The sequence below is a fragment of the Eutrigla gurnardus genome (genome assembly GCF_963514095.1).
Source record: "Eutrigla gurnardus genome assembly, chromosome: 24".
Classification (NCBI taxonomy): Eukaryota; Metazoa; Chordata; class Actinopteri; order Perciformes; family Triglidae; genus Eutrigla; species Eutrigla gurnardus.
The window spans coordinates 1,444,616-1,584,061 of NC_139935.1; the positions used below are offsets into that span (position 1 = coordinate 1,444,616).

The 139,446-nt window shown below is 44.0% G+C and overlaps 12 protein-coding genes across 25 annotated transcripts in view; 7 read left to right on the forward strand and 5 right to left on the reverse strand.

Moving 5' to 3' along the window:
* The first annotated feature begins 14,606 nt into the window (after positions 1–14,606).
* Positions 14,607–30,856, forward strand: LOC311009644 (TSC22 domain family protein 1-like). Of its 2 annotated transcripts, none has more exons than XM_084003950.1 (3): positions 14,607–17,359; positions 28,371–28,422; positions 29,713–30,856. In XM_084003950.1, exons 1-3 carry the CDS (start codon positions 15,315–15,317, stop codon positions 29,980–29,982), a joined length of 2,367 nt encoding a protein of 788 aa, XP_083860076.1. In that variant the 5' UTR covers positions 14,607–15,314; the 3' UTR covers positions 29,983–30,856. The 2 variants fall into 2 exon arrangements, with proteins under 2 accessions (XP_083860076.1, XP_083860077.1); XM_084003951.1 differs by lacking the exon at positions 14,607–17,359 and adding an exon at positions 27,749–28,090.
* Positions 30,857–43,300: 12,444 nt separating this feature from the next.
* ccdc122 (coiled-coil domain containing 122) lies at positions 43,301–45,472 on the reverse strand. The gene is made up of 6 exons (XM_084003872.1): positions 45,416–45,472; positions 44,841–44,956; positions 44,075–44,473; positions 43,869–43,985; positions 43,593–43,666; positions 43,301–43,405 (listed from the first exon to the last, which is right to left on the reverse strand). The coding sequence occupies exons 2-6, from the start codon at positions 44,949–44,951 to the stop codon at positions 43,339–43,341; spliced, it is 768 nt and encodes a 255-aa protein (XP_083859998.1). The 5' UTR covers positions 44,952–44,956; positions 45,416–45,472; the 3' UTR covers positions 43,301–43,338.
* Positions 45,473–45,495: 23 nt separating this feature from the next.
* mtrf1 (mitochondrial translational release factor 1) lies at positions 45,496–49,163 on the forward strand. The gene is made up of 9 exons (XM_084003873.1): positions 45,496–45,990; positions 46,278–46,375; positions 46,456–46,537; positions 46,654–46,761; positions 46,857–47,029; positions 47,114–47,231; positions 47,333–47,469; positions 47,565–47,663; positions 47,852–49,163. Exons 1-9 carry the CDS (start codon positions 45,594–45,596, stop codon positions 47,972–47,974), a joined length of 1,335 nt encoding a protein of 444 aa, XP_083859999.1. The 5' UTR covers positions 45,496–45,593; the 3' UTR covers positions 47,975–49,163.
* wbp4 (WW domain binding protein 4) lies at positions 49,084–51,983 on the reverse strand. Its single transcript, XM_084003874.1, has 10 exons — positions 51,875–51,983; positions 51,661–51,733; positions 51,510–51,572; positions 50,948–51,074; positions 50,591–50,848; positions 50,399–50,469; positions 50,243–50,318; positions 49,918–50,132; positions 49,554–49,801; positions 49,084–49,446 (listed from the first exon to the last, which is right to left on the reverse strand). Coding segments are annotated over exons 1-10 (1,329 nt in total). The 5' UTR covers positions 51,877–51,983; the 3' UTR covers positions 49,084–49,250.
* A 1,115-nt stretch (positions 51,984–53,098) lies between these two features.
* LOC311010136 (glycerol kinase) lies at positions 53,099–58,860 on the forward strand. Of its 3 annotated transcripts, XM_084004669.1 has the most exons (21): positions 53,099–53,305; positions 53,955–54,028; positions 54,117–54,223; positions 54,295–54,372; positions 54,475–54,554; positions 54,702–54,839; positions 54,929–55,038; positions 55,122–55,188; positions 55,436–55,453; positions 56,676–56,711; positions 56,805–56,872; positions 56,944–56,986; positions 57,070–57,150; positions 57,248–57,326; positions 57,417–57,513; positions 57,597–57,681; positions 57,769–57,889; positions 57,972–58,115; positions 58,214–58,300; positions 58,468–58,554; positions 58,703–58,860. In XM_084004669.1, exons 1-21 carry the CDS (start codon positions 53,213–53,215, stop codon positions 58,711–58,713), a joined length of 1,704 nt encoding a protein of 567 aa, XP_083860795.1. In that variant the 5' UTR covers positions 53,099–53,212; the 3' UTR covers positions 58,714–58,860. The 3 variants fall into 3 exon arrangements, with proteins under 3 accessions (XP_083860795.1, XP_083860796.1, XP_083860797.1); XM_084004670.1 differs by lacking the exon at positions 55,436–55,453 and having other exon boundaries at positions 56,673–56,711; positions 58,703–58,859; XM_084004671.1 differs by lacking the exon at positions 55,436–55,453 and having other exon boundaries at positions 53,100–53,305; positions 58,703–58,859.
* A 1,084-nt stretch (positions 58,861–59,944) lies between these two features.
* LOC311010135 (sodium/hydrogen exchanger 2-like) lies at positions 59,945–65,692 on the reverse strand. The gene is made up of 13 exons (XM_084004668.1): positions 65,197–65,692; positions 64,728–65,053; positions 64,448–64,585; positions 63,358–63,608; positions 62,585–62,802; positions 62,298–62,497; positions 62,082–62,171; positions 61,931–62,001; positions 61,644–61,811; positions 61,213–61,318; positions 60,813–60,929; positions 60,634–60,727; positions 59,945–60,542 (listed from the first exon to the last, which is right to left on the reverse strand). The coding sequence occupies exons 1-13, from the start codon at positions 65,483–65,485 to the stop codon at positions 60,082–60,084; spliced, it is 2,529 nt and encodes an 842-aa protein (XP_083860794.1). The 5' UTR covers positions 65,486–65,692; the 3' UTR covers positions 59,945–60,081.
* An 843-nt stretch (positions 65,693–66,535) lies between these two features.
* LOC311009836 (inositol polyphosphate-4-phosphatase type I A-like) lies at positions 66,536–93,733 on the forward strand. 9 transcript variants are annotated; one of them, XM_084004249.1, is made up of 27 exons: positions 66,536–66,664; positions 71,930–72,007; positions 75,467–75,676; positions 75,777–75,821; positions 75,913–76,031; positions 76,627–76,743; positions 76,859–76,938; positions 77,509–77,620; positions 77,830–77,920; positions 78,509–78,656; positions 78,855–78,985; positions 79,066–79,170; positions 79,248–79,356; positions 79,589–79,606; positions 80,270–80,456; positions 80,558–80,773; positions 81,046–81,187; positions 81,463–81,630; positions 82,149–82,181; positions 82,657–82,829; positions 83,702–83,825; positions 83,908–83,975; positions 84,152–84,351; positions 84,480–84,577; positions 84,739–84,851; positions 84,945–85,099; positions 92,163–93,733. In XM_084004249.1, the coding sequence occupies exons 3-27, from the start codon at positions 75,571–75,573 to the stop codon at positions 92,293–92,295; spliced, it is 2,991 nt and encodes a 996-aa protein (XP_083860375.1). In that variant the 5' UTR covers positions 66,536–66,664; positions 71,930–72,007; positions 75,467–75,570; the 3' UTR covers positions 92,296–93,733. The 9 variants fall into 9 exon arrangements, with proteins under 9 accessions (XP_083860375.1, XP_083860371.1, XP_083860374.1 ...); XM_084004245.1 differs by lacking the exon at positions 92,163–93,733 and adding an exon at positions 87,346–87,552; XM_084004248.1 differs by lacking the exons at positions 82,149–82,181; positions 92,163–93,733 and adding an exon at positions 87,346–87,552.
* A 2,265-nt stretch (positions 93,734–95,998) lies between these two features.
* On the forward strand, positions 95,999–98,542 carry LOC311009956 (D-beta-hydroxybutyrate dehydrogenase, mitochondrial). Of its 2 annotated transcripts, XM_084004412.1 has the most exons (5): positions 95,999–96,297; positions 96,382–96,709; positions 97,335–97,487; positions 97,561–97,694; positions 98,157–98,542. In XM_084004412.1, exons 1-5 carry the CDS (start codon positions 96,280–96,282, stop codon positions 98,520–98,522), a joined length of 999 nt encoding a protein of 332 aa, XP_083860538.1. In that variant the 5' UTR covers positions 95,999–96,279; the 3' UTR covers positions 98,523–98,542. The 2 variants fall into 2 exon arrangements, with proteins under 2 accessions (XP_083860538.1, XP_083860537.1); XM_084004411.1 differs by having other exon boundaries at positions 95,999–96,709.
* A 2,323-nt stretch (positions 98,543–100,865) lies between these two features.
* LOC311009955 (neuronal acetylcholine receptor subunit alpha-2-like) lies at positions 100,866–105,953 on the reverse strand. The gene is made up of 8 exons (XM_084004410.1): positions 105,863–105,953; positions 103,851–104,002; positions 103,680–103,724; positions 103,491–103,600; positions 102,734–102,953; positions 101,776–102,278; positions 101,187–101,568; positions 100,866–101,120 (listed from the first exon to the last, which is right to left on the reverse strand). The coding sequence occupies exons 1-8, from the start codon at positions 105,927–105,929 to the stop codon at positions 100,995–100,997; spliced, it is 1,605 nt and encodes a 534-aa protein (XP_083860536.1). The 5' UTR covers positions 105,930–105,953; the 3' UTR covers positions 100,866–100,994.
* A 7,234-nt stretch (positions 105,954–113,187) lies between these two features.
* Positions 113,188–119,591, reverse strand: LOC311010089 (oxysterol-binding protein-related protein 11-like). Its single transcript, XM_084004580.1, has 13 exons — positions 119,207–119,591; positions 118,862–118,930; positions 118,069–118,244; positions 117,782–117,861; positions 117,185–117,370; positions 116,689–116,887; positions 115,706–115,851; positions 115,384–115,524; positions 114,416–114,914; positions 114,081–114,267; positions 113,796–113,978; positions 113,564–113,717; positions 113,188–113,346 (listed from the first exon to the last, which is right to left on the reverse strand). Exons 1-13 carry the CDS (start codon positions 119,320–119,322, stop codon positions 113,302–113,304), a joined length of 2,181 nt encoding a protein of 726 aa, XP_083860706.1. The 5' UTR covers positions 119,323–119,591; the 3' UTR covers positions 113,188–113,301.
* An 874-nt stretch (positions 119,592–120,465) lies between these two features.
* LOC311010138 (glycerol-3-phosphate dehydrogenase 1-like protein) lies at positions 120,466–123,361 on the forward strand. Its single transcript, XM_084004676.1, has 8 exons — positions 120,466–120,608; positions 120,986–121,163; positions 121,578–121,718; positions 121,858–121,996; positions 122,084–122,196; positions 122,274–122,507; positions 122,756–122,862; positions 123,023–123,361. The coding sequence occupies exons 1-8, from the start codon at positions 120,568–120,570 to the stop codon at positions 123,117–123,119; spliced, it is 1,050 nt and encodes a 349-aa protein (XP_083860802.1). The 5' UTR covers positions 120,466–120,567; the 3' UTR covers positions 123,120–123,361.
* Positions 123,362–128,020: 4,659 nt separating this feature from the next.
* The window catches only part of LOC311010133 (nck-associated protein 5-like), a 98,758-nt gene continuing 87,332 nt past the window's right edge, over positions 128,021–139,446 (forward strand). The window contains exons 1-2 of one of the 2 annotated variants that reach the window (XM_084004659.1): positions 128,021–128,248; positions 134,593–134,695. In XM_084004659.1, the coding sequence (XP_083860785.1) occupies positions 128,100–128,248; positions 134,593–134,695 (252 nt within the window). In that variant the 5' untranslated portion in view covers positions 128,021–128,099. Of the gene's footprint in view, positions 128,249–134,433; positions 134,496–134,592; positions 134,696–139,446 lie in introns of those variants that run through there. The other variant, XM_084004660.1, reaches the window with a different exon arrangement.

Sequence of the window (139,446 nt, forward strand, 5' to 3'; positions counted from 1 at the left end):
AAAAAAAAAACGTGCGTGGCGAGCACCTGCTTACAGGCTAATGGGCTGCAGACTGGTGGCCGAAATCTCAACTAAGTTTACTTTTGTTTAAAAGATTGAAGGCTGACGTAATTCTCATCAACTTCACTAAATTCACTTCATGCATCTCCAACGCTTTTGTCTGGTTAAGATGTGCGTTTTTGGCTGTACGGGTGACGGCAGCCATTACAGTGGGAGCACGAGCGACTTGGCTCCCTCTGGCGGACATCGACAGGAACTACATCCCAGTCCTGGTTTTTGTAACCGTGAGCGTGTGTTGTCGTTGCTGTAAAAAAAATACTTTATTTTGTGTAGTTTTCTTAATATAAGATATGTCATCAACTTCACTAAATTCACTTGATGGCTCGCTCGCGCTTTTGTCTTGTTAAGATGTGTGTTTTTGGCTGGACGGGTGACGGCAGCCATACCGCCGGAGAAAGAGCGCTTTGGCTCCCTCTGGCGGACATGGACAGGAACTACATCCTGTATGACCGTGAGCTTGTGTTGTCGTTGCTATAAGAATGCTCTTTATTGTGTAGTCTTAATATGATATATATTGTTTGAGGACGATTGCTCATATATTAAATGCATTTATCATCGTGTTTCAGTCCACTATAGTCGCTGTTTGTTTTTAAAGGCTACCTGTTTAGCACGTGTTGGAGCCTCGTTGGCGCAGTAGGCAGCGCGTCAGTCTCATAATCTGAAGGTCGTGAGTTCGAGCCTCACACGGGGCATATGTTTTTTTTTTGCATAGCTTTTATATGAGAAGATAGGGCGTGAACAACATTATATATACACAAACGGATGCTATATTGTATTATTGTGTAATTGCAGTATACACTTGATTATTTCTATATGATATAAAAAAGCGCTGAGTGTCAGTACTCAATCACATTATATAGAACTTTGGTATAGGCTGTTTACATGAAGACTTGCTGCTATTAATCACACTTTTGATCACAATTTACCTACTGATTTGTCTTTTATTTCTACTTTTATTTTAGTCTTAGATTCATCTATTCCTTTTTTTGATAAATCTATTTCGGCCGTTTTTATAACTCACCATAAGACTGTTTTTGTTTTAGTTAGTGTGTATATATGAAGAATCCTCTTTTAAAAATACAAGGTTTTTCATGAGGTTTTAAGCCCGGCTAGCTCAGTCGGTAGAGCATGAGACTCTTAATCTCAGGGTCGTGGGTTCGAGCCCCACGTTGGGCGCAACACTTTTTTTTTTTCTCTTTCCTTTCCCTGTCTTTGTTTCTTCCACAGGAAACCGATAGCTGTGTGAGAATATGATCCGGTAATCCGCACTCAGGTCTATTTAAACTGGTAAGTATGAAGAGGCAGCATGTGAGCATTGGTGGTTCAGTGGTAGAATTCTCGCCTGCCACGCGGGAGGCCCGGGTTCGATTCCCGGCCAATGCAACATCCTTTTCTCATTTGCCAAATGGAAGAGTAAGGTATGCTTTTTTTGGTTCACACTGAGCAGAGGGTCGCACACACCTACTAGCCATAGCCAGTAGGGGTGTAACGGTACACAAAAATCTCGGTTCGGTACGTACCTCGGTTTTGAGGTCACGGTTCCGTTCATTTTCGGTACAGTAAGAAAACAAAATGCAAAATATAAATGTGCTAGTTGTTTATTACTTTTGTGCTTTTAACAGTAGGAACATGCACTGGAGCTAGAATGCTGCTCAAAAATATAAATACAAGTATTTAAAATATTTATTTAAAAAATAAAAATAAATAAAAATAACAGACTGTTTCTTTAAAACAAATCTTTTCTCCATCTGATGTGCAAAATTGAACAGGGCAGGGAGAGGCTGTTTAAATGCAGTGGGGAGCTGTGTTTGAACGTTACGCTCGTCTTTCTCCTCGTTGTAGCGATGTTCACGTGGGGGTGGTGCCGTTTCAAATGCGTCAACAGGTTTGACGTGTTGCCAGAAACATACCCGACCTCACATGAACAATGTCGGCAAACCGCTTTGCCGAAGTGTTCCCAAACGGGAGACCTTAATGTTGCGGGAGGGTCCTCCAACTCTGGCTTGTTGCCAACGCTAGAGGCATTAGCCATGACGTCCGCTACTACTGCTGTTTATTGTGTCGCGGTGTGCGCAACTGCGCATGTGCGGCTGCAGCATGCTCCACACATGCGGCCCTCTACTTAATATGTCCGTATGGAAACTCGTTCGGTACGCCTCAGTTCCGAACTGAGCACCCCGTACCGAAACGGTTCAATACAAATACATGTACCGTTACACCCCTAATAGCCAGCCATTATTTGTCCCACTGCAGGTGCATTCTTTATTTTCTTATCCAGGATTCAAATAATTCAGATATAACCCCAAGATGTTTGATCCAGCCGTCTGTGAAGGTGAGTGCCCCCATCCAAGCATTGGTGGTTCAGTGGTAGAATTCTCGCCTGCCACGCGGGAGGCCCGGGTTCGATTCCCGGCCAATGCAAGAGACTTTTGTTTTGTAGTGTAAGACTTGTTATCTGGTGGTTTTGGGGCATTGAGGAGGCAGTCATTCTCTGCTAGAACGTGTCAGCAGTGAGTCACCTTCTGACACCTCAGGAGGCTGGGTTTCAGTTCGGTGTGCTGCGGATTGCATCGCTGCTTTTTGCAGATAATGGTGGTCCTGCTGGCATCATCAGTCTGTGACCTCCAGCACTCACTGGATCGATTCACAGCCGAATGTGAAGCGGTCGGGATGAGGATCAGCACCTCTAAATCTGAGGCCATGGTGCTCAGCAGGAAACCAGTCTGCTCTGGGTAGGGAATGAGTCCTCACCCCAAGTGAAGGAGTTCAAGTACCTCGGGGTCTTGTTCGCGAGTGAGGGGACAATGGAACGGCCGGAGAATCGGAGCAGCGAGGCGGTATTGCATTCGCTGTACCGCTCCCTTGTGACGAAAAGAGAGCTGAGCCGGAAGGCAAAGCTCTCGATCTACCGGTCAATCTTCGTTCCTGCCCTCACCTATGGTCATGAGGGACGGGTCATGACTGAAAGAACTAGATCGCGAGTACAAGCGGCCGATATGAGTTTCCTCAGGAGGGTGGCTGGCTTCTCCCTTAGAGATAGGGTGAGAAGCTCAGTCATCTATGAGGGACTCGGAGTAGAGCCGCTGCTCCTTTGCATTGAAAGGAGACAGCTGATGTGGTTCGGGCATCTGGTAAGGATGCCCCCTGGACGCCTTCCTAGGGAGGTGTTTCAGGCGCGACCAGCTGGGAGACCACGGGGAAGACCCAGGACTATGTGGAGTAGGGGTGGGGAAAAAAATCGATATTGCAATATATTGTTGTGCTCTCTGTCGCAATAAATAAATCGATACACTGACGGCAAATATCAATATTTTGGGTCTACGGGTTTTTTTTAGACTCCCGACGGTGCGTCTAAGAGTTTATGGTTCCCCGGAGCGGATCCGCGGGGGCCGCCCGCTGCCCGGGGGTCGGTCTGAGCTCCAAGCGGGTTTCACACAGCCTTGAGGGCATGAGTGCTGACTTTTCGGCCGGGTTTGATTGCCTATTTACGGGCAGGATTCCGAGTGGCGCGTGTTTACCGTCCGCCGGAGGGTCCGCGACGCCGTGTGCTGCCCGCTGTTGCTGTGAGCTCCAAGCGGTTTGAGGCCCGACTTCCCAGGTACTGGATGGGTGAACATAACTCTGCACATAATTGGTTGCATACTGAAATGTGCCCAATATTTCATTTAATTCTGATGTTATTCTTATCTTGTTTAGCTATTGTTAAACTAAAACGGGCCCAAGTTTACATAAAACAAGTTGCTACTGACTTTTCAGTATCAGAAAGCACTGTCCTGGTTTACATAAGACATGTTATTAATGTTCATGCACTTTAATGTGTCCAGCTGGACAGTGTTTATTCATTTGTACATTGTACGAAGTTTTGGAATTGATTTTTTATGCATATTTTTTCTTTTTCAGTCACATATCGTGATATATCGTTGATGAAATTTCTTGCAATATATCGAATATCGTGATATTATCGTTATCGTGGGCCAAATATCGTCACAGTATCGAATCGTGAGTTACCCGTATCGTCCCACCCCTAATGTGGAGAGATTATATCTCCACACTGGCCTGGGAACGCCTCAGGATCGCCCTGTCAGACTTGGCTGGTGTGGCCCAGGAAAGGGAAGTTTGGGGTCCCCTGTTGAAGCTGCTACCCCAGGCAACCCGGTCGACGACGAAATGATGAGATGAGATAATTGTGATACTGTGATTTTTATTGCATGAGAAAAATGTGTCCTGTATCAGTCTTTAGCCAGTAGATGGCAGCATAAGACAACTAATGATACATTGACTTTCCAATATACCTACTCATAGCGTCGGCCCGGGTTCCTTCTGTGTGGAGTTTGCATGTTCTCCCCGTGTAAGCGTGGGTTCTCTCCGGGTTCTCCGGCTTCCTCCCACAGTCCAAAGACATGCAGGATGGGGATAGGTTCATTGGTGACTCTAAATTGCCCGTAGGTGTGAATGTGAGCATGAATGGTTGTTTGTCTCTACATGTCGGCCCTGTGATAGAATGGCGTCCTGTCCAGGGTGTACCCTGCCTTCGCCCAATGATAGCTGGGATCGGCTCCAGCCCCTCCGCAACCCTGAATACAGGATAAGCGGTAGAAAATGGATGGATGGATACCTACTTATAGCTGGGATTGGAAGGAAGAGGTAGAGAGGTGGATTGGATTGGGTAGCCTGGTATGACACCCACATGAGCTACTTTCGCAGATGTTCAGATATGCTTGTATAAGCATTGGTGGTTCAGTGGTAGAATTCTCGCCTGCCACGCGGGAGGCCCGGGTTCGATTCCCGGCCAATGCAACATCCTTTTGTGGATCCTTGAGGCTTTTACTCCTTTTTGGGGTTCCCACACTTGGGGCTCCCGCACTAGCTGAGCCATAGCAGGGACCTTTCGTGATCTGCATCAGACGTAGGGCGTCACCAAAGTGGTGTTTTTGTGCGCCCCTTTTGCCAATCCTGTATGTGATTTGGAGGGACAGGATCTAGAGGTGCAGCCGGGGGAAGAGCATGTCCAGTTTGGTGGCTGCTAGGGCTGAACGAAAAATCCTTGACTGTAATAATTTAATTGTAAATCAAATACAAAAACTGTTATTGAAATAAAATGACCCTTCTAAAAAATATGTCAGACATTAAAATAGGTGGGTCATTCATTTATGGCTTACCACTTTTTCTTTACACTCCGCGTATAGCTGTGGGACGGCAACCTGTTAGAAGTCGGTGCGGGAGGGAATCGTATATCTGTCCAGCGTGCGGAGGAGGTTTTTAAATCCGTCTTTCCGGTGTCTTCCGCTGCTCTTATCGTACAGAGTTACACTGGCAAAAGATGCTGTAATTGTAGTCTGTTTGCTACAGTGGGCCTGATCATCATAGTCACCGGACTTTTTCGTCATGCACGCGTCATGCAAATGTCTGTGGTGATTTTTCAAGTGCCGGTGTTGTGCCGTAATCAGCGCCCCTGCCGTGAAATGCACCCTCTCGCGGGAGATTATATCACCGGTATATATTGGTTGTGTTTCCGCTGGATGTTGCAACTTAAGCGCGACAGGTTTTGCACAGTACCCGTTTCTGGTGCATGTCTGCAGCCCTAGTGGCTGCAAAAGTCCATCTAAGCGGCCGCTGGTAGAGACTCTGATCACCATCCAAGCATTGGTGGTTCAGTGGTAGAATTCTCGCCTGCCACGCGGGAGGCCCGGGTTCGATTCCCGGCCAATGCAACAGTGTTTTGTTACATAGTGGATCCATAAGGACTTTAGTCCCAGAGAATTGTACTTCAAGCTAAACAGATTCTTGTGTGACTTATCGGATGTCAGTCATTTCTTTATATTTCTTTAAAAAACATGATGCATTTGAATCATTATTATAACTCACCATAGGATTATTTGTAGTGTGTGTATATGTATATGAGGAATGCTCTTTTAAAAAAATCCTTTTTTTCTGGAAATCCGTAGCCCGGCTAGCTCAGTCGGTAGAGCATGAGACTCTTAATCTCAGGGTCGTGGGTTCGAGCCCCACGTTGGGCGCAACACTTTTTTTTTTTTCTCTTTCTTTGTTTCTTCCATGTTAAACTGAAAGCTGTGCGTGTAATCAGTAATTCACACTCACTGCTACTTAATGTTTTAAGCGTGATGGTGAGTCATGTGAGCATTGGTGGTTCAGTGGTAGAATTCTCGCCTGCCACGCGGGAGGCCCGGGTTCGATTCCCGGCCAATGCATCATCCTTTTCTCATTTTTTTATCTTTAGAGCGTAAGATCTGTAAAGCAAAGTCTGGTACCAGGATGAAATCAGTGTTTGTCAGACTGTACGCTGGTGCAGATGGTCCCCGGTTCCTCCTCATGGGTTAGGGAATTTCGAAAAAGGTGTGTGCTCTCCCCGTCGGGGAATTGAACCCCGGTCTCCCGCGTGACAGGCGGGGATACTGACCACTATACTAACGAGGAGGTGGTAGACAATATCCCTTTTTCACTTTTTATTTGTTCATTTGATACAGCTCTGTCCACGGCCAGTAGACTTAAAGGGGCCCTATTATGCTATTTTTCCACAAGTTAATATAAGTTATTGATGTCTCCAAACCTGGTCTTTGAATTCCTCAACTGGAAAAAACAATCGGAACATGTATTTCGGAGTGGATCACACTCCTCATTTTCAGCTTTTTTACTCCACTTTTTCAAACGGGTGATTCTGTCGGGGTGTAGCCTTATGCTAATAAGATGACCCCCGACCCCGCTCCTACTGAGGAAGTGGTTGTGTCTCTCCACCCCGTGCTGTCCGCGTCCAGCTTGTTGCCATGGTTATGGTTCTACGCTACAAACTAACAGCGGTGCAGCCGTACCGCTTCGAACCGGACTCCGACCCAGAACCAGGACCAGCTCCTGTAGAAGTTCTACGCCGCGGACGCAGCAGGACGTTTCTGAATGGTTAGTTAACATGTCTGTGTAACGTTTTGGACGATCATCATTTGTTCAAGGTTGCTTTTAATTGATTTGTGAGGAATTGTTATTTGTGAGATACTGTTTGTGCTGTATCAGTCTTTAGCCAGTAGATGGCAGCATAAGACAACTAATGACACATTTATTTACAAATAGCTGGGACGGCCAAGTTTGATCTACCCTCGCCAATGCAGCAGGGTTGTCGTCCAAGCATTGGTGGTTCAGTGGTAGAATTCTCGCCTGCCACGCGGGAGGCCCGGGTTCGATTCCCGGCCAATGCAACTGTGTTTTTTTACACTGATTTTATAGTGTAATGCTTATCATCTGGTGGTTTGGGGCATGGAAAAGCCCAATGGACATAAAACGGAGGACTTTTTTTTATATGTTCTTTGCTTGTTTTGTTCTGCACAACTATTGCAAAGTACACAAAGAAACTCACTTCCTCGTTGGAGGCTGAGTTTTAAGACTTGGAGAAAAGCCCATCCATCTGGATTAGGGGTGGGAATTGATACGTTTTTATCAATATCAATTCTCTTGCCGATTCCTGAGTAGTTCAATAAATACTTAATAAATAAATATTATTATTTTTATTTTTTTTTGCCAGCTAACTAGCGACTCTATGAGCAACTGCGACCGTGAACGTCAAGTACTAACAGCGTCCCAGCCCCCCCCAACACCTGTAATTGGCCAGCACGTTGTTCGTTGTTCGTTGATTGGATTGGTTGAATTGTATCGACAAACCGAGATAGGAATAATAGAGAGTTGGCCACTCCGAGGTAAAAAACAAAACCCAAATAAAATAAACAGCTTCCAGCCCAGGGCGGGCACGGCTGACTCTGTGGGCGGGCACGGCCCGCCAATGCCGCCGGGACTGCTCTGTGTCTCCCGTTTGGGCAAACAAGGCCAAGCGTAAATCAGGCTTTCCTATTGGCTGAAAAAGCGGGATACGGGAGCCAATACGAGCGTCTGATGCATAAACGTAACTCTATACGTCACTAGCAAGATGGCGGATGAGAAGTTGATCGATATACATAAACAAGAAATGCGCCACGGAGACTAGGAGACATCTAGTCACATCTTTACAACTTTACGCATTCGTTTTGTTGTCAGAAATAAATCGCTCACATGGGCAAGCAGGATACCGTTGTTTAGCCCCGTTTCTCTGGTTTAAGAGGGAACGCAAACCATTACGGAGTTATGACGCTCTAAAGACAACATGGTCTTTTGTAGTGTATACGCTACAATGGGTCTATGCCTCCACCGATTACACACGGCAGCATTTTCATCGCGTTTGGTGAAATTTAGCCAGACTTTCGATCGCTTCCTCCTCTCCATGATGCTGCCTCGTTGTTTATAGGTTGTCGGCGCGCGCAGGGTCGTCGCAGAGACAGTGACGCAATGTACCGCAACGCAAAATTTCGAGTAAACCGGAAAACGTGGTGCGGAATCGTTAAGAAGAATCGATAACGTTGGAGGCGTAGGATTCCGATGGAATTGGTTAGTTAGAGCCGGTTCTGAGTAGGAATTCTCGATTCCCACCCCTAATCTGGACATTATTGGGCAGTCTTGGCTGACATGCCTCTTCAGTGTCGCATGGAGGTCGGACAAGCGAGAATGGATAATGTGATGTAATTGTCAGGTCATGTTAAAAACATGATTAAAGCATGGTACCCACGTTTGATCTACCCACGCTTATGTAAAAGTTTAGATGTGCAAGCATTGGTGGTTCAGTGGTAGAATTCTCGCCTGCCACGCGGGAGGCCTGGGTTCGATTCCCGGCCAATGCAACACACTTTTGTTGCACCCATTTTTGTTTTTCACTCTTACTTTAACAGCAATGACATGTTGTGGTTTCTTTTTTTTGACAAATGTACTTATTGTAAGCTGCTTTGGACAAACGCGTCTGCTAAATGCCCTAAATGTAAATGTAAGAGGGGAATTAAAACATAGTACACTCCCCGTCGGGGAATTGAACCCCGGTCTCCCGCGTGACAGGCGGGGATACTGACCACTATACTAACGAGGAGATATCTTCTACAGAAGACTCCTCCCACTTTGTCGGGGGGATTCAGAACCTGATTGTCTCTTCCAAGAAAAACCTCTGCATCAGTGATTTGTGTGTCTGTCTGTGTGTGAGATTCTGCCACAGACAGCAGACCACAGAGGCTCTGCACATATAAATCACGCCAAAACGTGGATTGAGACTTTCAAATTAGACCAAGGACCAGTGTCCAGATGGTGGATCACGCCGTCGCTGAAGCACATTTTACGGAGCGTACCCACCAAACGTGATGAACGCGATTGAAACGCGCGACAAATGAAATCGCGTCGCGCTAGACGCTCCAGTTTTGACGCCGGTCCAATATGCCAAAAAACGCCTCATCGCGGCATCGCGTCATCGCGTCGAGCTCGCCCAAACAACAACATTTCTTCCGCCATTTCATTCTCTCGTCGATCATGGCTGAGATAACCACCATCGCTGCACTGTATCTACTCTGGAGAAGTTCCCAGCTTCGTCTGCGGGCTAGGCGCCGACGTCGGTTCTGGGTGCATGCTACCCTACGGAGGCGGCGTGAGCTCGGCGAGTTCCACCGTCTCCTGCAGGAGCTGCGCCTGGACGACGGCCGGTTCCAGCGGTACTTCAGGCTGACTGTTGCCCAGTTTGAAGACCTGCTAACCAGGGTACAGGACCGGGAGGTTTAGCTGCTGCTCTGCCCAGAACTGGTGCTTCATAGCCGGCCATAAGCCCCAGTGATAAACAATCGCAAAAAAAAAGATCTCTGTGTGTGAAAGAGCTGGGATTGATATGTATGTATGTGTGTGTGTGTGCGCGCGCGTGCGTGCGCCCCCCAACTTTGATTATGGGCAATATATAATATAATATAATATATAAATATTGTGGCAAAAAGCGAGGGAACACCAGGACGTCCGTACGTCAGCACGTCGGTGACGATCTCAACGCTGATAGGCTGTCGCGGCGCGTCTTCACGCGAATTCGCCGCAAAAGTTCAATTATTTCAACTCGAGCGATGGCGCGATGAAGCGATGGCGCGATGAAGCGATGAAGCGATTTTCCGCGTCCATCGCGTCCATCGCGTCCATCGCGCCGCGCTATCGCGTCGCCCGGCGCGATGAAGCGTCTAATCGCGTCTTTGCATTGACTTTACATGTAATCTTGTCGCGCGATGAAGTTTCATCGCGTTTGGTGGGTACGCCCCGTTAGAGGACAAGCATTGGTGGTTCAGTGGTAGAATTCTCGCCTGCCACGCGGGAGGCCCGGGTTCGATTCCCGGCCAATGCAACACACTTTTGTTACACCAATTTTGCTGTGTAAAGTTGCACATGCAGTGGCTGTCAGACCCCTGTAGCTTCCTACCACCTGGAAGAAATTAAGGTGCAGCTCAACCAGCCACTAAAGAGACTCCAGCAGGATGTGCAGCCCCACTGGAACAGCACGCATTTCGTGCTGCAGTCCCTCATCGAGAAGAAGTGGGCTCTGGGAATATTTGTGGTCTGAATACAAGCTCCCCCGACAACCTCACCGCTTGAGAGTGGAACACTACTGTCGAACACAGAGGCTCTGCACATAAAAATCATGCCAAAATGTAGATTTAGACTTTCAGTGTACCTCCAGATGTTTGATCACACCGTCGGGGAAGCAGATGTGCAGCATCTAAGCATTGGTGGTTCAGTGGTAGAATTCTCGCCTGCCACGCGGGAGGCCCGGGTTCGATTCCCGGCCAATGCAACACACTTTTGTTACACCAATTTTGCTGTGTAAAGGCAGGAACACACCGGCCCAACCGTTGGACGTCCGAAGCGTTTGGAGAGGCTCGGACGAGGTCAGGAACACATATGTTTGGTGTGTACAGCTGCGTCGGAAGCTTTCGGAGCCGCGCGGACGTTGTCTGATCAGACTGAGCATGCGAAGTCTGAGGAGGTGGGCTGTTGGACGTCTGAGCCATTGGATACTCTGATTGGCGGTGTGCTAGCGAATCAGAGTATCCAATGGCGGTGTGTGGGCGGGGCGGAAGTGACGATGGTAAACTCCGTATTACTCGTTCCCTACTGAGACGACGTCTTCGTAAAATAATGAGCCCGAGAGCACACAACGCGAGTGTCACCCTAGCCAGAGTCATCTTTCCAGAAATGCCAAGTATTTAGTCCACAAAGGTCTTCTCGAGTCGAACGAATACTGAACCAAGACGTGTGTGCATTGTTTTTATCTGCACTCCGTTCCGTCATTTCCTGTTTTCCTGTTTTGGAGTACTGGCACGAGACTAGCGCCACCCGCTGTTAAGGAGGCTTATTGCATCTCGCGCAAGCGCAGAACGTTTACGCTGCTGTGTCATCGGAAGCACGTCGAAGCGGTGTGTACAACGCAACTTTTCTGCCGAACGGGTCAGACGAGAGGCAACAGAGTGGGCGGAGAGTGGTCGGATAAGGCAGTTGGACGTCTGGGCGGTGTGTGGGGGCCTTAAAGTTGCACATGCAGTGGCTGTCAGACCCCTGTAGCTTCCTACCACCTGGAAGAAATTAAGGTGCAGCTCAACCAGCCACTAAAGAGACTCCAGCAGGATGTGCAGCCCCACTGGAACAGCACGCATTTCATGCTGCAGTCCGTCATCGAGAAGAGTGGGCTCTGGGAATATTTGGGGTCTGAATACAAGCTCCCCCGACAACCTCACAACTTGAGAGTGGAACACTACTGTCGAACACAGAGGCTCTGCACATAAAAATCATGCCAAAATGTAGATTTAGACTTTCAGTGTACCTCCAGATGTTTGATCACACCGTCGGGGAAGCAGATGTGCAGCATCTAAGCATTGGTGGTTCAGTGGTAGAATTCTCGCCTGCCACGCGGGAGGCCCGGGTTCGATTCCCGGCCAATGCAACACACTTTTGTTACACCAATTTTGCAGCGTGAAGCCGCATTAATTCTTGAAAAAGCACATCTAGAGCTTGGTGCAGGACATATCAGTCTTCAGCTTTGCTACTGATATTTGGACAAGCAGTGTGAGCCCAAAGTCCCTCATTAGCTTAACTGCACAGAGGTTTTTGAGGATTTTACTCCCCAGACATGGAGCTGTAACTAGTTCAAATTAAGATGTCTGAGTAATACGGGGTCCTATCCACTGTGTTTTTAATGCACCCCTGAGAAATGAGCCAATATTAATGAAATTTGCAGGGTTTACATGCCTCGTTGGCGCAGTAGGCAGCGCGTCAGTCTCATAATCTGAAGGTCGTGAGTTCGAGCCTCACACGGGGCATGACTTTTGTGCCGCCTTTGACTGGAATTATCTTGCAAAGCTCTAGTCCCATTTAGAGTCAAATACGATATGAAGCATGGTATGCTCAAAGACGTGGCACCGATGTGATTGACTGGTCGCTACGACGGAGACGCTACGGCGGAGACGAATTACAGAAATGTCAGGAGAGCAGAGTCACTTGTCATCTTCCAAGAAAGGCTCACCTGGTCAAACCACACACCCCGAAGCGAGCACTTCACTCCTCTAATTCAGCTGGCCGGCTAGTACCACCATCGCTGAAATCAAACGAATGTCCCTCAGCAAAGTCCAGACTCTTCTCTGTTCTGGTCCTAACACCCCCCCAACTTTGATCATAGCACTGTTGTACTCAAGGTATCCTTCCTGAACAGTTACTACTTTACTCAGAGGAGGACCTAACACACAAATCTAAGTGTGACAATGAAAGTATTCATTTATATATAAGTGGAAATAAGTCACATTTCTGTGTAAAAATGAATTCATAAAAATATGTTTTATTTTTCTTTCAGCAGACACAGTTTCGGCCATTTACAACTCATGTCACCACATGATGTCTGTCATCAAAGCAGACCAAGCTGCTCGGGACTGAGACAGCAGATGAGGCGTTGTTTGTTTTGTTTTTTTCATTTTATTTTGTAACGAATAGATTCTTGCATTTGATTCAGTTACATGCAAACTATTTAATTTAAATATATTTTAAATCTACTGTAAACATGTCTCTACAAATTCTGTGTTAACCTTTTAAAATGATACAACTTTTGAGAATTTGAGAATGCTGATGTGCAAAAAGAACAAAGTTCTTCCGCTGTTGCCTAACACTTGTTCTATTTTTAGCTCTTACTTTATCGGCAATGATATGTTGTGGTTTCTTTGTTTCCTTCTTTTGCCAAATGTACTTATTGTAAGTCGCTTTGGACAAAAGCGTTTGCTAAATGACCTAAATGTAAATGTAAATGTTGCAAAACATTGATGAACAAAACGGTTTATCCTTGCAGAGTCTGAGTTTAAATTGAGAATTTGTGGGATCACTCTTATATTCCAATGGAAAGTTGTAATCTAACATCAATGTGGACTGTGAAAGGTTTTATTATCATCGGACATTTGTGTATATGTTGTTGCATTAAGTGACATTATATATTACATTGTTTTTGCTGTAATATTATGTTGTATTTTTTCCAGGTAGAATAAAACCACCATTGATTAAGAGAACTGTGACTATGAACTTGTACATTTGAATACATTTCAAATAAAAGGTTGGCATTACTTCTGTTGACTAAACACAGTATAAACTGATCATCAGCAGAAGCTGTCCAGGAACAGTCTTGACGTTCAGGTTATATGTTTACAGGAAGCATGGCTTACGTTTCTCTGTTTACCTCTCTGTGGTTTCAACATTATGCAACCTTTGGAATCGGACTTCAGAGTGGAACTTTCCCATTGCTCGCCCTCCCCTCCAGGTAAATGTGACGTGTTTATGAATAGCAACAACGCTGACAGGTGGGAAGTGCTTGGACAGGTGTGCCTTAACTCTTTGATTTGTTCTCCCCTTCATTCTGACATGTCATTCATACCTGCTGTCCTGATGTTTAACATGATAATCTGTCACCAGAAGGCAGGCAGAAAAACAGACGGACACATGAAAAATCTGAGTGTTTTTGATGCGTAGATCTGTGTGGAGAGATTTGTATAATAATGGCTGACTTCCCCCAGCAGACAGGACAAGCTGATCCTAAATAAATGTCAGTAATGATTGACTTGTTATCCCATTTCATCAAATGGGTGATTTGAATACAGAGGCTGAACCATTAAGAACAAACAGCATGTAGTTTGTTATGAGGAAATGCCTGTGTGAAGGGGTAAATGTTAGATAATGATTTTATTTGTTATGCATTAACCTGTAAGTAGCAAATAAACAAGGATAATACTTTGACCATTAACCCCTAATGTGTAGTTCATGTGGCTTGCATAATTATAGTAGCACTTACCAAACAGCGGGTTCCACAAATACGTAACAACCCAGATAGTCTAGTGCTGCATTCAGTTGCTTTGTAAATATTGTATTCAAACTGACCATGTACACCCAGTTTAAGTGAAATACGATTGCAAATGCTCTATTTACTTTAATTGTAATTGTCTTTATTATGAAAAATCATTAAACACATTATGAATCGGTTTATATATTTTTAAAAAACGTCACGTCATATACCCGGGTTATACGCAGTTCGAATTTCCAGCTGAGCCTGAACGTTGCTCAAGTTTGACGAAATGGGCAGATACACGCATGCGCAGTCGCAGTGTTTGCATTCCTCCCTCCCTCCCCGGAGACTGACAGCTCGTTAGCTGCTGCTGCTCACCGGCAATGATACAGCAAACGCGGACTCTGGAAGATACACAGAGATGGATTTAACGGACACGTTTCACCATTACAAAGGCGGATATTATTAAGACGGCGTTGTTTATTGACGGCAGACGGGAGTTTATCCCTCCATCTGGATCGTTTTGTTGTTGTTAACGGCAAAAAGGAGACTCCACGTCCGGTAGAGGAATTGATGCGGCGACTGATGTCCTGCGACACATACCGGCCAGCTTTTGAAGAACACCTGAGTAAACCTGAGCTATTCTGGACTAGACTTGTATCGTGTGCTTGATTGTTACTCAATCTGCACAAGATTGGTGTCAAATAGAGGAGAGGGTTGCGGAAGAGCGAGGCTAACCGCTGCTGGCGCCCCGACATAGCTTTATGCTAACGGACGGCTAGCTGAATTTCGCACTCTTTGTTTATTTTGTTGAATACAGCGTTATTGTTTTATCTTTCTGGAGTAGGATTAATGCGTGTGCTGTGAAGAGTTGCACTGCTTATAAGCTAACGTTTGATCGTAACCGGAATCTTTAGCTTGACTTTAAAGGACGTAAATTGTCTGACTTCTCACTTATGGCTCGTTAGTATCGCGGGACTGCAGCTGACCTAGCTAGCTAGCTAGCTATCTGTTTAGCTAGAAGGTAGCGTACTCATCTGCCTTTGGTAACTAATTGACGGTGAAGATGCACCATCAGGACTTTTCTGGGGACCCGACTGGGAGTAGGAAAACGGCTTTCCACTACAGGAGGGGTAGCAGCGGCGCGCCTGCCTCCTCCGCAGCCGGCGGCAGTGGAGGCAACCCGGCTGACGACAATCCAACCCAGGCTGGCTCCAACTCTCCCGGACTCCACCACCACCAGCCGCAGTCCCAAGTCGCCGGCGCTCAGGTGAAGAAGAAGAGCGGCTTCCAGATCACAAGTGTCACCTCGGCTCAGATCAACGTGAGCGGCAACAACAGTCTAGCGGACGACACCGAGAGCTATGACGACATGGACGAGTCCCACACGGAAGACCTCTCCTCCTCTGAAATGCTGGATGTCTCCGTGTCCAGGGCCACAGATACAGGCGTGCCGGAGAGAAGCTCCTCTGATGAGACGCTCAACAGTCTCCATGGGGTCGACACACCTGGAATCGTGTCCCCCAACGAGCCTCTACAGCCTCATTCCATCCCTCAGGGGTCTCAGCAGCACACCTCTATGGTAAATGGGACCATGCAGCAACATTATTACCCTCAGCAACACGGCCAGCCCCTCCATCATCACTCCGATAGCTTCGGAGGAGGTGAACCCTCATTGCCAGGACTTCCTATTGCTCCCATGGCAAGCTCCACCCAAGCTATGGCTTCTCAAGTGGGGCCTAACCAGTCACAGAGGCCATCAGTGCTGGATAACAGTAAACCTGCAGGTGGAACAACCCAGCTATTAGCCCCTATTGTTGGTGGGGCTGCCACTGATCCACATCCACAAGGCAGTGTGAACACTTCTCAGGTGTTTGCTGTCACTGCGTCTGCAGTTCCTCCTCCTGGGCCTGCAGGGTTTGACAACACGAGTGTGAGTGGGCAAGCAGCTTCTGTTGGAGGAGGAACAGGCCCGTCTGCTGTTGCCCCCAACACGCAAACCCAGCACACCCAAACTCAGACAGCCACTGGCTCTCGTTTTAGGGTGGTCAAACTAGACACTAACTCCGAGCCATTCCGCAAAGGAAGATGGACATGTACAGAGTATTATGAAAAGGACGTTCCTCATTCAGCTACATCGGAGGCACCAAAAGGTGTAGAGGTGGCTGGAGAGGCTGACTCAGGCAATGCTGGGATTAGTCAGGGCATGCCTGCTGTACAGCCCCCTCACACGCTGCAGCCCTACCAGCCCCCAAGCCAGGACTTCACTAGTCCACAAGCCATGCAGAGCCCCCCACAGGGATTGGCCCAAACCACACCTTTGACCTATCTTTCAACCCAGGAGGTTGTTGGCGGGGCCAGCATGCAGCAATCAGTGGCTCCTGTCACGCTCCCTACAGCAACACCCCAGCCTGGTGTAAATCAGCCTCCCCCTGCAATACCCCAGCAGCTGCCCTATACTGTGGATCCCCACCAAGCTCAACCCCAGGGAGGCTACCCTGCACCTCAGTTCCATGCAGGGGTCACAGCCCAGGGAAGTGTCCGACAGCCAGACTTTATCCAGCCCACTGCTCCCTTCCAGACCCAGGTCCAGCCTCCGCTGACGCATGTAACAACAGTTCCAGGGGCCACGGCACAGCCTCTGATCAGCATTACTCAGCAGCTGCTCCAACAAGGTCTGGTAGCCCCACATGCCCAGGCAACCTTTGCAGGACAGCTACAGACCCTCCCAACTCAACCGCACCTACAGCCACAAGTCCAGCCCTCCTCCACTGCTAGTGTCCCAGTAGCACTCACCCATGGGACCCCCTACATGCCTTTGACTGCTCTGCAGGCTGACCTCCAGCCTCTCCTCACGCTGGGTACAACCTTCACACAGGCGGCCCCTGGATCCAGAACATCCCAGCTGGAGGATGCCCAGAAGCTTCTGCTCCAGCATCAAGGCCTGCTGAGTCTGCCCAGGCTAGGGATGGCAGGTGGAGAGGGGGCTGCAGATGCCGGTGGTGCTGCTGGAGCGCTGGCCCAGATGGGGATGTCCGCTGAGGCCAGTGCCTTCATGGTCGCTGCCGCCGCCGGCCTCAGGACTCAACATGCTGAAGGAGAGGATGACAGGTGAGGATGCACGGCCTGCTGCTTATTCTAATCTTAACTCTGTTTTGCAGATTAAAGTTTTAACAATTTCAATCACGTTGCTTTTAATTGTAGCATTTTTGCAGGATATTCAAAGAGGAAACGTGCAGAGAAATATATGTTCATCATCACATCATTGAAAAAAAGTAGCGTGATTTATGATTGTGGTGTCTGGCTAAGGGATTATATTTTCACCGCTCTAACTATTCTGCTCTGCTCAGAACAGATCCTCAGGATCTAGAAGTCCAATGTCGTTTGATCCCCTGTCCCCTGAGGTCAGGTCACTGGACAGTTTCATGTAAAAATATCAGTGACTGGAGTCGCTGAGTCACAGAGGGAGCAGGTGACTCAGCAGATGTTCTGCCAGGGATCGACCCCCTACCATCGCACATCCACTGTCATTAGCTCAGGACACTTTGTGTCGTTTCCCCGTTGTACTGCCTCACACTGTACTTCCCTTCTATTTTATACACTCAATTCTGTTGATTTGTTCCCTGCGTACAATTACTCAATCTTCTCTTCCTGCTTTGCTGCTCAGAAGTGGTCACTGCAGTTGCAGGTAGATTTTAAAAACACATGGTTGTTCTAAATACAGCCGATGCCCTGAAGTAAACAAAGTAACCCGTGCCCCAGTTGAAGATTAAGTGTTAGCCTTTCAGAGTCCGTGCTGTAGAGACTGCAGAGGGCCTGAACAGGAGTTGTGTCGCATAAATCTGATAAACTCTCCCTGCAGAGAAATGGAGCACTGTTGTGGCAGCAGTCTAGTGTTACCGCTGCACTGCCCTGTGTTCTGGTTTAGCAGGAGTTTCGTGTTGTGAGTACAACAATAGTGCCTGCAGGGTTTTGGTTTGAGTTTGACTGAAATATTAACATATTCTTGAAATTGTGGCTTTCATTTCGTTGTTGGTAATAACTACAAACTGTCCATAAAGTTCCCCCAACTGTTGCACAAACACATGCTATCTGTCAGAATTAAAAATGAAGACTAGACTTGTGAGTAGTTCCAGTACCAGACGTACTTCTAAGTCAGTTAGCAGCACAGCAGGTCATTAGTGAGCTGAAGCTAACTGTTGATGTATTGTCAGCTGTTCAGGTTGCATCTGAACTCGAGAAACGCTGCAACAACTACTGGTTTAATGTTGACGTAGTCATGGTCATATTCAGCTGCAGACAGTGCAGGACTGTGTTCTGTGTAAAGGCTTTTGTCAGCAGTTAGCAGCACCCCGTCATGACTGTCTGTGCGTGTTCTCTGCAAGGGTTTCCATCTATCCGTCCGTCTGTCGGCTCGGTTTCTGGTCATGAATCAGCCACTGTCCTGCAGACAGTCTAGTGTGTGTGTGTGTGTGTCTGCTTTGTTAACAGACTGGTCATGTCATCCTGCGATCTGGATCCGTCTCCCTTCTTCTGTCTCATACTGTTCATCTCCCCTTTTCACTCTTTCTTTCTCTGTCTTGTCTCCTTTCCGTTTGCAGTTTTGCAAAAGCTAAGAGGCATTTACACCCATATTTAGTAATGTGTCAGCAGTACCCATAGTTATGATCTCACAATGTCCAAGAACAACCCCTGTATCAGTAGTGACGGTGACAGCACAGAGTAAAGAAGCCCAAGGAAGAGGGATTCGATTTATTTAAACAAACCAGAGACGTAAATCAAATTAACTTTGAATGCTTTTGTCACCGACAGATTGAAGCAAAGCGCCTTGATTACCAACTGTCTGCATTCTCACTTTGGGCTGTGATGCGTTATTATCCAGTGTGGCTCTTTAACAGCATCACGTTGCAGACAACACATGATCTAGTACAGCTGTGTGTGTGATGTGAGGGTTGGTGTGTCGGTGATTTTCACCTGCTTTGCTGCCTCTTTCTATAACTGTCATTGAGCTTGACGGCAATTGGAAGAGCCGTACGGACATGTGATATTAATCCGGGCTTTCATCAGGTCCCGGGGCCGCCTGCAGGTTGGTGCAGGTGTAATTTGACTTTTGGATAGCTGCCAGCATCACTTCACAGTCAAAGGAAAACCCTTGTGACATTCACACACTGCATGCAATGCATGCTGTATCACATAGAGTTTTATTGGCCATAAGGCTGCTTCACCACGCAAACACAAAGTGTGACTCTGCAAGTTTTTTTAATGTGGAAATATAGTGCAATAGTGTCACAAAGTTCTGCTTTTATGACCACAGTGTGCCACTTTATTTTACTATGGATCTACATTAGTCTTTGGACAGTATAGCATGCTGGAGCTTTAGCAAAAATTCTCCAAATACTGTAACATATTGCACACTCCCACCCAACTAAATATCAAACATATATGGAGTGTCATAGTACATTTAGTGCCTTTTATTGGGGTAATTTATCTCATCCTTTGGAGCCATAAAAGTTACAGGTGCAGTCTTTATTGATTATTGGCCCATCTTGCCCACGGCATTTCTCAACCGTTTTATATTAGCAGTCAACACGTGTGCTAAAGGTGGATGTAAGAGAGGCCACACCCCCTTTTTTGTTTCACGGCTGTTTTTTAAGAGGCTCGGCATCTAAAGCTCTTACGATGGAGAGGGATGGAACCCCTGACAGCTAAGACCAAATATGGATCTATGCTCGGAGCTACTGTCAAAAGTAGAGCTCATGTGTTCTGAAGTCGAAAATGCCTTTATAAGTGCCGTGGTCTGACGATCCCTGGGGTTTTCAAGAGTAGACATGTTTTACTTATAGCGCTGACAATCTTAATGGTACAACCATAACATCCAAGAGTGAGTCCTGCCCAACAGCAAGCATATTTGTGAACCATTGATCTGGAGAGCAAGATAAGAATGTTAGCTGTACTGTTTATACACATTTTAATCTCTAATAAATGAAAGTGAGTCACATCTGCGTTAGCTGCAAGGAATTCACGTTGCATGTCTTTACATGAGATGTATTTAAATGTAATCGTTTATAAACCGTACCGTTAAGTGATGATTTTGTAATTCTTTTAAAAAATAAGACCATAAGACTGCTGCAGACACATCTGCTGGTGTTTTTTTGTTTGAAATCTGACTGCAGCTTAATTTTACGTCACTGTAAATGTCATTCTTCTCTCTTGTGCAAGCGTTGTTGTTGTACTGCCGTTACCCCACAAGGTGGCAGCCTTGGCTAATGAATCCTCCCAGGTCAACAGTTCTTTATGTAACCCAAACATGCTTTGAGAATCGCTGACCTAAAATGTGCCTGGCAGCGAAGTGGAAAGGTCCTTCCTGCATGCAATGTCTGAATCACAAAGAAATGAGTGTTTTTACATCTTCTCTGTGCTTACTGTCAGAAACGGCTGTAAAATATGTGATCGCCGTGGTTACAGGCTGCACAGAGCCCAGGGACACGTTTATATCCGCCTTGTATTATTATTTATTCTGTTGCAAACGATAGTGTATGAAGTTTAACTTTGTGTCGTCAGAAGTTAATAATGTTTGGACAGTCGTGACATTTATCAGAAACAAATAATTAATTTGCACATCAACCAAAAGATTAATTTGCATCGATTTTGAGGAATGGCAGTTTAATTTTTTTTATTTTTGTATCGCAGATATGACAAACATACTGTTTGTTCCAGTTGCTCAATAGTTGCAGCCTAAAGAGCTTCTCTTGCATTATTGATTATCTATGCATGCATCACAGGTTCACGTTTAGGCAGAACGGGTGGGGTGTTTGTTTTTTTGGTCACGTTTTCTCACCTTGTGCCTTCAAACAGAGCTGCAGATTCTTGAAGCGGGGCTGTACGATGTGTCCATGCATGTCTGCCTCTCTCTCTCTCCACGGGGTTGTGTTTATGATCTCACCTGTCAGGATGGTTTATGTGTTTACAGGACCCCCCCCGGTGTTTACACTGATGTAAGAGGAGGAGAGGAAACATGACTAGTTTTAACTGGTTTCAGCCCGATCACTTTTTATGACACCTATATTGTTGTTCACTTTCTCTCCGTCATTTCCCTCTAGCCTAATTTGAAGTACGGGAGAGGATTGTGATATTTCAGGTCCGATAACTGAACCTGTAGTTTCTGTAGAGGAGAATATAGATTCTCCTGAGCAACTGTAACTGGCCAATCAATTAATTAAAATATAATTTCATATAATCACCGTAATGCTTGGGTAATTTCCTGACGCCGCATCATTTGTGCATTTTAAATAAGCCGTGGAGGTTGTTTTAAGATTTCAAGTTCACCATTAAATAATAGTTTGAAACCTGACGTTACTTATATAATAATAAATAATGATGTATCCGTATCACTTGGCCCTCAGGGACGAGATGGAAATTAATGTAAGGTGATGCTTGGTTGAATGTCTTTTTGTCAGAGGTCAAGTTCAGCACGGGGACAGGGTTTTGCTCAAGGGCTCATCAGCAGGGCATATAAAAACAGTCTGCCCAGCATATGTATCAGTTGTCTCTCACAGAAGGCCTCTCCTTTCCAGCTTCTTTAGTTTATTTTAAGAGGAGGAATGTCCACAGCAACATGACCACTAAACTTACTGCCCAGGGAAAACATTATTCCTCCCTGAAAGTGACACTTCCTGGTAAAAAAAAAGAGCAGACTTCGTGGTAAAGAGACAATAAATCTGCTTGTCCGGATTGTTTTGTGTCAGAGCTTTGGCCTTTCCTACTGTGAAAACACATTCAGGGCACCGCATGAAGCCCGAAACACCACAGAGAGCCTCGAGCTAAGTTTCCCTACCGCTGCTGAGAAGATCCTCTCTGTTATCAGACCGGCGGTGAGCTATCCAACTCTGTTTACACTGACATGGAGCCCTCGGACCTTAAAAACACAAACAGTGTGTCGGGGGAGCACTACTTCCTGTGACGTTTTTTAATGTTTGTGTGTCGTGCGGTTGCGTAATGTTTGATTGTATAATATTTATTTGAACACTTGGATTAGAGAGAGTAGGGGGCTCTATGTGTTAATTATTTGTCGAGTCTTGCCAGTTTCTTGGGGATGCGGACTGTTTCTTGCACATGCATGTTTTTATATATAACACATTTCTAAACGTAGAAGGCAAACAGCGCTGTTATATTAGCTCTGCTAAAAATGTGTCCACACTTGCTAGCGGACGTTAGTAGTAGGTTAGTAGCTCATCATCTGAAGTGCCACTAAACTGAAGAGCTGTTGGAGCTCAGTCTCCCTTCTTCCCTGTCTCTCTTCCGAGGCCCATATGGCACCGAGGCTGGTTATGTAAGGCATCGCGTGCATGGCAGAGACCGACTCACTCACGCGTAGAGCAGCCCTGCCCGGAGGCTCTGTGATGCCATCAGAGCTGGTCGAGTTTTGGGGCGTTCCTGCTCTTTGTTTTGTCTCTTTTGACAAAGATCAAGAGAGATTATCCCCAGTTACAAACAAGTCCAATGATATTTTTTCATCATGCAAATTCCCCACATCATTAACTATACCTTGAAAACAGAGTACTGACGGCATGCTGCAACCCCACATTTGATCGTGTAATGTTAATTTCTCGTCCTGTGTTTCTTTCTAAATTTGGAAGATGCAAACACAGCTCCTTTTGCTTAAGTGACGTGTCTGTGTGTGTCTGTGTGTGTGCATGCAGCAGTAGGGTTGATCTTGCTGTCGGCCTTGGAAAAGCCTCCAAAACCGGATCCCGCCAGTTTGCAAACATAGCCTCGCACACAAATGGGACACGGTGATGCAGAAGGAGGCGGGCGAATCACAGCGAGGCATACACGCCGATGTAAAAAAAAAAAAGGGGGAGGGGGAGGCAAGGAGAAACATTATTTGAGGAGAGATTCACAATTTAACCCACTATTTTAGTCACAATTCCCTGATTCCTTTGTAATGTGGTCTGGGGTCGAACCGTTTCCCCACCTTTTCATGTAACGTGGCAGTCGGATCCTTTTCAGGAGCTCACACTGCAGCCTGAGTGATGGCCGACTCCGCTTTCACTCAAACTGCACAATAAAGTGAAGCGGAGGTGTTACTTACACTCAGCTGGATGCTGTTTGTGAATACGTGGGTAAAGGGTGGGTTGTCATGGAGGGAGGGGGGGGGGGGGGGTATTTACAGCAAATACACAAGAAGGCTTTTAGGTTTGTGTTGCCACTATTGATTTGACACTTTTCTGGAACATTTAGCAACTGGAGCTCAAAGGGATCTTCTCTTATTCCTTTTATTCTCACCTCTTCTCCATGGTTGTGGGGATTTAAAAAACATGTCTGTGTTATAAAGATGTAGTCATATACACTCAAGATATGCACCTGTTTTGGTTGCCTTGTTTACAAAATAATGACTGAGGTTTTACCGTTCATCTTTAGCATTTCCTCAAGCTATGAGCTCAAAATACTTTGGATGTGGATTTAAAGATGGGTGTCATTTTTGTAAAATGTAGTTCACTCCTTGTTTTGCCGTGAAACTTTATATTTTAAACTATGTGGGCAATGCAAGCACCATCTGTTGTTTTTATTCCACAGTGTGGCTGCACCATCATCCGCCCTTATGTAAGCACCACAGGGTGTGGCGACGATGCACACTTTTCTATTCAGATCTGCACAAAACCTCCTAGACGTTTTCTAAGAAGGTGGAAGGTGATTTGGATATTTGATGTGGCATTTAAGTGAAGTATTATTCCACATTACACATGTAGTATAAGTATAGTAGTTATAAATACACACAGATCTTTAGTGGTTAGGTAATATATGGGTCAACCCTTTGCACATGCCACATACACACAGCTTTAGATGGACATGGATACATAATGAATGAAAGCATCCTATCTGTGATGTCATGACGTCAAGGTCTTGCATCATTGGCTGGAGCCGAGTCTGCTGCGCCGCCAGCGATTGGCTGAAAGTAAACTGTCTTGTTTCCTCGGACAACTTCACAGCCTTTTGTTCCAAGCAGGCGTGCATTATATGACAGTATATGTCTCATACATCTGTATATATATATATACAGATGTATGAGGTTTGTTTTCAAGTTACAAATAAAGCTAAGCCACTCATCATAATGGGATGTGATCGGCCCAACTCGTCACAAAACAATGTTTTTAGTGACGTATGATTACTTTCTATCTCTTCTAAAAGTCTCCGTGCTTTTGTTTCCCGGCCCTCAGCTGTTCCCTGGATAAGTGACTCGCACAGTGGAGGACAGAAACGATGTGACCTTCCCCTAATGAGGTTAATAAATTCACTGCATGCATTGAGTTCAATCCCACCAACTAACTCACTCCGCGCCCCCTCGCCGCCATTTTGTTGTCCCCACAACTGCGCGCCATGTTGAATCAGGGTTGCCGCTCTCTTTTGTTCTGTACAGTTCCTCGTCTCAACACTGGATGCTGTTGTTTTTCACTGCTGCGGTGTTTTCTTGTGCCCTGCATCAGCTCTTTGCCCGACCCGGCGTCCAGCTAGCCGTGCTGTTTTGATCGCCTTTGTTCAGCGATTGCGTGGGAGACATTTTTTTGTTTTTTTGCACTGAGAACATGGATGTACACGTGAGCCATGCTCGAGTGGAGACGCATGCTGTGAGCGTGTGTGTGTCCAGAGTGCTTCCACTGATGAGGAGTGACAAAGCATGCTTGGCCCGACGTACACATTCTCCTTGAGATCATTTCAGGGAGGGGGGGGGCACGGCGATGTGAGGTTTTAAAGGAGGGGACCACTCCGTCATGGAGGGGATGCTGCAGCACGTGAAGGAGCGAGATGTTGCATGAAGAGAGTGTTTTCTAGGCGGCTGATGGTGTGTGGTCAAAAGGAACTCATCCTATTGGACGGATCACCTTAATCTGCCAGTTTATATAACAACAGAAGGGGCGGTGACATCACTCCTTATGCAGTGACATCACGCCCCCGCCCACTTATCACCCCTCACCATGCATCCAATCGTCTGAGAGCCTATATGTGATCCAGGCTTGGTAAACGAGCAATAAGGAGGACTCATGCTCCCGTTGTATACACACACACACACACACACACACTCCCATCCTCCATTGTTGGTCAGAGTCCCCCATGTGCATCTCACACAGCGAAGGGGAGCAGGGCCAAAGGGCGCAGGTCAGTAGGACAGAGGAGGTGCTGGTGTTTGTTTTGGGGGGGTTTCGTTGGGATGCTGGTGGAGGAGGAGGTGGGGGCCTCTGCCTGAGAGCAGCATGAGGGAGAAAGGGTTGGCCGGGGCAGGAGGAGCGCGGGGCAGAGACGCAGTGGCCCTGAAGCTGCTCTTCTGGGAGCTGGAGGAGCATCTGAAGAGGTAATGATGGCTGTGGTCACGTGGTCAGGGTGGTGTCGTGGGGTCGGCTCATCCTGGGGATTAAACCAGGGGGCTTTGTGCTGGTGTATCTGTCTTGTTGTGGTGGCGTTCAGTTGAGGGAATCGGAGTCGGGCCTGCTTTTATCATCCGGGAAACTGAAGAAATCCAACGTGTGAATGAATGTGGTGCCTCTTCCTGCAGCGAGGCATCGAGGCACGCCACCTCAGCAGCCCCCCGAAGGGCTGCCGGTGTGTTTGAGGACACGGTGTTCTTGCTGCCTGCACATGCATGTTGTCGCGGGAGAATTGTGTGCCAGCGTGAAAGCGAGGCTGGCTCGTGTTCATTCACTCTCAGCGTGGACTTTTATCTTGTCTGGCTTTTCAGTTGGATTGTTTTCCCTCCAATCTCAACCGCCAGAGATAAGCATTGTGTTCCACTTCCTCAATTGATCCAGTCTGGCCATGTTAGCTTCCCTTTGCTCAGTGATCACGCCACTAATAGACTTCAGTCTCCCAAACCCTATAAACCAGTATTTATACAGCCTGCAAACCTACAAACAGGTTTCTCTCGTTTTGCACTCAACATTAAATTTCTCTGGAGTGTTTAACATTAGTTTTTAGGCATTTTTTCGTTCACGTCAAATACAACCAGGTCTTCTCCTCAGACACGTTTATGATCCTTCATAAACACTTCCACAGACTGAACTTGATTTAACGAATGCAGCCAGAGACGGATATAACGCAGCTAAGGTGCTTAAAGGTGTCTGAAAGGAGCTGCTGACGTGCAGTCAACAATCTCCCCACGCCTCCTTAAAGCCTCGCTCCTTCCTGCTTCATGTGTCCAGTCAAAGTCAATGAGAGGTGTTAACGAGCGGCAGTTAGAGGTCGGTTAGCTCACGCTGATTCAATAAAACACGCATCGTGTGTTCACGAGTGTAAAAAGAAAACCACTCCTAAATGCAGGCTGTTAATGTGTGATGTCATTCCCACCTTTACACCATCGAATCACGTGACAAAGTTAATATTGATCGCATCTGATTAAATCAAACAGAATTGAGAAGACACCGTTAATTAAAGCTGCATGTGCGTCATGAATGATTAATATCACAAAGGATTGTATCAACCACTCAAATATTCAGTTTATTATAGAAGAAGAAGAAGAAGAAATCCACCAATTATTCATCAGACTGTAAACAATTTGTTTTGGCTGTTTTTGCTTTTGGAAAATAATCAGTTGCTTTTTCCGGCAGTTATTTTGATTGATTAGCTTCCTTCTTGAGCTGAAACGATAAGTTGATTCATGAATTAGCTGAATCACATCCCAGTTCATATTTTAATTATTAAGTGCTATTTTATTAGTTAACAACGATAGATAATTGGGCCGCAAAAAGAAATATTTCATCATTATGAGACATCGTTCAGTTATTTGTTTTTTATCGTTAGAGCTATAAAATGTCTAAAAAAAGAATTGACCCAAACTCAAACTTTCTCCATTTACAAGGATATAAACCGCTTAAAAGCAGCAAATAATAGCACCTTTTTGTGTGATTAATTACTTGAAGTTGGGTATTAATTTCCAACTTGCTCCGGCTCCATCACACGTCACAGAAATGTCCGAAAACTTGAGTTTGAGCTGAATAAATAAGTTTGAGCTGTGAAGAACAGCGCGTTCCCATTTCAGATGTTCAAGCCGAGGACAAAGGAGCTCAGCTTCTCCTGTTCCTACTCTTATCAGACATGTTTGACTCCCAGCTGGACTGTGCTGAGGTCAGCCCTTTTTCGGCCAATTTGAATGTGTTTACTCCAATTACATGCGTGCATGTGTGAGTGTGCAGACGCGACCTCTGACCGACAGGTGGAGGTGTTGCGTGGGCCAGAGTTTGCCCTCATCACCTGCGCGTCCACACTGAAGCAGGACAGAAACAGACGCGTCTATGTGGCAGAGAGAGAGGAGACAAAAGAGGCGATTAAAGTTCGGGGTCGAGGAGGCAGGATGCGGGTTTTTATGGAGGGACGTGCAGCAGGTAGAGGGATGTTGTTGCATATATTATCTCCGTCCAATCCGCGACGCCGCAGCGCCATTTTACCGCATGCATTATGCTAATGAGCTCGGGTCTCAGCCAATCAGGCGGCCGCTGGCGCCGTTTCCCTGCACCCATCATCCAGAGAGGGAGCCGCGGTGCGCGGAGCTGCAGCCCGCCGCTCAGTCTTTGTGTGCTCCGTCCCGGCCCACAGCTCTGCGGTCGCCCGGAGAGCGGACCCGTAACCCCCACCTCCCCTCAATAATGCGCTGTTTTTCTACTTTTATACCGCCGGACCTGCACCTCTCACGGCCGAAGACGCGCTCCGGGGTGTTTTTAATGGGCCGGAGAGCATGAATTCCCAATGTTACACTGTGGCGATGGATCTTGGTGTTTGTCAGCTGAGGAATTTCTCGATCTCGTTTCTGTCCTCTGTGCTCGGGAAGGAGAGCGCATCAGTCCGGGTTGACAATAGGTAACGCCACTGCGCAATATTATTATTATTATTATTATTTATTATTATTATTATAATTATTATTATATCTGCGCTGCATTACATTTCTGCCGACGTTTGGCTCATCGATTCAACCTCCATCTGCTTTGTTGCAGACACCAAAGTCCTCTTCACGTTTGTTCTCCTGCGTCATGTGTTTATTTGGGATTTGACCGCATCATCATAAAACATGCAGCAGGTCCTCCACGACGTGTGCATTTCCACCTTTTCTAATCGACCTTTCTTTTCTTCTGTTCCGCAGCTCCTCCGGTGCAAGCGTTGTGGCCATAGACAACAAGATAGAGCAGGCAATGGTAAGCCCCTCTCACACACACACACACACACACACACACACACACACACACACACACACACACACACAGTCACATCTCCGTGCGTGTAAATAGGCCAGTCTGCTGTGTTGAAGCAGAGTTATTTAAGATGATACAGCTGCATCACCCAGGTCCTGCTTTTATTCTGACATGAACACTAATAATATTAAAATAAAATGATGGTAGAGATTGGTTTGAATGAATGATGAATGAATGAGAATCACGGTGGTGGAGCTGTTCTGTTTTCTAGACTTTATTAGAAATATAGAAACCTTATTTCTTCATAAATGCACCTGCTCGGTAATTAATTAGAGGAGATTCCTGCTCCGTCACGATCACCTCCAGCTTGATGTGGGCCGGACTGAGGTTCACACGCTATCACCCCCTCTCTCTCTCTCTCTCTTTCTCATGCATATACATTCATAGTCCCTCACCCTCTCTCTCTCCCCCCTCCGTCCCGTGTTGCTAGGCAAGCAGCAGCCTCCCCGCGGCTCAGTATATATAACTCCGCCGGTGATTGGCTCCTCCCAATCCCGGTGCAGGAACATTTTGTTCCCTCGCTGCGTACCGGAGCAGAGAGAAGGAGGAGGAGGAGGAGGAGGAGGAGGAGGCGGGTCCACAGAGGAAGGGATGCTCAGATTATTAAAACACAAATCCTCCTCCAGCAGACTGATACAGCTCACCGGCCGTCATCATGGGCTGTATGTGTGTGTCTCGTGAAAATCCACCTTCTTGTAATGCATTCACACCCACGGAGACAGGTGGCGAGACGGTGAAGTGATATACGACGACCTTTAATGTGTCGCACGTTTCCCCGCCAACTGAGCCGGTTTTTACTGTCGTGAATTCTGCTGGAAGCGTCACGCAATCTCTCATGGTTTATATTTATATACATAATCACGGTGTGTGTTTGTGTGTGCTCAACTATTTATATTATTATATTATTATTGTTTTAATCTGGACATGATTTTTCTTAGAAAGTGTCCAAATCTGCCAATTACATTTCCTAAAGGGACATTTACCAACTGCTTGTTTTGTCCAAACAGTCCAAAAGCTGCTTATATAAAAACACTGTAAAGCAACAATTCCTCATATTAGAGAAACTGGGGAAAACGTCATATTTGATACGACTATTTCAAATAGGTTATTATTTCGTGGTCCTGTCTGACCAACAATCTGAAATGTAACATTAACAACAAACTAAAATCACTAAATGTAAAGGTTAACTTTCAAAATAAAAGCGGTGTCTCCTCCTTCTCTCCCCGTCCTCAGGACCTGGTGAAGAGCCACCTGATGTACGCCGTGCGCGAGGAGGTGGAGGTGCTGAAGGAGCAGATCAAAGAGCTGATCGAGCGCAACACTCTGCTGGAGCAGGAGAACAACCTGCTCAAGAACCTGGCCAGCCCCGAGCAGATGGCTCAGTTCCAGGCTCAGGTCCAGACCGGCGGCTCCCCGACCGGCACCTCCCAGCCTCCGGGCCTGATCCCGGCCGGACCCACACAAGCCCTCCCCCCCACACAGAGCTCCGGCACGTCAGCGTAACACGCTACACACTGGAGCCCCCCGAGGATGAGAGATGGAGGATGGAAGGACGAGGAGGTGGAGGAGGAGGAGGAAGGAGTCTCGCCATACTGTGAATTGACTCTAGCATCAGGACCGACTATGCCACCGCGTCACGGAGCGCACACTTCAACTGAACCGGAGGACCAACTTCCTTTCGTTGCACATTAATTTAACTAAAAGACTTCTGGAGTTGCACCAACGTTCGTGTGTCCGCTTTTATTACCTGCTTCAGACAATCGTCGTCTTCGCCGCGGTGATGACGAGGGAAAGGACAGAGCTGACAGGAACAGGCAGTCGACCCTCGCCGCCGCCGCAGGAAGGAGCTAACGAGGGGCCCGGCCAATCGGGGAGGGGAGGTTGCTGTACGCTCTCGTCAGTGCCGTCGAATCCCTCGCCATGTGAAAGCGTGCCATCGTCTTCGCCCCGGCTCAACCCAACGTTGTCCCTCAGCACGCTCTTTGTGTTATTTTTCCTTTCTCAGTGCTGTGGCCTAAGCACTTTTCCCCCCAGGTGATATTAAAATGGTGGACGAACTGTAAATATGGCGCGACCCATCTGGAATGGGAGCCCAGAGTCCCGCTCACACGTTTCTTCATCTGAAGACGAGATAACGTCGTCCGGGTCGAGAGGGGGTGGTAAAGAATTCTGAGATATATATTAGCAACGCGTCAACGCCGTTCCCCCCCACGCACCCTGTTCTTGGATTGAGCATTCAACATTTATGCAGGGATTTTTTTTTTAAGGGAAAGGTTGTTGTTTTTTTTGTCTGTTTCCGCTCCTGTTGATGTTATTAATGTCCAAGTGATCTGTTAAAATAATTGATTGAAAGGCAAATAAATAGGACTTGACTGTTTCTAGGTAGTGAACTTTGTACAGATTAAAGATTTCCAATTAAACTCTGCCAAGTGCCTGGTTCCTAACCATAGATACATATATACAATCTTTTTTTAGTTGTTTTATTCAATATGTGTATATTTGTGTATATATAGATATAGATATATATATATCTATGGTTTTGCCAGGTTTTGAACTACCTGTGATGTCATTACTCAGGGTGGCAACACGCGAGGATTATTTACCTCGACACTAAGATGCTGTCTCTCCTGCAGTGACACACGGCCTTCTACCGTACGTGAACTCGCCGCTTAACTTAATCAAATGATCCCGACCGCGGATGTGTGACATTGTTTTTCTTTTCACCATGACGATGGTTTCTTTTTCTTCTCTTTTGATTTTTTTTGTCTTTTGTACAGCCGAGTGTCTTGACTTGTTGTGCAATTGGAGCGCTGAACACGATAACGAGACGCTTGGCCCAGGAAAAAAAACCAAGAGGAAGAAAGGAAAATGCCTAGCAGAAGTATGTTGATGTTTTGTGCATGTTCCTGAGCCCATCACAAATGTGACGTTACAATTGCACTAGACAGTTGCACCTCAAATAAAAAAGGAAAACAAAAAAGGAAAAACTGGACTGGTTCTCTTTCAGCAACATCATGGTTGTTTTAGATACAAATCTGAAGGATCTTATCCAATACAATATAATTGGTGCCTTCTTATTGCCTTTTAAGGAATAATCTTAAAATAATTTGTCAAATATAATATATAAATGTATTTTTATCCCTCTAGAAACCACAAAACTGGAGGCAAAAATGTAGTTTGACCACAAATAATAATAATCTTCCACAATACAAAATAAATATAGCTGCTAGCCAATAAACAACCCTCACTGCCTCCCAGTTAACCCAGACATCCCAGTAAACAGCACGTGTCCGCTTCCTCGCGCCACCTCATTTGCGCATGCGCAGAGGCCGACCAGCATACAAATATTTACTTATAGGCCGACTCCTCATTGGTTGATTGCGACCGAGCCTCCTTTACGTCCATCTTATGGTCGCTCCGCCCACCGCACGTGGACCTGCACACTGGCGGAGGACGCGCATACGGGAGCGCGCAGATGTATAGGACGACGTCATGTTTGAAGGTGATTATTGGAGCTGTTTTTGATGTTTTATATGACACATGTAGGTGTGACATGAATAACAGCCGCTCACAGTGAGTCTCTATAGATTGCTGGGATGTCTCTATAGTATTAGTGTAAAATTCAAGGATTACTATAAATCATTTTTATAATCTTCTCCAACAGATGCACTGCTGATAAATCTGACTAACAACAATAGTCACACCATGAAACCCACCTTCTTTAAGGTTTACATCAATAAAAGGAGACCAAAAGTCAAAAACAACCCAACATTCTAACCGTGTATTATCCATTTAAAATGTAATAATGAATCTGCATGACTGGATGCTGCAGCATTACACATGTTGGTTTAGGAAATACATCTGGCTGCAAATGTTAAAATGAAAACGGATGCGAGTCAGCGATAATCAAGCACATACATGCTCATTTTACACCAAGAAAGTAGCCGACTTTCATTTCCAAGGCCAAAGTTTGACCTCCAGGAACAGCAGCTCAGCGTGTCTCCGTGATATTTTTAGCACCTTTTTCCAGGCTGCACAGCAGAGCTGGATTTCCTCTCAGTGCGGGCGATCAAAAGTAGGTCTAAACTAGTGTTCCTTAATTGTTTTAATGAAAACAAACAGCTTAACGTGATATTCATCTAGCTTTCTACACCTCGGATGAATTGAGGACTTTTATGTGATATAAACCTACTTTAAGGCCGTTGACTTGCCCTGCTCTTCCTCGCCTCCCTCCTCAGGTCAGCCTGATCCCACATCCTGACCTTGGAGTAGCCGACTTGGCCGGCGAGGTGGATCAGACGCTGTTGGAGACGGAGCTCCGGTCCAGATGGCACTTTCGCAAATCCTGTTTCATTGACAAAAGGTGTTTTCTTCAAGTACGCCGCCGCGGGGACAGGATGTACTCTGAGGCCGAGGGATCACACACGGATTAGCCTCGTCTATTTGTGCCGCCGCTGATGTTTCAGAGGCACAAATATAGACGGGAATTATTTACATTATGTGCTGTGATCCGTCCGGTGAAAGGCATATAAACCGATACGCATGCAACCTCTAATTCCAGACATACAAAGACCACTCTGCCCCCCAAAATCAACCCCAAAGATCCTCTTTACACCCCCTGAGCTGGACCTCCCTCTGTGTTGTTGCTTATTGCTGAGAAAGCAGGTGGCCTGCTGGTTAAACCCCCCCCCCCCATGGACACTACATGGGGATAAGCCGGTCCAGCGTCCGGGCCTCAGAAATATGCTTCAGGTTTGAACCGCCCCCCGAATGTCCTGCTGCAGCAGAATTAGCCGAAGCGTGTTTTATTTAGACTCACTTCTGTGATTCGGCCTCACGTTGTGTTCATGTCGCCAGGAGAAGTTTTTTGTACGTTGATCAGGGAAGTCGAACTGATGCTGTTTCTTCATAAATGGCCTCTAGCTGGAGTCATCCGTGTTTTCTGTCCGTACCTTTCCGTGACCTCATGATGTTTTCATCATGAACATGCTCTTAATTTGACCCCGCCCCCGAGCTACAGAGGAGGCCGTCGTCCCTTTTAAGTGGTCCGGAGATTGTGAGGTCAGACACAGTTTAGTCTCGGACTTAAATCTGAAGTTCTGTTTTATCAAACGGTCCCTTTGATAGCACACACACACACACACACATGCATTGAATGCATTGATGGCTTCAGGGGTCTGTGGTTACGTCTGAGTTACCCACACATCTTACTCTGTGGAGTCTGGGTTTCTGTCACATGCACACGTTCCCATGGATTTTGCACATGTGCACTCAATCAGCTCTTAACTTTCAACTCAAGTCAGCTGCTGCCGCACGTCTGGACATCCGGTTACACACAAAGCACAGACGAAGGGGAGAGTTGCTGGTGAGGCACCCCTGAGACTCGTGTGCAGACCATCCTGATGATGTAAGTTGTTATTGTCATTTTTCCTGAGAAGCCATCTAATCGAGGGATTTCCTACATTTCCTTTTTAAAATACCCAGAAAGTCGCTGCATTCAGGAACTCATCTTAACCAGAAAAACACAAAGTAAAATATTATAAGACCCACTAACCCCCATTACTGCCAAAAAGTGCTGCCACAGGGCCTTTTAAAAGGATTTGACTTACTTTAGTCGGGGAAATAAAATGCAACTTGCTCTTTAAGAGTGCAGATGAGCAGACGGAGACCTGAGAAGAAGCTGAGCGCTCTGCTGTTTGGCCATCTCCTCTATTATTGAACATAAAGGCGACACAAACTACGACGTCTGCAAAAAGAAGGAAGCAGTAAAAGACAGAGAACATCATTGCTTCACGCATCAGTGCAGATGGATCATAAAGCAGACGTTTATGCAGATAAAATGAGTAATTTATCAACTCAAACGTGGGGACATGAAATGCTGACATCACTAACAAACACAGGCCCACGCAGGTTTTCATGAGGATCTGGTGTTCTGTGGGGAGCTCAGGTCCTCAGCCTGTCCTCGTTTGTCCTCCACTCAAAGTCACACTCCTCGGAGGCACGTGCCCCGCCCCACCAAGCGAGCGCCCCTCTGAAATTTCAAAACAAACCGCAGACAGAGAGCGAGGCCCCGTCGCTGGCGCCCCGCTGGGAAGACAGGGGGATTATGGGGGATTACGGCCCACTCCCGTCCTCCACTTTTCCTCCCCTCGGCACCTTCTCTCTCGTTCCCCCATGAGTCGTCTAAACAGGAAATGTTTTCATCCTAAAATCTCTTTGACACACAGCCGATCCGTTGACCTGATTTAGCTTCCCTCAGCGGTCTGAAGTCTCTTCTTTATCACGTACATCTCGTCTGACCCGTTTTCTCACGCAACGCTGTTTGTTTAGCGGCATCACATTCCTGGTGTGTGTTTGGTCTCCGCAACACAACTTGTAAATACGTAGAGATGATGAAGAGAGACATGTGTTGCGTATTTGGCAGGTGTAGTTGAGTAGAACATGTGTAACAAAGCGGACGAGGAGAAGGTGAATAATTGGAGTGTTTTTGTTGGTGTTGGCTGATCCACATGCAGTGAATGTGTCTGTCTGACACAGCAGGAGACTCAACAACAGCATGTTCACTTAAAAAGGGCTTTCCTGTTAATCAGGTTGTTTATGACCCAGAGGGGCGGACGTTGAAGGGCATCCTAAGTTAATGGACGGCGAAGTAAAGAGAATATCCCCTTTTGTTTTGATAAATTGATGATAAAAGTTAAAAGACTCTTTTATATTCATCGGTGCACCTCCAGCCAGGACGGGGCTCTAGCTCTGGGTTTGTGTACATGTTAACGCGGTGTGCAGGGGGCTGGAGGAGCCTCGGGCTGACACTGGGTGTTTATAGTCCACAGCCGGCAGCTGTTTTTAAGCTCACAACTGTCTTTTGTTATTAAAAGTACAAAGAACTTCCGGTAGTAAAGCAGAATGTGGGCCTGCTTTATCAACAGACGTGGACAGGGCTGAGCAGATAATTGCTTCACACTGGGGCGTCGATAGTAATTGATTTCCATTCTCACTCAGGCCGACATCGACTGTTTCATGAAGTGGAGGGCCTGTTCTCTGCTGATCATCAGCAACAATCAGAGCGTGCCAGCGTGAGCATGAAACACGTCCGACCTTCCTGCACATCAGCACTCAGACGGCAGGAAAGAGAAGTCCCGACCTTGTGCTGAGCTGTACTGTCAAGTAAAAATAGCCTGAATGTCACCCGGTGTGTGGTAGGAATCTAGACGTCTTCCTTTTCTTTAGTTTGAGCATGTGTGCACCAAATGGTGGACGGAGCCCGAGGCCTGAAGCAGCAGAGATCTGGTAAAAGCCAGATCTGACCCGAGATCAGCCCAGATACTGGAAGCTTGCAGTAAACAAGAAGTGGAGGGCATCATCTGGCCGACACCTGCCCGTCTGTCTCACAGATCCCACTTTCTGTTTGCAGGGACAGTGGAGGGTGTGTTCTGTGTGCAGATTATTTCACACGGTTAAGTTAAACAAACCCTGACTTTCCCCAAAAGTAAATCTGCTCTGTGCTTAGTTACACACTTGGACTCTTTCCCAGACACAACAACTGCTATGTCATCTTCAGTTCTTCTAAAAAAGTGTATTGCTGTATCCTTGAAGAATTCAGCCAACGTCTGGTACATCGTGTTCAACTCCACGCACATATAAACACACGCAGTCCGAGGTCAGCTTCTATCACGGCAGCATTTCCTGTTTGCTTCCCATTTCTTTAGGAAGGAAGAGAAGTCTGCTATCTTTATTTTCAAAGAGCAGAGGGATTTTTTTGTAGTGGGCAGCCAACCCAAACACAACGGCATCGTCAATTTGTCTGTTGTCCATACGTCTTGGCACCCTCAAATATGGTGCATGATTATGTATAAAAAGTTATTTGTTTGTGAAAACGTCACACAACTTGCACACACTGAGCTACATTATAAAATATTGACCAAATATGAAACATAAATGATCCATCACACTCAAACCAACTGTCATACATGCACTTTAATATCAAATCATATTTAAATGATTTACATTCTGGTGTCTGAGCTTGAACTCTTCTATTTGACGGTTAAAATTCCACGTGGCCCTTTAAATGTGCGGCTCGCCCTCACGTTTTCAGTCCGGCTCCAGGCAGCCGACACGTGGAGCAACATCAGCGGGAAGGAGAAGCCAAGAAGGAGAGAGGAGCGCCAACGCGGCGGGAGAAGCTGGGTGACATTAAAGACAAATGATTTCTCGTGATACACAGCTGCTGTGTGGCTGCAGCATCTGGTGCAGGAGAGGAGACACAGTTATTTTAAAATGAAACAATGAATTTGTGAGCTTGCATAGGGTTAGGGTTAGTCAAAAAAGAATATGTTTATCCGTCGTGACTTGATTCACTCTCCCTGTAATTTTAGGATTCACTCGACTAATACGGCCTATATTTCAGAGGACATACGGTTATTAGTTGACAAAATAGAACAGAGTTCGGCCACATGGATTGATGCAAGACATATGCTGAGTCGATATGTAGGCCGATCCCATTGTTGGCAACCCAGCAGCAGCAGCCCTCCTCTCCACAGCCGAGTGGGACTTCAGCCTCCGAGTACAGGCTGTTCTAGTACATGTGGTTTACATCTGACCTACACATGCAGCAGCATACATCCTCTCTACTCATATAACCCCGCACACGGACGCAAACATTCCCAGTCTTTGCATTGGTTTCAACATTTGCATCAGAACACTGTGTCCTCAGCGAGCAGCACAGGTGCAGAGCTGCAGTACATGTGAGTGTAAAGCCTGCAGTACGTACGGGAAACAGCATGAATACTCTCTTCTTTATGACAAAATGTCTCCAGTTATTTATTCATATTATATAAGAGTATAGTTCTGTCCTCTGCACATGTTGCAACATGATGCTTTATCTAACAGGCATGTCATCTCTTAATCATTTACAGGAAACTTCCTGGAAAATAAAAACGAGAATTTCATACAAATTAAGCAAAAATAGAGATGTTGTTCAGTGAGTTTAAATTGCGTATTTAAACTGCATATCTGTGACGACCAGATGCTCTAACATAAATGGATTGAAAGGGGTCGACACATAATTAAATGAATGTAATTGAATTGCAATGATCTTCTAAAACTACAGTAGCTCCTGGATGTTAAAAAATTAAAAAGCTGTATGACATTCTTTTAAAAAAGAAGTTTGAATCACCTCCTGAACTTTAAAACCACGTGACAATATGTCTAATTCATATCTCCTCTATCTCTCTCTTAAAAATGTTCCCAAACAAGATCGTATTCCTCCAGTTCCTCCCACACAAAAGCTGTATTTGTAACTTTAGAAATGTGGGAATTGAAGCTTAGCACAACTGACACCAACGCAGACCGATAAAAATGTACACAAAGGAGCACACAAGCACGCACGGCGACCATAGTAGAGGCTTTGAGAGCAAACAAAAGCAGAGGAGGGGTCAGTGTTTCAGCTGCAGTCACCATACAGAAGAGCGTGGGTAGAATGTGTAAAATACTGAAGATCTCACTAGTTTTAAACAAGAAAACCGCTCCACATTTTTACCAAGCTGACGAGACATTAGCTGCTGTCATTAGCCGCTCTGAACAACGAGAGAAAGATGTTAAATGTTGCCTTGCAGCATTGTGAAATAAAAACAAAACTAAGAGCCAAAAACAAGCTTTAACATGAACTCTAATGGGTGTTTTCTGCTATAGTTTGGACTCTACATGCAAAGCAAATGGTTTCTGTAACCTGCAGATGCTTGTGCTCTTTTTTTGTTTTGTTACAGGAAAAAGGCAAATATTAGTGTCTAAACACCCACACACCCCGGTGTACAGCACCGAGCGGTAAACAAGCAGCCTCTTCACAAGCAGGAGTTGAAAAGGGCTGCTGGGTTTGTTTGCGTGATGTGTTGATCTCGGTCTGGAACCCTTATTTAAATAAGTGCCACAGGAGAAAGAGTAGCCAGAGGGAGGTCGTACATGTCCTATATTTAACCTACACGTCTCCTGTGTGTGAAGTCGAGCCTTTCAACATCAGAAGCAGTATTTTATAGTCCTGAAGCCAGGATCGCTGATATCCATGAAACATAGTCTAGCATGCAACTTAGCACCGAGCACAGACTAAAGGCTGGAATACTGAAGAATAAAAAGCATGTTGTTCTCGGTCATACGGGAACATTCTGGGAACATGCATGGCTGAAGGGGAGGATGTTTTTCATTGCCAGTGTTCATGCCTTGTGAAGAAGAAAAAAACCCTCACTGCAGAGTGATAAAAGTGCAGCTGTGGGTCCTGTGTGAGCGGGAATAAATAGGGAACAGTATGTACGGGACAGTGCAGAGCCTTTTCATCGCTGGATGTCGGGGGGAATAGAAAAAAAACCCTGGGTGGGAGATAGTTCCACTTCCTTGCCCAAATTGCTTCCCTCTCAGATTCATTCATAATTTACTGTCTCACTCTGCAATTAGACCACCGAGAGGAAACAAGTACACACATGCCCCCTCCTCTTGCTAGCATGCACACTTGTTGTTATGATGTAATGGCCGACCCAGGACTCCCCCGCTGCTCCCCTTTACTGCCCTACTTTCTAACTGCAGAGGAAATTAATCAGCCTCCTCGTGTCCTTGTGCTGCAGTTTCATAAGGAGGCCAGATCCGTGACAGCATCTGGACTGCATCGTCTATTTACAACGCTATTAATAGTGTGCCAAAGGTGTGCCGCACTAAAATGATAACGGGTATCTGACTTTAGGATCAAAATACAGACGCCGGGCTGCAGTTCACGTCCCTAAATGTAGGACAGTTTGGAAAAGGCTTGGTATTGGATCAGGTTGTTTTTTTTAATCTGGATCAGTGTGTTCTCATCAGATTACAAACGAGGTAGATTAGCTGCAGAATGAGTCAGTGTTGTTGCACGTACATCGTGGGCTTGCCTTTATAGTTTACGCAGAGACAGTTCACAGTGTGTGTATATATATATATATATATATATATATGTATGTGTGTGTGTATATGATGAATCAGAGTCGAGACAGAAGTGACAAGGGCTTCTGCATATTTTAAATGTAGACTTGAAAGAGAACACTTCAGTAAAAGAGGTGAATACTTCCTCCGTCACCAGGATTGGTGCTGAGGGATTAAAAAGGCTTCACTGCTGGGTGGGTGGGCGTGAAACCCCGACCTAGAATACTGTAGATATATCTGTAGATACTGGTGTGTGTGTGGGTGGGTTCATGATTCATTTCAGTCTCAACATATGTCACACTTCTCGTGACTATGTGGGGGTTCCCTGTTTTCCAGACAGACCTGCTGAATGTGCCCAAACACGCGTTTTAAAAAGAATGTCCTGTTGTCTACCACCCCGGATACCAGGGCGCTAACGTTTGTTTGTGTGCGTTGCTCAGGTAGCAGGGGCGGGGCTCCGTCACATGAGCGTGCATGTGTGCCGGTTCAAAAGGTTTCCTTTTCTATTTTTGGCCTATTTCCTGGAGTTGAGTGAAACTGTTTATCTCATCCCACATTCCAGATGCAAAGTGTGCAACTGAAAGGAACTCATGCCCGACCACACCCTCCTCACCTGGTTTCTCTACGGAAACCAGGTTTCTGGAAAACGCCCTGGTGACCCACCCAGTGGGCTTGTTGCAAGAATAAAGGTGGTTTTAGTTACCAATGAGTCACATGCTGATAATACATCTGAGCAGATTAAACGAGAGAATAAAGCAGGACGTTTAAAGTCTGTTTCTAAGTTGTCAGGTTTTGTTGCTGGTGGTGTTTAGTCTGATGGGAACCCTGGTATCTCCGTCCTCACTTCTCTTTAATTTGGTGATCCACTCAACAAACACACAACTGTTTCATGAGTCATGATTAGTCAGCTTGCTTATGCAATACTTCTCTGAGATGTCTGGATAACTAAAGACAGTAATGACTCATGTTCAAACAAAAGAAGGTAAACAGACTCGGGTCTCCCGAGGTAAAAGCCGGACTCAAGTCTACTGAGCTGTTGCCTGAGGGAGTCTGTGAGGCTCTAAGCTTCTTAAAAACACACCAAAAGAATTACTTGTCTTACTAAAATATAGGTTTCTCTGCCTCTCTGAAACCGAGATCAACTAATCCTCTGATCTCTGCCGACTGCTCCGGCACGGAGAGGAGGGAGGAGGGTCATTCCAGGCGTACTTCAAGTCTGTTTCTTCTTCCCTGAAAGCTGATGTCACACAGTGAAACTTTACTGTGTGTTTATGCATATAAAAACTTGTGCACACAAACACACACCACCACACACCAGATGCTGGTGTGAGTCAGTCGTTAACAAGATATTAATAAGATATCAACAAGGTTTCAAAAGGGACCGAAGCAGAGCTAGAATGTTGAGCCAATAAGCTTATAATAGCAAATGTAATCGTTTAAACTTACATCTGGATGACTTTGCTGATTAAAACCTGGAAATGTAGAATGTGTAAAAACACACCAGTGTTTTTCTCAGGAAGGTTTCCAGACAAGGTTAAATACCCTGCTTCTTGGAAAAGTCTCCAGATGTGAGGAGGCAGACCCGACTCAGTGACTGTAAAGGTTAAATAACAGGCAGCGTGTTGACAGCAGCACATCTATGAGGAACACTAGGACGTCTCTCTTCAGATGGCGTCCCAGTATGCAGCTGCACACACAAAAACACGTACACACTGATGGTGCAGATACAAGAGCATTCTTTTACCCACCTGTCCCGCTATGTTGGCTCTACATGTACACCTGAACCTACAGTAGAGAGGTCAGGAATGTATCACACAGAACCCGTCGATCCGGGTGTGTGCACGGCGATTTCTCATGCAACAAGAGCAGACCGCGAATGTGCCAGTCAGACGAGCGTCAAACAAAATGAAATCAGAACATAAAACTACAGGTTGTCCTTCCGCTTCTATGACAAGCTTCAAATTTACAAGCTTGACATGAAGAATACAAAAAGCTCCGTGGTGTGTTTTCAATTATCCTCCCTTATTCACGATATAGGACAGAAGCTTTCTCGATTGTGACAGGGCCAAAAACGAATCTGAGTTATGGTAATCGATACATATTCTCTCCGCTTATAGACCCGATGATATTAATGAACTGTGCAGCTCCTGCAGAGGGAAATAAATGAGCTCCACCATCCTGCAGAGACCCACCCCGTCGATGTGAAAGCTCATTCATCAAAAGGTGAACACAAGGTGAGAGAGATGCTTCTTGTTGTGAGGCAGGCCAGTTTTAAATGAATAAAGAACTTTTTTTTTTAGCAATTGATTGTTATTGTGTGAACGGTCAAAGAAAAAATCTAAATTTAACCTACGTTCATCAGTTTATTGTGTTTTTATATCTCCAAATTCTCCCTCTAAGCTCTCCGTTTCAGAAGCCAAGTGTATTTTGAAGTGACTTGATGCCAAAGTGGAGTTGGCAAACGTGTCAAAGCCAAATAAATAAAACCAGCAGGCGGGAGAGAGAGCTAGTGTTAAATTCACTCCCCAATTAGCTCGGCTTAAATAGCTTGGACCGGGAGGATCTGAATGGCATTCATCACTTAGTATTACTATTATTAAAGACTTTAAATTGTGCTAGGCAATGAGAACTTGCATTGTTGTAGTGGGGAAATAAATACAAGCTTTATTTGAGCAGCACATTATGAGATTAAGTTTAACTTAATGTGACGAAAATAAAATGAATGTCTTGTGTGTTTTTAAAGGTCATGCATAAATCCCCTCTCCCAGTGACTCTGCAGAATGTTTCTCCATGTACTGGTCTCTTTCATTCCTCAGAGGATGTTTTTGGGCAGCTTGCTGCACATCTGGCCGCGCCTTTATGTCTGTGATACACTTTGTTTCAACAGATTGAGCGGCTCCATCAGGACACAGCGAGGGCCGACGGGCTGAGAACGTGCTAATAAAGTGAGCCAGACAGAGCAGGCAGCCAGACTGGCCGGATAGACTCCCCAAGTGCACCTTTAAGGAAAATGGCCCACTCAACTGTAATTTGCGGTTGAGAGCTCTTGAGTACTTGATCACACGCTGTCCTTCATCTCCCACACATCCAAGCGGAGTGTGCATTAAAGCTATACACTCTGCTCAATCACTGTAACGTTTCCACAAATATTTAACGGGATGATTGTCTTTAAATGTCAATAGTGCCTGCACTTTTTTGCGGTTGACTAATTACATTTATATGTGTGCCAGGTAAGCTTTGTAAAGCTGGCACACACTTTTCACCTCTGCAGATGATATGCGGGGGGAGTACAATATAACCTCGCTCTCAGGAATCTTTTGAAAAGGCAGTTTCATCGTTGACGTGAGTTACGGCTGAAGAGGCACAGTCCCACCCTTGTTAGGCGGCGCTGTGGACTGTCACCTCGCAGTCCATCAGGGCGCCCAGTGAAGCGGAAGCTGGAACAGCGTGTCCCAAAACAGCAACGTCACATCGACAGTTGGAAGTCGACACTTGGCTTCTGTTCTGCATGGGTCGCATGTTGTGTTGTGGACAAACCGATTAACTGTCACCACCCGAGCTACAATCCCATCCCACGCTCTGCTGATGTTGCCCCCGATCTGGTCTCAGAACAGCTGTGGGACAGCGCATGCTGTCCTGGTTTTACAGAAAACAAAATAACGTGAGAACAGACGCATTTTTATACTTCTAAAAGCATTTCAAAGGAACACATTCAGCAATAACAGTCATTTTACATCACTCTACTTGGCGAGGGTTAAACAGATTTAGATGACAATGCTGCCCCCTGCTGTTGAATGATAGTTACAGCAACAAAAGACTCAGAAAAAACTACCAGCTTATATTCAATCTGATTTAAAAAAATAAAGAAGACCGTATCATAAAACGTCTTGAAGTCTGACGTTTAACAAGCACTGACCGCTCAGATTACTCCAGCTGCCCTTTAAGCTCAGCTCGCTCTCTCTCCATGCGGGAGACATCTTCAGACATTTGCCTGAGTAAAGCAGACACAGTTTGACAGTGTTTAATATGCAGAGCTGGAAAAAGGGCACTAAAGAGAGACGGGCCAATTTAATTTACATGTGTGTAAAACATTCATTGAAATGCCCACCCTTAAATAACACATATGCACTTGTTGGATGAATAACGATGGTATCACTGCTGGTTGCATCATTTTTTACCTGTGGACAGCCTGGGCCCTGCTCAGCTGGCCGTGAAGGCGCTTGACGATGGCTTCGTAGCGTCTGTTCTGGATCTAAAGGAGGGACAATGCACAAACAAAACACAGTTTGAAGTGTGGGAATAAAACAGGAACTGAAAATATGATCTGGTGCTTAAGTCCTGATGTCTTTATTTGTGGTTTGTTGGATTAATGTTGTCAATAATCTGTAGATTCATAGATGATGAAAAGAACCATTACTTGTAGTCCATGAATTCACCACTTGTCTTGCCCATACCTCTATGTCTCTCTTTATCTGGGTATGAATCGCAAACTCTTTTTGCAGCTGCTCTCTCTTCTTAGCTATGGTCTCCTTCATCGCAGAGATCTCCCCCTTCAGAGAAACATTCTCACGCTGCAGAAAAGACACATTAACCATTAGCATGGTATGTAACATTTAAATTCCAATATTATATGCCATACCATCCAGTTCATTGTCTCCACCTTTGCCATTTGCACTGTGTTTCCATTTGGATTCTCCAAATCTTCCTTCAGCTCCTCTCTCTGCTGTGTCAGCATCTGGACCAGTGCTCTCCTCTCCTCCAGGTCTGTATGGCCCCGGGTCTGACTCGCCACATGCAAAACAGCTGCTCTGTGTCCCTCCATCTTATCTCGATAACTGTTGAACAGCGCCAGTGCCGTGCGGGCGTTCTCCTCCTCCTCCCTTAGATCAATCTGCAGGTCAGTGTTTCCCCTGCTGATGGATGCACAGCGATCACGCAGGACTTTAGTGTGCTGCTCCAGGCACTCCGTCTCGCCCTCCAGCATCAGGAATTCCCTCACTTTAGATCTCAGTGCCATCTGTGCCCTCTCAACTTCCTTCTCAACGTCCACAAGAGTTGCCTGGAAAAGCAAAATGTCCAAATCAGTTTCTACACCCCCAAAGATACACTTGAGATGCAAAGGTGTTCGAAAAATAAGCAGGTAAATCAGACTCCCATGGTGCTTTTTAGAGTGAGATGTAAACGTGTGTCTATTCCTAAGAATTGTATTGCATGGATGCATATAAATGATTTGTTAGTGCAAAAACTACAAATGTATTAAGTTCTGTCTGTCCATACTTTTTTCTTGCAAATGCATAATTGCATTGTGCACATAAATTACCAATTTCTGAAAAGTAGGGACTTGTGGTTGCATCTGCTACAACTTCTATTCACATTATTATATTACAAACAATATTAAGTTGAGGTAAGTTGCAGTAAAGGTGAACCTGCAGGGAGATGAGTGTCTTCTGTTTCTCTTGCAGGGCCTTAGTCTGAGCGTAGCCATGTTGGCTAACATCCTCCACTGCTTTGGCCAATGAGAACTCAGACTTGTCCATTCGTCCTGAAAGGCAGTAATAACAGTTTATTCACCTTTATTTCTGTTTAACCAGAGTTTATAACGCATTGTTGACAAACCAAACTGATCGTGCTAGCAGCATTTCCAAATTATTAATTTTTAAACCCACTTAACAACATGTAAAGATTAAGCCTTAATTTAAATTCATAGTTAAATCGACTTTCATTGGCTCAGTTAAACACGACTAAACATACATTTATTTATTATAAATTAGTTGTTTAGCCGTCGTTAATATCTTACCAGCTTCACTCGCTCTAAAGTTTGACATTTTGACGTTAATTAGCAGCTAACGTTTAACGAGAAGCTAGCTAACATAGCTAACTAATGAAAAAACAAAAACAATTAAATATTTTTTTTTTAATAATTTGAACCTTTTTTTGTAATTTAAGGGATAACCAGATAGATGAAAAAAAAAATATTTTAAATCATAAAACTCGGTCTAACGGCCGATAGAATGAAACTACACCTCCCAGAGTTCACTGCTTCACCTTGAACCCCCGTTTCTCTGACTACTTCCGGTTACGAGCTAGCTACAGTGGCATCGCTCTCAGCTGCCGTAAACGCCTGAACAACAAGTGTTTATTGTGTTTTTTCTTGAGTCGTTGCTCTCAGATGTTATCAGATGCTCGTCGGTCGCTGGATCGGACTGTTTCCTCTGTGTAGCCGCGTCGTCCACAGCAGCAGAGCAAGAAGAACAGGATGGAGGGCGATAACGGGACACACCAGGCTGAAATATGCTAACCTCGCACAGGTGCACCGGTCGAGTACAGTAGCACCGAGACGCCTCCGTCACAATGATGTGGGGGAGTTGTATAAGACCGAGTCCGTTCAGAGGCACATTCAGCGACTCGTGCAGGAGTTCAGAGGCACTAGCACGAAGTTACAGCATGCATACCTCAGCGAGGCGGACAGGAAGGTGCTCATGAAGAAGCAAACAGAGCTGCAGCCTCTGGCAGATGTGTTTGAGAGTATTGAACAAGCCCTGGAAGACCTCCAGGAAGTCCTTGCACTTCTGCATAGTGAGTGTTTCTTTTATTTCTGTCCGTAAAATGGTCAAAATCTGTGAATGACGTGGGGGATTTTATTCTATACATGTAATACTTAATATAATGCCACAAACAGTCTCTTAAGTCCAAAGTCTGACAAAATCTTGAAATTAAAAGTACTTCAGATCTCAAACTGTATTATAACTTAGTTTCAGTCAATAAAGGTGTTGCAGTCTGTATTATGACGCAGTTGGTGTCCCAACATGTATTGATATCCTTCTTTATTCTATCATTCTTCCTTTTTCCCCTCCTGGCTCCAGATTCAGTCGGGACCAAAGACGAAGATGAACAACTGACCCAGCTGTTGAAAGAGGAGGAAGCACAGATCTCCTGCAAGATTTTGACCTTGAGAAAAGACGTAAGAACACAAAGGCGGTCTCATATATGTGTAGAAATGTGTTAAAGAGCAGTGAATGAGTGAATCTTCTTCCTCTCCAGTTGATCAAAGCTCTCGTGCCCATCGACCCTCTTGACTGCAGTAATATTCTGCTGGAGGTCGTATCCGGACGGACAACAGGAGGTATGAAAGAGTGGATACCAGTTGTCTGCTTAATGAAGACGGTCTTTACAGCCACAGTTCACCCAACAACAACAACATACAGTGTGTTTTCTTAATATCTGTTGATGTGGTTTCAGGTGACATCTGTCAGCAGTTCACCAAGGAAATGTTTGACATGTACCAGGGTTTTGCCTTTTACAAGAATTGGGACTTTGAGCTGCTGAACTACACAAATGCTGAGTATGGTAAGTCACATTTCTTGTCTCTACTGTATCATCCAGGCTTTGCAGAGGCGTGTACACATGACCATGACAGTTTGAGAACCAACAATCTCTCTCAGGTGGCTTGCACCATGCAGCAGTGAGAATAGCCGGGGAGAATGTGTACAGACATCTGAAGCACGAAGGAGGAACACACCGAGTGCAAAGGATCCCTGAGGTTGGCCTCTCCTCCAGGATGCAGCGTATCCACACAGGAACCATGACTGTCATAATCCTGCCTCAGCCAGTGGAGGTACACTTCACACTCCTGCTTTTCATCAGCCTGTGTTTGTTAGCGTGAGTGAAGTTACATTTATTTCAACCTCTCTCCTCGTAGTTTGACATCCACATTGATCCAAAAGATCTTCGCGTCGATACATTCAGATCTCGAGGTGCCGGGGGCCAAAGTGTCAACACAACAGACAGTGCCGTGCGCATCGTTCATCTCCCCACCGGTAAAACATACACGGCAGAACTCAAACTACTCCAGACTAGATTTTTTGGCTTTTCCCGTCATATAAACATGATTCTCTTGCTCATCTTACCCTCCCAACAGGCGTAACAGCTGAATGTCAGCAGACTCGCTCTCAGCTGCAAAACAGAGACACTGCCATGCGTGTGCTGAGGGCCAGGCTCTACCAGAGCATGATGGGTAAAGAGACTGAGCAGCGGCATACAGCGCGAAAGCAGCAGGTGAGTGAACTCCTCCTGCAAGAGCTCACAATAAACAACATCTTTGTGTGTTTTAGTGCCCATTCTTATCCGTTATACCTTCTCCCGCACTACAGGTGGGCACACGTTCTCAATCAGAGAGGATTCGTACCTACAACTTCAGCCAGGATCGTGTCACCGACCACAGGACTGGATATTCTACTAGAGATATTAAGGTAAGATATTAAGGGAGCGTGTCTCAAAACTTTGCTTAAATCACAAGAAACTGTTGTACATTTTCTGTTTGTCGTTCTTGTCATTTTCAACCAGCAAATTGATGTCAACAGTTGAATATTTATTTATTTTTTGCTCCGGCTTTCTCACTAGTTAAAATCCAAATGAATTTGTTCTGCTCCATGTGTAGGAGTTCATGAGAGGAGGGGAGGCTCTCCATGATCTGATCTCCGATGTGCTCGACCACGCAGAGAGGGAGGCTCTTCTGGAGGTGGTGGAGAGCAGCAGTATGAAACCACCAAATGCTGGATAGTCTGCAGACTGACCCTGCTTACTGCCAAGTGTACTGAACATACCGTACACTTACTGTGACTGCACACCAGGCCTGAAATATATATTATTTAATAAGAATCAATACTTGTGCAATAGTGTTATGCAATATAAGACAAACGGCAACTCACTCACAATCAAGAGATTTTTATTTTTGTAATAAAATATTCAATAATGTATTTGTGTCATGGTAATTCCCTTAATAACACAATAGCTTCATGAATTAGTCATCTTTATAAATTATTGATTCTTTAAACTGCTTGAGGAAAAAAACATTAGATTTGCTTATCAGTTTAACTATTTTAAGCTGCACAAAACTACTGAAAATTAAATAATTACATAAAGCTAATGTCAAATAATGTTGATCTTTCTCAAAATATTTTTTAGCATTTGTGCTCTAAGTGAGAATTTGGTTGTCCAGATCATAATCAAATCTTTTGTTCTGGCAGTTAGTTTCCTAAATGAGCATGAGCCTGGAACTTCTACTACACCGTGGAAGAAAACCCTCATAGTAAAGCTGACTTTTTATGATGCATGTAAACAGACGTCAATACTGTTATTCGGTAAATATCCTTCATATCAGGGTGCGGTGAAACCACCTATCAGCTTTATACACACGCTCACCAAAAGCATATCACACCCTGCATGTGTATGCCAGCTGACCAGCAGTATTTATTTGATACTCATTCAAACTCTTTATAATTAGTTTTTTTTTTTTTTTTTACATTTATTGAGATACATTTGAATTTTTTCTTTTTACATTTTCAGTATCCAGAAAGTCATAATTTACACATTTTCCCATCTTTAATCTCACTGCTTTATTAAAGTATAGCAGTTAAATATCACAATGATGTTTCCACAAGGAGAATGCCTTACTAGCTTTTACTTACAATGGTAGAAAAAATACATTATGGAAAATACAAAAAAATATTTGAATACCTCTGTTTAGCTAAACTGCCCATGTCAGAATGCAGGATGCAATGTTGTATGCATGAGATGAGACTATAAAAGTATTATGACAGAACTCGGTACAAAGAAAAGAACATGGATTGCGTCCAATGGTAGACATTTTTAGGATTTGTTTCAAGAAACGTCGATTTTGAATTTTAATGTTAGTTTTTAAAAAAAAGGTTTGCATTTTATGTTGATTAAAAAAAGAAGGAAAAATACTCCTAATAGATGCTTCAAAAAATGTAAATGGTGTTTTAGAATATCAAAAGTTCCTAGAAAGAGTTTTGTGTTGTTTTTATGTGATTGGGTCAGTCGTCGTCGTCTCTCTGTCGAAGGCTCCTGGATTTGCCGTTCTGAGGCTTGTTTTTCCTGAACGAAGCAGGGCCGCCTTCCCCTCCGAGGGATGTGATGATGCGTTCCTTAAACTTCGGTTTCGGCTCTGGTGGCGGGTCGGCTGGAGCGCTGCTTCCCTCCGTCTGAGGCAACTGCAAGTCTATGTTGGCACTGGAAAGGCAAGAAAAAAGAAGAGACTTTTCAGTTAATACTACTGGCACATCTGTCTGGTCTGCAGAATGCACATCAGTGGATCAATCCATTCAACCAGCACTTACTATGGATCCTCCTCTTCCTGGATTTCTTCCCAAGCCCCGTATGGATTGGCAGTTTTCAGCCTTTTGGCTTGAGTCTTCACTTGCATGAAGACCTTCACCTCTTTCTTCTCTTTAGGTTCAGCTGTCTTGCTTTGAACCTCTTCCTCTTTTTTAATTTCTTCAGCTTTCATTTCTTCCTCTTTAGGAGCATCATCACTCACTTTATCTTCTCCCTCATTTTCTGATGGCTCGGCTTCTGCTTGCCTTTTCTGAAAACAAGAAACAAGGAAGAAAAGGATGAGGAGAATTTTTACACAGCATCTTGATAAGCAGAAGTTAAATTTGTTCTTTACTAATTCTCATTTAGTGCCAGGACTTCTCTCACCCTGATGCTGATCTTTGGAGTATCAGGCTGCTGGCTGGCTTGTTCTGGGATTTCAGCTTCCTGAGATGCCGGAGCCCCACTGGTGCTCTCCTCGTCTCCTGGGAGCGGCTCCTTCTGAGGGTCTGAAGGCTCCTCCTTACTCTCTCCCTCTTTGTTGGACGCAGATCCAGATGCTTCAATCGAAGGATAGCCTGCTGGCTTCTCCCAGCTGGTCTCTGAGGTAAAGAAGAAAGAGCATGTAATTATCAGACAGTATCTCTATAAAGAATAACAGGTATTGGACTTAATTTTACATGTATAAAATATATAAAGTGAAATATTTCACCTCCAGTCTCTGAGTTGTAGTAATATGTATAACCATCAGGACTGACGGCTTCCATCCAAAGACAGCCTGAAGAGCTCTAAAGACCCAAAATTAACGTATAAATGCATGTCACCAGCAACCAGCAGCATTTGAAAGAAACTTAAAAAAAGAATTAACCTCAGGCTGTGCAGGCTGTGCAGAGATCGGGTTCTCTCCCTGGAAACCCTCTGGGTTTTCCCATTTAGATTCTGTGGTTAAAATGCAAAGACAACATAATGCTTAAACCATGTTGGTAAGAGTCAAGTGGGCTATTAAGTGCAAAAATATTGCAGGAGAATGTTGGTAGGATTATGCTCTGGTTCTACCCACCTCCAGTTACTGTGTTGTAGTAGTACGTGTTTCCATCTTCCGTCTTTCCTTCAACCCAAACCTGTGCTCCTGTTTGGCCTCTGAACTTCTTGTTTGCTTTCGCATGCTTTTGCTGTTTTTTGGCCTGAGGTCTTCCTTGAGGTCTTCCTTGAGGTTTTGCCTGAGGTTTTGCCTGAGGTCCGACCTGTGGTCCTACATGAGGTCTTACCTGCGGCTGCGATTTTGGCTGTGTTGTCGTCGTTGTTTGGGCTGGTAATCCTAACAACAAAAACATATGCAGTTATCAAAGAAGAAAAATTCCTCCACAGTAGCCCACATGATGCACATCATTTAAATAACATGTTTAAAAATAAATACCTGCTGCCTCCCTTCCCATCCTCTTCAGATCCTCCTCATATGCCTTCATTGCAGCCTCCTCCATTGCTGCAAACTGTTTACTCTGACGTTCCTCCTGCTTCGCTTTATCAATGCTCTTCTTTTTAATCTGCAGAAGGGAAAAATGTAATGAGATGAACGGCAGCGGCACGTAGCCGATAAACAGAGAGCTGTAGCGCCAAGAGTGTAATGTCTGGACCTTATCTCTCCTGCCAGTCCCGAGGATGGTGCCAAGAAAGGGCAAGTTTATTTTGGCTGTTTATGTCACTGAAAACCCTCATTGATGGGTATGAATTATGTATAATCTGGTATAGCCATGCAAATCTAATGTGCGTCTGTGTGTTTATGAATACACAGGCATACCACCATTGTAAAAAATCCAGTTATACAACTAATTATCTAAATGCATTAAACTTTTAAGTAAAAACCTTTTGTTTAGTTGTATTTATTTATGGGAATCATGTCAATCCTGATAGGTGAAGCGTTTCTATCCATTTCTATCTCCATTTCAATCAATCAGAGAAAGAAAACACATCGTAAATACCTCAGTGATTTTTGCAGCAACATTTTCTTTGTGATTCTTCCCTCTTTCGTGGAACTCAACACTCTGCAGAGCAAAACAAACAGGATTACACATTAGCTGGCTATCTGGGTGACATGTGGATCCTGTCCTCAGCATCTTTGGGCCTACTCACAGGCTTATTGTCTGCAATCCAGCACTTGCAGTACTGACAGAATTTCCTTGGTTGCGACTTCCAGTAGTCAGCCCTGGAAAAATACACAAAACTACAATGAGCTAACAAAACATTGATGATTTAGCCTGGAGAGCTAACGCGGCTAACTGGCTTATTGGATTATTTAACTTTAAATTACACTAACTTATCTTACAGAATGATTATCATTACTTACATTTCCTTAAGTCTTGGTGGTTAAAACACGACGAAAGAATCTAAAACGAGCCAAATAAAGCGACATACGCTTCCCACATTTCAGGAATGACAACACTGTCCGTTTGTGATGACGTCATCGTCAGGCGTCGCGGAGACGAGCTCTGAAATGGATATAAGATTTTTAAAAACACGATATATTGTATATTATACACACATTTTTTTCGTTACAAATTAAAAATGGAGGACTAAAGGGTCGCTAAAAAGTTCACCAGTTTGTTTTCATATTTTTAGCCCAAGTTCTCATTTTCCCGTTCATCTCTATAATTATTTTTTACGTTACATATTTTATTATTAAAAAATATGTAACGTATAACGTAATATTTTATCTATCTATTATTTATTGTCTATACAAACTATGAAATTGCAATTCGGGTTCGTTTGACTAGCTTTTTTAATTTTAAATATAAAAAGTATTAATGGTTTCAATTGTTCTGTCTTCCCATATGGTCTAGCGGTTAGGATTCCTGGTTTTCACCCAGGCGGCCCGGGTTCGACTCCCGGTATGGGAACAAATGTTTTTGAACATTTTAAATATAAATATATTATAAAGAGCTTTCCTTTCTATTTTAAACGAAAATAGAGCCACCAACATAAATATATATATAGAGAGAGCTTACTTTGAGAGGGATACATTTACAGGAAGTCCAATGTGTTATGAATTCGTTATGAAAAATATAAATGTGTCTTCTGTTTGGTTTTTATGTCTTATTAGAATTTTAATCTTTTATTTATTCATTAACAGTGACAATAATCAAACAGCATTGTAAACATACAACATATCTAAAAATAACAGCAGAAATACCAGGGGATCAGAATATATAGCCAGAAATCATACATTAGTTTGTAAAAAAGAATGTTATATAGGGTACACAGATTCAGGGATTTAATAGCTTTTTTTGATTCTACAATTTAAAATTGACTTAATGTATTGTTTGAATTCATTTTCTAAAATTAAAAATAGTGGAATTGAACATTTTGATTTATGTTTATGACATTTTGCAAGTAATAGTATCAGCATTACAATACAGTGTTGGTTTGATTTCGTAGAGGAATAAGAAAAAAAACATTTTCATATGTAAAGGAAATTCAGAGTCGATTTATTGATAAATAAATATCTTTTGCAACGTTGCGTGTCTCGATCAGCTGCGTCATCACTGAGCGTCAGGAGGACGAGCAAGCGCGTCGAAAAGTCCGCGCCTGACCCGCCGCAAACCCGTCTTTGGTTTAACGTGAGCCGCTTTGCGCTGATAACCAGGTTTCTAATCCCGTTTCCGTGCAGAAGCTCCGGGGCGAGCCCATGAACGACACCATGGCGGCGTCCTCACACCGGATCACGTTGGGGCCGCTGGTCGCTGCCATCGATCAGGGCACGAGCTCCACCCGGTTTCTGGTAAGAGAGTCGCGCGAGCTAGCTGGTCTGTCAATGACGCGTCGACGTGTCAACGCTGTCGGCTGTTTCCGTTCAATGGTCATCCATGTTTACATACAAGCTCAAATGAAGCTACCGTAATTAATGTAAAAAGCAAACAGAAACAAAGAAAATAGCATTTGTTTTGTTTTTTGTTCTCTCTTAAGGAACAGCTGTTTATGTTTTGGGGTGTGGCTAATATTTGAGTTTTTTTTTTTTTTTAATTTGCATAAGTCACCATAAAGTGTCAGAAACATTAAACATATTATAGCAGGAGATATTGTAATTGTAGCTTGCAGAGATATTTTGGGCTACAATTATAGGATTTAATGACTTTGTTTAAAATATAATTACACTGATAGTTTGCGTCATTATTGGAGGCTGAAAGTACAGCACATAAGGCATGTTTGCCATGACATCATCATAATTTGAGATGAACAAAATCAAATAAACAGTGTTCGGTTTGTTAGTTTAAAGGCAGCATCGTGGACTCTAGAAAGCGGGTTTGGGATTCTAGTTTGGATCCGTGAACTGTTGATGAAATCTAACTGACAAAGGGAATCAGACATCTGTGATGAAAATAGCAGTTAACCTGTGTTCTCTCTCTTTGGTTGTTTTTCTCTCTTTGAAGGTGTTTAATTCAAAAACAGCAGAGCTCCTCAGCCATCACCAGGTGGAAATCAAACAGAGCTTCCCCAAAGAAGGGTAAACATACAAGCTCCCATACAAGTTCATAGTTAATAGTATTGTTTGTGGGTCTTATTTGTTGTGATTTTTCTTTCTCTATTTTCAGATGGGTGGAGGAAGACCCCAGAGAAATTCTGCAGTCGGTGTACGAGTGCATGGAGCGGACGTGTGAAAAGCTCACCCAGCTCAACATAGACATCTCAAACATTAAAGGTGTGTAATATTAGGCATTGACAGTTTGCTTTTATTTCAAAGATTTATGATCTTGCTTTGTGTCTGTCCAGCTATCGGAGTGACCAACCAAAGAGAGACCACGCTTGTTTGGGACAAAGAGACGGGCGAGCCCCTCTACAACGCAATTGGTAAAGTTATACTGTTGTGTTTCCTTCGCTATTTAAACGTTATTTCCATTCATCCTGGACGTTTTCGTTAATTGCAGTTTGTTTTGTTTTTTATTCGTTCAGTTTGGTTGGACCTGCGGACTCAATCAACGGTTGAACGTCTAATTAACAAAACTCCAGGAAGGAATAAGAACCACTTGAAGGTGAGCTCCCTGCAAACGGCTTATTTTCATCCAATGTTGATGTGTGTTAAGGAGGCTCTATCCGTTGTGAGCATGTCTCAACATGTCTTTTTGCATTTCTACATATTTGTATTCTACTTTTGATGTGAAGTCATTATGATCCTGCAGCATAAAACGGGGCTCCCGATCAGCACGTACTTCAGCGCGGTGAAACTCCGCTGGCTGATGGACAACGTGGTGGAGGTCCACGAGGCCATCGTGTCTCACCGGGCCATGTTCGGCACCGTGGACTCCTGGCTCATCTGGGTGAGTCCCTGAGAGGTCGTACCGTCGCTATGGTGACCGTCTACAGCTGATTGATTTGGTTGTGTGTGTTTGTGATGGCTGTCAAACAGTGTTTGACGGGGGGGAAGTCAGGCGGAGTCCACTGCACCGATGTGACCAACGCCAGCAGGACCATGCTGTTCAACATTCACTCCATGGACTGGGACCCAGAACTCTGCAAGTATGACAGCTGCTTTTGTATTGCAACAAATAATGTGTATCAACAGAAGTTGTAATCAATATGCTCATGCTGTTTCCTGACAGATATTTTGGTATTCCCATGGAGATCTTACCAAAAGTTCGGAGCTCCTCAGAAATCTACGGTCTGATGGTAAACATGCACCCACACAGAGTCGACTCTCCTCACAGTTCCACGATAAAGACTTTCTATATTAACGTTTTATCCCCGTGGTTTCATTGCTCTGTCTAGTGAGTCATGCAGCCCGCTAACAAGACAATCGTGGATGTTTGAGTGTTTGTTTGGTGGTTTCACACTGTTCTAAGTGCATGAAGGTTGACTGAGAAATGATTTTAGGCATTTTCATTGTGTGCCATTGTCTCTCTTCTCTCACTGGTAGAAAATATGTTCTAGCCGGGTAAGTAATACTCGCCATCGCTATTTTCCTCATCATGCAAAGTAGCCCGTCCTGCTTCTTCTGCAGAGAATACATCATCACACAGTGCATTTCCAAAAAAATCAGGAGAAGGTTTATGCTTCGGCAGCTGTTCGGCATGCTTCGGCAAATAAAATAAGTCATATTTAGGTTTATTTCCAACCAGCTTTCATTTTCTGCCACATTGTTGTCACTAAACTAACAAGATACATTTCCTGTAAATCTTTGCCACTCACATAAGGACATTTGAGCAAATGGACACCAATTAGATTTGTAGCATGAGACGTTTAACATTTTATAATAAGCTTTTCCCCATAGATCAGCTTCAGCAAACCAAACACTTAAAAATCGTTGGTAAAACAGTAGAATATATATCACCTGGCAAGCTAAATGAGCACCAAAAGATGTCCCTGGTTAGTTATAAATGCTGTTTTTGGTGTCCAGATGAACTCTCGTCTTTTCAAAATAAAGGTGGTAATTGCAGGTAACCAAATAAACAGCAATTAAACAGTAAATTAATGTTTGCGTAGCTTTATCAAAGACGTTAGTGTGCAAAAGTCAACATTTCCCAGCCTTTTGTTCAACACGTTTGGTGTATTGGAAATGTACTGGCTGCTCCCCGTCCCTCATTGCTTGTGTTGTGGCATGCCGCTCAGCTGCTTGTCATCGACGCCCACCGTCTTCCTCCACAACGTCCCACAAATCTCTTCACTCTTTGGCACCGTTTCACGAAACCAACTTCTTACCTTTTTGTCTTTTAAACATCAGACCAAAGCAGAGACCGCCTCCCCCGTAGGAGTGAAGACGTTTTCATTCATACAGTTCACACTTGCCTTGAGTTCCCCTCACTGTTACGGTGTTGTGATTTAAAAAAAATGTGGTAGAATTAGTTTGTTTTTGGTATTTGGCTTCATGCAGTCAAATAACAAGTGATTCCCTTTTGGTTTTCAGTGTTCATGTCACAGCAAGTAGAGCACAGTGATCATAGCTGCAAATATGAATGCATAAGTTCAAGCTTTTATAATCAATCAGTCAGTTCAGAGACACTTTCTGCACATTTGACTTCATAAAAGTAAACTGACTTAATGATCAGATGTTAACAGTTCATCCTATGAAAATCTCCATATTTGATATCCACTCATATCCTTTTAATGTGGCTTCAGCATTAAAATACGCAGTTATTAAACATCTTTTCTCTCAGCAGAAATCGGGAGCTCTTTCCGGTATCCCTATTTCCGGGGTGAGTTTATCTCTCTTTCACTTTGAATCCGTGCTTTGACGTATTTGAGGAATTTGCAAAGTTGATCGATGTATGTGTTATTTAAATAAACAGTGTCTCGGGGATCAGTCGGCAGCGCTTGTTGGACAGATGTGTTTTCAGGATGGGCAGGCTAAAAACACGTAAGTGACTTTGTGTTATTAGATTATTTACTTCAATGTGTGATGTCATCTAAAGTTGTTCTGTGTTCCAGGTATGGAACTGGCTGCTTTCTCCTGAGAAACACAGGATCTAAGGTACAGTACGAGGAAGGTATGCATTTTAATAACCTTCACATATTGAATCCCGTTGCATTTATGTTCTTGCTGTTGTTTTGCAGCCTGTCATGTCGGATCACGGACTTCTGACCACTGTGGCTTACAAACTTGGTCGGGACAAACCCGCCTGTTACGCTCTAGAGGTCCAGTAGCTTAAATACACTAATACTCCTTTCATGGTGTGCGTTATAATGATTCTGTAGTGGTGAAGTCACCCTTTATTCTGGTTCTTCTTGCCAGGGCTCTGTGGCCATCGCAGGAGCCGTGGTCCGTTGGCTTCAGGACAACCTCGGCATCATCGGCTCCTCTGAGGAGCTCGGTATGTGACGCTCTGGTCTTTTGAAGAGCTGCATCCTCGGGACTCGTCATTTCATCTGTGAACCTTTTTCCTGTTTCTCTCCCGGTGCAGAGAAGTTGGCTGCATCAGTCGGTACATCCTACGGCTGTTATTTTGTTCCTGCATTTTCGGGTCTTTATGCACCGTACTGGGAGCCCAGTGCAAGAGGGTAAGAGCAGGAACGACTACTATTGCATGTGATAGTAAAATAAAGTCCGTCTGATTCACTCCGTCTCTCTCTCTGATTCACAGGATCATTTGTGGGTTAACTCAGTTCACTAATAAGAGTCACATCGCGTTTGCTGCGCTGGAAGCTGTGTGTTTCCAGACACGAGAGGTGAGTCTTTGTGATGCACAAACCCTAAGCTTCAAAAATGATCCATACCAACTTATGAAGTACTCATGTTTTTGTGTCATACTGCAGATACTGGACGCCATGAACCAGGACAGCGGCATCCCGCTAACTCAGCTGCAGGTGGACGGAGGAATGACGTCCAACAAGCTGCTGATGCAGCTGCAGGCAGACATCCTCTGCATCCCCGTTGGTAAGACGTGCGTTCATTTCTTCGGTTTTTAAGGTATAGTCCTCATTCCTAAATGAATGTTCATATTGATTGTTGTTTCCAGTGAAGCCGTCCATGCCCGAGACCACAGCCCTCGGTGCAGCGATGGCAGCGGGAGCGGCCGAGGGGGTGAGCGTGTGGAGTCTGAGCCCGGAGGACCTGAGTGAGGTCACCTCGGAGAAGTTCGACCCTCAGATCAACCCTGAAGGTGCAGTGAGCTGCTGCTGCCTCAGCATGCTTGGAAAAGATGTCTCGTCAGTAGCCGCTGCTTTAAAAATGGTGCTTTTTGTTTTTGTATATTTGCAGAGAGCGAGTTCCGGTACGCTCGATGGAAGAAGGCGGTTCAGAAATCCATGAACTGGGAGACAACGGAGCCTGTTTGTAATGGAAACGGTAAGGCAGTGCAAATGTTGGAGGATAGGTTTGCATATTTTGATCTGAAGACAAACGTGGCATGCCCATGTGTGCATTGAAAGGGTTGCTGCTCTGTCCTTTACATCCAGTTTGTTGTGTAACTGCTCTCCTGTCTCTCCCCTTGGGTTTGTTTGGATGACCAAAAGGTGAAACTAGTATCTTCAGCAGCGTCCCTCTGGGCTTCTACATCATGGGCAGCATGTTGATGCTAGTCGGCGCTAAATACCTCGCAGGTCAGCGTCTACTTCAGTGTGTGTGTGTGTGTGTGTGTGTGTGTGAGAGATAGTGAATGACACATATTCAAGAATGTTGTGGTAATTACAGTTTCAGTTGGAATTAATTCTAATGAATGTCTTTGTATTGTTTGGTGAATTACGTCAGGCCACGACTAGGCTCAGGCTTCCAGAGAGCGATCAAGAAGGTGAAATCAAGCGCTCTTCACGCCGGACCACCGCTCTCCTGGTTGCACTACTTTCCCCCAAAAAACGGCATTCCAGGAGAAAGACCCTCCTGCAGAATCATCCCGGAAACCAGGACGTAGCATGTTTTCATGCATTTTACTCTGCAGCATTGGTACAATAGAGAAACATTTTAGCAGGTGTGTCTTGAGTGTTTCTTTCTTGGCTGTGATGAATTTCTGAGCTTCTGTATGTAGAAACTCTACCAATGGTAGACGCTTGCTGTCTAATGTGCATTGCTTGTTGTTCCACACCCTCCGCTGTGAGCTCCAGGGTACGTTATATTTTTGTTTTGTCTTGTGGGAGCTGTCTACTAACAGAGTTTATATATATATGTATATTTTTTTTTCTAACAGTCGGGATTAAGACACAGAAAGTTTGAGTTTGTAGAAATGGAAATGGTGGAGAATGAATAATCTGCCACGGTTGTTGTTGTTTTTTTCTGGAGGAAGTGACGTGACTGTCATGTTCTTTAAAAAACTGTAGAATATGTGTTGTGTAAAGGCCGAATATGTGATGAAGGGCACTTTTGAATCGGCTAGTGTTATATTATAATTAATAATGTATTAATTACACTAATTAATACACATGAATCTGTATGTTTCTGTGAATCTGACTAAGCGTTCTCCTAGAAACCAACTCCGAAGATTATTAAGGGAAAAAAACTGAAACAGCTTTTATAAATAAAAAGTTATTTATTTTGTATAATCTTTCTTTTACGTGCTATCATGGTTCAAAGATTTTTGTCTTTATAGAGTCATGAAAACGGCAACACAGAGCATATAATATATATTTTCCGGTTTATGTTTATATTGTCATGACCGTTAATATCCACCGTCAATTCTAAGAGCGTTAAATCAACTGCATGAATGCATCCTCAAAGATAACTCTCACCGAAGATTTATTGCACTAAAATGTTAGGAGTTTGGCGATTAAATCATTGAATAAATACTTAAATCTAAGGGTTTTTCTTTAAGCTTGAGGAAGTAGAAGCGAGTTAACGAACGTCTAATTATTCTATTGCCCAACATTTGTCATATTTTTCCTCTGGAAAGCTTAAGAATGGGATGTACAGGCAGGTTTTTTTACATACATTATTTTTATACAAATTTAAATGGGATGAACCCGGAGACTAAACCATATGATCAGGTGATCAGATAACTGGTCCCTGCAGGGGGACCTCAGTGGTGCATTAAGTGCTGAACCGCAGCCTCCGACCTCAAACATACAAAGGAAGGTTGGCATCTCTCTGCCTTTTGTTTTTTAATATTAAAAACACACTATTCCTCTGTGAGAAGTCCGTCATGATCTCCCTGAGCCCCGAGACCCCTGAGACACGTTTCTAAGTAGGGGGTTTCCTGTCTCATTTTCTCTTGGATCCTGGTTCTCTGGTACCCAGCCACGAGGTGCTGGTAGCGGGGGAGGTCGCACTGCTTCCTCTGTTTCTCCTGTACGTCCAGAGTCAGTGGGGTCTTCATCCCCATATACCTGATCCGAATCGCGCCTCCTCGGTACACGGAACGGGGCCCTCCTGCCTCTGAGGCTCGGAGCGACCAGACTTCCTGCACCCCTCTCGTCTAAAACGTCGACCCCAGGAGGGGGTAAGTGTGGGTGGGTGGAGGCAGCCGGCTGCTCCCTTGCACTTCCAGTCTCCTCGATGGTGTTCAACCTCCTCAAAGGAACCAGAGAACGGGATGAGGAGCGCGGCGACACACCAGAGGACTGGAGATGGTCTGAGAGATGCTGGACATCACCACTTCCACCTGACAAATCCCAAATTTAGGTATTCTTGAATTCCTCTCTCGTTTAAACAACTTCTGGCAAAAAAAGTATTGTAAAACCCTGTGAGCTCACCATGGCTTCTTCTTCTCAGAACGAAGGCGGCCTCCAGGTCCCCTCCGGGTTGGAGGGAGTAGTACTTCTGAGACCTGGGCATGTTCTGTGACGGCTGGAAGAGGAAGAGGAGGAGAGAAGGTGAGGCCGATGGGGCTGAAGGTAAAATTGAATTCATGTCCTCGAAAAGAGAAACCCACCGTCTCACGGAAACTTTCAGCGCGGATGCTGCGTCTGATGCTCGCATGGCGGCGAATCAGAATCTCCCTGGTTCTGCTGTCGTCTGGCAGATTGTATTTGTTGGAGTAAGCCGTCGTCTGGAAAACATGAATAATAAATTCATTCAGTTTATCCACGCACAAATGTTTCAGTACGCCCTTAATTTTGTAATCAAGTTTTATAAAACTAGTCTATGAATGAAAGAGCATAGAAAATTAACATATTGAGGTCATAATGCAGGTGGAAAGCATTGCACATGCAGTTTCAGGGAAGACATTTCCAAAAAAAAAAACAAGCACAGAACTTGTAGTCCTTGAATATTTTAGTGGTTACATGGTAATAATGAATATTAGAAACCTAATTTTCTGTAGGTGTTGTTACCTTCTGTCGGATCTTGTACATGTTCTTTGATAGGATGTCATGCATTTTCCTTATATCACCGGCCAGGAACTTCTTCTTGGGCCGAGACGCCTCCTTCCTCTCATCCCTGAAAGCAGCAGGTAAGAGCAATGAACAGATGTAAATGTTTTTGTGTCGTCGCTGTTAACATTAAGGTGGGTGACACGTTTCCATTTGATGGGAGAAACGGTTTCATCAACTGCAGCTAATTTAGATTTAGTTCACTTATAAGCTGTTGTAATGCAATAATACTTTTAACTTTTGGGTTGCCAGGTTGTGACTTAGTTGCAGAGTCAAAATAATGTATTAATGAAGACTAATATTAAAAACACAGACTTCTTTATAAGTTTCTCCACTTTACAGAGACGTGACGTCCTTTTAAACGAATAAAGGACATGTTATGGTGGACATACTGCAGAGAAACGATGGATGGCGCAGCACTCAGGTCTCCCATAGGTGTGTCCAGTAACCCGATGGCGTTCTGCAGCTCCAGTTTCTTGTACAAAGCCACGATGCTGGACTCGGCCCTGTTGTCTCGGATCAGGATGCGCCTCAAAACACGATCGTTGAACTTCTTAAACCTTAGAAGAAAACACAGAGGAATAAAGGCTACAGGTCCACTGATGTAAATGAATGAATACGTTGGTCTAAATCCCACAAATGTGACTTGGTGCTGACTAGAAAGGCAGATTGGTCCTACTTGTCTTTCCAGTAATAGTGGCTCCATTGTCCACACAAGTCCTCAACACCACAAACAAGGTGCTCCATCACCTGGACAACACATTAGTGTAATTCATGCATGTGTAACACGACTAAAACTATAAAATAAGACAGAAAAGGAAGATACTTGCCCTGGTGTGAACCTCCGCGTTGATGTTGTTCAGTTCTTTGTTGGTTTTCCTGATGTTCATATACTCCACTATGGGACGGATGCTGATGCCCTGATGACATAAACATAAACAGTCATCTGTCCGAGTGATTCAAAGCTAAATAAATGTCCAACAACATCATGAATGCATAATATATCATCTTCCAAACTAAGCTGCCGTGTTCAACACAACACTCACCTGTAAGAAAACGGTGAATATAATAACAGCAATCGAAGCCGTGACAAACAGGTTCTTTCTGTTGATGTTATCGGGTAAGGTGAAGGCCAGGGCGAAACAGATTGCCCCTCGCAGGCCCCCGTAGGCCAGGCCAAACTGGTCCTTGAAATTGAACTGGATGGTGCGGACTGGGTTGACGATCTGGGTCAGCACCAGGATTCCTGCAAGACATGTGGGTTGATGAACCAGGAGACGGGGGCAGACTGCTTCTCAGGAGCTTTTAAAGCAACTTAAATTAAGAGACTTACCAATGGCTCTCCAGATGAAGGCAAACAGCAGCGTAAACAGGATGTAGGCCCAGTTCCATTCGTGCTCAGTCGTTATGGTAACGACGCCCAGGAAGAAGAAGATGAGGGTTTCGGAGACGGTGGCCAGCATCTTGACCACATGGCGGATGGTGGTGCAGGATCTCTGGGATACGTTCTCCTCCACGTAGTACTTCATGGTGATGGCACATGTTATAATGCTGAGAAAGTATGGACAGGTTAGTTCATAATAAGCAGACGTTCTTAATAATATATCAATATTATCATGTTTAAAAAACCCACCGGGTCATCTGAAAAATGCATCGTCACAAAAATAAAATCTGGCTGTTATATTTGATATTTTTGCCTTTAAACTTAATGTAATTTTCCCGCTTTATTCAGTGCACACTTCGTCCTATTTACAGACTCACCTTCATGAAAGTGAGGTGCATAATTGTCACATGACATCACTTTGAACGTGCATCACACCCAGAGGGCGGAGGAGCACAAACAGGTTGCACAAACATCAGGCATTATGAACACATGACTAAAGAATCTGGAGGGTAAAGATTCATATCTGTGTGTAAAGCGTTGGACATGTTATGCAGAGAAGCTCTTTTCACGGCTGCAACTAATTACAAAAGCATTACCAAGCAACTCTCACCCACTTCCACTCATTTTTCATGTTTGAAGTATATTTTGTATTTCTGCACTTTTACTTTGATGGAGTATTTTAATCATTTTGACACTTCTTCCACCTCTGGCCCAACACTTACGCCAACACGCTGGAGATGGCGAAGCACTCCGCCACCAGGTATGCCAGGTAGCTGTACATGAAGACGAAGAGGGGCTCAATCTGGCGGACATTGTGGGTGAAACGTGTGGTGAACGCGGCCACGAATCCAAACAGGAGACCGAAGAGGACGCCTCCCACCGCCACCACGATGAACCTGGCCATCCCCAGGAAGACGTCGGTGGACTCCACCACGGGAAGGTCGGCCAGATATGAAAGCATGTTGTAAAGTACCTGAAGAGACAGAAGACAGACGCAGGAGATGAGGGAATCAAACCAGGTTCACACAGTTGTTGTCACGCAGGTTCAACCGCTCCAACACTCAAGAATTAAACTGTAGTTGAAACTGTTTTTTTGTCCTCGCTGATTGTCTTGTCCCAACGTGTGTGTCACTGACTGGCAACATGCTTTAAATACATATTTTCTTTGGGAGACAATCGTGCCAGAAAAGGTTAAGTGAAACTTGGCTCACAATTCCAACCAAAGGCGAAGCAAAGGTTTATTGTGGCTGACATTTCCACTCAGCAGTGGAGAACGGGTCAAACTAGACGGAGAGGAACCTGCAGGGGCCCGCTGATCCAGTCTACTGCATGTCACCCCCCTTAGAGAAATGTGTGATTTACATTTTTAAGAATGTTGCATTCTGGGCATTAGCCCCAAAGAATCACAACCTCTTACTGCTGCCAGTATTTTTCCTTTTTCCCTCCATCCAAAAATGACCAGACTTCAGTGGAGGGATGTTTTGCAGAACGATCATCCAGTTCAGAGGTTTACAAACTGAATGAGTTATATTTACGCGTGCCCGTAAATCAACGTAGAAATCATTTAGCTGCAGAACTTGCCAGAGATTCATCACATGAAGCTTGCCTTTACATGCACGGCCACGCTGTCAACGTACTTGCCTGTTAAATTAAGACTGCATTTACCTGTGGGTTGATATTACAATATCCAAATCACCAGAGGAAGTTTAGGCTTATATCACCATAATATTACTTTATTCATATCACCCAAGCGTTCAATGAAAGGATGACACAGTCTATTTTTATAGGACACATAACTTTTCCTGCACTCACCACAGTGACGGCATCGTTGAAGAGTCCCTCTCCAAATATGACTATGTATATCTGCTCATTGACTCCGATGTCCTCGAACACATTGAGAGCCGCCACGGGGTCGACGGCCGAGATGATGGAGGCGAACAGCAAGTTCTCCTGCAACGTAGACAAAAAAATCAGTTCTGGTTCTTCATCTTCTTGTTGCACTGATACAAATACATAAAAACTAAATGACAAACATCAAAAACATACAAATCTTACACATCACCTTTGACCTTTTCCTGTGGCTTTAACTGACCTGCAGGTTGATATCTTGAACTCCGAACACCTCAAACTGGCAGATGGCGAAGAGGGAAAGCCCGATGCCGATACTGTTCCACAGGGTCCCCACCACCGCGTACCACAGCACCGTGCCACAGTTTTCAAAGAACGGCCTCGTGGGCATGAAGTAGCCGTTGTCAAGGACGATGGGCGGGAGCATGTAGAGGAAGAAGACGTTGGAGTCGAGGACGGCGGGAGGCTCCTCTTTCACAGAGTGCATGATGGCGCCGACGATGAGGCCGATGGAAACCAGGAGGCAGGACTCTGGGATCCAGATGGTGATTTTATGGTAAACGTGGAATCCTGGAGAGAAGAGAAAACAATCAGAAGACTGGACCTCCAACCCCACTTAAATCTGCTGTTATTCAGGGTTACAGAGGTGGAGGAAGTACTTAGATAGAAATAGACCACTCTGTTACAAGTAGAAGTGATTCATCCACACTTACCAATTTTGGCAAAAGAGGCCAGCAGCACCCAGAGTGTGAACTCAAAGGGGACCTGGATCCGGGGGTAGTCCATGGTGAACACGGGGAGGTGTGCCTTCTCCTCATCGGGGTAGGCCTGGGGATCGTTGAGGTCATTGTTGAAAGGTTTGACAGTGGGGCCGTCGGGCTGCGCTGATGGTTTTGATTCCAGGAGCTCACATTTTCCTCCAAAGCAGCAGAGCAAGAGCAGCAGGAGCAGGTGGAAGACTCCTCTCTCAGTCCTGGATCCAAACCTAACAGAGGTCCTCATTTCCACGTGTCAACACAGATCTCAAGTATTTCCAATTCCTCTTATATAAATCCCAATACATTGAAAGAATGCAGCTTCAGTTGGCTGTAGCCATTGAAAACTAGTTGAAATGTAGGCCTTGAAATCTTAAAACTCCTTTACTCCTGTCCATGTCCAGAGCAATTAAACATCAAAAAAGAGTTGACATTTATAAATGAAATCGACGGAAGTTCTCCGATAACTTATACTGCAGCAGATACTGTGTGTGAGACACAACTGAGTTCTGGTTTCAACTGTTGCAGAACCTGCTTGTCACATCACCGTTGTGCCCTGCCTTCTGGGTGGAGCCCATCAGGCCGACGACATGTCCTCAGCGTCATGAAAAGACCACAGCTTTGTTGTTGCTGTGAAACAAATCACACTTTTTAAAAAAGGAATCAGTGTTTGAAGGAACCATAACGAACATGGACTCAGCAGGTTTGTGCAAAACTTTTAATACTTGTGTTGAAACATGTAATACCACATACATTCCACACGATGGCGACAGAAGGCAACGCTGATTTTAATTAGGACCATACATTTAGTTATTTAGTTAAATTAATGTCAATATCACTATCACCATTATTATTATCATTAACATTTTACTTAACTGTTATACATATAGTGATACTATCTACAACAATGATGAAATAAAAATATTTTACATGTCTTAAAACTTTTCAGTCATTCACGTGAATTCATGTAAGTGAAAGTACAGAAAATGTCAACAAAATCTAGTAAAAGCTTTTTATTATAGGCTATATGATATGATTGAATATGTTTTATAAATAGGCCTATAGCTTTAAACTGGAATGAACAATATGTACAATATTATATAAAAAATATTTGTAAAAATATTGTACTACACTATACAGTAATCAGTTACGTACGTGGTTTAATAATCTGCAAGTAAAAAAACGTAATAGTTTTATTTTTGAAAAGAAATCAGTGGTACGCGTGACCCTGCGTGATGACGTTGGCGACGTGCCACGCAAGGGGCGTGTCCAACGCTGCTCCTGCTCCTGCTGCTGCCTGCGACTGCACACACACACACACACACACACACACAGAAAGAGTGCTGCAGATAGTGGACTCACTCCTCAACAGTGGTTTTTGGATGTCGGATGTCGGATGTTTTAACCACAACACGTCACCGGACCGGTGAGTAACGGATATTTAACGGCTCGTTTTAATTCAAAATAACGAACCGGGACGACGGCTTCTCACCGGCCAACGGCTGCGGCTTCGTCGGTGTTTAGGTAGTAAGTTGGGAAACAGAAGCTCGTTAGCTAGTTTGTCACTACGCATGTTGGTAAACAACGCCGATATTAACTCGTAATGTGTCGTCACATAACTTATAAACACCAGAGAACGGAAATACGGTGTACAGCAGAGTGACGTCAGGGCGTACAAGCACAAAAACACGTCAAATAGGACTAAATATGTCCCTTTTAGGTGAACAATATCCTCCTTTTCATAACGTTGATGTCCATTGAATGTGGCAGACAGTCACTGCTGGTATTACGTCATTTAACATTATACCTCCAGGTGTTTGTATTTATTGCCATGTCATGATTGGACATGCTTACTGTGTGATATGGCAGAGATGCTGCAGCACAGTCACACGTGTCTGTTTGCATGTTGTCCAGTTTTCACTGCAGTGGTTTTGAGTTTCAACAAGAGTCAAGGTCAACCTGATGATGATGAGAGGAGGAGGAGGAGGAGGAGGAGGAGGAGAAGAAGAGAGTCCACCTGTCTTACTGTGAAAGTTTGATACAGGAAGTAGCTTCAGGTGGGCGTTTTGTAGGGATTTTCCTATTTTTGTGTGTGCCAGGGAACCAACTTCTCTGATTTGAGAGTTCAAGTTGCAAATATATAGTCATATGTTTATGTCATGTGACAAAGCTGAGTAGAGCTGCCTCAGATGTCATCACATGACTTTTTGTAGTCATATGTTCGGATTATACCATACTTATGGCAGCCTGAAGGCGTTCTCTATCCTTATTTCGGTGCCTCTGAATCCCCTTGTTTCTGTCCTAAATCCAACAACTCTAAAGTCATTTTTACACCACCAGTCGACCTCTTTTTCTGCATATTTGTTATCCCTGCAATCCTGGGAAACACTGCTATTAAAACATCAGGCTTTAATTGGCTCATATCAGATTATTTGAAATAGTTCTGAATGATGTTGGCATCAAGGTGTTGCACATATACACACAGCTTCCCAGGTTTTGGAGCTTTTCCATATAATGACTCATTTCCAGTTATTGTCTACATTATTTTGTCTTCTTAGCCATTTACTGGCAGCATGACAGCAGCTAGCTGATTCGTCGTGATGTCAATTAGGCTTTTAAGTCGTTTTTATTACTAAAACAATGCCAAACATAAGATGGGTGCAGCTTGTCAAATGTGAGGCTTTCCTTTTTTAATTAAAAACAGATTGATAGATAATTCTAAAACAATTAATAGTCATTTGTTAGTTGCAGCTCTAAGGTTCAGTTCATTGCAAGTTGAGCATCAGTGCGAATTAGTTCATTATGGTGACTAAATATTGAGTTGACTAACTTTTATGATGTAGAAAAGCAGCAACTGTAGGTTTGTTTTTTGAGGCCGTCGACCCGGTGGGTTCTGTGTTGATGAAGTGTGATTTGATTTGAAATCACACTTCATCTCCATCATGTCTTTGTGTGTGTGTGTGTGTGTGTGTGTGTGTGTGTGTGTGTGTGTGGGGTGTGACTCATCAAACTCTCCCACTCAGCTCAAGAGGGTCAAGCAGCCGCCTGTTGATTCGCCCTCATCCGTGTCTTCCTCTGCGTTTGCCTTTTTAGCTCTCATCAGTCGACACGTACGCAGCGAGCATGTCTTCCCCGTTTGTCTAATTGACGTCTAATTGATTTTAAAAGATGGAAGACGAGAAAACATTGGGTTTGCCTTACAACTCGCCATCATATTTACTCAGCGTGGTACCTGTCAAAATGCACGTAGTCAGAAACAGGTAATACAGGAAATACTGCAGACATCTGTAGGTTAAGATGGTCTGACTAGTAAACGAAAACACGCTGCTGCTCTGCTGATGCTGCTGGGTACTCTCATGCAACAGTCACATTAATTATTGATGAGCTTTGGGAGAAGATGGAGTGGCATCAGAAAGAAAAGTGAAACATAGGAACACCACGTGAATGGAAACAGAAGACGGTCTCCCCTGCAAAGCATATCTGTTGTGTGTGTGTATCAATATTTTGGGGATATAGACAGCGTTATTTATCTTCTGTATAGAACGCTAAGGGTTATCCAAGTCTATTAATTGATTAGTTGATTGACAAACTATTTGGAATTATTAATCATTTCAGTTGACAGCAGGTTCCAGCTTCACAAATCTACAGGTTGGAACTAAAATATGAATGTTGTGTTTTTGCTCTTACTTTTTGGAAAGCAGATACAAACTACTGTCATCCTAATAAATATAAAGTGCAAGTAAGATGCAGTCTAATACAGCAGTCCTGCAATAAACGAGTGCCGTGATGTTTTTGCTGCAGACCAGGCAGAGAAAGAGTTAATTGGCTTGGATGTTTGTGAGGCAGCGAGCTGTCGAAGAGAGAGAGAGGGGTAAAGGGCGAGGAGGAGAGCGAGGAAGATGGAAAGCAGGAGGCAGCGGAGAGGGTGAAGGCTGGCTGCAGGCTCTGCCTCGTGACGGCGTCTGCAGCATGAGTTTGTTTACATCCATCGGCAGCAGACGTGCTCGGGTATGTGTCTGCCAACTCAGCTGCCATTTTCATCAACATCACCAGGATTCTGATGTCATGTCTTCAAGGACATCTGGAGCCGAGAGGAAAACGCACAATCATGCTGTATGCTAATAGGTCACCGTTGCACCAATTGTAGAAGTTCATTAATTGCAACGATGCTGTAGTTTTACTTATGAAGTCAGTTTTACAGTACAAAGTGTCAGCACAGTGCACAGGTAGGCATCCTGTGGTTTTCACTTTTTATGGTTTAGATGCTCTCAGGCAGTGTAGAAAGATATCAGAGCAGCAGCGTCTTTTAGAAGTACTACAGCATGTGTGTATTTGTTTCTCTGCAGCCCTGTGATGTTAAAACAGGCAGACAAATGTCACTTCTGGCAAAGAGCATCGTTGTGGCACAGGCTGTTTATACATAGCACCGTCTGGTCTGCTGTGTAATCCCTCAGTCGGCGGCTGGAGACCCGGTCACTGGCCTCGTGCAAACCAGAGACACGCAGCTGACCTGTTAGACAAGTATGCTTGGCTTCGTTTTTGTAAATGCATTTGCAGTCCAGGATGAGACGGGCACCATTTTCTAAAATGGTAGATATGATAGCATATCATTTATTCTTTTTACCTTCAAGCTGAGGACTGACATTTTGTGGTTCTGCTTTCACTTTTTCTCCCGTTTGCCACCTGAAACACATATTAATTAACACTATTTTAAACAGTCAGACAGGAAGCTGTCTTTTGAATGAAACTGTGACTTCATGGAAGTCCTTTGTTCTGATGATTCAGTAGCTGATGTCCAGGTCCTCAGACCAGATGAGGTCCTGGTCACGTGGATCTAGTGGGTAGTGATTCATGTAGCCATGAAATAGAGAAAAAATGACTTCATGTGTCACTTTTCACCTTGAAATACAGCAAACAGCGTCGACCCGTCTGGCGTTTCGGAGCCAGCCGAAACCTCTCAACCGAGTCAGCTGTTAGACAGATTGATTTACCTTTTTGCACCCTCATTCTCCTCATAGTATGTTTGCAGAAACATACAAAATGCTTTCTGTTTCATGCCAGCGAGTCTTCATTGATTTCTGCCTTCCTGTGGTGGGAACCGGTGCTTGCAGTTTCCCCTCGGAAGCCAGAGAGACTCGTAACTTGAACCCTGCATGTCAGCTCATTTCTGCTTTCACAGCTTCTTCCAAAACACTTCAGACTGTTCTTTTGTTTTGTCTCCTGCGTCACATTTGATTCAACATTCAATTTTTGTTTCCTGGTAAATTCAGTGGCAGGAAATGTTTCTAAGCAGTGAGTAAGAGTTTGTATTTAAAGTTGCCAGTTTGCACCAGTTTGGTGGAATAATTAGATATTTTCCCCCCAAATTATCTATGCGTAACATAGATAATGACGCTGCTAGTATCAAGGTTACGTCAAGAACATTATTACGTATAATTCAACATCGTGATTCATATTGTTGTGAAATTATCCATTACTTTGCAAAGATTGGAAGTGTTTTTAGCGCTGTGAGATGGCAGCTGAGTTTCACTTTCTTTGGAAACTTTTGCGTGTCTATCTTTGCGCTTCACTCTTTCAAGAGATGTTCTCACTTCCTTACAGGAGTGTTTAAAAGTCCCCCTCATGTTTAGGTTAAAGCTGTGTGATTCTGACTGGGTACTGGATTTAAATCTTCATTCTCCTTCCTTTCTTTATTATGTTACCGTATGTTCTTACTGTCCGGAGACGTAATAGATATTTAAAAGTCTCCTTTGCCGTGAATGTTGCAACGAAGCAGCCGTATATTATGTGCAGCCAGGTGTTTGTGCAACACAGACTAAAAGCAGACTGAAGGCTACTGTTTTCAGACTCGCTGACGACACTTCCTGAACGAGAGAAGGAAGCGACGCTGACTTGAGCAAGATGCAGTTTCAGCTGAAATGTGGAGACGTCTGGGAGAAACACTGATAACTAATCTTAGATAGAGAGATAATATTGGTTCATGATCAAAGTGCTAATGGAAACTGGGGAGAAGAGTTTTAACATTTTCCTCATCCATCTGAAGCTCAGGATAGCTGTGTGTTTGTGTGTTCGAGGGTGTGGGCGATGCTCATTTTCATGTGAAAGGGCTACAGCTGCTCCGTCCCTCTAAAGAAATTATTCACGCTTTATTCTAATGCCGGTCCCACAGCGTCCACACACACACACACACACACACACACACAGGGACAGGGAGCACCTCTGTTATTGGCTCAGTGGAGCCACATGGGGGAAAATCCGTGTCTGACAGAACCGTGGGCTCGCTTTTATTTTTAGTTAATTTAAGTCGCCAAGCAAGAGATGCTGTGTCCTGCTTGTCCCAGATTCTTCCCCGAAGATACAATGATGTGGATAAACAAGCAAAAACAAGCCTGTCATGAATTGTAGAAGACGTTATTAAAGGCACACTTCACCCCAAAATCAAGAATACGTCATTTTCCTCTTACCTATAGTGCTATTTATCAATCTGGATTGTTTTTTTTGGAGATATCCGCCGTAGAGAGGTCTGCCGTCTCTCCAACATAAAGGGATTGTTTGTTTGTGGTTCTCAAATTCGACTCGCATGAAAACAATCGTTGGATTTGTATTTTTAATATAATCTAAAATCTGAAACCCTTGAACTTTTTTTTTGGTACTTTCAAATGTAAAAACCTGCCGTTTCATGTCTTTTCAGGTTGTGAACTTCCGCTACCTCATCCACACTGAACCTGGATCAGCTGACTTCCTCTTCTCCATTATCCATCAATAAACTGTGAGTAGATATAAAATGATCGAGGTTCCTATAAACATCCTCAGAATATAATATCACTGGGGCTGCAACTAACAAACATTGTCTGACCCATTGTTTGCTGCTTTCGTCATATCGTCAAGACGATAAACTTATGGGGTGTTTATTTTGTTTTTGGAGCTGCTGTCTCTCTGCTGTCCCATATTGAGTGAAAAAAAGAAAAACCCGACACACACACACACACACACATGTGGTGAGATGTCTTGTCTTCAGTCTGCGTGAAAGACCTCTTGGCAACGGGGAAGCCTTAAAACGGGGTTTCACCATGTATGGTCACCTCGACTCTCACTCCATCCCTCCTTCACCCACTCTGTCTTCAAACTAAGACAGAAGCTTCAAACACACCCACATAGGCTGCATTTACATGCACGATATATGTGAGAACGCTGTAAGGCAAACAAGCTGCCTCCCGGCTCCTTCACGAACCAGAGGGAGTAAGGTTGCCCATAACACTTTATTCATCATCGCCAAGCACAAAGTAGGAGATCGTCTTACTGCTTACATTTAATGAAGCTGTCATGCAGGATCTTGTCTGTGCTATAAGTGGTTAAGCATCTTTAAAGCTGGTCTTGCTTTCTAAATTTCACAACAGGCTGTATATACTAAATCTCCTCTATCCTAAACAAAGTCATTCCTCGTGGCCCCTCCAAACCCGCCCACATGAGCGGAGATTAAACCCAAAGCCTCGGTAACGGTGTTATGTGGTATGTGGGGGACTGACAAAGTCACATATGCATCCCTATCTCACATTCGAGAAGATTTGAGCCCCTATTTTTGATGCAATTATCCACATTACAGTAGCAAGTCATTCAGGCCTTCTTGTGACTTCATAGACTTTCAGATGTAGGATGTATCTTGAAATGTATACCCGAAATAATGAGCCAAACTCCTGGATGTGTGTCAGGATTTGCCGTGGCCTATACAATGTGTGTGTGTGTGTGTGTGCCCCAATTCATGTGACTCACAAACCTACACACACATAACACACACACACACATCCACAGGCACAGCAGGCTAAATGTGGAGCTCCCTTATATGGCAGTTTTTCCCCCTCAGTGAAGTTTCAGTGCTGCCATGGATTCAGAGAAAGAGATTGACTTCCTTGTGTTCGCTGCTCGTTTTTTTGTTTCACTGGCAAAACTGTTAATTGACAAATTACTTAATTGATTTGAGGTGATAAATCATCTGTTGCTGATTGTAAACTAAGGGATTTGCGCTGGATGTGTGCTCTAGTGACATTTTCTGAAGGTTAACAGGAAAATATATACAGTAGGTTTATAGATTTCAGCTTTTGTCTCCTTTATTGAGAAACTCAGAGCAGTATCTTAAAATAAATTCAGGAAGCTGGCGTCCTTAAAAAGCATGGAATGACGTGTAAAAACCCACTTTTGATAAGGAAGCTTAGAGGAAAGTGCTTGTCTTAAGCCCCTCTCCGGGTTTTTTGGCTTTGGGAATGGAAAATGTAACTCCAGTTGGCGGAGACACTGGAAATATCCTTCTAGGTTTGGGAACAAAGACCAGAGATGCATCGAGTCATTTTCTTGAGTACTTTCAGGTTTGCTTCCGTGGTAATTTGAAGAGCTACCAGAAACCAGGGAGAAACGTAAGCATGTGTGTTTTGTATCTTGCAAAAGGAAGTAGGAGGCATTTTTTTTTAAATATTTTCAGAAAATACCTAAAGCGGGGGAATATAATTGTATTTTTAAAGTAATGCAGTAATTCATTACAGGATTTTATTGGCCTACCAGCCAAAGTAATGGGTATGTGATGCTCTGCTGCATGCTGCACTTATTAGACTTATTTTAGGGCTGTGTGGGTTTGTATAGATGCTGATTGACATCTCCTAGACTCTCCCATCCACATGAGCAAATACTATCTATAGGAAACACCTGTTGTGGTGTGCAGCATCTCTGAAACTCTACCAATGGCAGGCCAATATAACCACTAACCCAGAATCAGAGATAAAATTAGATCACTGGGGGCTTATTTGTAAGAAATGTATCATACGGCCTATACAACTTTGACCCAAATCTGAATGCTTGAAACACATTTTTGGCAAAAGAAAAAATAGAGCACAAATCTACCAAAATAGACTACAATGTGTTGCCGAACTAGAGCACAGCCAGCTACCGTCCCCCTGCGTTTGCCACTTTGCTGCAAATAGGCTAATTGCTCTTCAGCAAAATGGGACAGAGGGAACGAAAGCAGCAGGAGAAGCTAAGGGAAAACTTACAGTCTCTTAGCAACATCATTGTCATACGCTGAGAATAAATAGGCACAGTAAAATGCAAATTTATAAGTTTCTATGTGGGATGACGCACATGGATGCAGATGAACACATACTCTATAAATATATCTAAAACTTAGGGATGCAGGTGGCTGACAGATGAGACCTGGTTGCATGAAATATGTAATTTATATATAAATATGTGTGTTTAACCTTAAGAAGAAGACTTTTCTGTTCCCTCACAGGCTGCATTACTGAGGAATTTTTAAAATCTTAATTTTACATTTACGACCTGTTTTCCTCCATTATAGTCTTCTTTGTAATTTCCTTATTAGTTATTGGCGAGCAGAGATAATACCTAATAAACCCTCTTTTCCCCTGATGATTGAGATATTAGATTTATACTGTTTCACTTAACGCTGACCAGAAGGGCTGCTCTCCCTTTTCTGTCTTTTCTCTTTTATTCAAGATGCTACAGTGAGATGGTTCTTATTATCCGTATAGTGAAATTTGCCTGTTCCAGCCACAAACGGACTAGCAGATGTTTAAATATAAGATATAAAGGGATCACATGATGCTGCAGATTGTGGAGGAGGTGAAAGTGAATAAAGGTTGGAATTCAACCTTGTGAGTTGCAGCTGATTCTTGTTTTTGCCAGTTTTGTACCTGCTCTCACTTTCTGTATCTTCTCCAAGCAGTGCCACTTCCTCTTTATTCATAGTGTCATTAAATAAAGCCATTCCCTTATTCAACTCTGTTAGTCTACTATGTTTGTGCCAATCATACTTCTCTTTTCTTTTTATGACTTAAATGTACCGATATCAAATCAAAATAAGCAAAGATTACATGTGTGAACTTCGGCCGGACCGACTCTGGATTTTTCTGGATTATTGATTAAATGTATTGGTTTATTAAAGACATAGACAGCACTTGAGCATATGAAATGCACATATAACACTCTAAAAATATGAATGCCCTATTAATACATCAATGACATAGACGTCAGTAAAAAAAGTTTTGAAGAATAAGAATAAGAAGAAGAATAAAATATATGCTCATGCTGCCAGTAAAACTGTAATTGCTGCAGTTTATAATTATGAGGGGATTAAGCAATGTGAGAAACCTGGCATGATTAATTAGGAATGGATCCTTTTCAAGCTCTTTTTAATCTGAACCCTCTGATTGCTTCATTAAAGAGAGGACGAACAGAAGGAGGGGCACCTCACATGGGAGTGTGTGACCGCGTGGGCGAGGGTGTGTGTTCAGGCCTCCTGCCGTCGCCCGCTCTCATCGGACAGGCATGGCGGGGGTCCGAGAGCGCGGCTCACGCTTACAGAGGCCGTGGTCGGTGTACCGGGCCAACACATTCGAGCTGTCCAACGAGATGATCGGCCTGGCCCTCGCAGGTGAGGGAGGGACACACAACCCGACAAAAAGCTTTCATTCGTGTCGTCATCGACAACTTGTTAAACAGAATCCTTTTCTTTGAAATGATGATGTTTCCAGGAAACAGCAAGGACCCAGATGAGCCTGTGCTTGAGTTCAGCGTGGGTGAGTATGACTTTAGGTTTTCCGATGATACGGGTAACTCATGGATGATCCTCCCGTTCCTCGTGGCTCATGGAGTGTCTTTGTCGTCCAGCCTGCTCAGACCTGCTGACTCCCGCTCTGGACCGAAAACCCAACAGCTTTGTAGCAGTGAGCTGCACGACGCCGCCGCAGGCCTTCTGGACCAAACACGCCCAGACTGAAGTCATAGAGGTCTCCATACACAATCTTTTTATTATTAAAGTCAGTGGAATATAACAGACACTCTCCAGCAACCGTCATGTGACATATTTCCAGGTGAAATAAGTGTGTCATTTTGAGAGTGATGAGATGAAAGTGTTCAGGGATTTGATGCAGTTGAAAAGTGGGTGTAGAGGACTGTTTGTCTCCACCTACACCACCTCACCTACGTTGTTATCAGGATGCCGAGGGAGAAATTAATAATGTGAAGTGCAACCACACACTTTGGAAAATGTTTTTGCCAACTGATGTCTCCAACCACACACCTGAAATCAGCCTCCGAGCTTCTACGATGCATCACCATCAACGAGGCCAAATCACAGTTTGGGGTCAGCCTGCTCCTTCAAATCTCAGTTAATTGGGAACATTTATCAGCGCAGAATGAGTCATGAAAAATATTTTAACATTAGAGCAGCACAGAGGGGACAAAGGACAATGTTTTGTATTTTATTTTATTTAGCTTTTACTGCAAAATCTATCAAAATAAGTAATATATATACTTGAAAAAGATGTTTTGGTGTGTGATGAGGTGAAAAAACAATTGAACTGGTCACATCTACCCTCACAGGGCACCAGTAACCCCATCTTCCTCAGCAGCATCGCCTTCTTCCAGGAGTCCAACATCAACCAGCAGACGCAGGTGAAGCTGGCCGTCTACGACGTCAAGGACCGCTCGCAGGGCACGGTACGTTTATATACGTATAGTAAGAGTCTCTGTAACTTCAGCTCAGCGATGAAAAACATCACACCACTTCATTTTTAATGGGAACATCATTAAGATTGTCCTTCTGTCCCTTTAGATGTATTTGTTGGGCTCGGCACTTTTTCCTGTCAAGGAGTTGCTGCAAGAGCGGAGCCACAGATTACAGCTGGAACTGAGGTGAAACTCATTCTCACTTCTTCCTGCTGGGATTTTATTGTTTTTACTGTATTGATGCATAAAAACCTCTGACTTAATAACAGTATGTTGATAATATATAATAATTATAATTATAAAGAAAAGGTAAATTACACATTAGATCCCCAAAGTTAAACTAAACTAAAGAATACAGGATTTAAATATACAGGAAATGCTCAATATCTGCCTTCCTTCCTTCCTTTTCTTTAAATATATCTTTGTGAAGAGAATAATTTTTGGGTTAATTTTCAGTATTAATTATATCTGGCAATTATAAACCATAAAATGTTTTAACGAGTGCTTCATTAGGAATAAAATGTGCACACTAGAACTGAAATGGTAAGATAATACATTTTTACCTGGTTATGAAACAGTTTCATTGTAAGACTGACGCCTCGTCATGACCCACATAATTAAGCGATTAAGCAACCATTACCTAGAAGATCATTTCCATTTGCTTGTCATCGGTGCAGCCGGTCGTTGTGTGTTAATTTGATCCATCATGTAAATTCATGTGAAACCAATGGTATAAATGTGTGTTTCACCGGACAGGTCAGCAGAGAACCAGCGGGTGGGGAACATCACCATAGCTGCCTGGCAGATAGAGGAACGGGCAGATCAGAGGATGTTGTCGGACCGGCTGCCGGACAGCATCAACGGGCGGGTAAGAGCCTTTGGTTTGTCTGGTGTTGATATTTTCCACATTGTTAATAAAGGAAACAAGTACTGTAGATAGTTATTGTGTATTTTAATGTGCTTTAATAGGACACAGATGATACTTTATTGTTTCCACTAATAACCATCTCTTTGAGCTGGGGAGATGGAGGCGGCGGTTGACTCGCTGTGAGACAGGTTCATGTGTGCGTCCTGCAGACGGTGCTGCCTGTAGACGAGAGCCTGACGGAGTCCATGGGGGTCCGGATAAAGTACGCCTCGCTTTGCAAAGACACCCTGCTGCGTTCAGGTACCACTTTACCAGTTAATGGCACCACGAAATGACAATCCTGTGATGTTGTTGAACACTGTTAAGAAAATGAGGAACTAAAATGGTGGGTTAAATTACAGGCATGATAAAGAAGTAAAGAAATGTTTTCCATTCTTCCCATCCTCCACCTCTCTTGCTCGGATGGCTCCATGTTTACCAATAAATCAGACCATGAATCTTATTATCCAGCACAGATGTATTGATTGTCTGCAGTAAATGGAAGGGATCTGTTTACCTGAGATATATATATATATATATATATATATATATATATATTGCTCATCCAGAAATAATACAAATGTGAAAGGTTTGAAGGGTATGCAATGACATCTGTGACATCTCTTATTTTAGTTTATTTTCCCTTAATTGTCTTGTTTTACTACTTGATTGTTTTGTTTTGTCTTCCTTGTCTTTTTCAGTTGTTATATGTTTTTCAATTCAAACTAGCTTTCTAAATCTAATCTAAATCTAATTTGAAAACGAACCAAAGTCAATACAAACCCATACAAGCAGATGAACAGTCTGATCTAATCTCTCACATGGAGGCCAATGTAATTGTGTCTTCAGTGTTTGGGGGCACGATGTCCAGGATGTACCGCTTCCCCTCGACTGATGGGAACCACCTACGGGTGCTGGAGCAGATGGCCGAGAGCGTCCTCTCTCTGAACATCCCCAGGCAGTTTGTCAAGCTGCTGCTGGAGGAGGATGCATCCAGGTACAAACGCAAACATCCAGACCCCATAAAACAAAACAGCTACATCAGTATGTTTGGTGCTGCACCTGTCCACTGACTACTTTGCATTGTAGTTGTCAGTTTGCTGAAGATATATCATTTACAATCACACAAAGAATGTTAATAAAATAGTAATAGTAAGACAACGTGAGCGTTACTCTCCCCTGAACAACTCTCCAGGGTGTGTGAGCTGGAGGAGCTGGGGGAGTTGTCCCCCTGCTGGGAGAATCTGAGGCGACAGATTGTCTCTCAGTACCAGAACATAATCCTCGCATACCAGGAGACGCTGTCTGATCTCAGCAACTACAGAGGTGAGAGCTTTCTCTAAGAGCTACCATTCTGGTTGTCACATGCAGCCATTTCACCGTTGTCTCTGCCTCCTCCACGTCAGGTCCATCGTTCAAAGCCAGTAACCTGAAGGCAGAGAGGAAGCTTGAGTTCATGCCAACCAACCTACACGTGCAGAGGATGAGGGTGCAGGACGAGCTGGGCTTCGGTAAGACATGAAGACATGCAAACATGCCACTTGTTTTCTGTTCACACACATTATTTCCTCCCTCTCTCTCTCTGCAGAGCACACGTACGATGTGATAACAATCGGAGCGCCGGCGGCTCACTGCCAGGGTTTTAAAAACAGCGGTTTGAGGAAACTTATTCAGAAGTTTGAGGAAGCAAAGAAACAGTAAGTTCAAAAGGGGTCGGACAGAAAAATGGATTTGCATGTTTTTATTTTTGTTGTTTTATTCATTATGTGTTACTTATATTGTTTCAAATATTTTGCATTTAAGATATATTTTGATTTTTGTAGTCATTTTTACATAAAAAAAAAATGAATGCATTGTTTCTTCAACTATTGCATTAACTCAATTCTATGGCTTCTCTTAATTTTGTTTTTGTTGCTTTTTATTGATCAGCATATATGAGGAGGAATGGTGAGTTGTTGCACTGCTTTGCTTTGTTTTCATTTGTTTGTACACTGTTTGCCTCTCACTGCTCTTGTACCACCACAAAAAAAAAACGTTCACTGTTTCTTTGAGTGGCACAACAACGTTGTGTGATTTTTTCAAGCATTGAGGGTAACGGGTGAGTAGGTTTAGACTGAATGCAAAAAACTCATTCTTATGTTTACAGATGTTTGGTATTAACAGAGTGTGAAAGGAACTAAAATGTACGTTGTCCTTAAACAAGCACAGTTGTGTGTGAGACCAAGATATTTTATGACATGTTTCATGAAATGCTGCTCATTTTGTAAATTCATTCAAATCTGTAATCTTGTAAAAACGTGTATCTACACTTAAAACATCTTAAATTCTCATGAAGATTTATCAGAATTTCTAAAATGAACGGTATCACCCCTGAGTCCTGTTGATGGAAGTCAGCTTTGTGTTGTCTTGTGTTTCTCTGAGCCACTAAGAACAGGCATGTGCATGCAAATGCTATGTTGTTCACAACATAGCATTTGTAAGACATAAAAAAGGCAACCCTTGGATGGAGGTTCAAAGACTTTTTTTTACATTTTAAGGACATAAGAGTGTCATCAGCATACACTTGAACACAGACCTGTTGCTAAAACTATATGTCTTTGCTTTCTGCAGCAGCGCCCTCTCCAGCTCGCAGTCCATCGTCTACATCCCCCAAGACATCGTCCGAGCCAAAGAGATCATCGCCCACATCAACACGCTGAAGACTCAGGTCAGCTACTACGCAGAGAGGCTTTCCCGAGCCGCCAAGGACCGATCCGCCAGCGGCCTGGAGAGGACGCTGGCCATTCTGGCTGATAAGGTATTCTTACGTTAACGTGTCATTCCAAAGCACTTACATTTGGGAATGATTGGATGATGTTTCGGGCTGATGTAACGGACACCTTCCCCTCTCCGGCTCAGACTCGTCAGTTGGTGACGGTATGCGACTGTAAGCAGCTGGCTTCGGCCATCCAGGCCCTGAACGCAGCACGGCCAGAGTACATCGCCTCCAAAGCGTCTCCCTCCGCCGACTCGGAGCAAGTAGTCCTGCGCAACGACCAGGACACGCTGCTCGCCAAGTGGAGCGGCCGCAACAGCCGATCCTCGCTGCACGTAGACTGGCATGAAGAGGAATGGGTGAGTTCATTAGTTAGCTAATTACTCTCCTGATTTTTAAGAAACTGTTTCCTCAGGCAGCACGAGACAAGAGTTTGGAGTTATATAAAAGAGTCAGAGCTCTACAGTTGCTCGCATTAGAGCATATTTGTTCAGCAAAATTGTGGCTTGATGTCATTCATCATATTTTTTATGCATCTTCCCTCCCCTCTGGCTCAATTATTTCCCCGCTGTAATTTCTCCGTTAGCCCTTTAAGCCTTTCTTACCAAGCGTTGTGTCGATGTCTCATCAGGAGAAGGTTTGGGTGAATGTGGATAAGTCTTTGGAGTGCATCATCCAGCGTGTTGACAAGCTGCTTCAGAAGGAGAGGAGGCCCAGCGTCAGCAGTCAGGACAGTATCCCAACTGACCTGCAGGGCGGCGCCAGTAAGAAAGGTAACCTGCACACAAAATGTAGTTGTTTGGTTTCTGTTCTTTGTATTTGATACCTTGGATGTTTTGTTTTACTTTTAGGGCAGAAGTGTGACAAATTATTAATGTTAACGTGGGAATTCAGTGTCAAAATTTTATATTGTTGTTTTGCTGTTTTTCCTTTTTGTTTGCTCCATAATACTTATTTTAGTTGTTTTATAATTATATATATATATATATATAATTGATTTTGACATTTAAGAGTGTAAATGAACTTCCCTATCTATGGCTGTGAAAAGGTGAAGAAAAAAGCCGAGTTTTCTGGATCAACCCTGGAAGTAAATCACAGGACTCTCCATCATTACCACCATCATCATCGTCACCATCATCACCTTCGCCTACACAATCATCATCACAGCCCCCATCCTCTGTCTCTCTGCCTGCCCTGTCCACCACACAAGAAACCTGTAGGTTCATTTCAGTTCTTCCTCTTTAAGTTTGGCTTCTTCATGTTTTCGGGTCAGTTTTCTTGAATTCAGGAAGTTTTATTTACTAAGGAAAGCAGGTATTTTTAGGCTACTCGTCCTTATTTATTGTCGGTGAAAAAACTGTCTGATTTTTGTTTTGTGTGCAATCTTCGTTGTTGTGTTTTGGTCTGTCGACAATGTTGCAGCATTTCTGTATTTCTATAAGAATATGTTTGTGTTGCTTCAGCCAGTAGTTGTATCTGAGATTGTGTGCTTACTCTACATGTTGTCCTGGACCAGGGTCACTCCTTTATCCAACTTACTCCAAAATGGTGCATACAGCTGGCAGTTCAGAAAGATGGCCGTGTGGTAAAGAATTGGAATCATGAGACTTTCAGGATGTTTTTTGGATAGATCTTTGACCCTGGTTGCAGTGTTTTCTAAGTGTGTCTCTGCTGCCCCGCGTGGCTAACATCGCCCGCTAATCGCGCATGTTGCACCTCCATCCACTCTTCCAGATGGAAGCCCCGGTGCTGAGGAGGCGTACCCAGGTAAGAGCTGCTATCCCTCCCATGCTTCTCTGCGTCTTTCCCTGACTCTCCAACACTCTGGTGCAACAGTTAAATATTCTAGTAACACATTCAAACCTGGAGATCAAAACATCACACTGTTGGAAAAGGATGCGGTTCAAATGACAGGATTTTCTGTGGAAAAAGGCAATGACCTCTAAAGATTGCAAAAGGGGGATGTTAAAGTGTCATTATTAAGTGTGAGATAATATGAATATTATTCTCAAGTTAGAAAGAAAGAGACAAAACTTCTCGCTTCTGCTTCTCCTGTTGCTTCTCTGTTCCATCTGTTCTTTGTCTCTGTCTTAACAACTCTTAATTATCTTATGTTGCTGCGTTATTTCTCCTAAAGATCCCTTTAACTCCGCTAACGTTAGATTGCATTCATGTTGAGGGGATGTTTAACTGTGACGTATCCATCTGTACCTAATGTTGGGTGTCTGCATGTGGTTTCCAGGCGAGTGGAGCGAAGCGTTGTATCCTCTCCTCACCACGCTCACCGAGTGCGTCGCCATGATGAGCGACAAGGCCAAGAAGTCCATGGTCTTCCTGCTGATGCAGGACAGCGCCCCCACGATAGCTATGGACCTGTCGCTGCAGTACCGCCGCGACGTCGTCTTCTGCCAGACGGTCAGCACACAAAGTGATATTTACTCAGACGTGCACACACATCATGACTCACAGCGAGGAAATCCACGAAGGCTTCATAAATCTGTAAATATTACAAAACTGGAGGGGCAAAGGTCCAGCGCTTAGTGGCTTTACAGTATTTATATCACTGCTGAAAAATATAAGAAAGGAAGAGGGAAAGAGAAGGGCTTTCTTCACCTGCAGACCCAAACACTCCTACTCTCCAGACGTTTCAGTTCTTTGGGCCAAATTTAAAACAGAGGAAGTGGATTTGATATCTTATGATTCGTTGTTTTTACAGCCGCTTATTTTAGAGTTTTGGCTCGGTTACAACAGCTGCATGTACACAGCAGGTTTATTGTAGGTATTTTAGACATGGGATCCTAAAAGTAGCTCAGACAGGTTTAATCAAGTTAAACTCTGGTATTTAATTGATACTGATATGATGATGATAATAATAATACTGGTGTATGTGTAACTACAATCAAAGTCCACGTTTCCTTCTCTTCAGTCTGTTATGTAAAATAGGATTTCCTTCACACATGGATGCACAGAAACCAACAACATGCATCCACTTACATAATCCCAGTAGCAGCCAAGCTTTACTGTCTCTAAATTCATATTGAATTCATTAATTTTGCTAAAGGAACCATTAAGAGAAGGAAACTTTGACACACTTGAACAAGCTTGAATTGATTATAATCTAAATAGTATATATAGTATAAAGCAGTGATACTTTATGTTGCTTGATATTGACGCACGCATCATCTATAATTGATGAACACAAGAAGCTACACATGATTGAAAGCGTTCTCTTATAACGGCTCCTTGTCATGTGAAGTGACGTTAATGCTGACGGGTGTGCTTTGCAGCTCACCGCTCTCATCTGCGGCTTCATTATCAAACTGAGGAACTGTCTCCGTGACAACGGGTTCCTCCGACAGCTCTACACCATCGGCCTGCTGGCTCAGTCCGAGTCGCTGCTCAGCACCTACGGTACCAAACACACATGTGCACGTTTCTTTCTTTACAGATGAATCAGATTATCAGGTTTTAACCACGTGTGTGTGTTTCCCAGGAGAGGAGTTGGCCATGTTGGAGGACATGAGTGTCGGTGTCATGGATCTACGCAATGTCACCTTCAAGGTAGAGAGATGTTGAATAATAATAAGGAATATAGTCAAATGCTCTACTTCTGTTGGTTTTATTGCTGTAATTCAGTTTCTTGTTACTTTTGATTCTGCGTTATTTAACAAACATTCATATTGATTGATCGAGAGACAGTCTGCATAAGTCTGCATGTTCACACACTTCACTCAAAGGTCACACAGGCCACCGGCAGCTCCGCCCCCGACATGCTGCCCATCATCACGGGAAACCGGGACGGCTTCAACGTCCGCATCCCGCTGCCGGGGACCATGTTCGACGCGTTGCCGCGGGAGATCCAGAGCGGCATGCTGCTGCGGGTTCAGCCGGTGCACTTCAACGTGGGCATCAACGAGCAGCAGACGCTGGCTGAGAAGTGAGTGAGTAGGAGAAGAAAAAGACAGACGTTTGAGACCAGCGAGGCGTCGTTGCATGATGGATGAATTTGTGTCCCGCTCTACAACTCGATGTGAGAAAAAAGGTGCGTTTGTGTGCGTTATTCAGGTTTGGAGACACGTCCCTGCAGGAGGTCATTAACTTGGAGAGTCTCTCCAGGCTGAATTCATACTACGAACAGTTCAAAGAAGTCCTGCCCGAGGACTGTAAGTACCGAAGTGTACTAGTTGACACACCATAAAATGGTAGAAGAACATGTACTCAAGTACCCTCCATGAGTATATTTTTGGTCTCTATGTTCTTCCCATCTCATCATCTATCCCTGTCCCCTCACCTATATTTCCCATTTCTCCCAAAACCCCCTCAGGCCTCCCGAGGTCTCGTTCTCAGACTTGTCTCCCTGAGCTGCTGAGGTTTTTGGGGCAGAACGTCCACGCCAGGAAAAACAAGAATGTGGACATCCTCTGGCAGGCAGCCGAGGTGAAGGCTCTACTTTGTTGGACATCAAATACCAGATAGCTTCTTAAAACTGCTGAAAGACGTATATTTACTGATGACCCCTCTCCGTATCAGATCTGCCGTCGGCTGAACGGGGTTCGTTTCACCAGCTGCAAAAGCGCCAAAGACCGCACGGCCATGTCCGTGACCCTGGAGCAGTGCCTGATCCTGCAGCACGAGCACGGCATGGCGCCGCAGGTCTTCACGCAGGCCCTCGACTGCATGCGCAGGTAGGGATGACCCTCACGGTGCCTGAATGAAAATCACACCCGGGCAAAACGAGGGAACCTAAGGAGCAAATGCTCCGATACCTTTTTTGTTATATAGATTTCTTTATTCCAGTTTGTTTTTTAGCAGAAAAGGAAAAGGATGTTTTGCCCGTGTGCGATTTGGAAACCATTGCCTGCTTCCTCCGTGAAACAAACTGATCCTAGAGTTGCTGGTTCGTCTCAGAGAGGATACTTGAATATTATGACAATTGGTTGCTTACTTCACCAGACTCTTGTCAAAAAAAGGTTCAAATTGAATCCATAACCATTGCCGACCTTCTTCTCTGTGGTAAGGGTCTCGAGAAGAGAGGTACCTAACTGATATTCAAGTGAGAGGATCCTCTTTCGGTTGAGTGCTTGTTGGTCTTCTTGTCTTTGTCTTTTCTGTCCATCTGTCTACGCAACATTGTCGTCCTCTTGTCCATCCATTCTGTAAAGCTGTTTGAGAGTCTGAGTTGCTAAGAGGCTGGCACAGTATTTCTTGATTTGTCTCATCAGAGCACTTGACTTACCATCGTCGTCATCTTTTCCTTCACCCTCCTTTGTCCTTTCCTTCATTCATTTTCAAATATCGTCTGACCTGGCCTCTTAACAGAGTATACAGAAAGATTCGGACGAGAGTTGAGTCGATGTTTTTTCTGCATGAGGAATTTGGCCTGCATCGTGCAAAAGTAGACCCCTCCATCAGTAAAGGAGATTTAGAAAACACAATATGACTAAGTCTTTATTGTAACTACGTAAGACAGAAAGAGACTCATTTAGAAATGCTTCGCAAAACCCAGTTTGTCTGGAAAATGACATCGACTTACAGAAATAACCAATATGATAGAAGACAGGAAACAGTGACGCACAATGGAGCTTTATTGATATTGATCCAGTGTCAGAGGGGTATGCAGCAACAATTTTGGCCAATTCCAAACAGCAGCTTAATATAGAAAATCCCCCCAAAATAATATATATATAATTTTTGTGTATAGTGCATTCCCACTTTTTGCGCCACTGTCTTGATCCAGGATGTTACAGCAAATGTGATTTTCTTCCAGAGGACAGAAACCGTCTCACTTCTGCCTCAGAGACATCATGAAAGAAGTTTTATATCTGTTTGTATCTTTGTGTCAAAAGACATGTGTGTTCAAAGTGGAGTTTTACGTGTTATATTTGGTTGTAAAGCCCATGTAAAAAAAAAAAAGTGGACTTAATAAAGTTGCACTGACACTCGCATGATACGACATCTCTTCACCTTTTCCTCCTCCCTTGTTCCTCTTCTCACATCTCTCCCTTTTCCCTGCTCTCCTCTTCATCAGCCGACGGGCATGAAAACAGCTTTGCTCATTATTAGAGCCTGACTTTTTGCCGTTAGGAAGGATTTTGAGCTGTGATGCATGTTGGGGAAAAAGCTTGGAGAAGTTGTACACTTTCCCTCCATCGCCCCCTCCCCCCTCTCACCCATACTAAGTAGATACAAATGGACAATACACCTTTAAAATACATTTTGAAGTTGATTCTGCACCCGTGCTGCATGAAAGCTTTGTTTGTTCACTTGCTGAACACATTCAGTGTAAATTTGCTGATCTAGGGTGACTTCAAAACATTTAAAGGGTGTCATGTTGGTTGGTCCTTCCATGTTTCCCTCCCTTCCTTCCTGCTTCCTCCCTCCATGTCTTAAGACTATATAAACATGGTGAACCATTGCTGTTTTTTCTTATCTTCCTTTTCTAAAATGCGTCGAAACATCTTTCTTAATTTTCTCTTTTTTCTCTTCCTCTTTTAATCCTCTTTCCTCTGTGTTTCCTTTGGCTCATCTTTTGCGGGGATTGTTTTATTCTTGTTTGTTCGTCCATTTATTGTGACCTCCATACGATTTTTTTTATTATTGTTATTCTTTTGTCACACCATGGAAACTGCCGTCTGTCATGTTGGCTGTGGCTTCTTTGTCGTGGGGTTTTTTCGCCGGTGTCACCTGTTACGTTACCATTTCACCTCTGGGCCTGCATACGTTTGTGTCATCTGTTTATTTTGCTTCCCCTCCTTTCTTCCTGCAATCTTTTATTTCCTCCTCCATTTGTTTCTTCATCTGTGCTCCTCCTTTATACTCCTCCTTTTCCACGTCCCTCCTCCCTTCCTATCCTAACCTCTCCTGCACCACCAACTTTTTTTTGCCGCTCCACACCACCTCCCCTTCCTCCCACCTCCCTGTGACTCGGCAGAATTGGGACGAGGGAGGGGGTGATCCAGAAGAACCTGAGCGGCTTGCTGCCGGTTCGAGACTTCCGGCTGGACCCCAGCCTCCTGTACTCGCTGCCCCTACTGGCCCTCAGTCCGAACCTCCTGGTGGTGTGGATCTTCCTCAGCGTGGCCTATTTCCTGGCCAAACTCCGCTGCAGCTGAAGTCTCTGCTCTCTCGCTGTGTGGGAGTGACTGACTGAATGCATAGTCTTACATATATGAGGAGGGGTGGGAACACTGCACACTGAGTGAGAGTGAATGTATGTAACTCATGCACACTATTACTGTTCAGCATGTGCACACTCTCCCACCGTGACTAAGGGCTTTACCCAAACATTTATCAACAAGAAAGGCCCCTCTCATCTTGTTTGTTATTTTCCCCTTTTCCAGCTTGAAATAGCTGCACATGATTGGCAAGCCTGGGAAAATATCAGCACAGATTATTTGTGTGTGATCATCGTCACACCGGGTCTGCTTTAAATCAGTCAAACTCACAATTTACTTCTCATTTCTGTATTTTTCTGCTCCAACATTTCTGTGACGCTTCACTGAAAGCTGTTGCATCAAAATTGTCTGATTACAAAGTAATCAGACAAAATGTAGCTCATGCATGTTGCCATTGGCTATATTGATACTTAAAATGAATGACTAGAGAACAATATCACGTCACACAGATCCCAGCCCTCTCCAAATCTAATTCTCTCTGATACATTTGTAGTGGATAGCGCCCTCTAATGGTATGATCTGTGTGACTCTGCCTTATTCTTCATTCACTGACAACAAAATAGACAAAAAACACGGGCCGGAAAATACACCCGAGTTGTGAATATGTATAAAAATATGCAGATTATATATATATTATATTATATATATAATATTATATATCTTGCCTTCAGGAAAGAGTTTTTGTCGATAGTAGCTTATCATAATGGAAATATATTTATCTTATTTCATTTGTGCAATTAGTTTAGCTTGTTTGATTTATCTTTGTCTTCCATTTGCTTTTGCACTTTTTCAAGCTAAAGTGGACGAAACTAAAGCTTTTATTTGGTGCCAAAGGGCAGTATTTGCTAATGTAATTTTCTTCCTGCTTTTCTAGACGGTAGAAGGTATTTTGCTTCTACTTCAGCCTCGTGCACTTTCCAGCAGCTCTGGGTCAGTTATGACTCTGTTTACATGCAGCTTAACATTTCTATTCTGACTAGAATTGTCTGAATTTTAGCCTTTTATTGGGTGAAGAAATGAATGAATTAGCCCTGTTTACGCCAACATAAATGAGCTGAACTCATGTCAACACTTCGACCAGAGTATGATGATTATACCAGCCTCACTTCTTTACTCATTTGGCCCAACGGGGTTTGTAAATACCTTGCATACCTTGCGTCCAGTGACAACTCATTTCCTCAAGGTAAATCTGGTGTGATTTATAGACGGTACGTGGATTTTCCTGTCTAGCAAGTTTGTACAGCGGAAACAAATAAGCCCGTCCTGTATATCGGCTTATTCAGCAAGGCAGGAACTCCTGCCCTCTTTAGACATCATTCACAGATCTTGTCTGCTAGAAATCAGAGAAATATTCTTCTGCTAGATGATAGTGAACTGATAAAGCTCCCTACACACCATGATACATGATGCCTGAGGTGTTATTCATGGTTTCAGTTCATTTGTAAAAGCTGTTGGAGGAAGTCAGTGCTCTTATGTCTGAGTGTTATCCTCTCACCTGCCTTGACGGCCAGCGATGGCACTTTTCCAGACACTTAAATAGTTTGTAATGTCTCTTAATTGGCTAACGTTGGCATATATGATTGTAGGATATTCAGGGGGAAATGAGTTATTAATTATGCAGTGTAGTACTGTTGGTTCTACACCCTTCAGAGCATTTATGTGGACCAGTTCACATTTATTTTTCGCTAGAAACAAACTGGTACAGATTGCAGCTATAGCAGTTAATATTAGCTTTAAAGAACCGCGTCGTGTTGCACGAAACTGATTTTATTTGTAGTTGAACTGATGAATGATAAGGAATCCATGCTTGTGGCCAGAAAATATATCTTCTTATATCTTTGTCTTTGTGTTAATTATCATTATTATCATACTTCAGGCTGCAGCTAACCTGCAGATATGCTTTAAAAATGATCAATTAGTTGCTCTTTTCAGCTTTAACCTCACCCCTAAGTCCATATTATCACTCTTGTTGGAAGAAAACAGATTTCAAGATGCTTTTGCTTACAAGCCATGCACTTTTCATTGAGCTTCCTGGAAAGAATTGTGATGCTGCATGCCCCGCATTGTGGAAAAAATGATTATATATAGATATAATATTATACAGCTAGCGATGCAACCAAGCTCACAGTCTTATTTCCCAGCAGTAGTAATATCTCTTTTAGTACAGGACAGGTTCGGTTTTCAGGTTGGAAAAATCAATGTTACTGTCCATCCCCAGAGTTTTTGAGGCTCCGTCCCATTAACATCGACCCAGTAGGGAAATGGATCAGGCCAAAAATAGGCTCCTTTGGGACTTTACCATGCTCTCATGACCCAAGACACTCAAACACTCCAGTATACTGTTCCATGTGGTCTTACACACTTCAGTAATGACGCTTTTGTTTCTACACCCGTACCCAGAAGGCAGGGATTGAACATGTCGCTCTGTATTCCCAAATCAGTTTGCAGAGCTTCTTTTTGTACTCGTTGGTCAGTAAAAACTATTTTTTTTGTAAATACTGACTGTTCTGTATCTTAAGCGCTTTCCGGTTAACAGTAGAAATAATATAATATAAACTGTTTTACTTTCTATTGTAGGAGTGGTTCAACATTTTGGGAATTATTTGCCTTTTTTTCGGCCAAAAAAAAGGAAAATTTCCCAAAATGTTAAACTTCTTTGTTTTTATTTCAGGAAATGTGTGTTTCTCGTTGCTCCAGTTTAGAACTACCTCTGTGAGACAGAAGTTATAAGTTGACAGTTTATTTAAAAGAAGTCAAATATAATATATTAATACATATAATATACCAATATGTGATTACATAGTTACTGATCATACAGCAGGGATGTGAAAGAATGGGAATTATTTTATGTAAAATATATGAAGATTTGTTTTCAATATCTGATACACTTATCATTAATTCCCAATAATTACACTCAAGTTCTTCCTTAGAATATGAATTTAAATCTTGATTTTGTTAATGATTTCTTTTCTTTCCTTGATTCAGATGTGTTAGAGAATATATTTGTATTGCTGTACATACATTGTTATGTTATTTATTGCCTAAATGTTTGCTATATATTATTAGTTATTCAAAGCAGATATAATTTTATATATATATATATATATATATATATATATATATATTCTTTTGGTATTTGAAAATCCTTGTGTTACGCTCATAAATACCTACTGCATTTATTGTTTACACTTGTGTTATTTAATATTTATTTTACCTCTGCATAATATGTCCTCACTGCATTTCCTCAGTCTGTCGAAGTTGATTTGTACAGAATGTGTCACAAAAAAGTTGTATTTTTAAAGGTATATGAATTCTAAACTCTGGCGTTTTGGTGTTAAAGGAGTCATCACCTGGTTTTATACGTATCCAGCCCCCCTTGGATCGCTTTGGATCAATTCGTAAAACTTATTAGAAAAAAAAAAAAAAGTTTAATCAAACATTGAGCTTGTTCTGACCCTTTTTCGTACCGCGATTTTATCACGCGAGATTACGCGCGAGGTTTTGACTGGTCCGGATGTGCATTGTATAATATGTAATGAGGCGCGCGTTGATTCGCCGCAGGAAGGACAGAGCCGGGGGGGCTTGCCTGCATGCAGACTCCAAAACATAATGGCGGCGCTTCGGCGATTTCAGGTAGCGGACGGGGCGGGGTTGGGTGGTGAAAGAGGGGTGGGCTTATGCAAGTAGCCGCCACGGTGACGTCACCGAAGGCGCAGAATCAAAATCTCGTGCTTTAGGAATGCACACCCTTGTGTGCTATTCCTGTTCGGAAAAAGAGCAGAAGCGAAAAAACGGCGCCACTTTCAAACTCCAGCCTTTCAGGCAAGTTTCAACTGAGGTCAAACACAGATATGCATGTTTTAACAAGAGAAATTGCGATTTCCAGGTGATGACTCCTTTAAAAGTATCCAGACAGATCCCAGGTCAGCAAACAAACCGTTGAATTGTCTTAATTCGTGTTTATTTTCCACATTTGGCCATCAGTGTTTTTTTCCTTTAAGACACAGCAGCCGTTGGATGTCCATAAGCGTCGGCCTTGCAGCGTCTAGCCTTGTTAGTGTGTTCCTGAACGCCACAATTTAATCACTGTCAATGGAAAAAGGAGTTCACAGCGTTAAGGGGCTAGTCAGAGTGTTTTACAGAGTTACAGAGAACAAGGAGGAAGGTGTGATGAGTGGATTTGCATTGACTCAATACATGCTTCCAAGAGAAAGAGACCTCCTGAGAAGTCAAAGGTGTGGCTGCTCTCGGGGCAGATTATCACTGCAGAGCCCAGCTGTGAGATACTGGTTTCTCTACACAATGTCACCACCGGATCCATTCATCGGGTCTTGATCCCTCAATGAGATAAGGATGTTTCTCAGAGTCGGTCCAGGAAGAGGGAAAGACCAAAAGGTCTTTTCTCTTAAGATCGAAGAGAATTACTTCTTCTAATCAGGATCACAAAAGTTAACCACAATCAAATAGGAGCAGCAGGACATCTGATCAGTGCAAGAGAAAGAATATTAGGATGAGATGAAAATAAAACCGAGGTAACACATTTTCTTCTACACCCCCCATTCTGTCTTCTCAGCGAGGGTTGCAGACGAGAAAACACCGTGAAGAACGTCGGATGCCGAAAGTACGCGTTTAACTCGCTGCAACTCAAGGCCTTCCCCAAACACTACCGACCACCCGACGGCACCTACGGCAAAGTCGAAACCTGATTGGACCACAGGGAGCTCTGCGTTCAGGAATATCATTGGACAGAAAGGCTGCTGTGTTTTGGGGAAGGCTGAGATCAGACTGGGGACAGTCCGTCAAGTCGGTGGGTTACTGTTTCAGAGGGTTTAGATTTGATGCTTTGAAGGTGTGATTCAGTGGCACCTGCCTGAAAAATCTCTCAGATTTCTACCACCTTAGTGTTTTTTTCTGGATTAGTTGCTTATGCCACATTATGCCTAACCAACTGAATACAAGAATGTAAAAAAAAAAACACTGCCTCAACCCGGACAAGCACTGAAACAATTAACATCAACCGCAAAAACATTTATGTTTATGCTCCACAATTTAAATCAAGAGATAACTCAGTAAAACAACATGTTGAATTTCAACTACATATCAACAGAGTTGTAGTTAGGATGCCTTGAACCTTAGATTTAAATGGAAATGGTGTGTTTAGTTGGGAATAAACTGCAGTGTGTGCGTGTTCATGGTAATGAAGCAACACGCAATGCAACATTGGGACTCATTGATGTGTATTTATGGCGCTCTGTGGCTCAGATGAACAAGCTATAGCAGGCTTCCGTTACATCAAACATAATACATAATGGAGGCCTTATCCTTGTAGGAGTTGTCTCTTAACAGACTGAATCTGTGATTTAAATGTTGCTCTTTACTTCTCCTCACATTTGCCTTTTAATAGCTTGAAAACACTGATTTGTTACAGCACCATTACATAAAAAGGGAAGTGACATTTAACATTAACAGCTTGTATGAAATTCAGAATGTGAAAATAATCATCTAATAATAATAGTATCAAAGACAAGCTAAATGTGAAACTTCAGGATAATTGATTGATGTCATTTGGGTGAATTCTAAATCAAGTATCTTCAGAGTTTGCAGGCTGCATCTCCTTATTCCATGTTTTGCTTCTATGCAATTTTGTTTTCGCTGCTTAAAACCACCCTGTTTTCATTGTTATTTTTTATTTTAAAGAAGCATGCGGCACTGACAAACAAATCTAAAACAACTGAATTTATATTGAGGCCTTTCCTTCCATTTCATCACGCTCCTTTGTGTATTCCACATTTGTTTTCAATGGCATATCTGTACCACTGCTCTTCACTTCCTGTGAAGTCTTGAATCCTCTGCACAGTAAAACCACGTTGCAGCTCCATCATCAGTGACTTTGTCTTTAAGGTGAACCCCACTGTCAGACAATCCTACTGCAGTCGACTCTGAAAATGCATTTATTACTGTACTTGTGTGTTTTTACACATCGGTCAAAAAAGTACCTTTTGTTCTGTCCACATGCTCTGTAGTATAGGCGGCATTTTATTTGACATTACAATAATTTCTGCCCATTTGAGTACATCTGTGAAGATTTGAATATTGTATATTATAACTTGCCAATATCCGATGCTGAAATAAATATAAAATTGACTTTATTTATGGATCAGTTAATCAATAATTTTTTTAATTTTTTTCTGTTGGATTATGAACTATTTAAATGACATAAATAACTTCATATACTTTCTTAGCACCTCCACTTATTGTTACTTTCATGTTTTGAATCATTATGCAAATGCATAATTAATTCACTTTACATAATCACTCGAATGATGCAAGTGAGACGCTGCAGTGACACTTTTTAAACTCTGGAGGTGCAGATATCTTTCTAGAATGAGGACACCGGAAAACTTCAGTTATATTATATATACCGTATATTATATTAAGGGCTGTCCACATAAGTAAATGAAAGTAGCCTGATAATCTCCTAGATTTTCATTTGATTAATTTCCTGTAGGTGACCAGGCTGCAGCCAGACTGAACCAGTGGAAGGTGGAAACCTGAAACCAGCAGGACTCATTTCAAAGGTAGAAAATCCCCTAAACGACTTGCTGTAGTACATGTTCCCAGCCCTTGTGTGGCGCTGTTTCTGCTACAAACACAAAAGACGGAGAAGAAGAGACGGAGCATGCGCATAAAGCTTGCGCGCTGTATACAAACTGTCCGTAATCCAGCCCAACTACCCGATCAATAAACAACCATAAAATGACAATTTGGCCTCATATTAACAAAACCAACAATAACCATCAACATCGTCACCCTAAGGACCAGAACGAGGCGTTGTCTCACGTTGGGATGAATTAATTAGTGAGCAATAAATGCTTTCATTCATGTAAGTTAGCTAGCATAAATGACGGTTGTTTGTTAGCATCGTGAAAAAGTAGCAAATCTGCGACTTTTTTCTCGGCTCCGTCAACCGCCGTCGTACAAAGGAGCAGAATATCTGCTACAGCACGATCACAAGAACGTAGGCCGCCATTGTTGTTGTGAGACGGGGAAGAAATCAGCGGGGGGTCATGGGGCGGGGCGATGATGTCATCGTATGGGACGGAGGGGGCTGCGTTTTTTTTCTTTTTCACGTGCGTTTTCAGTCACCAAAAACGCGGGATGCGTGTGGAGGGACTTCAGTTCAGCAAGGTGACAGAGGTGAGTCTATCTTAAAATGTTAGGATTTTACCAGTAGCCATCTTAACCATGCAGCACTGAACAAGGCGACGGCACCCAGGGGCCCAACGTGTGAAGGGCCCTCAAAAAGGATGCTGATGCCAATTTGTAAAAGGTCAGAAATCATGGTTTGCTCCGAGTAGATGGAGGTAATGCGAAGTGATGTGAATCTGACACAGGGGAGGGGGGGGGGGGGTGAAGATTAAGTGAAAGTCCTCAAAAGTCCCAAGAGAACTTAGCGCTGGTACTTGGCAACAGGCTGAGACTGATGGGGGGGTATTTGTTCAAAAGGAGAGTTTTGATTGAGCGTAAACTTAATACAACACTAACAAGCGTGTTATCACAAAGTCGGCTCCTTATAATTCTTCCAAATCTCTGGAGTGAAATCCATTTGAGTGGAGATCTTTATCTGGGAAAACTTGTTGTCAAACAACTTGGAGTTACTGAAGTAGTTCTATGTAGTTCTATAGGGCTGAACCGATTACTTGAGTAACTCGAGGCAAAAACTTGTAGTTTTAAGAACCGGTTGTGTGATCCGGTTTAGGTTAGTTTGATGGCTTGTTTGTGTTGAGATTTAAACAAAGAAAAAAACATTTATCTTTAGCTTTTTTCCTTTCTTTTTTTCTTATTTTATTCCTGTTTATAGTCACTGACCGAATGTGTTTAACTGTATATGGGAACTATAATCAATGTTAATTTTTTATCCGATTAATTGATGAATAATCGATACATTACTGGAATACAAAAAGGTTCGGTAGCTGCAGCCCTAGTTCTATGTGTACCGGTATTCATACTTCATATTCACTCACATTAAAGCACGAAAAGTGTGAAAACCCCGGCGTTCAAAGGAAGCCCACAAACGCCTCCTTGATCCTCGATTCCTAATTCTTGCCCAATGCAGAACTGTACAAAGAGGCCGTTATCAGCTACTTCACAGGATTTTCAGTCAAGAAGATGACGTCACCTATTGGTTTCCCAAAGCCGTCACCGGGCATGCTGCGCGACCACGGAGGAATTCAATTACTGTGGTAAAACACCAGAAAAGCAGGAGTGCACATTAAGCCCACAGTTGCACCCTGACTGCTATGTCTGTTTTCTAGTAGGTCTGCTTCAGGCGCTGGTTAATGCAACTACATGATGAGGCAATTGGCAACCGTAACCCGAAATGTCAAGAAGAGACAAATATTTAAAAAAATAAATAAATAAAATTAACCGTGAACATTGACATGAAGGCATTTTCAACAATAGTTGTACTGACATTTCTGTATATGCATAGGTATTAAATCACGACGGTGTTACATTCTTGTAGTAACTTTAAGTGCAGTACTTCTTGGTAAAACCATGTTCAACATCATTTTCAGCGAGAAGCAACATAGCTCCCCGGATGATAGAGGTGTTTTATTCCAAGTCACATGGAAACCTGAACAAATCGTCTGAAGGAAAAACAAGCCCTCTGAACGGCTGCTTTGTGGTGAATGGGGATATATTGTGCGGTAGGCAGCGCTATCACACACTTTTCAGACACGTTGGTCCACAGACGCTTCACCACCATGAACGACATTTTCTTCACGGGCCAGCTCATCGGCGTGGTCTCCATCTCCTCCATGCTCCTCTTCGTCCTCGCCAAGCTGGTTTCCCGCCAACGCCACAGCCACGTGCAGGACGGTTTCAGCTACGCGGTGCTGATAACGGGCTGCGACAGCGGCTTCGGACACCAGCTGGCTCAGTGTTTAGACCTCAAAGGGTTTGTGGTCTTCGCCGGGTGCTTGTTCCCAGAAGGAACCGGGGCCCAGAGTCTAGTCAGACAGAGCTCCAGTAATCTGAAAATCCTCAAGCTGGACGTCACCAGCGATGAAGACGTGCAGCAGGCGAAGAAGACGGTCCAGGAGAACCTGCCGGAGAGAGGTGATTTTCTCTTCTACTCAGCTTTAATGTCCCATAATCTCACTATAACTTAATTTTGACTGCAAATAATGCAGCTTTGTGTATCTGAAGCTCAGCATTTTGAGATTTTTTTTTTCTTCACGGTGACCGAGTTGCAAAAACATTAAGTCCTAATTTAGATTTTTTTAAATTCTATAACTGTACAAATTAATATCAAACATAAGTTTGATCCTATTTTTGTGGTACTAACATAGAAAATAAGTAAAACATAGCTTTTTTTTTATTCCTAAACTTGTCATTCCATAAGGAATTATGGGGTTCCATAAGTAAATGTCTTTATAAAAGCTGATTTTGAGATACTAAGACAACAAGCGGGGAAATCTTGACTTATCTCGTATCTCAAAACTTGGTTTAGACTATAACATAATTTTGCATTTGGTTTCCATTCATAATCCCATAGGGGGGTTTCTTTTCATGCAACTGTGCCCTCAAGCCTATCAATACAGGATCATAACATCCAATGCAAATTGAATGATTTCATTGCGGTTGCACATGTCTAACTGTTTCCTCACAAAGTCATAATACGGTTAAGTCACAGTACATATCCTCATGTCTCTCTGAAGACTGATCTCTGACACCTTTTCAGGGCTGTGGGCGGTTGTGAACAACGCTGGCATCTCCGACTGGGCCGAGATCGGCTGGAGCTCCATCGAGGATTTCCAGAACATGGTGGACATCAACCTGTTCGGCTCCATCAGGACCTCGTGTGCATTTCTACCTTTGATTCGTGCCAGCAAAGGTTAGCTCCATATTTCCCTGTAACCTCACATTCTTTTTGCAACCGTGTTGATGTTTTTTTTTTTGCGTTCCAGGTCGGATGGTTTACATGTCGAGCATCTTCGCCTTCTTCAACTGCCTGAACATGGCAGCGTACAGCGTGTCGAAGAGGGGGCTGGAGGCGTTCGCAGACTGCCTGCGGGTTGAAATGGCCAGCTTTGGTGTGAAGGTACAGAAATGTTGCCCTGAAATGTATTGATGTATTTTTACGACGGCATATCGGGGCCACTGTAGGGAAAAAAAATGAAATGATTGGAACCGAGAGAGTGGGGCAATATTCGGAGAAAAAAGTGGCAAATTGGCGAGTTCATAAATATATATCGCCGATATAAACAAGTTGCTTGGTTCCGCTAACACTGGATGTTTGCCGTTGCTATGACAACAAGTGATAGCTACCGCTAGCATCTTAGCCCAACCGCCCGATCAATAAACACCTAGATGACAATTTGGCCTCGTATAAATAAAACAGCCATCACCATCAATTTCTAAACTTGCAAATTTGCCACTTTATAAACTCCCATTTTTATTCTCTGAATATTGCCCCCTCTCTTCCTACAGTGGCCCTAATACGCCGTCGTAGATTTGCCACTGTTGGCCATCGAATTACGCCTCCTTTTCCCTCCACCTCCAGGTCAGCATCATCCAGCCGGGTAACTTCGGCCAAGCCACCAGCATCCTGAAGGAGAAAACCGGTCGGAATATTTGGGAGAAACTGGACGAAGAACGCAAGCAGATCTTCAGCCGCCAGTACATGGATGTGGCCAACGAGTACTTCATGTCCACGTGCAGAGCGGGGTTCAAGAACGGCGACAAGGTCATCGAGGCGATGCTGCACGCCGTCACGTCCGCCGCGCCCCGATACAGATACCTGCTGGCCTCGGCGACGGATACCTTCTTCTTCCGGCTCTTCCCTTTCCTCCCCACCTTCCTCACCGACGCCATCTTCTCCCTCAGCTCCATGTACGCGAAAAGAAGGGAGATGCTTTATGCTAATTAGGAAAGATGTTCAATGTTGTAATGTCTTTTATTTGTCATTTTTATTTATCATTTATTGTTATAAGCAGGGGATAAAATCCGATGAGGTCTCCCGATAATTTTTTTGTTTTTGAATTGAATATAGTTACATCAGTCTGCCTTCAGTGCTTTTCCAAATTCCTCAAATACGTCCATGAAGAGGAATGAATGGGAGCCAATCAGAATTTTTTAGTTGTGCTCGAAGATGAAGGGCTGGAGGTCAGGTGGTGGCGAGTGGAGCATGGGTCATTGGAACTGTAGAGAAAGGCGACCGCCGCGCTCGCATCATTGGCAGGCCACGCCTCATGGAGGTTCCACGGCGAGGACCCAGGCAGCACACCGGGACAACTCCTCCACCAGCCCGGCTCCGAGCCCACATCTCTCATGTGTGTGTGTTTTACTTTGGGTCGTTGAGTTCATTATTTACTGTTGTTCTGATGGAATAAAAGCTTGATCATGATTCATCTGGTTGTGAGTTAATTTATTTGTTCATTATATCATCAAAGATGAATATAAACCGACTGTCAGCTTTTACTTAATGAAGCTTTTGTGTCGGAAACCTTCGTTTTGTTTCTTTTTGTTGTTTTTTTTTTAGCAAAAAGGGGAACATACTTCATTTCTGCTGTTAAAACATTCAACGAAGCAAATTGAACAAATTGGAAAAGTGTTTAAAAAGAAAGAAGCCACTGTTGGCACCAAGAAGTCCTGGTTTGAGGTTACCAAGAAGAGCTTCACATGAGGTTTTATTCGGTGCCGATGAGACGCAGATAAGCTTTTATCAAAGCCTGCATGTGATCCAAAGTACGAGTTGATCCTTGAAGTCTGGTGGAGGTGCTGTCCTTGCGGATATGAACGCCAAATTACGTAAATACATTGATTTTTATAATCAAACTAATGGGTTTAAGTATTTATATCAGTAGCTACCCTTTGATTTCAACTAAATACATCATTAAACTCATTCCCATGTAATCGGGATTTATTTTATGAACTATAAATCACAGTAAAGGCACACGAGGTTGATCACATATTGCCGTTGGTGTGAAATTGTGGACGGTCACAGGGAAGTTTGGTGATTATTTCAGGTTAGGGGAGGATTTTGTATAGGGACAATGAATCTTTTAATTCAGTTTATATAACTCTTATGAATGTGACTTGTAAGACACACGGTGAGCATATTTAACAAACTTGGATGTTGTTTTTTGGAAAATGACTGCGTCAGATACCTACTTTCATGACTTTGGGCCACCGTTGCTATGACAACGCTCATACAGTCTCCTGTTCCGATGACACAACGGCTAATTGAAATTATTTAACCTTCTTGTTGGATTGGTTTACCCGATCACGTTGTTCACTTGTCCATCGACATGCAATGTGGATGAGCTGTCTGCCTGTCTGCCTGTCTGTCTGCCTGTCTGTCTGCCTGTCTGTCTGTCTGTCTGTGGCTCCAGCAGGAACCACGAACAGCATCCCAGATGCTAGAAGAGCTTGATCCCAGGAGCAGTTAAGATACTGGGAACCCTCAGGATCCCAGGAGTCTGGTAAGGAAACACAAGACCACCCTCGGGGCGATATATATATATATATATATATATATATATATATATATTTATATATGCAGCCGCTGCGAACAATGAGCCCATTGTTGTCACAAGTTTTTTTTATTCGTTATTTCAATATCGCTTTGATTTTTAAGGCTTATGATGTGAAACATAAGAAAACATTAGTGTTTTCGGTGCTGAGAGAAGCTTCCCCATCCAGCCTCTTGATATCATGATATTTTAATTTGGTTTATTGGTTTTCACGGAAACATTCTTTATCTCTTCTCCATTCAATAATTATAATTAAAACTGGATAAACATAACCTTGTGACTATAAGTCTCGGGTGTAAAATTAAAATACAGAAAAGTGCTGTAATTGTTGACCTGAATATATCATGTGGATTATAATGGAGAAGTTATCTTATCTTGTGATTGACAGCTGCTTTCATGTGGTGTAATTAGCCAATTAGGGGCCTTAAGAGTCAGATATTAAGGAACTCTTTCTTCCCTCTCTTCTACTCTGCACCGTGGATAATTGTCTTCAAGTCTCCTCATTCCCTGCAGCTGAAAATGTTACACAATGTGGATATTTTATGTGTTTTTTATTTTCTAGTTTGTGAGGAAATCCACTTTCGTCACATTCAAAGAAAAACATAAGAAAATACACAAAGAGGGTTTTAATCCACTGTGTCTCCCCTTAAAGTAAGATTTCTTTTTAGCTGAATCGATTAACAGCAGTTTTGATAATGACTTCATTGTGTGAAGTTATTTCTCAGGGGGAAAAAAAGCAGAATAATTGATTATGACAGTTGGGAAACTCCAAGAGAGCTTTGTGAGTGATTCATTGATCTCACCCCATACACGATGTATTTATTGAGTTAACTGTATTATTTATTCTTCCATTTACAGTCAGGTTTCTAAAACATCCCAGAGAGCCACGGAGGCAGGAAGAGCCCAACTGTGCCCAGCAGACACACGATGATGAACATCCACAGAAAGATCCGGTCCACAACCATGGCCACGTACTTCCAGTCCTCCTTCACCTGTGGAGACGGAAGAGTTAAAACACATCACTTCCTGTCCACACAAACCAGGTGTTAGTCACTCACCGAGCAGTCTGCGTCCTCGGCTCTGAGATGCTCCGCGATGTAGGTGACCCCCTCCAGGGCCGACGCCACCGCAGGAGAGAGAGGGGCGTGTGAAAGGCTGGGGATCGAACCCGCGGGGGGGGCGTCCCAGTCCAAGCTGAGTGAGGAGTGTCTCTGCGGGAGGAGGATGTAACCGTGAGCTGGAGGGAAAGGAGGAGACGTCCTGGGCTTCGCCCCGAACCTCCCCACGTCATCTGCGTTTGAGAAGCCGTGAAGATCGCAGAAGCAAGCTTCATCGCCATCATCCTGGTAACCATGGAGATCGATGTCAGACTCCCGGGTGATCCAGGTGGAGGCGCTGTGGGAGGGGCCTGTCGTCCGGAGAGGGATGAGGTGGCGTCGCCTGGGGCAACAAAGTGAGTCAACATGTTTCCATACTATAAAAAAAACATTAAGATTATAAAATGTAAAATATTATAAAAGAATACTCCATTTATTGGATGCCATTTTCCAAGTGTTTTAGTTCCACCTGTGATTGTGTGAGGAGGAGGAGGAGGAGGAGGAGGAGGAGGAAGTAGTGATTTGGAGTAAACATGGTGGCCGTTCTCACCTCACAGGCCTGACGCCATGTTGCGGACGCCTCATGCACAGCCAGCGCGGCACCGCCGACAGGAAGAGCCTGCGAACCCAGCGGGGCATGGCGTGGGTCGCCGAGGAGCGGTGGTGCACGTTCAGCACGAAGACGGTGACGGCGATGGACAGCGTGACGAAGATCATGGTGAAGAGCAGGTACTCGCCGATCAGCGGGATGACCAGCGACGTGGACGGGATGATCTCCGTGATGAGCAGCAGGAAGACGGTGAGCGACAGCAGCACGGAGATGCACAGCGTGATCTTCTCGCCGCAGTCCGACGGCAGGTAGAAGACCAGCACGGTGAGGCAGGAGATGAGCAGGCAGGGGATGATGAGGTTGATGGTGTAGAAGAGCGGCAGGCGGCGGATGACGAAGTAGTAGGTGATGTCGGGGTAGATCTCGTGGCAGCAGTCGTACTTCTTGGTGTTGTAGGTGCCCACGGCGTTGACGATCGCCCACTCGCCACTCTCCCAGTAATCCTACAAGTGAGATGTTGAATAAAAACCAGCTTTTTGATCTTTTTGCATCGACATTCGTGGTCCCCAGAGGATGGATCCTATAGAAAGTTAGAAATATCTGCGCCTGGAAATCCTGGAATCTGTCACGCAGAAGCACAAATGTGAGTCTAATGGAAAAGCCAGTCGGGTTCATCCTCTGGGAACCATGAACAGCTGTAACGAATTTCATGGCATTAAATTTGATGTCAAGAAAAGATGGAGCTTGTTGCACCTCGTTGGGCAAACTTATACTTTACTACTTTAAAGGTCACAACAACAGCATTTACCTGAGAAATCTCTCCGGGTTTAGTTGCACTAATTGTGCATTTTGTTTTCTGAAACATCTATTGTGTTAATTAAAAAGCAAGCAGCCAGAGTGTTTAGCTGGCATCCTTCTGCAAAACAAGGGAAAGAGTTGGAGCCAAAATCGGGACCACCTTCAGGTCCACCGTGGTCTCGAAGGGCTCCAGGTCGATCTTGGCGCGGTCGTACGTCCAGGAGCCGAACTTCATCTTGCAGCTCTGCTGGTCGAACGGGAAGAAGGTGACGTCGATGGAGCAGGAGGACTTGTAGATGGCCGGGGGCACCCAGCGCACACGGCCGGTGTGGAAGAGGTGGGCTTTGGTCATGTGGGTGACGGCGAACTCCCCGTCTGCACTGGAAGAAGAAGAAGAAGAAGAAGAAGAAGAAGAAGAAATAAACTTCCATGCCCCCTTTTTTTACACTTGCATGTTTAATAATTGATCACAGAATGTTAATGACTCCGTATTCATGATGCAAGCTCATTTACATAAATGCTGAAGGAGGAGAAAGTTTCGCCTCCATCCAGAAGATATTTAAGGATTAGTAATTCCTCGGGGGGCCTGAAGGGAGGAAACACAGACTTTTGACTCAAACTGCATGATGCAAGATCGCTGCTCAGACGCAATAGTGTCATTTATTCAACAGGATGATTTGCATGCATCGCCACTTGGTATGCAGGAATATGCATCAGGCTGCCGACCTTCCCTCACTCAAACGCTCTCCAGCATATGAGGACGTTGTTATGGATCAAGCGGGTAATTGATCACTACAGATAATTTCCAACCTACAGGAATCTGCTCGAGTGTGTCCTTGGATGAAATTACACACGAACTCCTTAGAAACTTGTGTTTGTGTCCTCTAACTTGGTGAATGTGTGTTTTTTTGTTGTACTTGTTGTACAGCACGATGTCCGGCACCCAGATGAGCTCAGACGGGACTCGGATGGACGTCACGTTGTCGAAGTCGGACGGACTCCACTGCAGCTTGTAGTCGGTCCATTCCTGCAGACACGCACACAAAACTAGTTCCAGTTTTCACACTAGAAAGGCCAAATTTAAAGGTGAACGTGGGGTGCAGTACCTGTTTCAGCCACACGTTGGTCGTCATCATCTGGTTTTTCTCATCCTGTTTTGGAGGCAAAACAGTGAAAGATACAATAGGTGTGACATTTTTGGGGTATTCAACGTGTGTGTGTGTGTGTGTGTGTGTGTGTGTGTGTGTGTGTGTGTGTGTGTGTGTGTGTGTTCCCACCACGTCTATCAGCTGGGCGATCGAGAGGCCGAACTTGACGATGACCACGTCGGTGATGTTGCGAGCCGGACGCGTCCACTTGCTGTATCCTTCGAAGAGGCTCCTGAAGAGCTCGTCCTCGGTGTGAACCCGAGTCCAGTCCTCAGCCAGCACTGTCGGGGGGGAGGTCGGAGGTCAAGGTGTTGATCAACATCCAAACGTAGAAATCTATGTTGTGTCTCATTTTTGTTTATGGCCCCCGTGTATATGAATGAGACGGTGGACCCCTGGGCACTGACGTAGGGCCCCACCACCTCTCCCACAGACATAGTGTTTCCTATTGTGGTGTATGTGAAGGACATCAACTGACAGGAAGTAAACCAGCGGTCAACGCAACTCCATTGAAACTGTCTCCGCATGCAAGACATGTTTAGCTACTTTCTGTGTCTCTTTGTCGTTGATGCGGTTTCTTTCTCGTTGTTTTGTGTCTCCAATAATCCAGTAAATGACTTTATTTTCTTCTCGCCTACTTCAATACGTGCTTTTCAGAAACTGGAGGAAGTGGAGTAACATTTTTTGTCTCTCCTTCGTGTCGTTAGAGTTTTAAACCCGTCTGTGGTGTCTCTGATTTATTTCCTTTTAACGGGTCGTTCCCTTCATATCTCCGTCTTTCTGTTTAAAACAAAAGCCATCACAGCTGACAGAGTGACGATCTGTCCCCCTTTCTGGGGGGAAAAGCAATTACCTGGACTTAATTGTTCATCAGATTTCCCAGGTTCTAATGCACTTTGATTTAATTTTATGTCACGCGGCAAAATCAGTCGAGGTTATTGAACCTAAAAAGCAACACTAGGTTTTCAAGCAGTCATCACTCATCAGAGTCATTATCTCATCGTTGCAATGAAGCTTTTTAATTGCAAGTGTTTGACCTTCTGAGTCAGACATGATTGGATTTGTCTTGCAGGCTGAGTGAACAGTGGTGGAGGCTACATGTGTTAAATATATATAAATATACATATACACATATATATATATATAGAGAGAGAGATATCTTGGGCCAGCCATCTCTCCCTGCCTCTGTCTTCTCTGATCACATGGCTTTGAACTCGTTGGAAAGCAATCTGGCATCACCTGCAAGCGATTTAGGATTAGCCAGAGCAAGAACCAGCCAGCCAAGGACAGAGACTGTGCACACGTGTGTCATGCCAGGTTTGGTGATTATGGCTATTTCTAACAAGCAGACGATGTTTCAGGTGAGTCTCTGCCAGCGGAGGAGAAACTAGTTGTTTGATTACGCTGCAGTTTGTCCACAGGATTCAAACTTTTCACATCCTCCCTGTTGTATGTCATACGACGTTTGCCTCTTTGCCAGCTCAGCATGAGATTTTATTTAATCATCAGTAATTAAAATGCACCTTTTAAAAAATGAGAACATGGCAGATCATTTGTAAAGTTTTAACAATCAAAGGAGACTCGTCCTCACGCTGACATCAAGTATCACACTAAATTTGTTTAAACAAGAATCAGTATTTAAATCGATTTGTATGTCATCTAAAATGTTATAGAAAGTTTTGGAAGTATTTATTTGTCTTTTTGTTGTAACACCTCAAAACCATAAGGTACAGATGCCATTAAATGTTATTAAATCAAGTCCCAAATATTACAAAATGACTATTAGGTAGCAGAATCTCTCTATATGTACACTCAGGAGAAAAGCAGTACTCGTATATTAGAATGTTAAAGGGGTTTGAATGCCTTCAGGTATATGATGTTATTAGAGGTGCTGTAAGATACCACAGAATGTCAAAGTATTAATATATATAAAAGAAACGTGCAGAATCACCTTAAATCCTTACAGAGATCTGAGAAGTACACTGAGTATCTTCTTACACAAAAGTAGTGCTCCTGTGGTAATTCCTTAGACTAATACTGCACAAATCTGAGATCGTTAATGGAATATGTATGACTACAGGAGGTGGAATATCATACTCTTAATATTGATTTAAGTCTATGACTTTCAGCGTCTCACTCACCAGAGTTGATGCAGATCCAGCAGCAGTAAAGCGCTGAAGTCGGGCTGAAATCTCCCCTCAGCTCCATTTGAAGCAACAGAAATAGATTTCAGCTTTGGCAAAAAATTAAATAAAAATGAAGCTCAGATTGTCTTAAAAGTGCTCGGCCATCGTTCATCTCCATCTCTGTCCCGTTGTGTTCGAGCACCAACAGCTGGATGGAGGACACATTATCACCAGCTGATGGTGTGTGTGTGTGTGTGTGTGTGTGTGTGTGTGTGTGTGTGTGTGTGTGTGTGTGTGTGTGTGTGTGTGTGTGTGTGTGTGTGTGTGTGTGTGTGTGTGTGTGTGTGTGTGTGTGTGTGTGGCACTGACGTACAGATGAATGCAACGTGGGGACGGAGACGGCAGTAGTTTTTTATAACCCGATGAAAACGTGTTGTACAGGTGATGATGGTTCTCTGTCTGCAGCCTTAAGTGGGAACGTTTGTGGATCTGATGCCTGAATACGGTTCCTTCCCTCCTCCTCCTCTTCTTTTTAAAGACTTTTAAGTTTCTTCTGACAATTAGATATCCAACATAACGGGAAAATAATAAATACTGCCTGAGAAATGTAATCCTGTGAAAGTGTTGTAGATTGGATTTAGTGGAATGTGAAGCGAGCGAAAAGCTCTTCTATTGTTCTTCCTGGTTTGGGACTCTACCGTTGTCTTGCTCACCTAAATGAAATGCACTGACATTGAAGGAAACCCGATGTTGTAGAAAAGTGGATGTGTGTGGAACATAATCAAATAAATTGTGTATCAGTTATATAAAGTGTTCAAAGTTTTGTATCCAAAATATATTTGTTCAGATACAGATGGATTTAATGGAGACAAAATAATGTATATAAAGTATTTATTATATCTATTATCACGTAGCAAAGTACCTCATAAATATAGCAATATTTGTTACATTATAGTTAATTATTTTATGCATGTAATTTCACACATTTAATTAGTTTTCACCTCTAAGTGTTAATTCAGCCATTAATGTAGCTTTAACGCCCTCTTGTGGCCACAGCCGGGAAAGACATCAGCGGTGTTATCAAGGTAGACAGATTACATACACAAAGTACTTCCTGTTGAGTCATTCAAAATAAAAGACGAGTTGTCATTGCAGCGTACAACCGAGATTAAAAACATGTCGTTCTCGTTTGAATGTTTGACCGATAATTAATATATATTATATCAAAAGTAATTTCTCGACTAACTAAAATAACAGAACCCCACGCCGTTGTGGCGGGAGGGGGAAGCGAACGCTTTTGTTAGCCTCGGCTAATGCTGTAAGCTAATCGTCCTGCACTACGGTGGCCCTGTGAGCTCAAAGCAGTGACAACCCATCCGGTTAGCTGTAAGCTAATCGTGAGATTGTAAAGACCACAACAGTCTAACCGAAGAGTTAAACAATAAATACTATTAACGTCATGTTCTACTAAAGGTAAACTAGTCATTTATTAGCTAACGTTAGCTACAAGTATTCTAATTCACCAATCTTATATTTATTCCAATTAGATTGAGATCATGAACGTTATCGCCCTCCTGTGGCCACAGCCGGTAAATACATCAGCGGTGTTATCAAGTTAGACAGATTACATACACGAAGTACTTCCTGTTGAGTTTTTTTCGCCTCTAACTGTTAATTCAGTCATTAATGTAGCTTGAACGCCCTCTTGTGGCCACAGCCGGTAAATACACCAGCGGTGTTATCAAGTTAGACAGATTACATACACAAAGTATTTCCTGTTGAGTCATTCAAAATAAAAGAAGAGTTGTCATTGCAGCGTACAACCGAGATTAAAAACATGTCGTTCTCGTTTGAATGTTTGACCGATAATTAATATATATTATATCAAACGTAATTTCTCGACTAACTAAAAGAACAGAACCCCACGCCGTAGTGGCGGGAGGGGGAAGCGAGCGCTTTTGTTAGCCTCGGCTAATGCTGTAAGCTAATCGTCCTGCACTACGGTGGCCCTGTGAGCTCAAAGCAGTGACAACCCATCCGGTTAGCTGTAAGCTAATCGTGAGATTGTAAAGACCACAACAGTCTAACCGAAGAGTTAAACAATAAATACTATTAACGTCATGTTCTACTAAAGGTAAACTAGTCATTTATTAGCTAACGTTAGCTACAAGTATTCTAATTCACCAATCTTATATTTATTCCAATTAGATTGAGATCATGAACGTTATCGCCCTCCTGTGGCCACAGCCGGTAAATACATCAGCGGTGTTATCAAGTTAGACAGATTACATACACGAAGTACTTCCTGTTGAGTTTTTTTCGCCTCTAACTGTTAATTCAGTCATTAATGTAGCTTGAACGCCCTCTTGTGGCCACAGCCGGTAAATACACCAGCGGTGTTATCAAGTTAGACAGATTACATACACAAAGTATTTCCTGTTGAGTCATTCAAAATAAAAGAAGAGTTGTCATTGCAGCGTACAACCGAGATTAAAAACATGTCGTTCTCGTTTCAATGTTTGACCGATAATTAATATATATTATATCAAACGTAATTTCTCGACTAACTAAAAGAACAGAACCCCACGCCGTAGTGGCGGGAGGGGGAAGCGAGCGTTTTTGTTAGCCTCGGCTAATGCTGTAAGCTAATCGTCCTGCACTACGGTGGCCCTGTGAGCTCAAAGCAGTGACAACCCATCCGGTTGGCTGTAAACTAATCGTGAGATTGTAAAGACCACAACGTTCTGACCGAAGAGTTAAACAATAAATACGATTAACGTCATGTTCTACTAAAGGTAAACTAGTCATTTATTAGCTAACGTTAGCTACAAATACTCAAATTCGCCAATCTTATATTAATTCAAATCTTATTGAGATAATGAGCTTTAACGCCCTCCTGTGGCCACAGCCGTTTATTACATCAGTGCTGTTACCAAGGTAGACGTTGCATACAAGCAGTTAGAATCATACATAATCAACTACAACGACGTGTAATTACGCGCCGTGACCACCGGAGGGCAGTGTCACTGCAGTGCCTGTAGGCGAACTAGATTCAGGATGCAAAAGGTTCATTGTCAGATTTCTGTGCCCCTTGAGATCCTTCCTTTGCTTCCACAGGAACGCCAAACAATATTCCATCTAAATATACTATCAATTCAGCTCGCGAGCTCTAACGCCCTCCGGTGGCCACAACCATCAAGACAGACACATTACATACACGCGGTACTTCTGGTAAATTTAAAAATAAAAGACACTGGAGCGTAAGTACATACAAGTAGTACTTCCGGATAAATATTTGAAAATAAAAGACAACGGAGTGTAATTACGCACCGTGACAGTGTATATAGTCATGATTATTGACGCTGGTGATAAAACGGTTACATTGTTAAATATAATAATAAATTATATATAATAAGTAATCTAGATATATCGATCAACAATGTGATATAGAGTACTCTTACAGTAGTTATCAGTACTCTTACAGTAGTTATCAGTACTCTTACAGTACTTATCAGTACTCTTACTGCAGTTAGAGGTCGCAGGTCGCATTGATCTCATGGCTTGATCTTAAGTTCCGTGCATTGTGCTGTGAGTAGGCCTATTTATATGATAAACATAGATTGATAATACAAATATACTGGGAAAAAAAGCCCTTCCACATGTTGCCGTGTGTGTGTGTGTGTGTGCGCGTGTGTGTGTGTGTGTAATATATATATATATATATATATATATATATATATATATATATATATATATATATATATATATATATATATATATATATATATATATAGTTGCTGCTGTGTTCTATCGCTTGAGCACCATAGTCACGTTGACTTTGGCTGCCGTCTCTTTTCGAGCCCGCCCCCTCAGACACCTGCAGCTCTCGTCAAATCAAGCCAAGACCATCCCGAACAAGCCTACTGCTTTGAGTTCACAGGGCCACCGTAGTGCAGGACGATTAGCTTACAGCATTAGCCGAGGCTAACAAAAGCGTTCGCTTCCCCCTCGCGCCACAACGGCGTGGGGTTCTGTTCTTTTAGTTAGTCGAGAAATTACGTTTGATATAATATATATTAATTATCGGTCAAACATTCAAACGAGAACGACATGTTTTTAATCTCGGTTGTACGCTGCAATGACAACTCGTCTTTTATTTTGAATGACTCAACAGGAAGTACTTTGTGTATGTAATCTGTCTACCTTGATAACACCGCTGGTGTATTTACCGGCTGTGGCCACAAGAGGGCGTTCAAGCTACATTAATGACTGAATTAACAGTTAGAGGCGAAAAAAACTCAACAGGAAGTACTTTGTGTATGTAATCTGTCTACCTTGATAACACCGCTGATGTATTTACCGGCTGTGGCCACAGGAGGGCGTTAAAGCTACATTAATGGCTGAATTAACAGTTAGAGGCGAAAAAAACTCAACAGGAAGTACTTTGTGTATGTAATCTGTCTACCTTGATAACACCGCTGATGTATTTACCGGCTGTGGCCACAGGAGGGCGATAACGTTCATGATCTCAATCTAATTGGAATAAATATAAGATTGGTGAATTAGAATACTTGTAGCTAACGTTAGCTAATAAATGACTAGTTTACCTTTAGTAGAACATGACGTTAATAGTATTTATTGTTTAACTCTTCGGTCAGAACGTTGTGGTCTTTACAATCTCACGATTAGCTTACAGCTAACCGGATGGGTTGTCACTGCTTTGAGCTCACAGGGCCACCGTAGTGCAGGACGATTAGCTTACAGCATTAGCCGAGGCTAACAAAAGCGTTCGCTTCCCCCTCCCGCCACAACGGCGTGGGGTTCTGTTCTTTTAGTTAGTCGAGAAATTACGTTTGATATAATATATTAATTATCGGTCAAACATTGAAACGAGAACGACATGTTTTTAATCTCTGTTGTACGCTGCAATGACAACTCGTCTTTTATTTTGAATGACTCAACAGGAAGTACTTTGTGTATGTAATCTGTCTACCTTGATAACACCGCTGATGTATTTACCGGCTGTGGCCACAGGAGGGCGATAACGTTCATGATCTCAATCTAATTGGAATAAATATAAGATTGGTGAATTAGAATACTTGTAGCTAACGTTAGCTAATAAATGACTAGTTTACCTTTAGTAGAACATGACGTTAATAGTATTTATTGTTTAACTCTTCGGTCAGAACGTTGTGGTCTTTACAATCTCACGATTAGTTTACAGCTAACCGGATGGGTTGTCACTGCTTTGAGCTCACAGGGCCACCGTAGTGCAGGACGATTAGCTTACAGCATTAGCCGAGGCTAACAAAAGCGTTCGCTTCCCCCTCCCGCCACAACGGCGTGGGGTTCTGTTATTTTAGTTAGTCGAGGAATTACGTTTGATATAATATATATTAATTATCGGTCAAACATTGAAACGAGAACGACATGTTTTTAATCTCGGTTGTACGCTGCAGTGACAACTCGTCTTTTATTTTGAATGACTCAACAGGAAGTACTTTGTGTATGTAATCTGTCTACCTTGATAACACCGCTGATGTATTTCCCGGCTGTGGCCACAGGAGGGCGTTAAAGCTACATTAATGGCTGAATTAACACTTAGAGGTGAAAACTAATTAAATGTGTGAAATTACATGCATAAAATAATTAACTATAATGTAACAAATATTGCTATATTTATGAGGTACTTTGCTACGTGATAATAGATATAATAAATACTTTATATACATTATTTTGTCTCCATTAAATCCATCTGTATCTGAACAAATATATTTTGGATACAGAACTTTGAACACTTTATATAACTGATACACAATTTATTTGATTATGTTCCACACACATCCACTTTTCTACAACATCGGGTTTCCTTCAATGTCAGTGCATTTCATTTAGGTGAGTAAGACAACAGTAGAGTCCCAAACCAGGAAGAACAATAGAAGAGCTTCAGCACAGATTCTTCAAAGTAAACACACACACAATAAAACTAAATGCCGATGCTTCGGTCCGGGCGACAACTGATGAGAATGCCGTTCCTTCGCTGGAAGACACACAGAGAGTTTGCATAAGGCACCGAGACGTGGAGGGAGTAGCTTATCAGTGGACTTCCTGTCCAGAACAGTAACATGTCCTGATGATGATGATGCTGTGAGGTTTATCACATGAGCATCACAGTACAGTAGCCTGGAGTTCCATGTGAAAGGAAATAAAAACAATAAACGCAGACGGGATGACAAACGTGATCATCTCTACACAAAAAAAGTGGCTCTAAAAATGAGAGCAGTTAAAGCGGGGGGGTGGGGGGGGGATTCAAAGAAAATAATATTTATTTATGCACATTTGGTTAAAAGCTTTTACAATTCTAAATTTAAATAAAGCAGACACGGGAGTAGTATACATGCTGCAATCAATGTGGACAGAGAGGTCATCATGCATCATGGGGGGGGGGGGGGGGGGTCACATGGGATTATTTAACATTTGGTCATTAGTCAATACACCAATTTATCATCAAGCAACCATTTGGAGAGAAACTGCATCAATAAGTACATTTAAATGCACATTATAGTGTAAGTTCATTAAAGGGTCATTCCACCAGTTTGTGGTGAACTCCACAGCATCAACAATAACCCTGATGATGTCACAACCCCAAACTTTGGTTCTCTGGCTCCAGACTGATGGTGTCAATAACGCTGGACAACCAAGCCACGTTTAAATGAATCATCAGGGAATAATGATAAATAGCATGTTACAGTACATGGGGTTTATTATTGATTTTTACTCTCGTGCCATCTGTACCGTTACCACGACAACCAGCATAAAGACGGGAGCACGATGAGCTACTTGTGTGTGTGCATGTTAATGTACTTGGTGACGGTTGAAGTGGATTCTGTTCATTTTTAAACGTTTTTAACCCAAACATTCAGCTGTTGAAGTTTATTTTTGACTGATAAACGTGTTTATTTTCGGCTCGCTTCACATTCCACTAAATCCAATCTACAACACTTTCACAGGATTACATTTCTCAGGCAGTATTTATTATTTTCCCGTTATGTTGGATATCAGAAACTTAAAAGTCTTTAAAAAGAAGAGGAGGAGGAGGAGGAGGAGGGAAGGAACCGTATTCAGGCATCAGATCCACAAACGTTCCCACTTAAGGCTGCAGACAGAGAACCATCATCACCTGTACAACACGTTTTCATCGGGTTATAAAAAACTACTGCCGTCTCCGTCCCCACGTTGCATTCATCTGTACGTCAGTGCAACACACACACACACACACACACACACACACACACACACACACACACACACACACACACACACACACACACACACACACACACACACACACACACACACACACACACACACACACACACACACACACACACACACACACACACACACACACACACGAATCTACAATATCAACATCCAGATACAGACTGAAGAAACTAGGATTTTTTCCAAAGTGGTTTGTGATAGACCCAGCCTTCCCCCTGGTGGAAAACAAGAGAATAGCATGTTATTATTACAATTAAGGCCTTACTATTCATTTTCTGCAGCAAGTCATCAATCATTTGATTATTATTATTGTTGTTTTGGCAATCAGGACGTTTAGAGAGTAAAATCCTAAAATATGTCGTTTCAGAGAGTCTGAACTAGAGACGCTCCAGCAGGAGAATTTAAAATGTATTGATTACATTGTGACTCTACCTCTCTGTCGAAGTATCTGGTCCTCCAGGCGGTTTCGGTCTCGGCCCGGTGTCTCTCCTCCGTCCGTTGCCTTTCCTCCAGCATCCTCTTGTGCTCCGTAGCTTTCTCGATGTCCTTCTGCCGTAACGACTCGGTGACGTGTTGCCACAGGCGCCTGAAACGGAAAAACACGAGCCATCAGCTTCCCGGGGCCGGACTCGGGGGATGGAATTAAAAATGAAACTAGTCCGACCTGGATTCAGTCGCTCCCTGCTTCTCGATGGGCCGGACGCTCTTCTTGGTCACGGGCAGCTTGGTGACGTCGACCACCCGCGTCTCTCCGCTGGTGTAGCTGAACTCCAGGACGCCGTTCCACTCGCCCTGCACGCGGCACGCCACCGCGTTGGTGGCGTTGTGCTTCACCTCCCCCGTCACCCTGAAATCAGCCCAGATGAGTTCTTAAGAGGCTGCTTGAGGGTCAAGTATCTGCAGAGACTTGAATGATCCCTCAACGACAGCGACATCAGCCTGAACTCACTTGTGTAATTTGCCTCCGTAGAACGGTTTGGTCTGGAAGGTGATGACGGCGGAGTAACCCGACTTAGCACAGCTGATGTTGACCTTGCCGCCCAGCTCCACCCAGGGGACGGTGAGGATGGAGCGGGCGTAGGCACAAGGCAGCGTGAAGGTGTACTCTTCATCGTGCTCCAGCAAATACAGGCAACCTGGACGACGGTGAAGACCACGATGATTAAACGGTTTTTATGTCTGCTCAGGAATCAGAGCAGGATCTTAATCTGATTTTGGTTTGTTTTTCAGAAAACTTGTTTTATTTCTGAAGCATGAAACGGACCAAACCCCCCGCCGGCTTACCTTCCCCGATCATGGACACCCCGATGGACATCCCCATGAACTTGCTCTTGGTCCACACGTGCGTGTTCACACACATCCGCCTCTCCTGGCACTCGGCGTAGAAGCCGGACACGGGCGGGTGGTGGGACACCTGCTCCGCCACGAAGCGCACTTGGTAGGGGTCCTGGGAGGCGGCCGGTTCAGGGCTCCCCTGCGACGGCTCCGCCGCCACGGAGGAGGAGGATGAGGAGGAGGAAGAGGAGGAGGCTTCTTGGGGTCTCTTGGGTACGTTCCAGGAGCAGTGGAAGGTCTCGCCGATGATGGGGTTGTAGGGCTTCTTGGCGATGGCCCCCTTGCGGCCTTCGTGGAACGAGGTGAGGTAGTACTCCACGAAGCGGACCATGCGGTCTTCGGGGCTGTTGCCGTCGGTGATGGCCACGAAGAGGTCCGGGTGGGACATGAAGTCGGCGTACATCTCCAACAGAGAGCGCTTCTCTAGGATGAAGGTGGGGAGGACCACCTGGGGGGGGGGGAATGTATCCATTAATCAGAGGACTTTAGTCAGTAAATCAAGCCTGTGACCCATGACCCATGACCCCTCAGCGTCTCCTCGATCCAGCAGATAAGTGATGAATCAGAAACCCAAGAGGAGGCTATCCAAATACGAGAACAAACTGACCCTGGGAGATAGGATGTCTCCCCGGGACTCTGCTTGGTGTTTTTGTGTGTTCAGGAGGAGTAATTACAAACCAAGAGGTGTCCATCACCATCTAAATCCAGACTATTGGAAAACAACCTGATTTAAGGCAGGTTGGTTTATTTGGGGTCCTTAAATAGTTTTTTCAGGATTTCATTTACGATTTTGAAGGCCATCGAAGCACCAACATCTGGAAAAGTCTCTCCACAAATGTGTAATCCTCTTGTAGTACTGCCACAGTAAACCTGATCAAGACTTGGTGTTGTGGGGGGGTTCGGGGAACTCGACCTACCCGTGTGAGGTCCATACCCAGCTTCAGCTGGGACAGCAGGTGTAGGATGACGCTGCGCTCCTCCTCCACGGCACCCAGGTCCTCCTCCTTGTCGGTGGAGTCGTCCAGCGCCTCGTCCTCCCCGTCGATGTCTTCCTGTTCCTGAGGGGGGGGGGGGGGGGGGGGGATTTATTCAACAACCTGCTTGATTGACTACAGAGGCCGAAAGTAAGTGATCTAAAAAAACAAACTGTTGGATCTCTAAATGAAGTCAACTTCCTGATAACCAACAGGTTGATACACTAGGGGGGGGGGGGGGGGGGTGTCGTGCCCTCGCTCTTACCCCAGAGAAGCTGCAGGAGTCGGGGCTGCTGAGCTCCAGGCGGCTGCCCTCCAGCGGACCCTCCCCCGCCGTGAAGCTGCCCAGGGAGCTGCTGCCGTTCTTCAGGATGTCGGGCAGTTTGGGCTCCAGCCACTCGATGGTGGTCCCTGCAGCGGACGGGGAGTGCAGAGCGGCGGGTTCAGAGGTACTCATGGTGCTGCCGCCCCCCCCTCCCACACACACACACCAACCCAACAAGCTACAGGCTGCTGACTGGACAGATGGCTGTTCCTTCCAGGGCTCAGACCAAGAGAGTGGAACCCGATCCCTCCGACGAGGCCAGGTATCAGGATACTTTGGCCCCGCCGGCAGGAAACTTCCCCTTCCTCTCATTGGCTTAAACCCTCCCGGTATAGCGAGGCCATTTTTTTATGTATGTTTAAAAAGGTGGGCAGATCTCATTCAAATTCACCTTGTGCTCTGTTGGAGAACTTAATCTGATTGGCTGTTGTGATGACTCGGGCCTAATGAAATATACATCCAGTAATGAGATCTGCTGTGAAGAAGTGGGGCATTAGCTGGTCGTTTTCCCGGCGCAAATCTTCCCGAATAGAAAGTGTCGATAACGACAAGTTACACACTTCACTTTGGGTCGTCTCTAAACCCGGATCGGATGTTTTTGACAATAAGAAGCTGCTCTAGAAGTGAAGCCTGTCCTCGATGCATATTTTAACCATCTGCGGTCTCGTTACCTTTCGAGACAGGTGGTAAGAATAGGTACGGCTCCCCCATCAATAATGCAAACTAATTCCACTGTCCGCCAACACAGACTATGATTTGTAGTCAGGAACACATGAAGCCTCAGTCAGCAGACAATCTGCGTCACTTAAAGAGTCCTGAACTAGAGCTACGGTTTCTCCTTTACAGCAGTGTTAGAATAACCTGCAGTTCAAACACCAGCATCCAGACACATAATATACACATGAACCCCCTCCTCCACTCACCTCCCAGGGAGCCCCGCTGCCGGGCCACCTGCTGCAGGTGCAGGATGTGCAGGCACTCGTTGAGGCAGTTCATGGTGGCCATGGATGTGGCCTTGAGCATCAGGAGATCCTGGTCTAGAGGAGAGAAGCCGGGGCTTGCAGGCAGACCCTCGATGCTCTGGATCAGGTCTCTGTGTTGGCCTTGGGCCTGTGTCATCATCTGGAGGGGGGGAGGGGGGGGGGGGGGGGGTCATGAGGACTGTTTGGTTATTAAGGGAAAAAACATCTGTCTGTAATTAACTTTATGTTATTAATCTGTTAATGTGACTTCTTTTGTATCTGTGCTAAACTGCTGTAGTCTACTGAGGTTAAGGAAACAGCAGCACCCTCTGGTGGACAGAGCTGGGACAACAGTTTACAACTAATCAAATCCAACTCAAAGCCTTGATTATTTTACATGTCTTGCAGGAACACGTTCCATCTCTGTTTGCATAGTACGTCTCTGGCTTGCCGTTACCTCTCTCGCGTCCATCAGGTGGTCTGGCACGAGGGACCTCTTGCTGGAGTAGACCGACGAGCCCTTGACCTGTGACCAGCCGAATAAGGAGGCGGGGTTTTGGCTGGGCCGCCGCACGGACATGGGTGAGCTGCCGCTGCCTTGAGACGCCATGGAGTAGCTCCGGGACTTGGGTGGGGGATTAGTCTGTGCAACGTTCAAATGTTCATCTCCTCAAATTCAAATAAACTGTAAACATTTACATACAGCCTGACTATTTCCAACCACTGCTAAAAAGGAGGTCTGTGTTTTTTTGTTCTCGTGTGTCTCAAGACCATTAAAATAGAACAGAGGCAGCATAGTCGATCAATATCCAGATCAATACTCGTGATTACTTTGCTTACAAACGGGGTGGATAAACATTTATATTTCGAAGCGCTCCAGAGTTTTTGCACTGACACCTTCCTGAATCCTCCTCTGTCACACGAGGAAGGAAAACAGGAAACTGCCCGCTATCATGCGCTCTGTGGCAGAGTCACATTTTTATGTTTGATTTCAAAGAAGAGCCGTGCAGCACACCTTTAAGAGGGATATATGTATGTATGCATGACATCATACCTTCCCCATGGCCTCCGTGTGGTGCTGTGTGCAGATCTGCAGTCGGCTCACCCAGTGCTGCCTCTCTTTGGCATCGGTGGCTATGAGATACAAAAGGAAAAACAACAAGAAGACATGTTACCGTTATCTCTTTAAAGAATAATCTTACTCAGCATCGATTCCCGTCTGCTCCCCCAGCAGCAGCAGCAGATAATGGAAAACATCCAGATCAATATTGCATGAACCTGATGGATGGCGAGAGTAGGCTTTAAGGGACGACTATAAAGTGTGGTTGCCGTGGTACCCACCCCTGAGCTTGTACTGCTCCCCGCTGATGGCGTTGACGGTGAAAGTATGCGAGTCCTCGTCGCTGGGCGAGATGACGGCCCCGGCCAGCGGCAGCATGCCGCGGGGCTTCTGGGGCCGCGACTGCTCATTGACGAAGTACTCCAGCAGGCCCGCCTCGTTGTTCAACACAAAGAACCTGCAGAACAGCAGCAGCCACCATGACATGACGTCCAAACCACCACGGCATCACTCGGGAGTGGATTAGACTGGATTACAATTAGCAGGGTTCCTAAACCTTTTCCAAAGTCAAATTCAAGCACTTCAAGGTGCATTTCCATGCTTTTCCAGCCCCTTCCAGCTGTGGTTAACTCCATATGTGTATCAATCCAATGGTCAGTATTCAGTCTACTTATTATGTCACTTGTTCATCACATTAAATGAGATGTTATTGTCCTCTAAACAACCAACATGATGTTTGGAGACAGCTTTTTACAGAAGGACCACAAATGAAAGGAAAACTAATTCCACTAACAGATCCACAGAAATATAATCACCAACTATTTTCATCATCTGTTCATCATCAAAAGTCATTTTTCAGCAGAAATATGTAGATTGTCTCTGTTCTATCATAGATGTCATCACATAGAACAGACATTTCAAGCAATTTATTCTAAATCCAAGCACTTTTCAAACCTTGAAAACACCACACTAAAATCTGTTTTCAATGATTTCCAGCACCCAAACAACCCTGGATCAGGAACTTGGCTGAATGTTGATTGGCTTATATATTATAAACGCAGGTATATAACTCACCTGTATTGCCACCCTGTTACAAGGTTGGTGTATTTCATCAGGTAGCCATCTATATTCTCCATGTGATCGCTGGCATGAGACGTCATCAAGCAAAAGACAAAGATCACTTGTTAAAATACTTTCAGGTCCACACCCATAAACACACACCGTCACTGATTTGCTCTGTGATTTCACTTCCGATTAGAAATCAATCATCTGACAGTTCGAACGTATCATAAACAAGCCTTTTAAAAAGCAGCACTACACACATGCCAGCTATGCAAGCTCATTGTTTACGTACAATAACATTGAAATCAGCAGGTTAGCTTAACGTGTGTGAGCGTTAGCAGGTAAACAAACACCCACCTGTACTGCCAGCTCTTGGCACTGGCTCGTCCCGAACTCGGGGTCCTGGTCTGGGGTAACACGTCCAGCTTGCCTTCATTTTCAGGGATTCGTACAGCCGTGGTTTCCCCTTGCATAGTCACTAGCAACGGAGCTCTGCTTTTTGGACGCGAACTCAATTAGCGTCAAGCTAACCTTGAAGCTAGCTAAGCTAAATCACCACAGATGTCTTCTAAAGAGACCTTTATGACACAAAGTGAAGCAGGCGGTTCTTATCGAAACAGACTGCCGGGCTGTTGAGTAGCTTGGAGGTAAATAACGACTGATAAAACATTGTCCGGGCTGCTAACAGAGGGAGGAGTAGCCAGATAACCTGCCGTGCGCCGCTAGCTCGCCTGGTATTCACTGCTCTTTGGCAGGAAACCAGTCACGTGACTCGCTCGCAAGCGCAGGCTTCCGTCTGTCGATTCATAATTCATAATAGAAATAAAATCCAATCAGTCGTATTTTATTTGATCAATAAATAGGCAAAGACAATACAAATTAAAAAAATAAAAGAAATAAAATACACACAACAAATAATAAAATATATTAAAATATATCTTTTGCTTATAACTGTTCACATGTTTTGGAATATAGTCAGCCGTCTTAACATTTTCATTCATAATTGAAAAAATATTAGTAAATTATTATTCATTATGAACATTATTTTGAAAATGTTTTGACCGGATGTCCTTGTATAGATTCATAATAGAATTAAAATAAAAGATTTAAATCCTCCAATTAGTGGTGTTAATAAATAGTAAAAAAAAATATACAGATTTTACAATAATAATAATAAATAATAAAAAGTTAAAATCATATTTTGCTTGCGATTTTTAACATGTTTTTTGAATACAGTTAGTCGTCTAAACATTTTTATTCAATTACAATTGTTATAATTGTTATAATAATTATTCATTATGACCATTGTTTTGAAAATATTTTGACCGGATGTTTCATTAAACATGAAGTCCGGCTTCTCGTGGGTGCCCATATATTCAGTCAATACCCATGATAAATAACTGGTGAAACGTGAATGCACGTCCTTTCTTATTTGATTATCAATCCCTGCATCCATATAGCTTCATAGATAAAATCATAGTGATTTAAAATATCAATAGTGCAAAGAATAACCGCAATGTGAAGATGGCTGTTATTACTTGTTGCACTGCGTTGTTAAAAAATAAATAAATAAATAAGTCTTCTTTCCATGTTGCAGAAGGAGAAGAGGTGGATCCGAGCCCGGGGAGGGGAGGGCTCACTCACACAAGGGCGTATGAGGAAGTTGTTGCACTACTCGGAATAAAAACAGCCGAATTGTTGCATTTCCCGCGTTCAAAATGCCCGCAAAGAAAGTCTGCATCGTCGGATCTGGAAACTGGTAACTTTTTTCATTTCTTTTAAATGCATCCTTTTCCAGAAAACAAACCCCACTATGTGTAGTTTAACGTGGCACGCAGTCAATGCTGAACACTGAGTTCTCCGTGAAGATCCATACCGCCCATATGCAGCTCCACTGCCTCAATCTGATGCAACATGCACATTATTTTATATGAACGCAGATAAAAGCAAGTCTCATAATCTGGTGCATGAGGAATAACCGACCTGGATATTATTACGATCTTAATGTCATCATATGACTCTTTAGTGTTGTGGGAGGTTGATTGTTTTCCACTGTCCTGAAACTGACACGTCTTCTTCTTCGCTGCATGTTATTTGTGCTCTGATCGTGTGTCCCTGTCCTTTTACTCCCTCCAGGGGATCTTCCATCGCCAAAATAATCGGACACAATGTGAAAGCATCCAACCGCTTCGACCCGCTGGTCAACATGTGGGTTTATGAAGAAATGATCGATGGGAAGAAGTTAACGGAGATTATTAACACAGAGCACCAAAATGTCAAATATCTACCGGGACACCAGCTGCCCAGAAATGTGGTGAGATGGATCACGTGATGCAACCCACAGAAAGGAATGCTATGATAAGTATTGCTTTGTTTATGATGAAATATAATTGTTGTTTAGTGGTATAATTTTCCCCCTCTGACAATGAGAAATATCAATTTAGATTTGGGCAGAAATAGTCAAGTTTCTTAATTAGATTTATGTATTATTTAACTTTTTATTACATTTATTGACTTACATTCTAATACCTTTTTGTACATTTAGTTTTTTGTTGTTTTTTAATACTCATATGTGCTCCGTTTGTGCTGTAAAATCCATTATTTATAATAGTTTTTATACATAAAATATTATAAGATGGTCTCAAGTGGTCTCTTCTGATATATAATAAACATAATGACCAAACAAGCAGCAGAATTCTCTATTTAAGGACTAACTTTGTCTCCCTAGGTCGCCATTCCAGAAATCACAGAAGCTGTCAAAGGAGCAAAGATCCTGATCTTCGTAATCCCGCACCAGTTCATCGCTAAACTCTGCGATCAGATGAAACCTCACGTGGCTGAGGGAGCCATCGGGATCTCGCTCATCAAGGTGAGATCCTCTTATTGATCTTCTCGTCCGATTTCCTCACACCGAAAAAGGGGAAATCAAATAAATGTATTAATTCACCACACTCCCCAGGGTCAGAGGTCATGGCTCTAAGAACAGATTCTTGGTTATTGTGATCCAGGGTATCGATGAGGGACCAGATGGACTGAAGCTCATCTCCAACATCATCCGAGAGAAGCTGGAGATCGAGGTCAGCGTCCTCATGGGCGCCAACATCGCCAGCGAGGTGGCAGACGAGAAGTTCTGTGAAACCACCATCGGTTAGCTTTTCATTCTACCGACTTTGTTTGCATGCGGAGGAGGATTTAAGATCTAAAAGAGGTTTTTCTTTGATCCTTCCGATTCAGGGGCGAAAAATGAGGCCAACGGCGCCATCTTCAAAGAGCTGCTTCAGACTCCCAACTTCCGCATCACCGTCGTGGAGGAGAGCGACACGGTGGAGCTGTGTGGAGCTCTGAAGGTGAAGACAGCCACATATCGGGAATATTACCGTGTTGTTCTTTAATACAATATGCTAATCAGAATTTTGCGTGCCAGAATATCGTGGCCGTAGGTGCTGGGTTCTGCGACGGCCTCGGTTTCGGCGACAACACCAAGGCGGCGGTGATCCGGCTGGGTCTGATGGAGATGGTCGCCTTCGCCAAGCTGTTCTGCAAAGGTCAGGTGAGCTCTGAAACGTTCCTGGAGAGCTGCGGCGTGGCCGACCTCATCACCACCTGCTACGGGGGACGCAACCGCAAAGTGGCTGAGGCCTTCGTGAGAACGTCTAAGGTGAGTCCCGTTACATCACCAAGACCAGAAACAAGACCATTGGTCTTCAGATTCGACTCGCCTTTTCAAAGATGTCAGAATACCATAAATACTTGCAATTACCTGTCAGCTGCTGCAAGTTTCACTATATATTCACAGATTTAAAAATACTCAAAATAGAACATATGACGATGGGAACATAGGACCGTTGGGAACATAGAAGCCATTGAACATCGAGCCTTGGGAACCTTCTGTGTCTTTTCCTCTAGTCTATTGCTGAGCTGGAGGCAGAGATGCTCAACGGGCAGAAGCTGCAGGGTCCACAAACCTCAGCTGAGGTCTACAAGCTCCTACAGAGGAAGGAGATGGTCAACGAGTGAGTCCACCTACTTCTTTGTGGCTACCAGATGTTGTCATAAAAGACCCATGGCATTAACAAAACCACATGAACACCTGTGTGTTTGTGCAGCTCTGTCAAATCTGCTCTGTGATCAGTTCTCTGTAGTTCCTGTAACGCTGAGCCTTGTGTTCTACAGGTTTCCACTGTTCTCGGCGGTCTACCAGGTCTGCTTTGAGGGCAAAGAGGTGAAAGAGTTCATCACCTGTCTGCAGAACCACCCAGAGCACATGTGATGAGTCCCGTCATCGAGTCCACTGCTGCTCCCGCAGTAGCAACTTACTACCACTAGAGGGGGGAAGAGATTCATCCTACAGGAACGCACAATACTCAGCAGATGGCCACGCACACTTTATATTCACATTTCATAATGGCATCTGTTTTCTGAGATTTATATTAGTGTTTTTTATTGATTTAAAAAAAAAACTGTCCTTAAATATTAATTCGGCTGGTAAAAAACCCACTACACTTACCAAAATAATTTCCTGATTTTGTTATCATCATCATATGTGTTTTTTTTGTTTTCTCAATAAAAATAATTTCATAAAGAACTGAAACTTTTCATTTTTCGACGAACCACCAATAACACTTGTATGTTAGTTCCGATGCTTTGTGACATCAAAGTGTTTCAGTCGTGATGGATGAAGGTGGTGCATCTCCTCCTTCGTGTCCTGAAGTGGCCTTTTCTACCTAGAAGCTGATATTCACCGCCGTGTTCGCAGCTCTGTGATTGTTTCCCACAATCAGGCCGATTCCCACGAGTGGCCACGCTAACTCGCTTTGAGAAAGCAGATGAAAGAACAAGCGGCGTCCTTGTGCTGGATCGGTATGTCGTATCTGTGTCTATCTAAATGTACATTATACAGAGATACGGACATCAAGTCTGTCTTTCAACCATGTGTCCGTTGGTGGGTAACCTTCCAGGATATCTCCCTCTGCAGGCTGACAGGCCTCCGTGTCCACGGCTGCCCAGATCCCAGGACATCAAAGGGGCTCGCTGGGTAGCAAGGGGAGGGCGATGGAGGAGTTTCAGGGGGGCCTTCACAGGTTCCCATGGGAGAGCCGGGGTCTCGCAGGTCGGCGGGACGACTCCTCTCATCTCCGAACAGCGACTGTCATCGGTGGTTTGACACGAGCACCAAGATCCTCTGATTCAAAGAGAAGGCCCACCCTCAGATGAGACCCGAGTTTGAAAGAGGGGCTTAATCACCAAGGTAACTTGTATGTTGGCACCCCAGCGGTCTCACCCACACACACATGAACACTGTCCTCGAATACGAGGCCCTTATATAATAGCATAGCAGCATGGATCCAGGTTTTTAAATCTGCACTGGAGTATGTGGGGAAAAAATACTCAACACAAGTCCATCCATGTTTGAAGGAATAGTTCTATCAAGAGTGAGACGATAGCAAAGACTGGATGTCTACAAAATACATCTTTCAATACCTCTAATACCATCTGATTAACAAGAAGTATCTCTTTAGTTTAGTCTGTATGGAAAGAGAAATGTGAAAACAATCATTTGTGGTTTGAAGTAGAGTTTTGTGTGTTGGTGTTAAATTAGAAAGAAACTGCAGTTAAATGCTGTTGACAGTAAAGTCTTCCACATAAGTGCCTGTATGTGTACTAATACAAACATGCCTGAACTATACTAACGTTTTCTTGACGTAAACCCCAAAAAACGAGAGAGAAACTTTTCAGCACATTCCACGTTGATGTGATTTATGAGGTGTGATGAGACTCGGCTGTTATTCACAGTCGGCTTATCACACCTGTGTCTCCCGTGGATGAATGTCTCAGTTGTGCATCCAAACTTACTCCCCTGAGTATCCTCCAGGCCTTTATTTCATTTTCGTTTTTTTTTTGTAAATATGTGGGCCACCCCTGAGCCAGACCACATGGTGCACACCTTTTTAGATTTATAGCATGTGGGTCAGTGTAAAACCTCACACACAGCCTGATAGATAACTCATTAAATCACCAACAGACAGTTTAATGTTGTGTTTATACATCATTTAATCTTTGTCTTTTATTGTTATATGCGGATACATGTATTTATTTATTCAGCTAATTACAGGGGACTGATCTCATCAGCTGTAGCTCTTTTTAGGTGTCAATGATGGCCAAATGGGACCTCGTATCCTTCCTCCAGCTCATACAATGCTCTCATTGAACGCATAAGAGAACCCGAAAGCAAAGGATGCCACTCCTCGTCCCAGCTGGCGGAGGGCACGGAGGGCTCCTCCTCCTCCTTCGTCCTTCACGTCCTCTTCCCCGCCGTCTTCATCATCACCTTGGTCTAATCTGGGCACGTTCATGGCTCTGCCTCTTTTTGCTGATGGGAGGGAGGGTGCTGGAGGAGCAGGGTGCTGTCTGGGGGGAAACAGGGAGGAGAACTTGGCAGGAAGCCTGGCCGTGGCACTGCATACAAACACGGGGTGAAAAACACAAGGCCCATTTGTTTGACTCGCCCATCCTCTCAGCTCAGGGGGAGAGAGGACAACATGTACCAGAGACAGCCGTAAGATACGGCCCTTGCTTCCTCTGGACGGCCATCGATTCTGCAGCACGGCCAGGGGGGATGGACGAGAGACCAGACAAATGGAAACTACTCAGGATGTCATTGACTGGAATTCAATGAAATGAAGTCAATGTGTACAGTAAGGACTTGGCAGGATGCCCGGCCTCGTTGGTTGCACTTTGATTAAATATAAAATACTATCAGACATTATGTGAATCTACAAAACGCCGTCTGGAGAGTGACCATCATTTATCCACACAGTATATCTCTGGATGTCTCCCAAGCTTTTACACACTATAAATCATCTCAAAGTAGCCGACATCAGCACAAACAATTCTCTTTGATTTGTGGAAGATGAAACCTTTACTATATATACTGTATTCATCTCCCTTTAAATATGAACGTATGTACTTCCTGTCTTGACAGCGCTGCAGCTCGACCATCAGGATGGTTTTGGTGTTCCCATAATCCAAAATGTCCCGTTGATAGGAGGCGATGCTTGCAGGTATTCACCAACGGAGCAAGCTGCTCTCTCGACGGCTGCTTTACGACTGCTCGGGTCTGAACCACAATTGCAGCCAGCGATCCTGAAGAGAGGCATTGTGGTTGAATGGTGAAGCAGCACTGACACGTGTGGAAGAAGATGGGCGTTTATCTATTTATGCATCTGTAAGCGTTTAAATGTTTTCATGGAAGTCTTTCCATATTTGACCTGTTCACCTTTTGGATCTTAAAATAAGCGTTTCCAACGGGAATGTAGGCGTCAGCCTGCCCGATATCGGCAATATAATCAAGGATAAGATTATGTATTTGGCGGTTTCGTACACTGAGAGTACGCATGGTTGCAGTTTAAAGGACTGGAGCTTCTAAAAGTCCTAAATGCTTTGACCCGGCTCCCCTCCATCCTCTAGATTTGTGGCTTTCCTCCCTTCCAATCGTTTCCTCAGCGCTCCTGTGGGGATCTGACCTGTGACATTAACGAGTCGGACCTCATGCCTGCAATGGTTCCGCTTGTGCTGCAGGTCAACACGTATGTTTCAGGATCATTAGCCGTCACCTCCCTGCTGCACAAACACATGTGCACATCAATGTATGTGCAAGGATTTCACCAAAAACCTTCATGACAGACCTGTAAAACATTTCAAAGTAAAAGCGCTGACAGTGAAGACATTTACAGTCTCTTGGGACCAAAAATAAAAGCTTTGATGTTAACATTTATTTACTGTGAAGTGAAACCGTCTGCATTACATCGGGTCACTCCTCTGATTCAGATTTCTCTATTTGGTTAAAAGAAGACATCACAAGCTTCCAATTTAGAAATCAAAAATCCCCATTGCATAATTGAAAATGATATTTTCCTGGTATTATTAGCCTTTTCCTCCATAACATTTGATGCCAATCAACATAATCCAATGCTGCTTTTTATCTGGTTAGCGTCTGACATTTAGGTTTAATTGAATACCCATGATTATAGCACGCCTTTCCTTCGTCTGGCTGTTTCCTTTCCTTTAAAACAGCTAGAAAATAGTTTAAATCTTTCATCTTTCAGCTCTTCCAAGCTCAAAGTCTTGCACTGTTGTCAGCCCACTCCGTCTCTGTGAGTGAACAATGTTGCAATGCAGTGATCTTAGTGGGGAAGAATGTGACAACAGATTTGAATTACGGGAGAAATGACTGCATAGGAGACCACAAGGAATGCACCAGAGATGGGCTGAAGTGGAGCATTTGTTCACAGCAGGTCAGGGATGACAAACAGTGGGCGAGTAGCTGAAGGGCTCCGTCATCCAGGCAGCAGGGCTCCAAACATGACATTCAAAGTTTGTTTGAAGCAAATGCATGCATTCTATGAAAAGTAAACTAAAAATGACATCTGATGAGGTTGATTTGACGTCTCGTGGGCTCCGAGGATGGGTGGCAACGAGGAATGTGGCACGCTGAAGGAGCGCCCTGCAGAGAGGGCAATGAAAAGCAGAGCGCCGGTGGCATAAAGAAGTCTACTTGGCAGCGACGCCGGGAGTCATGTGCCTCCATTTAAATGAGAAGGCAAGAAAAGCAAAGGGAGACAGAGAAGGGGAGGAAGAGAAATCCAGGCTGAGCTAAGAGGCTGGGGATCCTGCCAAGCCGAGACACTTGAGGAATGCATCAGCAGCAGCAGCAGCAGCTCTCGCTTCGAAGTAATACCATTACAGTCGCTGCCGTCTGACTCAGAAAAACAGCTCCTCTAGTCGAGTCAGCAAGTCTCACAGCCAGCATCAACAGATGACCGGTAACCCCATCACACAGAAACCCAATCCTGATTTCAAGCATTTTAAAGCATGCATCCACGTGTCTGCTGCTTGCACGTAGCTGTCTCTCATCCAAACCTCTCAAGCGATTGTTGTCCTGTCTTGCCAGTGTGTGTGCGTGTGTGTGTGTGTGTCTCCTGCAGCCCGGGCAGTTAGTTAATAAACACGGGCCTGTCAACAGCTGCTGGTGATGTAATGTGGAACTTCTCCTCACTCTCCTTATCCTCCCGCCCCACCCCGCCTCCCTGACTCCCTCCACCACCCTCCCTTCTATTTACAAGTCTTACTGGGTGTTGTTGCAGACTTCCAGCACCGGCAGCACAGATAGACTGTGTGTGTGTGTGTGTGTGTGTGTTTCTGTGTGTGGCTTCCCCCCCTCTGCAACACTTCCAGGGGAATTTACGACAGCATGTTTTCAGCTGCCATCAAAGGAAATTCCACATCATCAGGTTGTCTTCCTAACCCAAACACCTCTGAGAGTCTGGGAACCAGAGAGCTGGCCACGGACCTGTTGAGAGGAGAGGATCCGGCCGCCGCCGCCACCGCTGCTGCTGCAGCGTAAGTTTGGATTCCTGCTTTGTTTGGTCCCCTGACATTTCACCTCCATTCATACAGCCTGTGTGGGACGTGTGCAAAAGTGGTGGGTGCAGGGCATGATGGGACAGGTGGCAATTAATGTCAATTGCCTGCAGTGTGGCAGGTGGAGCTTGTGTTAAATGACAGTTTAATTTGTTAGTTCATATTGGCAGTAAAGGATATTTTTTTTATCATGTAAAGCAACAAATACTGCTGGTTTTCTTGGTGAGTAACATCATTAAAGCTTCATATATTTTTATTATTTATTTATTTTAGCTGGCACAACGTTAGCCCGTTAGCAAGGTCTGTTATTTGCATGTCTCTGTCCAAACAGAAGCAGAAAAATGTTTTGCATGTTGCTAAATTTGTGTTAGCAAAGGTTGCCCTGTAGCTTCACACCCAGGGATGTAGCCACATTAGCTTGTAGCCTAGCTAGTTAGCGAGCTAGGCTACAAGCTAGCTAATTGCAAAGTTTCAAACCGGCAAAAAGTAGGTAAATCAATATCCACCAGCTTTCTGGTTATCTAAAGTGATGTAGCGGCTCGGTAGCTGTTTATTATCTGCCAGAGGATTGTTGTTGTTTTGTGTTTGTTTACTTCCTGCATCCTTGTGTTTACATTTGGTTTGTTTTGCTGCAACACTCTTTCATAACGTCAATACATTATCCTTGAATCCTTAAAATGAATTTAGCTGGCTATATCTAGTTACCCCTTCATGCCTGAGAAGATATACGTTTAACTAACTGCAGTAAATAATAATGTAAATATTAGAAATAATTCTGGACACACACATTAAAAAGCAGCTGAATAACAATGTTAGTGAGCTAACGTGTGATTACATCATTAGATTAACAAGATGCTGTAAAGCATGATCTCTGGGTTAAAATGAGATTATTTAATCATCTTTACCTGAGGAAAAGTGTCTGTAAATGCTGGTTTTTACTGGATAAAAATGATTGTGCTTGCTTTTAGAATGCTGTTAAAAAACTGAAGTTTCCTGCACACAAAGAAAACATGCAGAAGATAAACACACACAAACACACTGCTGTTGCTCAAGCTGTCAGGTGGTGAAATACGCGTGTTCGCTTAGTTAGCGAGCTGCCAATCGCATGATGCTGCATACCGCAGTGAGAGAGGAGGGGTTGTGTGTATTTTGATAACGGTCGGAACATTCCTCTGCCCTCTCTTGGCTTGCTGCATCACCCCTGGGCCTTTGCAGTATATTTTTCTAGCTTCCCCTACCTGTGTGCTATCATGGGAGAGTTCAGCGGAGAGTCAGGCTGCACGCCGGCTCACGCTGAAGAAGGTCCCTCGACAGGAAGCGCAGCTCATTTTTTTCCAGGACGTATATTAAAGCATCCTACGCATCTGGTGGGAGAAGCGCAGGGAATTGCAGGGACTCCCCTCATCAACAGGATGACGACATTGTATTCATTGTTTCTCTACTTTTCCACGAGACCTCCAACCCCTCCCCCGCCCTTTAACCCCCCACAGTAAATTACCCGCTAAGTACTGCTGACTAAACGAGATTTAAAGCTGCTCTGACGAGTCCTGGCTAGCAGAGTCTTTATCATTAAAGATGTCGTGAGCAGATTGTTTTCGTCTTTATCCTGTTTGACGTGCTCTTGGTTAGGAAGTTAAGTATTTGCATATTGTGAAAGTGGAGAACCAGTCTTCTCCTCAGGCGTGTTTGACAAGCTTTCCTGAGCGAGTAGTCGTAGTGATAACACGCTCTTCAAAGGGCCCATGTGAGATTTGTCAGATTACCAAAAAAAGGCATTAATATCTCAATGTGGCGATCACTTCAGAAGACAGAACTGGAGCAGTGTGAGTAGATTTAAAAATGCAGACGTAAGGTACCGCATATTTGTCTTCTTATTGTGAACATGCAACAGATGATTTATTAAATGCCTCATGGGCCTCCTGCATGTCTCACAGCGGCGTCGTGACTGTCAAAACATAATGACGAGCTCCATTTGTTCCTCATTATATATAAAGGATCAACTTTTACTCTACTGTGATGCCTTTAAGTGTTCGGCAGAAGCACTTTGGGTGGAAAAAAACAAGCAAAGTTTTTAGAAACCAGTTGTTGTCAGGATAATAACAAGGACCAATTACTGATATAAAATGTATTTATAGGCTGTCCTTTGCAAATGTAAGACCTGAGCCTTGTGAACGGACACCCAGTTATGTAGACAAATCTAATAAGTCTATACTTATAATCTGGTTGTATGATGAGCAGCCTCGTCTTATTGTGACAAACAGAAAAGATCCTCCCTTGCTGGCAGCCTCAACAATCGCTTTTAAAGGGACTGTTAAATTGACCCGTTGGCCTTGGCCTCTGGTTCTCACACTCCTTTGATAAATACTTGTTATGATTACCAGCGTGGTTTAAACACTCTGGCAGCAGCAGCAGGAGTGAGTGAGCACACAGTGGAAAAATGCAGAAGAAGACATTGGGGCCTTAATGATCGGTTTGCTGACAGTATAAAAACAACAACAGGCCAGTGTAAAATATGGGCCCATTGTTTCCGAGGCTCCCAGACACAGTAATTCCATGTTAGGCGGTGCCAGGCTACAGTTGGTGGTGCCAACTGTACCGGGACACGTGCAGAGGCAGGACCAGACCGGCTGGCCAGCAGAGGGACTCAAAACATCCGATCTGCATGGACCATCTGTGCTGCCTGAATGCAGATGGACCTCTCTCTAAACCCCACATCAGACACTTGCATGCTTCACTTTTCTCCTCAGTGAATGGAAAGTAATAGCTACCCCCCCACCCCCCGTGTGGCAGGCGAATTAAACGCGAGACTCAAACGTATAATCTTCCCGGTCATTCATTCTTCCCCAATCTGGGCGAATCATTCAGAGGAAGAAAATAAAGAGAGAGCTGGACTCTGTTCTGTGGGGGATGCCTCCGCTCTGACCCCGTTTCAGTGCCCCCCCCCCCCCCCCCCCCTCATTCAAGGCAGGCACAGGGCACGGAGACTAAAATGAATTGGTTCCTGGGGCAAAAGGGGGCGCACCAATCAATGTCCAAACCCCATCCACCCTCCGTTTTCAGGCCCTGCCACTTCCTGGCAGGGGTATTGATCATAGCGGTCCGACTGTCACCGGTCACTGTTGGGCTTTTCTTTCTAAGACCTTTGTGTGTGTTTTTTTATAATAGATGTGAGCGCTAATTGAAAACTCATGCAAAATGCTCCCTGGAATGTCTTTCTTCTAAATCTTTGGCTCTGCCTGCTTCATTCTTCTCCTCCAGATGGCTATTTAAACATTTGCTTAAATATATATTATCCTACAGTTTAATGTATAACCATGACTAAATCAAGTCACAATCCAGAAAATAGAATTATTCTTCAATGTAAGGTTTCATGTGGAAACGGGGGCAAAGTTCAAGCCCACTTGATATCTGTGTTTGAACTGGCCATGACAAAGATTTCTTCCTTGTGGCGACTCTTTGCACAGTGTGAAATGAGAATAAGCGTGGGTGAATGCCCGACTGTGTTAACATACAAAGGCGGTATTGTCACTTGTGGCAGAGAGTGTGGTCTCTCTCAAACACTGCAAAGTCAGAAAGCCATGGGGGAGGAGACGCACAGTGTTTCTCCAGCAGACCTTCACTGTATGTACAGGATTAGCCCCGGCTTCACGTTAAGACCAGGATGCCAGGAAAAAGACTCGGTGATTGCAATAAATGCACAACTGCCTAATTCTCCTCGGCTTACAAAGGGAACAGTATCAAATCCGGGCCATGACGATCCATATTCATGGCCAATCTGGGCTTATTATCGCCATTTAGGCTCACGGCGTGTTTTTTCTGTACAGCGATCTCTCAATGGGTTTAAGTGTTATCATTAAGCTGTTATCCCTCACATTATCCCTGTTGTAGTTTGGAGCTGTCTGGGGCTGTGTGACCTCAGCTGGGTCCTCCCTTGTTCCTGGAGCAGATGTTAAAAAAGGGAGGCCCCCCCTCTCCTCAAACAACCTCCCCATACACACACACATACACACACTGTCCCTCAGCACCTCCTCCCCTCACCCTGGCATCTAATTAGGCCTACAGCACAAAGACTCCCAGATGTCAGCGTCCTCCTGGCCTCCTTTGATTATATCCTTTCCACCCCACTGGCTGGCTTGCCGACTGGCTCCATGGCCGGCTGGGGGCTGTGTGAACTATAGGCGTTGACGCGTGTCACTCGGCGTAGGTCAACACTGAACCGGTTTAACATATCGGTAATTGCTTTTGGTGTAAATCACAGGGAAACGGGAGGGAGGTGGGACAGTCCTGAGTGGGTTCGCAGGGTTGTCATAAACCTAAGCAGAGGAGCATTTAAATGTCGACTAACCTGTTAAAAAGATTTATCTATGAGTCACATCTTCTGAGTGACGCTGCAGGAATTAGTCCCGAAACTCAACTATTTTCTGCAATAATGCAAAATCCAATGTGAAAATCCTATTGGCTTTTTGTGGAGGGGAACCAGAGCGACGTTAACTTCCTGTTGGCCTACAAAAACACACCAGACCTCCACATCATTGATCATTACTTTGATTGTTATTGGAGCACTAGTTAGTCACCAAACCAGGACTTGTTAAACCAGCGTGTCTCTACATTTTTCAAGTGTTTGATTTCCTTTAAAAACCCAGCAACCAGGAAGTTTGTCAGCTGACGGCTGACTTTAAAAACATCAACTGGCAGCAGTTAGTTTGTTTGAACTGTCAGAAGCAGGATTTTATTTGGCTTTTATCGGCTGCTTTTATCTGAATCCCCCTGATATCTGGCTTTTAATGTGTTTGCTCAACCTTTATCACTTCCGAACCATCCACTACCTCATCCTTCACACTTTCTATACCCTCTACACTGCTATCACCCCCCCCCCCCCCCCCCCCTCCTATCTCTGCATCCTAGGGAAGCCATGGACTTTACCTCCTCTGCTAATCTCAAGTGGAAAAAGGGACCAAACAGAAATGCAATCTAAACAAAGATAGAGTATTTTATCTGACGTAACACACAATTAGTCATTATAAAGGCTGACAGGCCGGAGTCTGATGTCTCCGTGACATTAAAGACGGTTAATTTCACATCCTGTTCACTGATTAGGCAACTTCCTTAAACACTGTTAACCCCGAGGCTGTTCAGAAGAGACTGTGTCGGATATATATCATCAGTTCTGGATGGAAACGTGGCGGTGGATGTTTGCGGCGTCACGTCGATACGTTCGGACTCCCCAGATCGGCGGTGGATGGAACGTGTCATGTTGATGTGTGGGGATGTTTGACAAGTGCAGTCAGGCTGCTGAAGCTTCAGACGGGGCGAAACAGATAGAGCCTGCAGCAGATGAACCAAAGAAAAAGAAAAAGAAAAGGGGATGCCGTTTGGGAAGTGTGGTTGCATAAGTAGGTTTGTGAGCTAAGTAAACACAAGTGACCTGAAAACAAAATGGGATGCATAGAATTCAGCCTCATTCTGATGCCAGCCAGCATGTCAGATAGCAGACGTGTGGATCTGATGATTTAAGAGGTTTGCTGTGAGCATTTCTAAAAGCGTGTGATGCCATTTTCAGGCTGTTTACTGTGAAAGAAACCCTTCAAATAATAATCGTAAAATAGTAATCCTAAAATAACTGCTATCTTGTACTCCTTTTTAACACAAGGCTGCAAGAATGCAACTCTTTTTTTGGGCTAAAATAACGTTTTCAAACCATAAGATGCATCATATCAGTGTGATGCCAACCGATGTGGAGGTTCTTACTCAAATTCTTACTCAACTAGTCGTGTTTCACAGACAGGGCCCCTGACCCCTGCCGCGTCCCATCAGCTGACCTTTGACCCCGTCCTCGCCAATGAGGAAACTCTGTTGCACTACCACAGTGAGGCTGAAGCCGGGGTTCTTTGTGAAGGAGTAGTATGCGTGAAGTGAAGTGTTTATCTTCTGCCCGCGGCCTCAGTCAGACCAGGTCGGACTGGTTCCCACAGCGCTGTTTGGAGAGGCCTAGAAAAACAAAACAGGGCTGAAGCTTTGGGGTTGGGTCGGAGGGCGGGATGTGCCTGGTCGACACCGAGGGAGTGGAGCAGTCAGATCGAGATGGGACTTTTGTGATCCAAGGAGAGGTCCACACTTCCACTTAGAAATGGGAGAGAAAGAACGTTTGCATAGTAAAGAAAGACAGATGATGTAACTAAGTGTGAAACTGCTGCTGTAGCCCTGGACTCTGATCCCACGTTAAAAGGTGAAAGCCCCGTCTCACAGCGGAAATGTGACCGACCGGACATGAGCTGTTCCCTGTTGACTTTCTCCCTCTGTCCTCCCAACTCCTCCCCCTCCAGGGCTTCCCAGGTGTGTGGATTGCCACAGGGCAGAGAGGCCATGAACAGACACCTGGAGAGGAGAGAGCAGTTAAAGAGATTGTCTCTTGACAGCAGCCGACCGGTAAGTCGATCCCCGACACACACTTGGCCTGTCCGATCGTCCACTTAGTCCGGAGACACGCTGGAATGTCCTCATGTTGTCTTGGTGATCTGTTGCTGCACTGTGGACTTCAGTCCCAGCAGGAAATGTTTGGGAAGCTTCTTACAACTTCAAATGGTTGAACTAGAGAGGGTGTATTTAAAGATTTAATAGTATCATTATCAGAAGAAAGTGGTTGTTCGGGGCTTCAGGAGCATTTAAAGACGACTCATGTTAATTATCAACACTGTGTGTAGTTAATGCTTCTCTGCTGGGAAGCGTCACTTCCTGTGTCAGGCATAAGTAGTGTGTTTAGAAGAGGAAGTATATGAAAATGTACTGCTGTATTCTCACAGTCAGACATGTGAATGCATTAACAGTCAGATTAAAGTGCGCATCCACGTGTCAACGGAGAGAGAAACCAGCAACACGCTTGTTGCCGCCGGTGATTGACAGCCTTATCTCTCCATGCTCGGCAATCACAGGAGTGGAAACTTGTTGTGGGCTCAGGGTTAACTGAAGGTGAATCTGCTCACAAGGAGCCTCTTCTGAATGTCAAGTGCAGACGTATAGTGGCTGCTGTGTTGTGGTCTGTGTGGTTGCTCCCCCCCCCCTCGGTATATACGGTTCAGTCACCACGCAGGAAATAAGAAATCACGACTTAAAATAGCGTTTTTATATCAGGAATACATGACATAAAGGATGCATTTGTTGCAGATGAAAAGGCAACTGTGTACTTAATTATAAGGATCTTTAAAGTAAAAATACACCCTTAAACCACCGTAAAACCATTAAGTAATATGCAGTTAAAGGCTTTTTCGGGACGATTGAGTTGTTTGTGGTTTGCTGCGTATGTCATCGGCTGTGTTTGGCTTTAATGAAGCTGGAAGATGTCAACATATTTTATTGACTTGGCCTGACTTTATGACTCGCTGCTGACCTCTCTTAACCTGCTGCTGACATGCAAGACAGTCTTGGTGATTAAATGGAAAAACCCTTCGCTGCCCTGATGAACACATCTGTGTCTTATCTTTGTTCCATCCATAATCTCTGCTGTGTGTCTGTTCTCCCACATATTCACTTTAATACAATTGTCTGTAGTCATAGCTGCAAAATACTCTCTGGGAAATGAAGGAAATCACAGAGACTAAATACCCGTCTCCCAAAAACACCTTACGTAATCCACAGAAATGGATCTGCCAGTCAAAGACATCTTCATGTTGATTTGGGACACAAACCTCTAAGTGGAAGACATGAGAGAGAATCCAGAAGTGACACGCTTGAATCCTCTCGTCTACTTTCTATTGAATCCACAGTAGTTTAGCCTCGTGAATGAGTAACGTCATGTGACAGAAGCGGCGGTTACTTGGTGTCTCTTATCTGCTTGACTGTGTGATTCATAAAGGCTTTCCGAGCGCTATCGCTATCATTAATACGTATTGGTTTGATATGAGACTTTAATTGCTTTAATTGGTAACACAGCGACCTGATTCGCTGTGAGGAAAATGAAAGTAGGTCATATTGTGATATGGGTTTATGATTCAACGTGCTCAGATTTGTCCACTCGACTGCATGCTTCCCCCCTCGGTTTCTGCTTGTGCACTCATTTGGCTTCCTCATCTTCGTCCTCTTAACGCACGTTCTCTCCTCTCGCACCTTTACCTCTTTGTGTTTCTGTATCGTTCGCCTCTTTCCACCCCCGATGGCTCGTCCTCACTCGGGCAGCGGGAGCATACGGGTGTCGGGTTGTTGTAAATAGTGGGACATGAGGAAGCCCGGAGCGTTTTGGGAAAGGTCCAGCATAGATCTGGTGGCACTGTTCACATTTGATTCCATGGCACGGACAACCGTGAAGAGCACAAGCTGCTTTTGATTGAAGTTTAATTCATCTCATTTCTTCATATATGTAAACGTGTCTTTGTTGAAATATCATTTCCATCCGCTGCACGATTCCCTGTCAAAAACCTTGATTTGAAATAATTGAATTTCATCAGAAGAATCATTTATTCATGTTGAATCAATGACACAGAGAGGATGATATGAATCATCGTGAACGTGATTTATTTACTGTGTATACTTTGAAGTAACAGCGATTTAATGACATGCAAATTGTGTGTTTCTTGCTGATTTTCCACAGTTTAATTTCGGTGGTCAAATGTGCCTTTGTGTGATTCCGAGTCAGACTCTGAGAGTCTGAGGCCACTGAGTTTGTCTCTGAACTCTCGGTCTTTATCCTCCCAGTGCTGATGGGGGACATGATGTCTCTGGCCCTCGTGGCCCTGCTGGCCCTGGCACAGATAAACCTTCTAAGTCCTGTAAACACTCCTTTTCCTGGGAGGATATGAGCCGCCGATGCATTTATTTTTTCAGGCATCTGAGAAAACACAAGAGGCCGTCTCTGACATTCCGTCAGACGACAGGCATGTTCTGCCTTTTTCCCTCCGAGTGTCACCTGCGAACCAGCGTTTATCCCGTTGTGTTGAATTTACATAACGCAGAGGCTGACAACATGCTTTACATAACACAGTGTGTGTGTGTGTGTGTGTGTGTGTGTGTGTGTGTGTGTGTGTGTGTGTGTGTGTGTGTGTGTGTGTGTGTGTGTGTGTGTGTGTGTGTGTGTGTGTGTGTGTGTGTGTGTGTGTGTGTGTGTGTGTGTGTGACCCGAGTGCTGCTCAATCCATTTTGTCACGAGGTTGTCACCTTGTTTTGCGGTAGATTACACTAATATTTCACACAGGGCATATTTGGCCTTGTTTTGTTGCTATCACAAGGCTTTCCATGTGTTTCACGGCCTGTTAGGGTGACGAACAAGAGAGGGTTTTTTTCCACTGACAGATATTCACTTCACACTAAAGCTTGAGACAAAATACCATATGTGTGCCGAGGAGCAGGTAAAATATTTATGTCTGCTCTTCTTTGGATGGATTACATGGCCTCACTTCATACAAAGCTTCTATCAATCGTCTATGGGTAATTTAGTGAACATAGAGCTTGAATGTCAGTCAGGGCCGCTACCTCACACATGCATTATGCATTGAGCCGGCATATGTTTCCTCAATGTATGCAGGCGAGGTTTGAGGGAATTTGCTCCAAAGCTGCTCGGAGCTGCAGGCTTCATTCACATAAGTAATTGACTTCATCATGTGTTGGATGTATCTAAAGTGTGTGTGTGTGTGTGTGGCCCTTGCACATTTGTAAATGAAGTGGACCCTTAGTCAGCCTTATCTGTGTCTTAGTGATGTGTTTCATTACGGTGCCGGGCTCCTGTAGCCGGGTGGGGTGGACCGTCTAATCTGGATCAGGTTATGCAGCTCAGGGATGGAGCAGCAGCAGATATACAGCAGCACTCGCGAGTAACTGGGGCACCATTTGCATTACATAACGGCGTCCGTGTTGCTGGGTTGATTCTGTGCCGCTATTTATTTTTATCATTTGAAGCCCGCCTGCAGGATGAGACTCTTTTCGTCATGCAGGGACGCGCACGGTGAGCCCGATGGCCGTGGACGGTCTGTGAGCTGCTGCTCGCTGCCGCTCGCTGCTGCCAGCCGGCTTTAACTAGGTCACGACAGAAGCCCTGTCAGGGGTCTAGCTATACAGTAGGGGTCCGATTCACTATGTGAAACATGTATAGGTTAGTGAAATCATCAGTGCTGAGGTGGGAGTATCATCTGTTGTGTCTCTTATTCAACTATTAATACATTTCACAGCATCTTCTAGTGTTTTAGTTAGAAGGAATGGAGAGAAAAGAAAGAACTCTTCCTATTTTCACACCTTTATCTACCTGGCCTCTATCCAACCTGAGGGGAAAGGCCCTTCTAGACTAAACGGCACGTCTAAAGTCCTGTGTAATCACCTGAAGGCATATGATGAGTGTCCTCCTCATCCTCTCCTCCTTATGCCTTTTTCTTTGAATCGCAAAACGTCCCATTTCCACGCAACAAAAGAGCCACGCGTGCTTCCATCTAAGATACGTTGTCTAATGCATTTCCCTCAAACCGTGAAGTAATACTCGTCAGCTCAAGGATGCCTAAAGTTGGTGATTTTGTGTTTTTTCCTTCCACACTCTCGTCCCTGCCAACATGTATAATGTGTGCAGCAGTGCAATCATGCTCAGAGATAATTGATAACAAAAGGCTGAATTGAAAACACTGCAGGGGAGGGTTAATAATCAAGTGCTCTACATTACTGATTAAACGCTTGCTGCATAGTTGTGAGTAGTATTGAATAAACAGCATGTGGTAGTGCTTTCCTGTTTATCTCCAAAGTATTTGGGTTTAGCTAAATCCCCCTGGCTTTTGTCAAGCCTCCTCCTCGTATAAAGTCTTTTTACGTGCTGATTTGCTGCCATGATGTTATATCGGGCTGCAACTTGTTTCACTGGCTCGTTCGCCAGTGGTGAGAGTAAGACAATAAAGTTCTCCCAGAAACAGCTCCACAACAGACAAATTAGTTTGGTTTATGCTAAATTTAAGTGCAAATGAATTAGATGGTAAGCCAGCATGGAGTCCACTTGGCAAGCTTGGATTTCCTCCGTCTTCTCCCCCCGCAGCCAATTACAGCTGGTTGTTACGATGCCGAACGGAGACATAAAACTTAGCAGGGGAGCAGGCTGTGTAGCTAGATGGGAAGAAATGCTCGGCCCGATCTGATTGGCTCCCACGTCACCAGGCAAACAAATGGCGTGGCTTGATATTATTAGTGAGCGGCTCAAACTAATTGAGCGTAATTATACA

Bases quoted from the DNA above. Each gene is read 5' to 3' on its own strand.
- mtrf1 (XM_084003873.1), top strand. From the start codon at position 45,594: ATGCTCGTCGGTCGCTGGATCGGACTGTTTCCTCTGTGTAGCCGCGTC. The intron at 46,762-46,856 runs GTAAGTCACATT...AATCTCTCTCAG, and splicing joins CTACACAAATGCTGAGTATG to GTGGCTTGCACCATGCAGCA. The intron at 47,030-47,113 runs GTACACTTCACA...CTCTCCTCGTAG, and splicing joins TCCTGCCTCAGCCAGTGGAG to TTTGACATCCACATTGATCC.
- LOC311010136 (XM_084004669.1), top strand. From the start codon at position 53,213: ATGAACGACACCATGGCGGCGTCCTCACACCGGATCACGTTGGGGCCG. The intron at 54,840-54,928 runs GTGAGTCCCTGA...GCTGTCAAACAG, and splicing joins TGGACTCCTGGCTCATCTGG to TGTTTGACGGGGGGGAAGTC. The intron at 58,116-58,213 runs GTGCAGTGAGCT...GTATATTTGCAG, and splicing joins CCCTCAGATCAACCCTGAAG to AGAGCGAGTTCCGGTACGCT.
- ccdc122 (XM_084003872.1), bottom strand. From the start codon at position 44,951: ATGGACAAGTCTGAGTTCTCATTGGCCAAAGCAGTGGAGGATGTTAGC. The intron at 43,986-44,074 runs GTGGAGACAATG...TCTTTTCTGCAG, and splicing joins ACACAGTGCAAATGGCAAAG to CGTGAGAATGTTTCTCTGAA. The intron at 43,406-43,592 runs GTAAAAAATGAT...TGCTTTACTCAG, and splicing joins AGGGCCCAGGCTGTCCACAG to GCAAATGTCTGAAGATGTCT.
- LOC311009956 (XM_084004411.1), top strand. From the start codon at position 96,280: ATGGGGATATATTGTGCGGTAGGCAGCGCTATCACACACTTTTCAGAC. The intron at 97,488-97,560 runs GTTAGCTCCATA...TTTGCGTTCCAG, and splicing joins TTTGATTCGTGCCAGCAAAG to GTCGGATGGTTTACATGTCG. The intron at 97,695-98,156 runs GTACAGAAATGT...CTCCACCTCCAG, and splicing joins TGGCCAGCTTTGGTGTGAAG to GTCAGCATCATCCAGCCGGG.
- LOC311009644 (XM_084003950.1), top strand. From the start codon at position 15,315: ATGCACCATCAGGACTTTTCTGGGGACCCGACTGGGAGTAGGAAAACG. The intron at 17,360-28,370 runs GTGAGGATGCAC...TCTGTTCCGCAG, and splicing joins GCTGAAGGAGAGGATGACAG to CTCCTCCGGTGCAAGCGTTG. The intron at 28,423-29,712 runs GTAAGCCCCTCT...CCCCGTCCTCAG, and splicing joins ACAAGATAGAGCAGGCAATG to GACCTGGTGAAGAGCCACCT.
- wbp4 (XM_084003874.1), bottom strand. The intron at 50,849-50,947 runs GTATTTATTTTT...TTTTGTTGTTAG, and splicing joins GATGGGAAGGGAGGCAGCAG to GATTACCAGCCCAAACAACG. The intron at 49,447-49,553 runs GTAAGTGCTGGT...TTGCCTTTCCAG, and splicing joins CAGGAAGAGGAGGATCCATA to TGCCAACATAGACTTGCAGT.
- LOC311009955 (XM_084004410.1), bottom strand. From the start codon at position 105,929: ATGGAGCTGAGGGGAGATTTCAGCCCGACTTCAGCGCTTTACTGCTGC. The intron at 101,569-101,775 runs GTGAGAACGGCC...TTGTTGCCCCAG, and splicing joins CATGGCGTCAGGCCTGTGAG to GCGACGCCACCTCATCCCTC. The intron at 101,121-101,186 runs GTGAGTGACTAA...CCGTCTCCACAG, and splicing joins CCGAGGACGCAGACTGCTCG to GTGAAGGAGGACTGGAAGTA.
- LOC311009836 (XM_084004245.1), top strand. From the start codon at position 75,571: ATGGCGGGGGTCCGAGAGCGCGGCTCACGCTTACAGAGGCCGTGGTCG. The intron at 75,677-75,776 runs GTGAGGGAGGGA...TGATGTTTCCAG, and splicing joins GATCGGCCTGGCCCTCGCAG to GAAACAGCAAGGACCCAGAT. The intron at 82,182-82,656 runs GTAAGAGCTGCT...TGTGGTTTCCAG, and splicing joins TGCTGAGGAGGCGTACCCAG to GCGAGTGGAGCGAAGCGTTG.
- LOC311010089 (XM_084004580.1), bottom strand. From the start codon at position 119,322: ATGCAAGGGGAAACCACGGCTGTACGAATCCCTGAAAATGAAGGCAAG. The intron at 113,979-114,080 runs GTGAGTTCAGGC...GGCTGATTTCAG, and splicing joins TACGGAGGCAAATTACACAA to GGTGACGGGGGAGGTGAAGC. The intron at 113,718-113,795 runs GTCGGACTAGTT...TTTCCGTTTCAG, and splicing joins CAGGGAGCGACTGAATCCAG to GCGCCTGTGGCAACACGTCA.
- LOC311010138 (XM_084004676.1), top strand. From the start codon at position 120,568: ATGCCCGCAAAGAAAGTCTGCATCGTCGGATCTGGAAACTG. The intron at 120,609-120,985 runs GTAACTTTTTTC...TACTCCCTCCAG, and splicing joins ATCGTCGGATCTGGAAACTG to GGGATCTTCCATCGCCAAAA. The intron at 121,997-122,083 runs GTTAGCTTTTCA...CTTCCGATTCAG, and splicing joins GTTCTGTGAAACCACCATCG to GGGCGAAAAATGAGGCCAAC.
- LOC311010135 (XM_084004668.1), bottom strand. From the start codon at position 65,485: ATGAGGACCTCTGTTAGGTTTGGATCCAGGACTGAGAGAGGAGTCTTC. The intron at 63,609-64,447 runs GTGAGTGCAGGA...CTGTCTCTTCAG, and splicing joins TCAACGATGCCGTCACTGTG to GTACTTTACAACATGCTTTC. The intron at 62,498-62,584 runs GTAAGTCTCTTA...CATGTCTTGCAG, and splicing joins CTTCATCTGGAGAGCCATTG to GAATCCTGGTGCTGACCCAG.